The following is a 107,737-nucleotide window of genomic DNA, read 5'->3' as shown; positions in this document are numbered from 1 at the left end:
ACAGCATACAGGAAATCATCTTGTGAATTCCTTTTTTTTTTTTTTTTGCCCCACGCATTTCGCCCACGGATCTCCAAGTAGCTCTCTGATGCAAGCACTTGTACTCCTCTTATGACATTCAGTGAGTAACACCAGCTCACTGTATCACATGCCCATCGCGATCTTTCACCTAGTCACTCACCCAATTCCTCTTTGTTTCAGCAGAAAATTGCATTAGAACCCTCAAACAGTGAAATCCTTGCATCTTTCTCTGATGCCAGCTAGGAAGTCTCTTTTACAGTGACAACGAAAGTAAAAAGTCTTTAGGACGAGAGGAAATGGGCTTAAGCTGCGCCAGGGGAGGTTTAGGTTGGAAATTAGGAAAAATTTCTTTACGGAAAGGGTGGTCAAGAATTGGAACAGGCTGCCCAGAGAGGTGGTGGAGTCCCCATCCCTGGAAGTGTTCAAAAAACGGGTAGATGTGGCACTTTGGGACATGGTTTAGTCTAGTCTACCCTTGATTGGCTTAGAGTAGACATGGTAGTGTAGGTTAATGGTTGGACTGGATGACCTTAAAGGTCTTTTCCAACCTAAACGATTCCATGATTCTATGATTCTAAGTATTTTGCGTGTACCAAATGCCAAAAACTCAAGTGCTAAACATTTAAAACATTGCTAAAACCACCCAAGTTATTAAAGTCTTTGGCATTAAAGGACCACATTATCAGTCACTTCTGTCTACATAAATGCTCAATACCACAGACATTTTCTGTTCTGAAGGCACGTGACGCATCTGCAAAGCACGCTGTGTTTAGCATCCTCTCTGTCCCACAGCCTCTCTGGCACATCGTCCGGATCTTCAGCTGTAAAGATACAATCGTACAATGGTTTTGGAAAAAAGGTAACCAGGCAAATAGTCCTCGTCAGGAAACCACTGGCTGTTTTCATGCCTACCCGTGACAAGGAAGAGCTAGAAACCACCAGCCAAACTGCAAAATTAAAAAAGTACTAGCGGGCACTTTGGACAGAATTCGTGGGAAATACATAAAAGCAGTTTTCAAACCAAATTTCAAATCTGCATTAGTCATTTGTGGCGAGCTCTAAAGCAGCCAAAGATGTTGCAATTGAAGAGGAAACAAAGTTAACAAATGCTCCTCACCACAAATTTACACACTTGATTTTAACATAACAGTCTCTAGTTCTGTAACTTCAGGACTAGAGAAGGGCGGGCCTCGTGAGCTGCCAGTCTAAGTCCTCCTTCGCAGGACCATTTCTGGGCATTTTGTAATGAAAAGCTCCACAGAAAACATGTAGGTAACGCTGGCTAGCTCAGCCTTTGAAAACAAACACGCAAGTGAAGCTATTCTCCGCTCTCTCAGCGCCGAATGAAAGGAAAACACCAAACAAAACCGAAACACGTAAAGCCACGCGTTAACAAGATCAGCCGCGTTTCTCATTGTCTGATGTCGACCTTAATCAGGCTCCTGCAATATTTCCGGACGTGGAAGCGCGGCAGCAATCACACCCAGCACAAGCGCTGCACTGATACATTGAGGCATCTCCATTTTGCAGATAGAGAAGGAAACCATCCGCCTCGCCAGGACCAAAACTGCCAACAGAGGAGCTTTGGGGCGGGCAAATAAAGCGAACCCAGCCCGGGGACCTTTTGCTTTTGCCACACCGAGGCAGCAACCACCGCTGGCCGCTCCCCTTGCAACACGGGCGACCCGCTTTCCTGCTGCGAAAGGGAAGCGAGGGCTCGCTGCTGCCCGCTTCCCCCGCTATTTCGGCTGGCTTAAGAGGGGAGAATGGCAAAGGACACGGCTGTCACCTCCTGCCGCTCTCCTCCGCTCCGGTCCCCTCAAGGGAGAAAAGAGCGAGCCTCCTTTGATGGGCTTGTAGGGAGAGACGCAGAACCAGGCAGTGGTTTCTTTCTCTCCCGAAATATTTAAGCACAGCACAATCTTCCCGATCGAGCCAGTTTATAACACAAACCGTGTCTCTAGCGGGCATGAGAATTCAGAACATTTCGAATAAAACAAAACTGTGGTTTTGACCAAATTACTTCTCGCGAGTCTTACGCATTATTTGAAGAAGTACACTGACGTTACAGCCTCCGAGTTCAGGAGATCTCACACTCAATACGAATTCTGCATAAACATGGACTTCTGGTAAACCGCGCTGCTTTATGCTGGCTAAGGAGAAAAAAGAACTAGTAGAACAACAAAAAGGAGGTTTCAGTTGTAAGGTTTTTTTTGCTGTACAAAAAGGAATGGAAATGCAGGTTAAATGGAGTTCACAGGAACCTAATCTTTAATTAATCTTTGAAATAAATGCCTGACCTCACACATACTTTACAGTTAAAACTCAACATTCCCGAAGGGAGCTTTGCTGCCTAATCCAACAAACTCCATCCCCCCCCCCCCCCCCCCCTTTTTTTTTTAAACTAAATACAAAATCTTACTTAAGTTCATTCTCTCAAATCATTGAACAATTCCAAAAGGTCTCCTTAAAAAGACACGCCTTAAAAGAACCACGACGCAGCGTGTTGCGCTGGGCACCTGGCACAAGATAGTCTCCAGTAATAAAATATATTTAGCCAGTGGCAGTCTTGAACATTTACTATAGGAGACGAAGACTTGGCATCTCTGGTTTCTGTAACTCTGTGTGCTTTTATATGAAATGTATTTACATTGTACCGCACGGTTTCTAAAAAGCTGCAAAGCTGAAGCGTTCCGGGCTATCTTTAGAGGAGAGAGGTCTACCAAACCACAGCACCAACCACACAGCTGTGTTGAAAAAGCTCCCATCCCTCTTATTTTGGGGCTTTCTTAACTACGGACCTGCTCCTACCTGGCTGCTGAGCTCTCACCAGGATCTCGGTGAATTCAGGGTGTCCCTCTGCGCACAGCTGCTGGTGAAAAGGGACACATGGCCCGCACTTCGCTCAGCTTTGCCTACCCTGCAGGTAAATTTTAACACTCACTTCAGACCAGTATTTGAAGGATATGACAGGAAAAAAGAAAAAAAATTGTTTTGTGTGCTGGGATAGCCCACAATCTATCCTTCCCAAATTCCAAGTGAACAAAGTTTGGTGAGCCATCCTTGCTCTAAAAAAATTTGCTCAAAGGCCCTGAAGGGTGAGTATTGAAGTATAGAAGGAAAAAAAAAAAAACAAACCCTTAAACAACAACCCCAAACATGTATTGCCACCTTCTACTTGAATATGAAGCTAAAAGTTAGTAGAAAAGAATTTTAACTTTCAAATTATGAGTTCATGGTAAAAGTGCAGACTAATTGAAATCAGAAACAAAAATAATGCGCAATACAGCCGCTGAGAACCTTTCACTGAGAAACTATGGGCCGCCCTACCCTTCGGGCCACGGGAAAAAACTGAATGAAAGATCTGACAGCAGAAGAGAAACTCCCAAAGGCTGACGAGACAATTATTGAGTAAAACAGAACCACCACACACATTGCACACGCACACACTCTCTCCCTTATTTTATATGCATGCAGATAGCTGGTCTAGTTTTGAGTTTTGCTGCCTCTCATTTCCAGGACCCATTTGTTGGCCTATTTGATTGTGGTTAGAAGTCTTCTGCAGAGAATTCTGCAAGCTAGAGATTTTTACCACACGTTTAAGATGTACACGCTATCTGCTTGCATTTGCCTCCCTCTCACACATCATTTTTTCCCCCCTCATTTTTCTTGCGTTTTCCGGAACAATCTCGTTGTTTTGACTATTCTCCTTCAATGCCCTCTATTGCCGTAAACATCCTTCCATGAACTTGACAGTACCAAGACTGCTGGCGCACAGAGCGGCACGCCACCGCGCACCCCATCGCCTTGTCGCTTCGCTCTCCCCGTATCCCCTGGGATCCTGACTGTAATCTCTTAATATATGGTTTGACGACGCGCTCAGCCTACATTTTATCTGAAATAGGGCCTGGTTCGTATCCTTCTACGGACACCAGAAATACAAGACAACCTCTGTGTACGTTTTGGGTCAGAAATGCAGCCTGGTCTTCCATAAAGAGTTAATAGGCGGCTAATTAGAACAAGGCAAAAGTAACAGGTTGTGTATGACCAGGAACGCTGCCAGATCAGCAGGTCCTTATTGACAACCAGGACGGCTTTAGGAGAGAAGTCAGCAATCGACGGCACACAGGCAGATTTTTGAATAGAGCCTCGGCAGCGCTGGGATCTGCAGCAACTTCAGAAAGGTCCCTCCTTGCAGCTGCGGCAAAGACAGCACCTGGGCTGCCTGACCAGCACCAGGTCAGAAGCCTTCCCCGGCATCCCAGGCCTTTAAGCTGCATTTGGCAACTGTTTGGAGCACGAGGGCACAGCACCTCTACCCGGTGTGTTTAAGAGCAGGGTATCTCCTCCCGCCGCAAGCAAGGAAGTTTGCTGCTTTCTTGCTCTTGGTTCTGGCACTTCAATTGCTCACGTTTTTACCGAAGACACTCATGTGGAAACGCTTTCACAACTATTTATTTTGGCCAAAGTTGTAACGTATATCTTAGTAAGACACAAGGAAACAGAATTCTAAGGACTCTGGGAAAAAACCATTTAGCCAAGCTAGTCCATTTATTGAGCCTCTATCAGCTAGGTTTGGATTAACAGGGGGGGAAAAAAGAAAACACTGAGCAACATACAAAATAAATACTGAAAATAACATAAAGTTCCCTTCATACGGATAAAGTTTTCTGGGGACAAAGGTTAGAAAGGATAAAATATATTCCAGTTGGAAGAACGTGCCTCAGGTTTCTTAGAAAAATTTTCCTAAAGTGATTCTCTTAAAAGAAACAATTTTCATACAGCACTACATTTAGAAACTGAACCATATGCTGAAGGAAAAACCGGTAAGGGAGAAAAGGTTTATATTTACATACAGGACAAACAATACAAAGCATTAGCTGGACATTCACTTTACATTTAAAGTGTATACCATTAGTGTGGGTGAGCTACTGAACCGGAGAGCTCCGAGTTTCTCGTGAAGTTACGCGACCGCAGGCTCTAGGTGCCCGGCCGACCTGCTGACACCTTAGTTCTACCAATCAGTACGGAAGCTGTCTGACAGCAGTGGTTTGGACAGATATCATTTTAATAGTGCACATTTCCTTCAAGGCAAGTATTTATATGAACGGACAGAGTTTTGCTCTTAGCCTCTCCATTCTTGTTGGAAGAAGACCCACCATCTCCTTACTGAGTTCTAGTTCAGTTTCAACGGCACGGACAGCATCTGGGTACTTCTCACAATAGTCTACCAGAAATGTGTAATATTCCAATGATGTCTGCATGTTTTCCAGTTGCTTTTTGCTATCCGAAGTAATGAGCTTACCATACAGTCGTGCAATATGAAATTTAGCCACCATCGCAGGGCGAAGAACATCTTCCTCGAGCTGTTCAGGAAACACCTTATCTGGGTTCCTCAAAGAATCTAAGAAGAGTTCATAATATTTGATCGCTAACTGAGCCAGAGAATTAATTTTTTTAATTGTGTGGGAGTCTAGCTCCTCTAACCTGTTACCGATAGCTACCTTTAAATCCATCATCTCGTAATAGGTGTCGGCTAGTTCAAACTGAAGCTGCCTACTAATCAACAGATAGTACTGTGGATTCAAGTCTGCACATATAGGCTCCAGCATGTCTATTCTACGCTTGTGCATTTTGCAACGTCTCTCATAGTCTTCTTCAAAGAAAGCAAGTACCTTAAACAAAGCACTGTGATCCTGAACAATTTCAATATGGTCAGTAACGTAACCATCAACCTGAAAGAACTCTTTTGCTTCCTGAACATAGTTCTGACCAACTAGGAAGATTTCTCTGGCTTCTTGAAAATCTAAAGGATATACGCTGCTCACTTTCTCTTCCATGGCTAAGACAGAGTCACATATATCGCTCGTCCCAAAAAGGACAGCTTTTTTCCTGCCCTTCTCTTTTTCATCCTCCTCTTTCTTCCTTTGGGCTTTAAGTTCCAATTGCCTGTCTGGATCCAGTTCTCCTATGTTATCCTGAAATGACAAAGCATACTAATTAAAAATGCACGTGGCTTACCAAGAGTGCCTTACACTGAACCGTTTTATTTATGAGTTACCTTTGAAATACGAACTAGTTAGCAACAAGACAGAAGAGAAGACACCTTGGCATATTAGACCTTATATTTACAAAATACCATGTAAATTACAGTCTCAATTCTGTAAAAACATAAGACTAAGACAATTTAGTCTCCCCACCCTCTGCGACAATATAGCCAAAACAATAAATGTAAAGCCCAAAGGCCCTGCTTCTGCAAAGCATTTCAGCAAATGCTGTTTTAAACATTCCAATGAGCAACTAAATGAATGAAATGAACACCTGAATGAATCAAAGGCTTGAATGAATGAGAACACCAGCACACAAGACTGTTGTGTATTAAGATGTTCTTACTAGCAATTAAATAAGAAATGATCTGCCAAATCAAGCTGCAAGAAAATGCAGCAGAGAGAAGTTTGTGAAGCTGCTGTACAAGCAGTGCACTGATCACACTACAGAGCTGATCTCCTCTCTGTGCTTTTTTCTAAGTCCTGCATTAAAGTCCAAGCATACTATGAAACACCTGCTACACTGCAAGCATCTATTGTATTCTTCATTCAGCAATTGTTTATCATTTGCTACCAACTATGAATTGATTCCTGTTACAAACGTCAAAACAGCCTTTGTTTCTTTTTAATCAATGACAGCTACAGAACAGCTTTTCACTTACCTCAAGTAATTTCCGAGCGCTTTGCAGGAGATTCAGGCAATACTTAATCCAGCACCTTGCAATTTCAGCTTTTCTCTGTCGAAGGTCTTGTTGGTCTTGCTCCGTTTCATCTATTGAATGGACATAAACACATAAAAACCTTAAGAGAAGTGAAGCACTCCAGAAAGAACCTCAAATGTTACATGCAAATACGTTATTTGTATTTAATTAATTTTTCCTCATTTTTAGACAGAAAGATGTTCTCCATGTTAGTTTCTGTAACAATTCTGTAAACTGTCATTTTGGTAGAAAACCATACAGATTAACGTGGATCTGTCATGCGTGAATTCTTCCCCAAAAATAGATCATAACCTATGTTTAAAAAGACCTTTGATCTTGGAGGTGTTTTACTGGAAAAGATTTTCATGTCTCTAACAAGAGACAGAAATCGGGACAATTTGTTTTCTGAGATTCAGGTGCCTGCCCAGTAATTGTTTCTGAGGATGACTAGGGCATTAGTATTGCAGTGGGCCCCAGGCTTGCTACCAAAAAAAGGGAACAAAAGTAGGGGAAACTGCCTTTGGGTAATCCACCTGGTACCAACATAAGATTTATTAGCTCTACAACTTCTGTATTTTTCTCCCCACAGTCTCCCCGCTGTTACAAGTAGCAGCACTGCTGATGTCTCAAGATAACGTTTTCAGATACCAGACTGATTTCAGAGAGAACTCATTTCCCAGTCTCTAGGCAGAAGGCAATGAGTCAGCTGAGCAACGGGGGGACGCTGGCATTCCTGTTCACCAAATAAAAAGCCAACTTCAGACTCTGATCCACTGTGTTCATTCTCTTTCATTAGAACAAATCAAGTTGTTCTTATTAAGGAAATAAGAACTGTTGCTAATCTAAGAAGGGGCACCTTTACTAAGTATCTCCATATTTGTTTATATTCCGATTAACATGATAAAATGAATGTGCTTGAGTGGCCAGTGCTGACTGTGTATTAAAGTTAGAACTTTCTGCATAATGATCTTCAAGTCCACAGCCCAGCTCTCTGTACCGTGAAAAGGAAGGGAAAATAGGACAAATGTTTACTCCATTGAAACAAACACAAATATCACTACTCCCCTTTGGTGTAGGAGGAAGTCAAGATAGAAGTAGTTAGTTGACTTGACCAAAAATTATGAAAGAAATCTATAAAGTACAACCAAAAATAGGACTCTTCCCTACCACTTCCAGTCTCACACCTGAATTTGAAACCATGACTGACTCTATGTTTCTATAACCTCATTTTTTGGCTTAAGTATTATATTAATGAACACTGACAACTGTGCAGTCAGGTAGCTATGGAAGCCCATAAACACTAATTCAGACCTACTGAATATTTCATAATATACTGTTTTCAAACAGCCTAACCAATTAGCATAACCTGACTCTCGACAGCCCTGTCTCCCTGAAACTAAAAGCCTTTGGACATCATCCTCAAAGTACTTAAATAGTAAGAAAGGCAACTCCACAGAGTGCTGTATTTTCTGAGCTAAGAGAAATACTAAAAGCAATGAAATTAATGTACTATCACTGAACTTCAATTAAGTAAGACTCAGTTGTGTCTATTCAGGTCATATTTTAACCTGAAATAACAACATCAAGTGGATTAAAGGATTTGTGTTCTAAACAGCTCAAACCATTAAAACTCAACCAATATATTCACTGTTCAAAGTCAGTTATGAACTCGCACAGGGGATACCCTGAGTACTTGCTCACTCTCTACGAGTTAAACCTCTATTGATCTGCAGCTTTCAGTTGCCTGAGACGCAGAATGTAAAAGGCTGTGCTGTAGATAAGCAAAGACTAAGCCTAAACCAGAGGATTTATGTTGCGTACTGACACTATCATGTAACCACAGGTCCTTAAAATTGCGGTCAATTCTCTAAAAGTTTCTTTTATTGATCTTTGCGCTGAACCAAAGTCATTCCTTTGCATCAATACCCAAAACAACAAGGAGGGGAGCTACAACTCCAAAAATAGCCATTAATGAGGCTGCAGCATCCAGCAACAAAAGACAATACAAGTAACGCCTGGATTTGGGGTTTTTAAGAGCTGCAGTTTCCCTCCCTCTTTTAAAACTATTCCCAGGAAGCCTCTGGTTTTGTTCATTGAATCACTGCCCTCTGATCACGGAGAAGCAAAGGCAGGCTGCATTTTAAGCACATGTACAAGGACAAACAGGTGAACAGAGATCTTGCCACTATTGAAATGGATATTGGTTTAAATTTCACTTTTATTCCGGTATGCTTTCTGAAACACCAGCAAGAAGCACTTGAGTCACAACACCACAGGGTTTACTCATAGCCCATCTTAAGCTGTAGTAGCAGCTCTTCAGAAACATTCCACTTGATTGTTAATTAAAAAGGTGTTAGAAAATTAACACTGCGAAAAGTTTTGTACACACTGCTAAACTTCTAACATCGTGTATCAATGATGCTTAATTCACAATATTTTATTGAAAACTTTTATGTGAACTTACTGTCTTCAGCAGATGGCACCTGTCCAGCTTGGCTAAAGATGACACTGGCCGCTGCTAAACAGTGTCGGGACTCCATAAAGCATTGCTGAGAGAAACAGAAAGAGCAGCGTTTATCACCGGTATAAGCAGCCCAAGCACTGCTCTCAGCTTGGCTACACCCCCCGCCTCAGACAGTAAAGATACATGAACACAAGGGTAATGACAGAACTGAGAGGCTCTGCAGCATATTCCCCTGGACACTGGAAGAAGAAACACAATTTTTCCACGTCTACTACTCAATACAGTATTTTCTAACCAACCATTTTCCTCTCTACCACAGCCACAATAGCAATCCTTGCTTTTAATACTACATACATACATTGTGAACATTTTCACTGTTCTGATCTATGCTACTATCATTTCCTTGCGGTAAAGGAAGTGATGTCTTGCGGTAAAGATTGTATCACGGGGTGTTAGTCAGAATGAGCTGGACGTACAAGTCAACATTATGAGTCAGGTCTAGATTCCTTTACTCCTATTTGACAATGCATTGTTTAATGATTAGTGCTATCAATGCATCAAAAAGACATGACACAAGTTATTACTGAAATTAGCATTAGCTGTCTTAGGTACGGCAGAAGTCTTTTAAGCATCAGGAAAGAGCATCTGAATAGTCTGGAATATAAAAATTCCTAAATAAAATTGAAGCATTTCCTAACGTAGTGGATTATTTAGAGCCAACGCAGATGTGCGGAAGCAAACAGCTACCATCTTACGCATTCGCTTTGACATTCACATAGGCTCAAGTCTTAAGCACATGCTAAAGTACAAAGGACAATAATTTATAGGAAATATACAACATGCAATACCCCAGTCCTAAGATGTTTTTGTTTTTAAACTCTGCATTGTAAGAGAACAATATGATTATAAGAAACAATTTAAAATTAAGAGATTACTTAAGTTTTACTTAGAAGCATCATGTCACATCACTGCTAAGACTTCATAAACTATAGAGCTTTTCTAATGTCTACACCCCTGCTCATTTTTCCTACTGCCATCACAACACCACAGGAAAGCGAAGCCACTATGTCCTCTTCAGAAAAAACTAACAGATGTTTCATGTCAGAAGACAACGTGGGCTTTTACAGGAGGACATTTTTAATTCAACGTGGTACCCTCTCTCAAACAGCTGTTTAAACAATCGTCTGTCTTCGACAGTTACATTTATGATGCAATTACAGCAGAAAAACATTTGGTATATTACCTTAGAGAGATAGTACTGTGACAAAGTAGCAGCATTGAGTGCCCATTCTACCGGGTAGTAGCCACAATACTCGAGCTGTCGTTTAAGAGTAGTATGGCAATACTGAGCAGCCTTCTCAATCATCTCCAGGTGTTGGTAGACTTGTGCCAGATAATACAGAGTATGTGTATAGGCTTTTTCAAACCTGGAAAAAATACCGGTCTCTTTAGATTTCTTTTTTTTTCCCCCTCCCTAAATACACCCTCATAAATTAAAAAAAATAACAATAATCTAAGTATGCTGTTACACACCCACCTTTTGGATCGTTCTTGGTCTGTGAGTTTTTCTTCTTCTGCCATGAAATGTTCACTGGGATCCAGGGGAGGATTTCCATCCTGCAAGAGTACATGATGCATTCAGTAAACTACATTTCTCTTACTTTGTAACATAGTGCTCCCTCTTCTGGCTGCAGGCCATTTACCGTTTTTCACTCCCAAATTCAACAAAACTTCACATAACACGTCTACACCTATCTGAATGTCACGCACACGGTGCAATTCCACAAAACTCAAGAGATTTAGAGGAAGAAAGCCACAATTCCACATGGAATTACAAGGTTTTCAGCTTGTAGAAGACTTCTGCTTACGTGCTTTAAAGCAATGCATGCACCAGAACACTCAACCTGGATTCTACAAGACTGTAATTGGGTGTCTTTAGTTTATACAATAACATAATGGTTTTTAAAGCATCGATTTAATACTGAGCATGCCTTCAAGTGTGAAATATTCATTTGCCCAGCTGCACTAATCAGTAACAAGAAAACATCCTGCAGGAAGTAATGCAAAGAACATGATGTGCAGAGTCCTCGGCAGACCTGCTGTAAAAACTGCTCTTGCCACTGTGAAATGACTCCCTTTATTCACAAGCTGGCAAGACTGTTTACTCAAATATATGAACGAGAGACAGCAGGCAATGTCTTTGGAGGATGAAGCTGCTAAGCCTTGATATAAGACATGACCTACATGCAACTTATTAATGATGTGAACTACTTCGTTTAGAAGTTTGGGGGTTTTTTTAAACCATGAGTTCTGTCAGAATCCTTACACAGAGATAGATCTCATGACACATACAAAATAGTTTATTTTCCTTGATCAAGAATGGAAAGTAAGATACTGCTCTGCACACAGAAGTAACTCTGATTTTAAACTTATTTTTCTGCGTTCTGTGACATTAGTTTCCGAGATGAATGCATCGGCGACAGCTATACATCTTTCAGCAGCGCTCTGTTCAACCTTTCCTTAAAACAACTGTCAATTAATTACAGTCAGCATAACTGGCAAACCCAAGAGATGAACACTGCTTATGGCTAAGTTTTATTAGTTTGCGCTTATCTAATTTCCTTTGTAATTGTGAATAAGTTCAGATGCCAATTCTAACATACTTTAAATGAAGATGTCTGTCTTAAAGGTGGCTTTTGACCATCGCACAGTGCATCCTGAAGGATACTCAACATGTCTGCTAGTAACAGAGCCCAGTTTAGTATGCAATTTTCCTAGCCCTTTCCTAAAGCCATTAATATCGTAGCTCAAGAGAAAGTAAGGCAATAAATAAGCAGCAGTCCAGAGAAATACTTTTTTTCAGATAATAGGGACTCAAGCAGGGACAGGAGCAACAGTAGAGAATGCATTAACTTTAAAGGGAAGAAAACATAGTCTCATGTTCATATTTCTTCTCATTAGAATTTGTTTGTTTGCTTTTAATGGAATCTTTTTATTCAAAGATGAAAAAATGGGTCTGAAACAGTGACAAATAAAAGTATGTTTAACCTACCAGAGAGGTAAATTTTTTTTATATGACCTTTTAATCTTTAGGGTTTTCTGTTTATACCTCATTAGTTTTGAAGTTGTGAATTTATAACCCTCCATCTTGTTTTCTTTAGAGATACAAAGGCTTACCACCTTACAAAGGCTCATAAACCTTCCAACAAGATTTGCAGTGTAGTCTGGCAAGACTAGAGCTGATATTCCTGCAAAGAAAGCAACTGAAATGACACAGTAAGCTAGACCCTTGTCTCTTTCCTGTATCTATAGATTTATCATCTGATGTCAAGCCTTATGCCTGTAATCATCCTGAGGAAAAGCTCTGCAACGCTCCTCTTGCAGGCAGACTTCATTAGCCCAAGCTCTTGCCCCTAGAGTTTAGCACCCTCAGATTTTCACTGTACTGCATTAAACAAACAGCTTTCCTAATAGCAAGATATTATTACAATAAGTAATTATTTTCTGAAAATAATTTTAAAATAGATGTGAACTCAAAACATTCAGGAGCAGAAAGTAAAAGAATCTTTTAACTCCACCAAAATAAATTTTTTCTTGCAGTTGCCTTGGTGGTGCTCTAGTTGTATTGGGGGGGGGGGGGGGGGGGGGCGGGGAACCAACCCCACCCCATTTGTAAGTTAATGAGACCCAGTTAGTAAACAATTAATCCACCAGTTCAGGAAGATGCCTCAATCGCCAACAGTTTACCAAAGGTTCCCAGTCAGGAAGGCTTCCTGACACCTCAAAAATGGGGAAAGTTAAGAAAAGTATATTCACGTTTTTATAATTTCTGAATGACAAATGTTGACACGGCTGTACAAATCCTAAAGATCAAACACCACTGCAAGGAACTCCTTATAAACCATAAAGCAGCTAGACAAGCTTCCTCAGCCCCTGCTTTTCTTTTTTTTTTTAATTCTTTGCAGATTATGTCAAATGCAGTTCAGTCTTTTCAGAGAAACAAGACAGAAGCCCAATAAAGTTACACAGAAACAGTCTTTTGGTGTAGTTGCTTTAAAATAAAAACAAAGTCTTTAGACACAGATACATTTGACTATATAATGCCCTGAAATAAAAGGGGCAAATAAAAAAATGTTGGGGAAAAAACAAGTGATCTGATGCGGGCTTATTGACAGTCATGTGTATATACCCTAGCCAGGCAGCAAAGCCCCAGGAGGTATATTCACTAGCCCTTACCCAACAACAAATGCAGATAACTAACTAAAATTAACCCTTTCAGAAAAAGACCACAGTAAAAACATGAAGCATTTGGCAGCATTGTTTAATCCACTGAAATATATGGTACTACTGGTACAATTCTATAATCACCAGAGCAAGTGCCAGAATCTTTTAGAGGCGATGTGGAAGCCAACAATATCATGCTTGGCTGGGTATAAATATCTAAGTTGAACATCAGGAATTAATTAGAGAGAGGATCTGTAGAGAGATGTAGTATCTCTAGTCAGGCCAACCGATCCAGAGGACAGAAAATAAACACACAAGCTTTTCGGCACAACTGTTTTTTCCTTTTTTTCCTGGATCCACTACCTCTCCGATCACTGCAGGCCAGCATGGCTAGAAAGCTGGTAATACAGCAGGAAGTAACCGATAAAGAGTAACCCATTCTAAAACTTCCACAAAAATAATCCGTGCTATAAACCAAGTTCATTTAAAACCCAAACTGCAATTTCATTAAACTAAGTTCTGCCCAAGCTTTACAGCTGTCCTGAGACACAGCTACTGCTCCTTTAAGGCCACAAATGTTTTTAGCTCATTCCTGAACTGTCCCCGAGGCAAGTCAGCTAGGAAGAGCTTTGCAAAGAGCTTAAAAATAGCACAAAGGAGTCTTTGTTGACACAGAGCAGAACAGCAGAATCCACAACTCAAAAGGTTGTTTAATATGCATCAGAGGTTTAGCCGTTTGTAAGATTGTCCTCTTGGATATGGAACTAAACCACTTGCCTCTCTGCAATATTGTGCGGTCAGAGCAAACCGTGCAAATATTAGTTTTGTTTTCTTTTCCCACTGAAAGCAATGGATTGACCTTTTACAGCATTTCCAAGGTAAGACTAAGAACAGTCTTAATTAAAAGCCAAATTCTACCTGGCTTCAACTTTGGATTATCAAAGAGCTTTCAAAAAGGACCATTATTTTTGAGCAAAATTATTTTCCTAAATAAGTCCATTCTGAAATTAGCAAGTGATCCTCTAGTTTGTCTCTTCCTATGCTAGCAGTACAAATCACTTTTCAGAAGTATCATAGCAGCCAGCATAAAGCTCAGAAACTCAAATTCCACCATATGTCTTTTCAAAGATTACTAAAACTAGAAGTGGCACATCAAAGTAAGACCTGCCACGATATTGATAAACACAGTACCTCTTTCATGTATTGATTATACAAAGCTTCTGCAGATTCCAAGTAAGTTTGCGCAGTTTTAATTTCATCCCTTTCAGACCACAGGATACCTAGGTTGTTCTAAAGGTAAAAGGAAAAACAAAATAGTTATTTTCTCATTATGTTCCATTTTCTCCAAACAATTTATCAGTCTTCATCCTTATATATATATATACACACACACACACATATGTTCTAATACAATGGATTTTGAAAGGCAAAAATTGTGCCCAGCCATTTCTTTGTGAATTGCTTGAAAAGGAAGGTTCGCGCACATACAAATACATATGAAAGTCACCTAACAAACTGCAGTTTTCTGTGTTTACTCTGCTAAATTAGGACTGGTGTGTTCAAATAACAAGCTGTTTCCACACAGTATGTTCTGCATCCGACTCATGCAGCTTTTATATCACATACAAATATCATAAAAAGAGCCAAGGAATTAGAAATTTGTCATCATGACTCTGTAGAAAAAATTAACAGGAAAGAGATATGCTAGGAATGAATGCTTGTGTATTTTCAACAATGAAAAGACATGAAAAGAACTGTTAAGATGCAAAAGCTATGGATTGCTGCCTTCAAATTTCAATTACATCAATGTACACAGTAACTTGTTACTGCATCTGTGAATCCACCTTTTACAAAAAAGTACCTCTAATTTTATTAATAAAGATGAAGGCATTAATAACAATCCATGTCTGATGTGCTAATTTAATTCCTAGGCAGTGTTGTTACAAAATCCAACAGGGCTAAAAAAAACCAAAATAAAACTTAAAAATTGAGTTAGAATGTGTAGTTGTGTGCCAGCATTGTGTCCCTTTCAATTCAATTAATTTTATTATTTTTAAAAGAAAGCATCACATAGTATGATGTTTATGAACAGAAATACTTTGCCCACGGCTGAGTAGTGGAACGGACCAAATTTAATTAGACAGAAACTGTCATACACATCCTTATACAGAAGCTCAGAAATTAGAAGTAGGCCCAGCAAGAAAAAGGAATGCGCCTTCTTTCAAAACAGAAGTCGGTGCCGTGACAACATATTCTATACAACCTAGAACATACCAATGGAGAAATACAGCCACTGTTGACAATTACTGCTTTTCTATCAGATTTTTTTTTTTTAATCGAATACTCAAGTCTTTTACAGCCCACGGGACAGAAAGCTGAAGGCACGCTGATTTATCGTCGTTGCTCTCAGCTGCATGCCTGACGATAGCAGACTCGTCTTCTGTTGGACCACAGCACTTCACATGCGTAACACAGGAACTTTATCCTGCTGTTTCCTAAGGGCCCCAAAACAGGAAAACCCATGCAAAGGACAGCATTTGTCCCACAGAGAAAAGTACTGCTTTCCAAGAGACCAGTTCAAAAGCACAGTGGAATTCCTGGCCCTCAGCCACAAAAACAACAACTCCCCAGCAACACCATTGGGAAGATGTTATCTTATTTTGACTGGCTTCTCAAGCAATCTCCAGTCTTATAATGGGTAACAGATTTATAGCAGTGTACCCAAACCCATCACACTGAAGGACAATGAGCAGATATAACCTCACGAATTCCAGACAACTCAGTTAATTTAACCAATGTAAGACAAGTCACTGTTTAACTAGCCCTTTTCCACATGAACACACAATTCCTTGACAGTTTTGCAATATTTGACAAGGAAGTACAATTGAGCCTAATTAGAGCAGCCATTTTTGACAGAAACATCTAAATAACTGCTCTATTTAATTTGAAGTCTAGAGATAGATTATGTAACTATACATCAGCTGCCGTGATGGAGTGCTTGAGCAAAGACCCAGCCCTTTTGTGAATCTTCATATGACAAGAACTGATTTTGTTAACAGTATTACTTTCTTCTGTATAAAGAGGTGGTATTATCACTTCTAGCCCTACAAAACTGTACTTACTCATCTGGAATAAAAAAATAACAGATTAAGAGATAAGAGGCAAGGCTGAAAAGCAAACAAGTGACAACTTTTGAGAACAATTTACCTTTTCAGGACACTGCACAAACAAAAGCACCCCCCAATTTTACTTTGACAACAAATGACCATTAAGGAATCACAAGTTCTGGACACACTGAGGTCTTCTACTAATTTATTCTTGCTCAGTTCATACAAGTTGTATCTCACTCTATCCTGAGGAGTACACTGCTTTGCCAACACCCAGTTTCTATTACGAGAACGCACTAGTAGGTGCTCTGCGTGCCCAGAGGCATCAGCAGCAAGCCTGAAAGAGAAGAGCATCCCTCCACAGCCCTCACCTGTGAATTATTTCTTCGAGCACAAAACAAACGCCAGCAGCCGTGACATTTATTACTGTTAAACAAGCCATACTGTTTAACATGGGTATTACCAGGGGACTGAAGTGCCGTGAATCCCCGTTTACCCCCTTTCCAGCCCGGACCACCACGCAGCACGGCCCACAGACGCGGCACCCCCCGCTCCGCCTGACCCCACCGCCCCACGCCACCCAAACACACCCCTGCCCCCCCGGCCCCCTCAGAGCCTCTGGCCGCAGGCTCCCAGCCCCGCAGCACGGCCACCCCCTTCGGCCCTCAGGGCCCCGGCCCACCTGGGCCTGTATGTAGAGGGAGACGCAGTCCGGGGAGAGGCGGTGGGGCTCGAGGAGCTGCGTGCAGCGCTGCAGGTGCTCCTCGCCGGCCGACAGCTCCTCGGTGTCGGTGTGGTTGACGCCCAGCTCGTACTCCAGCACGGCCCGCCGCACGGCCACCAGCCGCGCCTCGCCGCCCTCCTCGGCGGCGCTCAGCAGCTGCTTGACCTCCTGGAGCAGCGCCCGGGCGCTGTACTTGGAGCGGTAGGGCTCGGTCTCCGGGTCCTTACGCGACTCCACGGCCGAGAGCGTCCGGGCGGTGCGGAACTTCTCGCACACCTCGGCCCACCCGCCGCCCGCCGCCGCCATCTTCTCTCCTCCGGCCGCCCAGCGTCACGTGCGCCGCCACCTGACGCGCCGCCGGCCAATCACCGCCGCGCCGCGGGGGAAGCCCCGCCCCCTCTTCCCGCCCCGTCGCCATGGCGACCGCGGCGGCACCCCCTTCCCGCCCCGCGGCCGCGGCCCCGGCCCCGGCCCCGGCCCCCTCCTCTCCCGCCGCTTCCCATTTTGAGGGTTTCTCCCCACAGCCTCTGCGACGGGGTTGAGGGCAAGCGGGAGCACTGGCCCCGCGGCCACCAGAGCCCCCGCGCACAGGGGACGCTCTTGAGGAAGGGTACGGAGGGGCTGGATCTCAAATTTTTCTGGAAATGAAAATCTGGTTTAGAACCAGATTTGTTTTAGGCGAGGGCTGCTGGAGAGGCAGAATGCGGTAACTACGCGTTCATCTCCTACGGCGCGGAGTTTGTGGTGAAATGCTCGCCCCTCAAGACGCATGTGGAGTTTACGGCAGGAAAATGGCAGCAGCTGGTTTGCTGGGCAAGAAGAGGAATCTTCCCAAAAACCCAGTCATTTCAGCAAATGTGATTTTTAGCCATCCTCGAAGACAGGCTGCTTTATCAAGGAATAAAGACAAAGACGAAAGTCCAACAGGCTTTTACTTTTTGATAAAAATCAGCTCAGTCCCGTAGCTGTACCAGAGGTTAATCAAGTGACCGGTTAAAATCATGTCCCCGGTTTCCATTCTTAAGCCAGCTGTTTCTCTTGAAGCCACCGTTGCCTTGCCTCCCGTTTCCAAACCTGGAGAACCCTCGCCCTGCCTCCTGGGGGTACTCTTCCAGCTCCGGCAATTCCTTTGCCACCGACAGTTGCCAGCGCCTGGTGTCCCTCCACTGTTCCTGAAACAAGACCGATGCAGCGAGACTTTACGTGCCTGCAGGTGTGTCCAAGGTACCCTGTATCATTAAAAGCAACACTGAATGCAAAGGCATTTCCAGACGAATCCCACCCTTGCCAAAATAAGTCGGCAGATCCCTCTTGCGAGACAACTCGCAGTCCTGTGACAACGGATAAACGATCACAAAGCGACAAGAGGGAGTGAAGTCAATAGAAAACTGGTTAACTCTCAAACACACTGGAGAGGTCAAAACCCAGAGCAGCCAAAGAACATAGGATTTTGTTTAATAAAATCAGGTAATATAATGGGAACTGAAACGAGAAAGAGGCATGACAGGGTATTTTCTAATGACTGTGCTGTGCTCTTTCTAATGACCGCGTCGTCTATGCAACATCTTTATTAAAACACAAACCTTATCCTCCCAAACCATCCTATATTCACTCCTATATATGGCAATCACCAAATTCCCAATCACCAGGGTCCAAAGCCAATAATGGCTACAAAAACATACCTGTATGTTACTCAGTTCGCCAACAGGGATATCAAAGCACACCCCCTATAACAGGGAAAACAAAAAAAAAAAGAGGCATTTGCTTTCCAAGGATATGTCCAAGAACAGAGACACACAACTCCAGACAGGCAGAGCACCTGCAACTGCTCACACACGCTAACTGTAGAAACCAGAAATGGTAGAAAGTATGGTCTTTTGGGGGAAGCTTTTTGTAAACTGAAGAAAAAAAAGCAGTTAAAACACAAAAGCTCAAAACAAAATGCAGATTCAAATGCTCTGTGCTGACAGCAGCATTGCCTGCAACCTGCCTGTCTGTTTGAAAGTGCACCACAAGCTCTCTGAGAACACACATGCAAGGGAGACAAGTGTCAGGAGCCAGGCTGACAGTCAGGCAAGTACCATACCAATCGGGTCAGGCAGGCAGTCACTGCCCTGCTCTACAGCTGCCTTTTCAACACAGTGGTATAGTGTTAGCATGAGTTTACAATGAAAGAAGAAAGGTCACAACCACCACTCCCACTATATATGTATTTCTGATGCTTTTTTTTTTTTTTTTAAGGAGGGAATTCCTGCAACTATCATTTAGGAGCATTGTCTCCATTCAAATAAGTGTCTCTTAAAACACTCAACCTGCTGTAAGATTTTGTTGTGGTGGTTTTTTTTCTTATAGTGTATACATAGACAGCAGTTACAGGGGGCCTCATGATAGGTTACCGTTTTCTGAGAAATGAGATTGAGCAGGGACAGAGTGAGGTATCAACATTTGTATACTGGTACTTCAGAACTCCTGCCTCAATCACTGCAAAAACTGGCCATGTGTACACACACGCACCCCGCTCCTTCCCCAAGGTTGGGCCATCTTACCGTCTTCCCCTTGAGGAAACGCATTGCGGATACTTTGGCATCTACTTCCTCACCAAGCTGTTCTTTTAGTCCTCGCCAGGCGTAGCTCATGGTACGCATTTCTATTGAACACTTTAACACCATGGTCACAAAGCCCTTCAGGAAACAAACAGAGAAAAACATTTAGAAGACTAAACTTGGTTGGGCAGCCTGTAACTCACTAACTAATGAACTATGCAATGACTTGTTATTGTAATGTAGTATTTAATCCTAAGAAATCAGCTTCTCAAAAGTGAAGCAACTAAAAGCCTCCTAAGAAGCTGAAGTCATCCATCAAACCTAGGATTGCCGACTGATGTAAAGGCCGATGGCATTTCTGCATTTTAGCCAGAAGCAGACGCACATTTATTCAATACATAAAGTTACTGCTAGAAAAGGGGTAAAAAACCACCCCAAACTGATAAAAGAAGCACAGTCCAGTCACATGCTATTTCCAAAATTGTGTTACCACACAACGAATTGGGCCGAGTTCTCCCTAAAAGCATCAGAAAAAAGAAGGGCTGTACTTTTCTTCTGTCAACATCTCTTTGAAATCTGGTAATCACATGCTAAACTTACTTGAAATGATACAGAAATGTAAAAGTTCCTGGGAAGTGAAAACTACAATAGTACAAACCAATCTTGTAGCTTGTAAAATGTCATTAGTTAAACTCTCTTAGACCATCAAAGTCTTCTGTCAGATCTCTGGAGAAATTCTTTTAACTCTCATTACAAGAAAATGTACTAACTGATTTGAGTTTCTCTTTTTTCCTGCAGAGTGCCAGTAAGAGCTGATTTCAGTTAAGGAAGCTGGGGCTAACAGCTATTCAGAAACCCTACTGAAAGAGCCTGAGAAGAAGATGCCACACTTGGACCGGACACAAGCAATTCATTTATCCGTTCTTGTTAACACAGGTATAATGTTATTTACCGCAGTTGAGTTGAGTAAGGAGCGCTGCTGTATGTAAGATGCCCCAGAAATATGGGCTAGAGCCGCAGCCAGGGCAGCAACTGCCCCTTTTTCATCTATGAGCTCTTGCGCAGATTTTCTGAAGTAGTCTACTGCAGAAGGAGGAATGGCCTCCAACAACCTGCATGGTGACAACAAAAGTTTAAGAGATCAGCAAAGGCCAGTGTGAAGTGCAGTCATGTTTAAGACCTAGACTTCAGACAGCTTTCAAGAGTAATGAATTATGCCTAAAAGCCTTGGCTATTATGCTCGTGCTTCGCTACCACTCATTTAACTCAACACCTCCAGGGTGCTGAATACCCACCTTCTCTGTTCATTAAGCCAAGTCTCTTGAAAGATGTGTTCAAAGCCGAGGATGTACAACGTGGCATGTTTGAAAGCATTGATAAAAACATCAAGGGAAGGCTCTAAAATATCAGCATTCTTAAGGCCATACCCAAGAATCCACAAGAAAATGTTGCCAGCAAACCCAAGGATCCCTTGCTTTTACTTCACAAGGAAGAGAAGCAAACCACTACAATGCCACTGCTGGGCCGGGGAAAGGCACGTCTTGCTCTCAGTGCAAGCTGATTAAATTGGTTATTTCTGGGAGAGGCAGTGAAAACAACCAGCACTTCCCACCATTTTTCAGTACGCACTGAACCCAACACCATGCCCATCATCTCCTCTACACTGGCCAAATCCTTGCTCATTATAATAATCTCTGCCAACACATTTTCCACCAACGGGGCAGCAATTGTAAACAGAGCTGCATGGAATAAAAAACACAACCCTTGGGAATAAAACAGTCAAAGAAACACAGGACAGGGCTACAGCACCCTCACTGCTGCAGAGTAACTCCTCATTATACCAAGTATTGCTCTTTACACCCTGCTACTGTATCATCTGAGCAGACAAATCAGTTTCCCCTCATGACAGTAATTCCCTGTTCTGGTATTGATTTCTGATGATATAAACAAAGGTTAATTTTTGCAAGAACTTCAGAGAACATTATGTTCTATGAAAAGGTCTATGATCAAGCACACAGAGGTTTATCGGTATCATCTTGCAAAAATAAGCCAGTGTCTACATGCAAAGCAGTTAACTTCTACGACATAGGCAAAGACATGCTCACATACAGGTCTGATCCCTTAAAGCTTTGCATTAACAGCATTGTTGTTGCTTAACATCTCTAGACATCTTTTAAGAACAGGCAAATAAACTTACTTTTTGGCATCATTACTTGAAGCTTTAATTACATCTGTAGCAGAGGGAACACCTACGCGCTTAAATGTAATCCCCTGAAATCAAGAAAACAAATTACGGTTAAAGGTATTTTCAGCACTCTACAACTCAACCCTACCTACGTCATAATACTGAGACCTCTAGTTACTATTTAGAACATCAACACAATCTTTACTTAATTTAAGTTATTTCTAAAGCTAGAATAAAGCCTTTAAGTTCCTGCCTTTGTTAATCTGGAGTACTTTACACCAATTTACACGCAGATGGTAATGCGAGGCATGGTCTCCTTCAGGCATTCCTGTCACAGTCTGCCTACTGACATCAACAGGCTACAGCCAACACCGGAAAACTCATGAGACATTAAAACAGGCTGATACAAAAGATTTACAAACACTTACCAAATATCAACATTTTAGGCCTACTAGTCTATGGGACATAAGTCCCATATTTGGACTCATAAGCAGCCCATGGTTACAACATCTAAGAGTGACAGAGTCTTTTTAGGAGCTGAATAATTTCCTTAAGCAGTGGTCTGAGGTACAACTCACCGCTTTGTGCTCAACTTGTTTCAGAAGATCTTCTTCTCTTCTTTGAAATAAACAAATGCAGATCCCGGTCCGGCCAGCTCGACCCGTACGTCCAGAACGATGGATGTAGGAATCAACATCCTTCAGAAATTCAGATTAACATGAGAAAACCTTATGTCATGTAAACTGTTGACACTTATACATTCTAAGAGAGAAAATGCAAGCTAAGTTCTAACTCAGAAGCCTAAGGAGTGATACGTTATGTCTCTATACCCAAACTTGTAACTACACACAAACCACTCGGGTTTGTGTATGCTACCCTGCCCAAGGTACGCTGCCTCAGGTTTAACAAACACTATTGACCTAAGTTTTTTTTTTTTTTTAAATAAACACTCCACTGGAGTTTCAAAAGAAGAAAAAGGCAGCCGGAGTATTTTACAATTGTTATGAAACACAACAACATTCAGAAGGGATTCGGAAATGCTGAAACAGTGCCACAAGCTATCTTATGACTTTCCAGAGTAACAGAAAACATCACTTTTACTTTAATCAAAGCTCAAAATAGAAAAGCTTAACTAGGAAATTCTAGGCCTGCATTTACAAAAAATCCACTTCATTTGTGAATCAGAACATACTTCTGGTGAAACAAAGGAATAACCCACTGTTCTGCCACAAAAAATTCACAATTTTAGTTTCCCCTAATGACTTACTTTTGGTGGTGAACACTGTATAACAAGGTCAACCTCAGGGATATCCAAACCACGGGCAGCTACATTTGTTGCAATCAGAACTTCAAACACACCATCTCTAAAGCCTTTTAATGTAATTTCTCTCTGTTTCTGTGGAATATCACCATGCAATGACTGGGCATCCTGCAGTGAAACAAACCATTAAGATGTCATTTAACAGGGGCGTCCAGGCCGCAGTATCTAAAGACATTTAATTACAAAATCCAAAACACTGTGCAGAGTGACAGAAAATAATTACACAGTTGATAGCAAAAGAACATAAAGCATCCTACTTTGTGGCTTAATCCTTCTCCAGGACAATTATACTCATAAGCAGTAGTTTTACCATAACATTGTTATTTGTAACATACCAACAGCAGGCTGTACAATTTGCAGTCTGCCATGCAAACAAGGGCCCCCTACAGCTTTCACTTCCACTGGAACAAATGGAAGCAACTTCACTTAAGCAGTGCTTGTCAAGAGCTAGCAGATTTTGCTCCCTTTCCTGGGAAGCCACACCAAAACACACAGAAGTAAGGTTTTCAGGGCATTCCCAAACCCTACAGGTGATCTGAACAACCTCCACTTTTAATGGGACAAGAGACAGACTCGCTGTTTGACAAGGAAAAAGAAGAGAGTCACAAGCTCAGAATTGAATGAGTAACATGCTAAAGCAGAACTTACAAGCATAAAAGAAAAACGCATCACATACTGTCACAAGAACAAAGTCGTCTGATTTGCTGTGAAAGCAGTAGGGCCAACAGACAAAAATTGTTGCTATGAGATTTTAATGTAAATGATATTTATCAAATACTGGGCAAACCATGTATTCCCACCATTGCTCTTTTGCCATAAATTAGTATTTAGTATCAAACAGGATTTGCTCTGAGAAAAATCCAGCACCTTTCTTCACTCTCAAAAAAAAGGGTGCTAATTCAAGCAAGTATAGAAAAACTGCTCAATATATCACCTGAGTCTGAACAAACTATTAAATGACCTTCCAAGGACAACAGGACATTCTGTTCTACCATACTTGGATTTTCCTGAATACTGACTGTTCAAAGAATAAAGGCCCTTAAGAGATGGGAATCCAAAGAGCACACTAAGATGAGATGGAATATGTGAACTGTACTAGCTCCTGTTTATTACCATTATTACTATCTCCTGGTTATTCAGCATAAGCTGCATATTTTCCATTGATCCAGTCATGCATGATTCTAAAGCCAAGGAATAAACTCATAATCGCAGCCAAGAGGGTATTTTAACTACAAAGCTCTACTTTTAGAAACAGCTTTCATAAGTCTTAAAACCACCCACAGAAACTACTTCATCCACAGTTGCAACCTCCTATTTATTTCAGGGGATTCAATCCCTGAATATCTGTAACCGCTGCTCTCTGGTCAGTCCCCAGTACCTGTTTGAGCGAAGCATTCATAGCAAGTTCATTTGCTTCCTTTTTGGTCTCACAGAAGACAATGGTCCGCCCATGGCTACCACTGTAGACTTGAATGATATCCCCAAGAACTCCTGCTCTCTGAGATGAGCGACACTGTATAGCCAAGTGCTGTTTGGGAAAGAAACATGATAAGCATCTATGTTAAATCTAAGCCATGCACAGGACAGACAAAATGAACGCAGAAGATTTTTTTTTTTTTTTTTTTAAGCTTGCAAACTACTGCCCCCATATGAAAGTTTTGCTTAAAAAAAAAAAAATCTGTGTGTCAATTATGTGAAAACTCATTCCACACCCCCATTTATAAAGTCAACGCAGAACCCATGTCATCCAAGCCACATGCACTGCTCTGCAGCAGAATCACTCACTTCCACAGTCATGGCAGTCCTTTGAGTTTTCTTTCCAATCAGGTCAATCTGTTCATATTCATCTTTCATGTATTTTTTTGCTACGTCATATACCCATCGTGGACAAGTTGCAGAAAACAGCAGTGTCTGGGGGTTGTTCTCAGAACCTGGAAGGAAAGGCCACCAATTTCAGTCATCACAACAGACTCTGAAACTTGAGCACTGCTAAAAAAAGCAACAGAGTTGCTCTCAAATTAAGAGTTTTATACGTGCAATATAAATCAGCTACAGAAGAAAACCTGGAAGCAATGAAAACATTGTTTAATACCCTTTAGACACCAAAGGCAAAATTATAGTAATTTTAACTGGACCAAACTGAATCCTTCATCCTGCCTGAGAAGAAATGCAAGACATGTTTCTAGATCATCTGCCAAAAATGGTTTAGACTGTGCCTGAAGTCCTCCCACATATCTGAAAGAACTTGTCTCAGTCCCTCCTTGCCTGATATTCCAATACAAACTAGCTGTGAACAGTATGGCTATGAGCAAAGGAAAAAGGCAGGCTACACAGGACACTGCAGACCAGGGGGAAGAACTGTATAACAAGATAGATCACCCCAGGTAAGAACAGTTTACCAAACAGCATCTTCAGAAAGTGTATCCTACCTTCATAGCTCCACAGGATCAGATAGAAAGAAACACACATTGCAAAAGAACGCTATTATTCCCTGCAATTTGTTTTCCAGTTATGAAGAAAACTTTTAAGATTGAATAATTATGACAACTCTTCCACAACCTATACAGATTTCCTTTTTTAGAAGATATATGTACTTTTTGACTGTCAGGACAAAGACCAACTCTCTGCAGAAACGGGGAGAATGTAACAGTCAAGTAAAAATGACAGCGGCTGTACCGGGTCAAACCTAAGATTCATGAAGCTCATAGACTCTCTCCAACAGTAAGTCAAGTGCTGTTAACAAAGATGTGAAGAAACACTGCCAGCAACCAGCTTTTTGTGGCTTCCAGACCCAGAAGCGATACCCTTGCTTTCAGTAATCCTTGATATTTCTACTTCTAGTAACTCAGGTCACTTTTCAAAACTTTTGATATTGGTACAACATAGCAAGGAATTTCACGCTATTAAAATAACCTCCTTCTGCTCTGTACCTGCTACCTGGTGGCTTCGCTGAATGCCCACTACATGAAAAAAGAGCAAATATTCCCTAGTTGTCAACTTTGTGCAATGGCCAGTGTCCAGACACATCATAACCCTAACCCTATGCTCAGTCACCTCCCTCAGGATGAAGAACACTAGGGCTTAGGGAGTTGGGTTTGTGACTGTCCTGGTTTCGGCTGGGATAGAATTAATTTTCTTCCTAGTAGCAGGCACAGTGTTGTGGTTTGGATTTAGGATGAGAAGAATGTTGATAACACACTGATGGTTTAGTTGTTGCTAAGTACTGCTTATGCTAGTCAAGGACTTTTCAGCTTCCCATGCTCTGCCAGGGGCACAAGAAACTGGGAGGGGGCACAGCCAGAAGAGTTGACCCAACCTGCCCAAACGGCTATTCCATACCATACGGCGTCATGGGCAGTCTGGGGGGGGGGGGGGGGGGGGTTGGCTGGGGAGCAGCGATCGCTGCTTGGGAACTGGCTGGGTATTGGTCGGTGGGTGGTGAGCAACTGCATTGTGCATCACTTATTATATTATTATCATCATTATTACATTGTTATTGTTATCATTCCTATTTTACTTTATTTCAATTATTAAACTGTTCTTATCTCACTCCAGGAGTGTTTCTCACTCTTACTCCTCCGATTCTCTCCCCCATCCCATCAGGGCAGGGGGAGTGAGCGAGCGGGCGGCTGCGTGGTGCTGAGCTGCTGGCTGGGGCTAAACCACGACAGTGGGTTTTTTGCCTTTTGCCCCCTGCCTCCCAGAGATGCCATTCCAACCCTCTAGCCATCTGTCACCTTGCTTTGAACCTTTTCCAACTCTACCTTACCCTTTTCTCTGAGGTCCAATACTAGCATCACACAAAGGATTCAAGTTGAGGGTGCACCACCAGTTTTCAAAGTAGCATAAGTGTGTGTTCTGCATTGTCCTCTATTCCTCTCCTGATGTCAGAATTTACCTTTTTTATAAGCAAATGCTAAGATTTCTTCCACTTGTTCAGCAAAGCCCATGTCTAACATGTGATCAACTTCATCCAAAACAACATGCTTCACACTGGAAAGTTCCAGCTTGCTATTCTGAATGTGGTCTTTGATCCGTCCAGGAGTTCCCACTAGAATATCAATGCCACTTTTAAGGAGATCAACTGGAAGACAAGACAGAAAAACAAGGACAGTGTCAGAACGCTGAGAGACAAGGTAAAACGTTACCGGTACACAGCAACACTTCTCATTTTAGAGCCAAAACACTACTGCCCTTCACTTTAATCTCTGAATAAAGCACTACATCCAGTCTGAGTAACAAACAAGTAAGCTTAACGGCGGTCCAAGTTGCTCTGTCAGGAATACCAGCTAAACCACAAGCAAAGTTACAGTAAGATATGCCAATTTCTAAGCAGCAATGAGCTGGCATTAGAGACATCCAGAGCTTTATCACAGAAAAACGCTTTTGTTTTTCAGTCAAATTCTTTTTCTACCTCTGGAGAGACAGAGCCACGCGCACATACACTGTTCTCTCTTTTCCTTGGACAGTCACCTAGTCCCAGTATACGTCCGCACAAAAAACACACAAACACGCAATAAAGAAACTAAAAGGATTAGTCACTTTGCAGACATACAACCGTTCTTTTAAATAAAGATTTATTGGAACTAAAATAATTCAACCCAGGCTGTATGCTTCCTTTGAAAGCAACGTCATGGTTCCTGACTGAAGTGAAACTCTGAGGGAGAAAAAAAGCCAGTTTTATACATGGGATGCATTTGGAGAAAGTCCACTCCAAACCAGTTGTAATTCCTTAGCGCTTACTTACGCTGCACTTTATATGGAGTTCCTCCATAAAAACAAGCCACTGACAGTTTCCTGGTGAGATTCTTGAAGTCTTTGGCTACCTGAGTGGCCAGTTCCCTGGTTGGAACAAGAACCAGCACCTGGAGGGAGTAAAAAGAGACAAAAATGCAGCTGTGCTTGGGAGAGGGTGCTAGGGGAAAAGGGTTTACTTCACATCAAAGAGCTTGTACTCCCATTCTTATTCTACACTTGTTGCAGAGGTGCCCACAGCTCCCCACCATCCCAGGAATATTTCCTGCCACCTGGAGCCTGCACATCGCAGCCAGCAAGAGGAAACAAGGCAAAGCGTTACCAGATAACAGAGATGTAGAACAGGGGTATTTTTTTTCTTAATGCCAGATAAAATAGACACTTCGGTAACATTACCAAGGACAATAAAGGTGCAGTTCAGCATTAAAGGAAAGGAACAGTCACTAAACAATTTGTAGTAGTAAGATCTTAAAAGATACGCAGCATGATGCACTGTAGCCATGTATCCTCCTTCTCCACCTACCTGCCTTCCTCCAGTATCTACCCTTCCCCCCTCCATTTTCTTTTAAGAAAGAAATTATAGAGAGCTGAATTCTTCTCTAGAAACTTATGAGACAGTAGGATTTTAAAACTTACGTCACTTTTAAAGTTAATAAAATAGAAGGATGAACTAGGCAACAAATCTGCAGACTATAACAGTTTTTCAGTCTAATGATAAATATATACAGTTAATTGCGTGGTAACATGATACCTAATCACAGGTATCTGATTACCAATTCTGTCTTGTGCCCAAGTAGAAATGTAAACACCACTTGCATCCATTCAGTTGAGTCTCCAGACATGAGAGAAAAATAAAAACCCAAAAACCTTCAGTTATCACCATGGAAGTTATAGTGAGAAACAACCTCAGTGAACAGAGACAAGCCCAGATGACTCAACCACTACCTAAGAAGAGGCAGGGGATTCAACCCCAAAGCCACAAGCTAACTTCTTGAGGATAGCAGTCTCCCAAACAAGGTCACAAGGAACCCTAAAAGTGAAACGTGTTATCACTGTGATGCTGCAAAACCTCTTGTCACGTTGTAGCTCCTGATCTGAGGAGAGCGTTCAGTATTCCAAACACCAATAAAGGAGAAAAGTTCCAAAAAAGTCCCCAAAGCAATTAAAAAATCACTTTTGAAAACTGCTATATTCTAAGGTTTTGGTGTTAGCCCTTAAGTGGTTAAGTTACTTTTGGTGAACGGCCTCTTCTCCCATCTTGCGAGACACTCTGAAGTTTTTCGATCAGCGGAAGAGCAAAAGAAAAGGTTTTCCCGGTTCCTGTTCGAGCTTGAGCAATTAGGTCTTTGCCATCATATACAGGCTGAAAAGTCTTCACTTGTACAGGGAACAGGTATTTTACACCTCGAGCTGTAAAATAATCCGAAGAGGTTTCATTAAAACGTGCTGATTAGAAGTCCTCATATACAACTAGCCCAAATATATAGTACACATGTCAAATCCTGTACACAACCGAAGGTGCAAGTTAGAAGAAATACACAACTGTCTGTTTTCTCTCCTATTCTAGATCAAAAAGTATTCCCCCTTAAACACACAGCCAAGTATTCACAATGAAATAAAGCCATCTTTATGATGTTTGGCATAAGACAACCAGAGGGAAAGAAGAAAACAAACAAACCAACCCTGTTTTTCCTCATAAAGCCCAAGATTTTGTGGTAGCTTGGTTTTGAGGGTAGGGGAGGAGGTGAGGGCATTTATTTTAAGATATTCTAAAACTTGAGAGAGACTTTGCACAGTGGAAGTGAAACAATCCATCCAAGAGAAACTTCCGAGCAAGGAAAATGTAAAGCAACTAGGAGAATTTTGTCTGGGAAACAAGAATCACAGTTTCCCAACACAGAGAACAAGAACTCTACAGTGGTTATGTCCGCAACAAAACTAATCTACAAGAGATAGGAAAATGCCCAGAAGTATGAGAATAATCAGAGACAATCTGTTCACAGGACCCAAATAGTCACCATACAGGAAACACCATTACACTTATTTAAGAAGTGATATTGCAGACAGCAGATACTAGAATTAGAATAAAGATACACAGTAAGTAAAATGATGCTGATGAGAAGAAAAACACTGTCTCTAGAATGTATATGTAGGAATAACCACACCATGGAAGACTAAACTCGCCTTAAAATGACAGAACTTGAAATGGAATGAAACAGAAACTCTGGACCTACTAACAGCAGCAGATTCTTTGGCTCTACAGTGACTGCTCAGGTGCATGGTCTTACTCCACAACAAATGTAAGATGATTTAGGACAATTTATCCTTGGCTTCTGTCTCTGCTTGCATGGGTAGCAGAGTGCAATTCTGGACAAACATTCACAGAAGTTTCCTTTGCCACGTTAACTAACCTTTGAGAAGATTGATGGTGTCTTGGGAGAGAGGAAAATTGGAGAAGGCGCCTTCTTTTGCTTCTTCTGTCAGCTCCTAACAGGATAAAAGAGAAAAAAAAAAAAACCAAACAAAAAAACCTTATTACCCTTAAGAGATGAGCAAACAGGCACAAAAGAAAAACTGTGCGTTTCCTTTATCACTGCAGCTTTACCAGCTACCTCCTTCCTGTTTAAAGAGAAAGAAAACCTTTGCGATGCAGGTACTTCACAAACAAAAATCACAGCGTAAAGTGGGAAACTCGAATCCAGCCACCCTGTATTAGAAGACAAGACACACTGACACAGGCTACACCAGTTAGTGTGACAGAATTCCTACAAGTGAATCCTGTTTTTACATCAGTCTTAAGTAAAGACTTCCTGCCAAAGGTCTTCCTGCTCTTGTTACCTGCAACAACTTGTTCAAAACCATGACTACTGCTATCTCATTCCTAGTCCAGATACAACTGCACCACCTTTTAAGACCCATGGAAGACAAAAGGGAACAACTGCCCCTCCCATGTGATCCTACCGCACTGTGCACATATGCTTGGCAAGTCAGGAAAGGTAAACTACTTGTTGAAAGTCTTAACTGGAGCCTGCTGAAATCACTAGAAAACTGTTTTTCACAGCAAAACATATTTGGCGTCACAATTCACTATGTGAAGCAGGAATTTCTCTCTAAATCACACCTACTCGGTACACCACGCAAACAGCTTCTTAACTTTGCACACCGTTAGATACTTACTTAAAACTATTTAGCTTCTACTTCAAAGATCCGAGAGATCACATCATTACACCCAATGTACAAAAAGCACTTTCTTGATCCGTGTTCCCATCTTAAACACAAGAGAAAACTACCCACAGAAGGCCCTATACAGGAGACAGCAAGCTGCAGGGCCCTCCCACATGCGTGTGGGAGGCCAAGGGCGAAATCTGAACAGGAAGCACTCCAGAAGCAGGAATTAATGAGGATAACCGTGACCTTCCCTTACAGGACACCTTGCCAAATACTTCTTCAAAGGGCTTGTCAGGAGAGAAAGTGCTGTCACAGCACAAAGCAATGCACGTGTCTGGGAAGGTGACTGCCTGTGCAGCAGGGAGAAACCCATGTGCCACAGGACACAAAACAAGTTGCCACATGAAGACGAGCTACCTCATGGAAACTGCTTCCTGCTAGCTAGCCTCCTCCACTGCCAGATAAGCTACTCCAAATGGCTTGGCATTTACCATGAGGGGGAAAGCACAACAAGGAGAGATGGCTGCCACGTGTTGGTGTACTGCTGTGTTTCACTCGACTGCCCACAGCTTGGGCAGAAATAGGCGTGGTGCCGGGCGCTCCTAGATGCCCAGGACCAGGTGGCATAAATCTAAGGGCAACAGCAGCAAACGCTGCCTACAACAGCAGCCTAACGCTCCCAACAGCCCTCACAACAGCGGCCTAACGCTCCCAACAGCCCTCCCAACAGCGGCCTACGCCTCCCGCAGCCCTCCCAACAGCGGCCTAACGCTCCCAACAGCCCTCCCAACAGCGGCCTAACGCTCCCAACAGCCCTCCCAACAGCGGCCTAACGCTCCCAACAGCCCTCCCAACAGCGGCCTAACGCTCCCACAGCCCTCACACCCCAACTCTCCACACAGCACCCGGGATGTGTTATTAAGCCCGCTCATTACCAATGGGGCTTTAATTAGGCAAGACAAGGGCTCCGCTGGCAGAGCGGTACTACCTCCGCGTCGCTGTCCTGCTCTCCAGCAGCCGCGCTGCCGGAGGCGCTCTGGGCTGCCGAGGACCTCGCATCGTTGCGTGCAGCAGAGGAAGGTTTCGCCGTATGCTCGGCACCATCGCTCTCTCCAGCCAAACCGCTGCTCTTCTTCACTGCTTTTGTCTTCTTGGGCAGGGGGGGCTCAAGGTCACCGTCGCCCAGCCCGCTCTCCTCCGGCTGGGCCTGCTCGCCCTCCGCCCTACCGCGCCGCTTCAGCTTCTCCCGCCGCTTCAGCTTCTTCTCCTGGGTCTCCTCCTGCCGAGGGAAGGCGGGCGTTACACGGGGGACCACCACCCTCGCCTACCCCCTCGGCAACGCGCTGTTATTGGGCTGCAACGCCTGCGCCCCGCGCCCGGAGCCCTTCCCGGACCCCCGCCAAGGCCGCGGCGGGCCCTACAAAATGGCCGCCCCCGCGGCGGCACGTGGCCGCCCGCGCCCGCGCCCGCTCCCGCTCCCACCTTGGCCTTCCTCCGGCGGCCGCGGCGAAGGGACTCGGCGCCCGCCGGCGCCTGCGGCTCGGCGGGGCTGGCGGCGGGGCCGGCGGCGGGCATGGCGGTCGGCTGCTCCCCGGGGAGGTGCGCGGCGGCGGCGACGGCCCCGCTGCTGCTACCGCCCGTCTGGCAGCAGCGGCCCCAGGAGCCGCGCCCCGCCCCGGCGCGCAGGAAGTGAGGCGCGGCCGGCGGGCGGACCGGGCCGCGGGGCAGCGCGGCCGCCAGCAGCAGCAGCGGGCCCGCCCCGCCGCCGCCGCCGCCGCACAGCCAGCCCAGCCGCCGCCGGTCGCTGAGCGGGGCCGCCGCCGCCCGGGCCGCGGGGAAGCCGAGCCGCGCTGCGCGGCCCCACACGCCGCCCATGCAGCCGCCGCGCCGAGCCCGGCCCGCCCCTTCCGCCGGAGCTGCGCGGCCGCTCCCTGCCTCCGGCCGCCTGTCACGGGCCCCCGCCGCCGCGCCTCAGCCCCCCCAGCCCTCTCCACCGGCACAGCTCCTCCACCTGTGTGTAATAACGCGTGTAAACGCCTCCTATAGAACACCAAACACCCCCCGCGTCTCTCCTCCAACTATGCTACTACTCCCCTTCGCCCCACTGCGCGTGCTCTTAAAACCTTCTAAGGTAGGGTATGAACTTGTAAAATAGTATTTTATTTCTTTTTTTTTTTTTTTTCTGGAAAATGTACAGGTTTGACCAGGAGTGAAGATCTATATATTATACAGTGAGCCAGGCTACAGTTCTGAATGCGACAGCCGTATTCGGGAGTAAAGATTTAGGCCTTGCAGTTGAAATGGCGATACGAGAAATAAAGGAAAGAAGAAGTTTTATTTTTCTTGTGTTTTTTAAAGTGAACAGGATCTTCTTTATGACCAAAGTAGTACTGAGAAAAAAAAAAAAAATAATCTGAATGACGGATTTTTCTAAGTGGTACGAACACACAGGAACAGCCTATTTTAAAGTAATATAAAATACTGCAGTCCCATTTTTTCCACTTCTGGATCGTTAACGATCAAATGCTCTGTCAAAACTTCGTTTCTGGCCTCTGCTTCTGAATCTGTTTCTGCCAGAGCTACTACGCCGCCCATTCCTGGAGCTTGAGAAGCTTCGGCCATTTCCTCCGCCACCTCCTCCTCCTCCTCGCTGTGATTCTACTAACTCAGGTAATTCAGTTGCCACACACAAACGCCATTGTTTTGAATCTTCCCATCTTGCCTATTGAAATAAAGTCAGACATAGCAGGTTGAATTCTAGGAATGCAAATTACAGGGTATTTCATCATTCTTAAATTTGCTCAATAGAAAAGGTAAAATTGCGAGCTAATGTAGGGGATTCAAGTCTCTAACTGAAGTGGTCAATACTGGTTTCAAAATTTTAAGCGTAAGAGCTACAGCTGAGTACACCTCAGATACTATAGTACAGAACTAAAACCCACCTTAGAGCTTTACAGAGCAGCCTCATGAGTAAACTCTTTCCTCACCTTCTATTTATTAAGAATACCACTACAATTATTACTGATCACAAATCCACACCCTTCCCCTCAGTTCCCCTCTAATCCAGAACCAAACATTGTTTCAGGAGTGAATGAATGCCAGAGCATGAGGGTACGGAGGTGCACTAAGGGGGAAATACCTGAAGGAAAGATGGGAAGTCTAGGGAATTTTGGCATGGCAGTACTATTTCTGCCAAGCAAAAACCTGGAATTCACTTTTCTGTGGAGAGAATTCTGGGTGAAAAGAATGGGGGGCAGGGAATAGAAAAAGGGTGATTTTACAGCATAACGGGACTCGTTGCCTACAAAGATTAATCCAGCAGCAGTAACAAGGGGTGGATTGTTCACACCACCACTCTTCAGTGCAAAAGTCTCAAGGCACAGATTTCTGGAGACAGGGGAATACTTTAGGAAAGGAACACTGTATGCTTGTTCTGCTCTTCAATTCCTTCAAAGGCATCCCTTTTGCCACTAGGAAAGGCAGTATACAGGCTACATAATTTTTCTGCCTAACCCAGTCCCGCCAGTTTTATCTACAGTCTGCACTAACCAGAAATTTCAATGAACGTACCTCTATTTCCTTTTGGTCTGCTGCAGGAATATCAAAGCACACACCCTAAAAAGAGAGAATAATTTTAATGGATTAGAAGTCTAGCCTTTTAATTGACTGCAACTAAAAAAAAAAAAAAAACCAACAACACAAACCACAGAGCCTACAAATCTATGTACTAGACAGTTTTACATTTTGAAGTTTTTTTTTTCCTAGAGACTTAAGATACTTTGAAATCTTTGAATATTGCGAAGAATCGCACCAATATTTCTCAAAACACCAATACTTGAAATTCCTTAATGTTTTCCTCAGATACACACATTTTTCTTTCCTCTGCATAGCCAGTACTTCCAATACACATTTTCTTGCTCTTTAACAATAAGCTTATAACCCTCTCCATCCTAAACTGTGGTCTGTTGACTTCTGCATTACTCACTTTGTAAATTCGTTCACATCAGAAGTTTTAATCTATACTAAGAAAGTTATACATGCAGTATAAATATAGGTGCAGACTAAAAATCTGAAGTCAAACTACTTGAACTAACAACTCGCAAAAGCAGGACATGAGCATTCCTTGTCCTCTGTGTCACCACAAATAATCCTGGACAGACTATTTGACCACACATTTAAATGTTTGTGAAAATGCATACAAATTCTGAGACAAGAAGAATGAAGGGAATCACTTTTGTTTAAAATAACTGTCTCTCGGTGAGCTTTGCTATAGTTGTTGCAACACAGTTAAGTACGCAACCCAAAAAGTAACTTTCTGATCTTTCCGCTTCAGGTACCAGAAATATGATGGACCTGCACTATCGGAACTGACTATCTTAAGAAATCCTGTTTTGTGTTTTGTCATTAAGGCACAGTAAACACGGTCTGTACCTTTTACCTGTTCTGCTATCCCTATAGCCATGCTACATATTACATACTGCATTATACTACCTCCTTAGCATGTCAGTGGAGCAGCCCTAAGCCCCTGAGATGCCTAAGCCCCAATAAAACAGATTGAAGCCCATCCTTCTACCAGAGTCAAGTCCTTACCAACAGAGCCTGGAACGGGGAAGAAAAGACCAAATATCTCCCCTGACAATTGCTGAGAAAAAGCTACAACCAGAAGAGCTCAGCAGCAAAGATACAAAAAAAGCTTACCATTTTTCCCTTGAGGAAGCACATTCTGTTCACCTTCCTGTCAACATCATCACCCAAGAGTTCTCGCAGTCTTCGCCAAGCATAGCTCATATTGTTTATTTCTTCAGAGCAGCGTAGTATCATTGTAACAAATCCCTAAAGAGTAAGAAATTGGGCATGCTCCATTCAGTCGGAGGAATAAGCTTCAGCACATCTATCAGACACGAGAAACCTGTTCATTTACAATTTATAAACTAAGTTTTCAAGTGGATACTGTTATGGAAGAGCAAGTACATTTATAGCCACTACATTCTTGCTTTTAACTAAATCTGTTTAATTAAACTACCGTTCCTAGTGGCTTAAGTACAGTTCCCATAAACAAAATCATAAGGAGACAAATAACTCCCTATTTAAAGAACACAGAGATGTGTTAGTTTTCTTTCAGATTCAAGACAAACATTAAGCCATACACCCTTACCGCATCAGAGTTCAGCAGGGAGCGCTGTTCAATGGAAGTAGCACCTGAAATATGGGCTAGAGCTGCAGCCAGAGCATTTACTGGTCCCTTTTCTTGTATTAGGAACCGAGCAGATTCTTTGAAATACTCAATAGCAGTTTGAGGAACAGAATCCAGACACCTAAGTAATTACAGAGAGAGAAAAAAAAAAAGTATACACTAGTATTTTACTAGGCTCTGGAATAGAAGAAAAACAGCAGTCCAAGACTTTAATAGTGATCAGTTCAGAGAGACAGCAAACAGCAGGCCAAACAGCCCTTCTGAACTAGGAAGATAAAACAGGGCTTGAGTCACCAAACACACCTGATAGCATCTTTGCTGGAAGCCTTTATTATATCTGTTGCAGTAGGAACACCAACACGCTTAAATGTAATGCCCTGAAATTTAAAAATACAGATGAAAGTTGCAGACCATAATTAATTCACTTCTAAAGAAACAATATTGGACTCCAATGAAACAAGCATTTAAATCTATCATTTTTCTTCTTCTTTTCACCTCTTAACTCCCAACTTTTGCTAGTGAAAATTACAAGGTTAAGCTTACAGGGAAATGGGTAACACTTCAAAGCCTTTTATGTACCAGGTCAGTTTAAATGATTCAGTGACCTTAAGCTGAAATAAATAGAGACCATTTTGGTAGATTCCAGGGGAAAAAAGTCCTACAAATTCTAAATTGTTAATTTTAGTCTGATTTACTTGGATTTAAGTACAAGCTACATGGCCTTTCTAAATGTAAGTCTTGAGTTTTATGTGCCGAGCCTAAACCATCTCATCCCAACTGAATACTTAATTGGCAAGAAAACTACTATACGGAACAAAGGTTGAACGCTAAACTGAAATCCTGCTGGCTTTTTCTCATGTCCACGGGTACAATCCTACTGGCATTTGCTGAAAAAGCGTGGGCATGAGAATCTGCAGCACGCTCCCTGCTCCACAGCAACTGACAGTGTACCCAAACCCTGCAAGGTAACTGATCCTCAACTGGTGCTTTAAGCTATATTCTGTAATTAAACTATTGAACAAAACATTAAGATTTTACATGCTACCCTAACACATTCCATTTGAGTGCCCAAGATTAGAAAAAAAACTATACTTTACCGCTTTTTGTTCCACATATCTTAACTGATGTTCTTCCTTTCGCTGATAAAAACAGATACAGATCCCAGTCCGTCCAGCTCGACCTGTGCGCCCAGAACGATGGATATAGGACTCCACATCCTTCAAAATAAATAGCCTTATTACTTATCTAATTTAATCAGTTCATTGCATTCACATAACCGAGTAGAAGCTATTACAGTTATGGCTGAACAATACACAATAACTGCATCAGAGAATTAAATTAAAAAATGATGATTCACTAAAGTCAAACAAACAAGATTTTCCATAACCCTCTAAAAATCACGATTTGAAAACCTGAACCATAAGCATGGATCAACTAACTCTTGTTTTGGCATCACCACAGAGAATATAAAAAAACATTCTGAGTGTGTATACCTCTATAACAATCCCACTCACCCTCCTGCACATCAACTTGAGCATCGTTACTGAGATATTAATAGCGAATTCACTGAAAAATTATCTTGTTTCTTTTAAATGCTCTTAACTTCAGCCAATGTTCTCATTGTTGGGGTCCCCTTCTCATGTATGCCCCTACTTAGTGAATCATTCTTGCAAGTCAGACAGCCTTTCGTCACTCCCACTGCTTCCAGACTTGCAATTGCTACACATGGCCTTGAAGGGAGAGGCTTTGAACAGCCTTAAAAGAAGGCATTTTAAGGAGACCATCTTTAAACATACTAGGGACTGACACACTCTGAAAAAATCCTCTAAGAAACTACTTCTATATATCAGGACATTTCTTACCCTTAAACACCATGCTGATAAACTCTGTGTGGTGAATAGCATCACCTGATAGCATATACTACTTGAAAACAAGACGACAAATTATTACAAGACACCCAAGATAACCATCTCCTACCTTTGGTGGTGAACTTTGTACAACCAGGTCAACTTCAGGGATATCTAAACCACGGGCAGCTACGTTGGTTGCAACCAGAACTTTAAATGTACCATTTCTAAAACCTTTCAGTGTGATCTCTCTTTGCTTCTGAGGAATGTCACCATGCAACGACTGGCAATCCTGAAAAACAGTATTATTATAGGAGTGTACCAAAATCCAAGACAGTGCTCCATTTTATGGTCAGTTTTGGGTATAATATCTTGGCATTCGATAGATACCATATGGCAAGATACAGAAGTGAATTACCAGAGTTTATATTTTAGATGTCTTACAATATTTACTCAGTACTTTTTATTCATATACTTCAAAGACCTTTAACAAAAGAAAACAGAATCGCAACATGTCTTATCCCCACCTCTAATTACTGTGACCTATGAAAACAACTATGCCCTAACTTGCCATCCACACCATTATGCAAGGCTTATCTGTTTCAAAACAGTCGACAATTTTCTTAGGCCTTCTTCATACTCATTTAGACATCTTTTCCAGAAAAGTGTTCCTTCTTAATCCCCCTTAATATATCAATTTCCCCCACTACCAATTAAAGGATTAAAATATAAGTGGTCCTAAAAAAAAATTAACTACAGCTTCAAAGATAATTTTGTTTTAATCCAAACATTCTGGAAGTCCTTCTGTTATCACAGCAGTAACAAGTATGAAGACCAAATGTACAAAAATTGTTTTTTCCTCCATTTCACAGCTTGCGTGTAGATGATTACCATGTTTTCCACATGTAAAGAGAGAATTATTTTTAAAAATACTAACACAATGCCAGGGTCAGCACGGAATTCAAAAACTCTTCTTCAGACAGTTTTGGATTAATGTCAGCTAGTAAATGGAATAGGTATATATTCTGTTAGCAAGTATTAATATGCTGAAACAGAAACATCTATGTAATTTCCTTCTCTTGCCTGCCAAGATCAGAGTTCTGCATTGCCTATGCAAGATTTTACATCACTAACACCACCAGTAATACAGGATAAGGCTCCACGCTCAGGTTTAGCTATTACTGAGGTCATCTAGGAGTGTGGGAGAAACACTCCTGAACACAGGTGTGGCAGGTGGAAAAGCTTCTCCTTTCCCTAGGAACATAACTTAGCCCATCTCCTCAATGAAAACACGTATAGGAAAAGTAGTTGCTGTGATACCACCACCAAAACTGAGCATGCAGTGCCACTGTCGCTACACATCATAAACATTGCGCCACTACATCAACGAGTTATTTTCCACCAGTGCTAGTGTGCGCTGTACCACAAATCTCAGAAATACACTAGGCCATTCACAAGAGCTGGCAGATTGAATTCCTTCTGTGTATACATCTTTCAACTCTTCATAACAGCTAATAAACATCTTAATGAAAATACAAATATAGCCTCTGTTACATTACAGCTCTAAACCCTAATTACCCCCTCCGACAACACTAACTGATGTCAGCACCACAGCTCAGTAGCTGCTATTCCAGTACCATGACCTGTTATCCTAGCAGTTCTCTAAGTCTACCACTTCTTAATCCAAGACAGTCCTCTCTACAGAAAAATTATTTCATAACTGCTTCATTTAATGTCAATGAGAACTCTTCTTTTAAGAAAAAAATCCCTTGTAGCCCAGTATCTGTTAGTGCAGCCTAGTCCTGAAGACTATAATGCTGTAAACTTTCAACTGGTTTAGGTTTCCCTTGTAGCCCAGTATCTGTTAGTGCAGCCTAGTCCTGAAGACTATAATGCTGTAAACTTTCAACTGGTTTAGGTTTGAGGTTTTTTTAAAGGTTCTTTTGGGGAGTTTTGAAATTATCTGACCACCTGCAAAAGCCTGCCTTATCCACTTTGAAAGTCTCTCTTTAAAAATCACTCAACATAGGGTTGATGCATCTCTGACAGGTTTTGTTACTTAGTACAGATGATAAAATACCTGTTTGATTGAAGCATTCAGAGCCAGTTCATTTGCCTCCTTTTTGGTCTCACAAAAGACAATGGTCCTCCCATGGCTGCCGCTGTAGACCTGAATGACATCTCCAATAACCGCAGCTCTCTGAGACCAGTGACACTCTATTGCCAAATGCTATGAAAAGAATTCCAGTGTTTAGCTTACAAAAAACCACAATATTCTTTTTTGATGCATTTGAAACTGTAAAATCCAGAAATACTAGAGTTATACAGTTTCTGATGGGCAAAATATGCTAACTCGCATTCCTGGAACATGCAAAATCCATAAGGCTCTTATGGCCACCACAATTAATCTAACATTAAGCGAAATAATTACACAGTAAGAGGAAAAAAAGATGACAGTCTACAAATCACTTTTTTTAAAGCAAGGAAAAAAAAATAGGAGACGTTACACCATTTCTCTGGAGGATAGTCAGGGGTGCAAGATTTTGTCACAGTTCTATCAACTAAAGCTTTATGTCAGATAAAGTGAAACAAATAAATACAGTGTGTTAAAAGCTTTTTTCAAGCACAAGATTAACATTCTTTCAATCACGCTGATATGATTATGAAGTGTCCAACTGATCTGCCAAAGTAACTGCTAAGCAGTACTTAAGCAGAAACAGTTGTCTTATTTTATCAAGTAAAGATAATCAATTCAGGCTTCTAGCATATATGTATTATATTCCTTGCTATGGTATTTACTGCATAGCAAGCAAAGGCCTAGTGAGGTGAGATACCGCAGGAAGTTTGAAAAAATCTCCTGTACACAGAACAGTAGAATTTGACTGTGATGTCCATGATGACTTAAAAGAGACAGGTTGATGTTAATGTGTGCCTTTTGCTTCCAACTTGGATAAATTCAGATACTGCTTTTCTCTGAAAACCAACAAAACTAACTGATAACTGAATCCTCACTCTACCCGAGATATCTATATGGTTACCAGATGCTGTGATAAGAGAGACAGATCCTAAACCTAGAAACAGTTTGACTAGCTATAATTTGCCTTATGTTTAAAAAAAATAATTCTGAAAACAACTTTCAACATCATTCTGATAATGTACCTTAGGATTGGGATGTCCATTTGCAGCATAAAGGAAAAAGGAAAAGGCCTGAAAACATTCCATATTAGATAGATTACTCACTTCTACTGTTGTAGCAGCCTTTTGAGTTCTTTTCCCAATAAGGTCAATCTGTTCATATCTAGACTTCATGTATTTCTTAGCCACATCATACACCCAGTGTGGGCAAGTTGCAGAAAACAGTAGCGTCTGGGGATTGTCTTCAGAATCTTAAAACAGGGAACAGTGTTTCACAAACTTCATATGTTTCATCTTACAGATGTATACAAGTTGATTATATGGGTTAATAAAAATATGAGGTCAAATATCAGTATATAAAGAAGGCAATTCTGCTTGTAAATTTATGCATTACCAACATCTGGAGAAAAAACCAGAAAGTCTAAATATTTTCAAGATTAGGAAAAAAGCTACTACGACCAAAACCCCAGTCTATTTTCAAGCGGTGAAAAGGGTAAAAAGCTTCTAATTCCTTTTAACTGGAAGAAGTCCAACTTATAGAGAGATGTCAAAGAAAGTTATTTACAGACCCCTAGGTACTGGATTTTAAGCTTTGCAAAGGTCCTATGAATGATTCTTTCACAAGACTTCTTTCACAACTTTCACAAGACTTCCTCATGTACTGTGTTCACAGCACATTTCCTACAGTATATAGTATTCAGTCATTTCTAAACAAAGCCACCGCTCATCTTTCAGAAAAATATACCTGAATTTCAGCAGGCTAAATTACTAATATTTCCTATTCTTTGTTTAAATATTGAGATTACCCTTCTTGTATGCAACTCTTAAAATGTCTTCCACTTGCTCAGCAAATCCCATGTCCAGCATCTGGTCAACTTCATCAAGTACAACATGTTTCACTTTGGAAAGGTCCAGCTTGCCATTCTGAAGATGGTCTTTGATTCGACCAGGTGTCCCAACCAAAATGTCAATGCCACTTCTCATGAGATCAACTGATAAACAGGAAAGAGCAGAAGAGGAGTTAGCGGTGAACTAGGGAGCATTCTCTATATTAGAAACACATGCTAGCTAAGTAATAATGAAACAGCTTCTTAAACCATTCATAAGTACTCTCCTTACAGATGTGAGAACAAATGATGAACAGGAGGAGAAAACTTTTTTTTTTTGGGGGGGGGGGGGGGGGGGGGAACGGGAACAAAAACACCACAAAACCAATAAGGTAGAAGTTCTACTGCTCTTCCTGAAGGAAAAACATTTCCCATCTCCCTTCCCTCTCCCCATGATTTAAATAAAGTGGCAAACAAAGAGCTTCTTTTAGCATACTTTGGAAATAGTTAGCTCTTCCCAAATTGCCTACCTTAATTAGAAACTTAAAAAAAAAAAAATTATTTGACTATCCAAATTACTGAAATCTCCTCCTTCCTGAAGTTCTGCAGGAAAAAAAAAATAATCATCCCTAATGTCTCAAGATATATTACAATGAAAAAACTTATTCTCATTCCTGCTCTTATTTGCCTTGTTTACAACCATCAAGATGGTAAATTATGCTGTCACAATAACAAAAAATTCTTCTCCACTTTACAAATCCTCTAGATATCCCGTATCACACAAAAAACCCCACACCCACTCACAGCTCTAAGACTAAAGATTTTTTAAAGAAAATATAACTGTTTACAAGAACCTAAACCCAAATACTCTGTATACAGACAGTATAATCTCTTTCACTTTAATTAAGAGTAGATGAATAGACAAGGAACACCAGGCATATAATTGAGAGCTAAGATTATTTCTCACCATAAGAAGATACATTCTGAGCTACTGAATTCCCCATGAATACTCTCCAGTTCATGAGTTAAAAGTGTATGTTTGGAAGAACCCAGCTGCATTTCTCAAATATGTCAGTCAATCAACATTTCAATTATTAGTGATAAGTGTCACTTACTTTGTCCATTATATGGAGTTCCTCCATAAAAACAAGCTACTGTTAGCTTTCTTGTGATGTCCTTGAAATCTTTGGCAACCTGGTTTGCCAGCTCTCTTGTTGGACAAAGAACTAGTACCTAGACAGAAGACAGACATACAGATGTTCTTTCAGCATGGCTTCTGCCAAGAAGCCACTAGACTTCTAACCATCAGTTCAGGTCTGACCATTTACATAATTTTCAGGAAAAAAAAAAAATCTGGTTTAAACAGTTATCTAAGCAAAGATTAGAGAAACACACTGCTTAAATCTTTTGTAACGTTATTAATCTCCTTCAGCACACACTCATTTATGACAGGCTAACTTCTTTTTAAATGAGACAGGAGGTACTTAAATCTTATTTAGCTCTTGAACAGATCAGCTAAAAGTTCTCTTCTACGTGCACATATGCTGTTTGAGTACAAGACTGAAGGATTTGGGTAATAAAATGTTTTTACACATGCTCAGTAATGCTTCACAGTCCTGCGAGAAGGTGTAAGAAAGAGCTATCAGCTGTCTCTCAGCTCCCCCGTGACTCAGGGAAACATATGTTCAGTCTGCAAAGCTGGTGTTCAGCATGGTTCTGGAGCCTGTGCTAAGATCCCCACAGAAGCAGCCAAGGAACCATCCTCTCTTCCAATATACAGGCTTCCCCGCAGGTGATGGACAAGCTACCAGCTAGGAGTTTTAACTAATTTAGTTTAACGTGTGATCACAGTACTGCTCTCAAACCTGGCATCAGTGGCTTGACAAAAGGAACCTTAAAATCCTTATCCTGTTACTTCTTTCAACATTAAAACACATTACAAAAAAGAAAGTAGCAGTGTACTATGGTAGAGTGAGGCCTGAATTTTCTTATTTGAACACTTGTGACTCCCTCAAAGAAAGCTTTCCCTTCTCCACAAGACTACCAAATCTAGAGCCAGCATTCTCAGTCAGACAGCCAACATGATGGGCATATGCAAATAAAACAGCTAGTACTAATTTTGGAATGAGTTTCAGGTAATCAATGAGATGGGTGACAAGATGAAATAAAACAACCAAAAAAAAAATTTCCACTATTAACAGGGATACGATAAGCTTTGGCCTATCTAGTTCTGGAGGGCATCATAAGAATATGGTGAAAAAACATACATGGTAGTCCCTAGTGGAATGCAGACAGCTCATAATGAATATGCATTCTCTGGAGCAGAAGCTTTAATAGCTGGTGGCGGTCCTAGTGAAAACTAAGTCCGTTTTTAAAACTTCCCACTATTTACATGTTTAAACAAACATGTTTAAGTAGACAGCCTTTATCAATCAGAAAAAGTCACTAATCTGTTACTAATTTGGGAGAAAAACAAGCAGCCAGTAACCACTGGACCTGAACAGGTAAGGTGACTGAACAAAATTAATTAGGACCACGTTGAATACCTGTAGTTTCGGTCTCCCTGTAAGCAGAAAAAGGAATTGACAAGCGGATAGAGCTATTTTCCTCTTTACTCTTGATGAGAGGGTATGAGGCAGCACAGGATGCAGGCAAAGCCCCACAAACACAACTTTCAAAGAAGCTTTAATGTGGGTTAGCTTCTCCCTACACAAACTTGAAGAACTTTTCCAGCGGGTTAAAACTCGGAATCACTCTGACATAAGACAAAGCAAAATCAGCATTCTAAGCATAGTTACCTTTGGTGAACGGCCTCTTCTTCTTTCCTGTGAGTCTGCCTGAAGCTTTTCAATTAAGGGGATAGCAAAAGAGAATGTTTTCCCTGTTCCAGTTCGTGCTTGAGCAATCACATCTTTGCCAGAATATACTGGGTCGAAGGTCTTCACTTGCACGGGAAACAGGTATGTGACTCCTCGAGCTGTGACAATTTCAACAGACTTTGTTAATACAACCACCTTACAAGCGTTCTTCCATATTGTTCAGAGGAAGTTATCCCAAGTAGAATTTCCGTAAACTCTCAAGTCAGAACTGTATTATCACCTCCATTGATTTATTTAATCACAGGCATCATCTATAAAGAGTTCCCTGGGACTGCCCATTTTATTCTCCCACTTCATACTACCAGACACAGTGCTAGCTGGGACAGATGAAGTTACCAGCCTTTAATGAAAGCCATTAAGTACTATGGCTTTATTTATGTAATACTCCCCATCTATGAAAATTTCTTCCTTTCAAATAAAACACATATCAAAACCACTTCTATTCTTCTCTTAATTCATACTAAGTCACACACAAACTAATGTCAAAGATACCAAATAAAGCTGGTTTTCCTTTACTCACACTGAAATAACTTTTAATTCAAAAATTCTCACACAGAATTCTTTTTTTTTTTTTTTGAGCTTATGTCATTTAAAATTCTACTGTAAAGGCTGAACTGGGCAATACTGCAAACAGAAAAGTCTGTGTTCAAAGATGTATTTAGAGTAGGCAATCAACATGCCTTCTGTATAGCATCTATGCTTCCATACACACAAGCAGAGCACATCTCAAAGATCATTGATTGAATATGTTGAGCATAAAAACACACAACAGAGATAATTTACTTTCTGTGGTCACATCATGCCAAGAAATTTACCTTGAAGAAGTTGAACAGTCCCTTTGGAAATAGAAAAATTGGAGAAAGCCCCCTCTTTCTGTTCTTCAGTCATCTCCTGTTGGGTGAACAATAAATCAGATAACGTTCCATGTGAATATCAAATGACCATCAAAAAATTCCAGGTAATGGCATAGGCACTGGTGTCATACCTAAGGGTCAAATTTTCAGGGACAGTATCACAGCTGCAGCTAAAGAGCCTTCTTTGTTTTACTTACTATCATATTTCAAAGTTAGACAAGAGCGATCTGTAATTTAAGTTAAGATTGTTTCATATCTAATGGCATAACCCTGTAAATGCAGAACACCCAAATTAAAACTCTCAAAACTCTTAATTAAATTTTAACATTCTATTTGAAATAATTACCAATGGCCTGACAGATTAGGCTGCAATATGCAAGAATCAGGCTTGATATCTAGCCTATTTCCTATCTCCCAATTAACACAGTACAGTGATTTACAGATACAGAAATCAATCCCCAAAAGAACAACGTTACGAGACAGAGCATCAGATGTACCTACTCAGTAAGGCACCACTTCCATATACGTTTTAACAGCACAGTGATTAAAATGCTAAGCGTGAGGAAAGAATGCTAACCCTGGAAACCATGGAAACCCTGGATGCTTTGTGAAGCATCAGTTAGAACAAGAAACAAAACCAAGCAACAGCAGAATGTACAGGTACACAACTTTTCAAAACAAATCCCAGGTACAAGAAGATACGTTTCCCTTCTAAAAATATATGGTTCATGTCAAGCAATTTTAAAGGAACCTAAATCAGATAGAAATAGTCCAACAAAATAAAAATATTCTTACAGAAAGGCTTAAAAAGACTTACAAAACTGTTACAACATGGTATTTTACTACATTAAGGACCATCTTATCACATTAGCAACTACTATTTAATAAGGTAATACGTAAAAACATGTATTAATACATGACTTCTCTTCTTCCACTAGCTGAAACCAAATAATTCTTATTTCACTAAAGAAGTACTCATAATACCAAAAAGAAGTCAATTAAACTATATTTCTGGCAATTACAATCATATCTAATGATGCTGAATCATATTAAAGCACCATCTCACTGCAGCTTGTCTGTCTGCCAACAGCTACCACAGTACTGGACTGTTGAAGTGAGGAAACCATGGTGCGCTGATCTAGAACTTCAGGACTTTCATAATTTAAAGTTTTTGCAAATAATCGACAGAAGGGACAGTTCCAAGCAGCTTTAAACCCTGAAAATTTACAGCAGTCTTTCCAATGATTGGGGAAAAAAAAAAAAAAAAACAAACCTGTTCTAAATTCAACCTTGTTGCAGTGCAGGAGTTGAAAGCTAAACACATCACAGTAACTAAATCAATCGTTAGTTTTACCTGCTCTTGCTCACTGTCACCGTCACCACTTGATGTTTCACTAGAATTACTGTGCCGTTTTTTGTGGGTGGATTTAATGTTTAAGGAGGATAATCTCGTGTTCTCCGAGCTTTCTTCTCTCGTATCACCGTTCTGTTTAACTCCACTCCGTGATTTCTTGAGTTTCGGGGAATCAAAGTCATCCTCCGACTGCTCACTTTCATCCGTCTGAGCCTTTCTCCTCCGAGATTTGTCACGGCGTTTAGACTTCTTCTCTTTTTTCTCTTTCTGGTAAGGCACAGAGCAACACAGCGATAAATGGAAATACGGGCACACGATCCGAGCGACATAAAGCGGAGAAAACGTTGCGGAACAGTTAAAACCAAAAGCCTATGTTCTAGTTAGTGACGGGGGGAGCTCGCATAAAGCAACAGATCCCTCCCTGCCGCGGCCCAGGTGCCGCCAGAAGGCATTTTCCTGACCACGACACACCCGGGCCTTCATTTTCGGGACTCTTCCCCCCCCCGTCCCCCCGCCAGCGTGCACCCGAAAGCGCTCCCCGGGCCGCTGCGCGACGAGGAGGGCCACGGGCCCGCTCCGGCAGGCCCCCACGCCAGGCGGGGGCCGTGGCCCGGCGCCACAGGCCCCGCCGCCCTCCCGGGAGGTCCCGCCGCCGCCGCCGCCGCGCACGTGGCCGGCCCGACACGCCCCGCGGCCGCGCAGACCCGCCCCGGCCCACGCCACCGGGGCGGCGGGGGGGCGCGACCCGAGGCAAGGCCCGCCAGACACGAGCCCCAGCCTGCAGGCGAGGCGAGGCGAGGCGAGGCGCGGCCAGGCCGTAGCCGGCCGCGGAAGGCCCCGGAGCCCTCGCCGGTACCTTGTGCCGCCGCCGGCTGCTCTCCAGAGCTGACTCGCTCTCCATAGGGCACTCGGGATCCGACTCGGCCCCGCTGCTGACGCTAAACCGGGTGGCTTCAGGCATCTCCGCTCACCGGCAGCCGAGCCGAGCCGCGCCACGCCGCTGCCGCCGCCGGCCGCTGTGTGACAGAAACGGAACCCGCCCACTGCCCCGGCAACGCGGGGCGGGGCCGCGCCGCTCAACCGCCGCCCGCCAGCCAATAGGCTGCCGCCCCCGCCGCCCGCCAGCCAATAGGCTGCCGCCCCCGCCGCCAGACTACAAGGCCCGGCATGCACCGCGCCCGCCAGGCGCAGGCGCTGGCGCTCGCGGCGGGCCCCGCGCCTTCGCCGTGAGGCGGCCGCCATGACGGGCGGCGCGGGGCGGGCAGGCGGCACCGGGCCGGTGGGGAAACGGCGACCGGCGGCTCATCCGCCGGCTTTCCGCCAGGCCTGGCGTTATGCCGTACCCCCCTTGCGCGGGTAAGCCCCTGGGAGGAGTTATTTAAGGAAGCGGAAAAGCTGCTGGCCGGCAGGCGCAGCGTGAGGCGCTGAGGGCGGAGAGCTGCTGGAGGAGGCTGAGGGGGAAATGCCGGTACCGGCGTGACTGAAACCGGCCGTGGACCCAGGCGGACGGGAGGGAGCGCTGCAGGGCTCTGCTCAGCCCCAGCCAGCACAGATGCAGTTTCTTCCACTTCTTCACAGCCAGAGACACCTTCCCTAAAAGAAATCTCCAATAGTTTTAAAAACTGGTAACTACAACTTTAGCCTGTCTCCATAACTACTGGAGACAAGTTTTCAGTAGTGGAAGAGCCTAACGTAGTCAATAACAGTATGACCGTGTGCCTCTCAAGGTGTAAAAGGACCACAAGCCTTTGATGATTAGCAGCATGAAACCACCACAGTCTGCTTTTAGCTACAGGAAGAAATCAGGATTAAGAAGTCAAAATTAGTCTTCTGAACTAAAAGCTCTAAAGTGATTCTGATGGCTTTAAGGGAAGGAAAGGGGCGGTCAGGAGCAGAGCAGGAGCCTGCCAGCCCGCAGCAGGGTTTCTCTCAAAGCAATGCCACTGACCTTACTTGTTGTCTCCTGCACCAACACACTTTCATTTGCAAAGACTAAATCCTGCTTGCCAGTTATAAACAAGTAGATGGAGGAGGGCAGCTGAGATTTCTTCAGGACACAGTGAGAGAACCTCAGGATTCAAGGAATTTTTGTAGTAACAAGGTGCGTGCCAATCTAGTTTACTTTGTTTTCTGACAGGGGAGACAGAGCATGCTGTTACTTCTGTGGCACAAGTAGGAAACACTTTCAAGAATTACAGTGCAAAACAGTCCTGTCCAACTGATACAGTTCCTATTAGAGCAACACATACCCTTTTCCAGGTTAATGGTGTGATCTGAATGAAGTACATCAGTTCTCATTTTTATTGTCAGAGGGTTGCAAAAACTAATTAAAGATGAGAGCAACAGAAATACACATTAGCTCTCCAAATACTACGGTCAAAAGTTTTAACTAACAGCTTTGATTCAGAGGCAGCCTCACAGATGTGACTGATGGCATTTACAGTATGGTTACATGCTTACAAAGGGAAAGTTGACAAAGCTCATTAAAAAAATAATCAAATATTCATGACGAGTTAGCTGAAGCAAGGAATTTTGTTGCAATTGTCCTTCCACTTTGTTCTCCTCTTTGCATTAGTATTTATGCTTTCAGAATTTGGCAGGAAGCTTCATCTTCTTTTCAGTCCATCTAAAATAGCAGAATTATTAGACATCAGACTTCACATTCTAAAAATAAACTGAGTTGGCTTAGCTTCTGGTACCACAGATGACAAACAATCAAAATGACCCTTTGAAATATATTTTGCTAAAGAGCATCCAACAGATTTCAAGTGTTCATGTCCAAGTAATACACTAGAAGTGTGCTTGAAAGAGTGCACAAAAGGCTGCTTAAGGGGGAAAAAAAAAAATCAGCAGAATTTCCTTAAAAACAGTAGTATGTGATTTGTTCCTTCAAATACTAGCTTCCCAAGGTGACAGTACATATCTAATGAGAACTCGAACGGTTTAATTACACTTAAAATACCAGTCATTTAAGATCTTAAGAATATGTGATGCTATTAAAAAAATGGGTATGATTTTTCCCTCACAGCATTTTAGCTTATGTTCTTGCCAATTTAGTTAACAGTTTTGTACGTCTTCTCCATATGCAACTGCGTAAAAAATTGTTTCATTCCGATTTGTTTTTCATTAAGGGATTTTTCAAGTATAGTTACAGGCAAACGTACCCTGTAAAAGGAAGCAGAAGCTTCTAGCTCAAGTGACATACACATTCTCCTGTCTATTGTGAACAAGTTGGATGGTATTTTGTACTTTAAATTTTGATTTAACACCTCTATAAAGCACTTTTTATTCTTTGTCTACAACTGGGGAAACTATGACAAGATCTGTAATGTCATATGGCAAGATCAATGCAAGCTGATCCTGCCTGCTAACAGGAGTTTATCAATCACCATGTTTCTTAACATTTGTGCACTCTGCCATCTCTATCTGCAAGGCAGAGCTCATGCTATTTTCTTGCCTCATGAAAACAAATGCAAAATACAAACAGCAGCATTTGTATAGCTGATTTAGGGGGAACATTCATGTAAAAAGACATGGTAGACCTGTACGGTTGGAGTATTTCCGGGACATCACACTTAAGTTTTTGATGATAATAAGACTTTTTGTTTTTGGGGAGAGGGGGTCATGGATTTATAGCAACATTTTTGCCTAAATCTGATTGTTATTTTGAAGATAAAACATCTAACATAGTTACATATGTTCAAAAAACGGGTAGATGTGACGCTTTGTGACATGGTTTAGTGGGCATGGTGGTGTTGGGTTGAAGATTGGAATGATGATCTTAGAGGTCCTTTCCAATCTTAATGATTCCTAGTTTTTACTTTCATTATAAATGATCCAGCCACCAAGCCAGGAGGCGTGGGGTTGCTACTCTCCCCTTAATTGGTTTAGCAGTGGACTTGGTAATGTTAGGTTAATGGTTGGACTGGATGATCTTAAAGGTCTTTTCCAACCTAAACGATTCTATGATTCTATTCTATGATTCTTACCTTGGGGAGTCAATTCCGCTGTCTCCTGTAATGCTGTGGTTTTCTGTCCCTTCTGAGTGTTTCTGTCCTGATATCACAGTACCTGCATTCTTAAAAAACAGATCTTTCTTTCCCAAAGGGTTTCTTGTTTCTTTGGTCTGTGAGCCCAAAGCACAGCATGCCACTGCTTCGCCCATCTCATAGGTGAAGTTCTGCAAAGTGTCAGCACCTGGGTCAGCCTCATTAGCATGGCAGAAATCTGCTATAACTGAAGCCTTTGCACTTTCAGTAAGGCCAGTTTCTTCTTCCTTTCTGTGACCTGTCGGAAGAGCCTGACTGCACAAACAACTTTCTTCTGTGAAATCTGGTTTTGGATGCTCTTTTGAGCCATCTATTGGTTCTGCAAAACTAGCGCTTTCCTTAGATCCATGCTCTCCAGAGTCATGTTTATTTACAGCTGTGTTGTACTGGGCGGAATAAGTATTAACCTTACAGATTTTTAGGGACACAGCTGTCCCCAGCTTTTGCACAGCTTTACTCCAGTCTCTTGTATCTGAAAAAACATGGACAGGAGGCAGGTGACATGCTTCATTGCCTTCAAAATTGTCATCCAGATGTAATGAGTTACAGGTGTCAGCATCATGTGCTTTTTGGTACAGAAGATGGCAGTTATTAGTAAATCCTTCACTTTCCAGCTTCATTGATCCAGGATGGCTGGCACAGTCATATTTAAATATAAGTTCACTCTTTTTATCAGTCTTTTGTCTGTATTTCGCACCAATTTTTTTTACCGGGTTAACATTGGCTGTATAATTTGAAAGACGGACATTTTGAAATTCATTCGCTGTTTGATCTAATAACTCACATACAGTGTCAGCTTTGCACCTGCCATACTCATCTTTCAGATGTAATGAAAATTTTGCATCTTCTTTGCACACACCATTATCTTCAGTGTAGGAGTGAGGGGATTTTTTAATACCCCCAGGATTTTTTTTGACTGTTCTTCTGTAGATGTTTTCCTCAGAAATATTACTCTCCAGAAGGTATTTACTTTTATTTTCTATTTGCAAAGTACTGCCTTGCGGATAACTAAAGTTTTCACTTAAACTGTCTTTCTTTAGTTGGAGGGAAGACCTATTAGCATGGAGTAGTTTGTTTTGCTTAGCTTTGTCAGCCTGCATTTCAGTAGCCAGCTGTTCAGTTTCATAGTCAAAGGTTTTTGAGGAGTCCAAGGATCGTGGCCTTTGTAAAGCCCTTTCTTGCTTTCGAGTCCTGGACTTCAGGTAACTGTTGCTAGTACTTTTGTACCCTTTTGCATAAAAGTTGCGTCTCCATGATAGACCCTCAAAAGGGTTCTTAATTTGTTTTTTATATATGACATGGGATTCCACTGCTATGTCAGATGGCTGTTGGTTTCTGATAGGCAGTGAAGGGTTCTCTTCCTGTTTCTCATTTTGGGATATTAGCTCATGTATGTGAGATTTCCTGTTGCTTCTGCTAACCTGCTTCTCTTTCTTTGATTTGGTTTTCCTGGTGTGTTTTGCTGGTTTACTTTGTGTCTTTCGAATACAATCCTTTGAAAGATGGTTTTGTCTGACTATTGACACTTCAGCCGAGGTACCTTTACTGATGTATTTTTTCTGCTCCTCAAACTTCTGCATTAATATTGTGTGTTTAATCAAATTATCAACTGTAAGAGTAGGGTTAATACGCTTGATGATTTCGTGTTCAATATCACGTGGAATATTATCTAAGTCATCTTCATCCCTGACTGGCCATTCCTTGGGAGGAAACTGGGCTGAAAAAGTGGAGTACTCCTTCTTATGTTTTTCTTTTTTAGAAGTATTTCTCCAGAAAAGGCCAAGGCCAAACCTTTTGCTTTTCAGTTTCTCTTTCATAGATGTCAGGGATTTGACAGTGTCCCAGGAATGGTTTTCAGCAGATGTGGAGATCCCTTGAGTTTGAATTGAAGGCTTCGATTCACTGCAGCCTTTCTTACCTCCTCCATTAGGTTCATGGTTCATTAGCTGCTGATGTCTTTGTTCACAGAGCATATTCCGGTCAGGCAAACAATGGCAGGATCTGTAACGGGATACCGTAGGAATGTTTTCTTTCATTAGGTTTGCACAGCACTCAATGTTTACCAGGCAAGTGATGGAAGGCGATGAACAGCAACAACTGTCCTCCAACGGGACCCTTCTGTTGTCTTCTGTGGCACCATTTGTGATAAAGTATGTGTTGGGAGTCACGACAAAGTATCCTTCTCCCGTATGATAGATTTTCCTTTCTCTAATTAGAGTGCCAAGGGTATTATATAAGATATTGTGGGAGGGAACTGCAATGCCTACAACAAAGATACAGATATTTCAAATCAGAAATAAGTTTTCAAATAAAATGGGAGATGGCAAAAAAATAACTTAGATACAACACATCTGGAAGCCACTGAACAGGAAATACTGCATGTATTTAGTTCACAGGATTCCAAAAGAAGTTTGAAACTGGCCTGGCAAGCGAAGCTTGAGTAGGGCATACTCAATTTCAACATGAAAGTGTCCAGTATCATCAGACAAAAGGCAGGATTTTTTTTTTTTTTTTTTTTTTTTTTTTTAAATACATCACCACTCTGCTGAGCTTCCAGAGCCAGCAACTGTTGTTGCACCCAGCCGTTCCCACCCACAGCCCTGGGCTCCCTGCAGAACAGGGACAGCCCCACTCTGCAGCGGTGTCCACACGTGCAGGGCAGTGAGGGCTGCCCCAAATCTTAGGGCCAGCACAGGCTGCAGCCCCAAGTCAGGGAGAGCCCTTCTGGGCCAGCCAGGTGAGGGCAGCACAGAAACATCATCCAGCCGAGGGCTCTGGTAGGTGCAATCCTGCCGGTGTCTTACAGATCAGTAAAACCCTCTTTAACTCTGCCCAGGCCATTCCTCACTGATGAGGCAAGGTCACCCCTGAGGAAGAAGGTAAAGGCCCGCTGCGTTTCTGGTTGTCACTGCAGCACTGCTGTGATGGAACTTAGGATGCCCTCCTTCAAAAAAGCAAGGATGTTCTCTTTGTGTCTGTCAGGATATGATATTCATGAGAGAGACCTTCTGCCAGGTACAAACCAAACAATGTGTTATTCAAAGCATTTCCCTCTTGGCAGGTTATTTGACAGTGGTTTTTATCACTCTGTCTGAAGTTTCTGGTATAATTTTGTCAGATGACAATTGCTTACCTCTCTGAGACTGGTCTCAGCTACTGGTTTTCCCTCAGGTGTCACAGTCCCAGAGTCATTAGTCTAGTGACATCTGATCTCCTGCTCACAGGAATGAAAACATAGCAAGAAATACGCTCTCTCCCTACAAACTTCAGAGAGTGCTACTTCTGGCTGACCTAAAAATGCTACCTTGTGGTTGTCTCAGGGCACATATGGACTACAGCACATTCCTGGCAGGGTTCTGGGCCAGTTTATGGGGCTGCATTAAAATTTTTCCCACTAGTGAAAATGCCAGCAGATCAACCTGTAACGTTTGCAGAGCTATAAGGTTAGGAAGACTCAAAAGAGGAAGCTCAGTATCAAAGCAAGCAACCTCCTGCAGAGGGCCATAATGAGCCTTTACAAAGTCTCAGGTGCACGCACACTCACATCAATATTGCAGATCTAAGGGCAACTGGACATTTTTCAGATTGAAAAGAAAATAGCATTTAAAGGAAGTAGCCACTACCCCATCAGAAGAGCAGGATTAAAGCTCATTTAGTGTAGGTAATTTGCTTTCAGGAAGGAAGGGGCTGGAATTTGACCAACGAACCTGAATTTGGGGCCAGTTGTATTTTTTGATAGCAAACACCAGATGTAGATTCCTACCCAGTCCCTTTGCCATCAGTCAGCTATGTTCCTGTTTCTTAAAGGAGGACTCAAAGTCTTTGTGATCTGACACACAGTCTATTTTATGCCGTTCCATAGCTGGCACCTAAATACCTCATCTATGCTTTTCCACTGTCTAGAAAGGGCATACTCTCAACATGCTACTGCACTCAGTTCCCTCTTATTCTCAAAGAAAAATTATTAAAATCTGCAAAAAGGATTACATTCAAAACAATGTTAGTGATGCTCACAGATTGATGAGGATAGTATGCACATTGATGTATTCTACCAGTTGCCTGTTAATTTATATTATTTCATATTGCCAGCTTTGCTTGTAAACATTTGGTGATTGCTTGCCCTATATCAGAAACTCAAGCGTGATGATACAGTCACTTTTAAAAGGAGGGCAAAATTAACACGTTACCTGGATAATTTTTCACTAACTGCTCCATTAAAGTTTCCTGTGTGACCATCACATGATCTGCATTCATATCTGATACGGTACGGCATATTCCTTCTGCCAGAGGAATGGAGTGTGACTGCGAGAGAGGATTCATGAGAACAGGGGTCACAACACCTGAAGTCCAGAAGGGGGGAGAGAGAAAAAAAGATTCTTTAAATGGAATAGTGTTTCATTTTTTCTCTTAGCTGTGACAGATTTTCATTGAAAATTTCTTGTGTTGCCTCAGAACAAGCACCTTATCCTCAGCTAATTTGCTTTGGTAAATTACTCAGAAATATTTCTCAGAAAAGAGAAATGACTCTAGCACTTTTCAAGTGCCTTTGTAATAAAGGAAACAGAAGGTTACCTTAAGCACGTTAGTTTGTTTGGTATTAAATTCCAGCTTAAACTATCATTTAGCTTAGTAAACATGGAGCTGAGAGAGATAATTATGTCTGATGACTGCTGACTTTTTAGATGACTGTTTACGTATTAAACCATGCAGAACCTGTATTTCTCGAAGTAGCTAAAGAGAAAGGTCAACATCCAATAATCTAAGTAAAAAATCCTTTCACTAAGTCAGAATGCAGGGACAAAAAGACCAGCAACAGGCTTTGTCCCTTGTCTAGCACACAAATTTGAATAGAAATGGTAAAAATTCCATTTTTAGACCAGGCTCTAGAACTAGAGATTATCTACTAGACTGGGCAGAGGGCAAAACCTCTTGTTACCACTGCATGCATTTTTAAGGCTACATCACCATCTCTCCTGGTGAGAGACGGTAAGGTTGTCCCTGTTCTGCATGGCAAAAGCAGAAGCTCGGAGGGGCTGAGAGCATGGCCCAGCTCCCCCAGTAACTCTGCAGCTGCAGCCCAGAGGGCTGAGAAGGGTCTTAGTCCTTCACCTCAACTCCTCCGTCCATAAAACACAAAGATAAACGCTGCCCTCTCCCTTCACAAGATGGCAAGGCCAGTAAGAGCAAGCCCAGCAAGTACTTCTGACATGGTACAAGTGAATGATGTAGGAAAACCTGAAACAAGTATTTTCCCTGAAAGCTGATGACAAAGCACAAAGCAGGGACTCACCTGAGGTCGGTGCATACAGTAAGACAATGACCGCATACACTTTCTCAGACCAAAAAAAAAAACCTCCCAGCTTTCTTCTTTTATTTCAATAGACTGATGGTCTGTTCCCAGTACCTGGTGGTGTTCTGTGCTTCCCTGTTCTGTGTTGCACAGAAAGCCCCTGGGTATCCTCAGCTGCCGGAGCAGGCAGAAGGCAGCAGGGACTCCTGGTTACTTCACAAGGCACAAACTAGTGTTAAATGCTAACAGTAATTTTCCCACAAGTAAGAAGTGACATTTTAGATTAAGTGATATTCACGTTTAACTAAACTGCAATTGGATAGTCTGTTGGATGACTCTGTAACGCAATATTTATCCTTCAGGCAGAAAACTACAACACAAACATTTCTCTGAGTAAATGAATTAAGCAACAGCACTCTGAAGAGCTTAAATTGCTCTTGACCTTTGTTTTACAACTGCTGCTATGTTCAACAAAAAGCACTCAGAAAAAGTCCTGGCATACAGTTTCCTCAGTGATGTTGCTAGGATACTCCTTGCAGGTGCAGAAACCATTGCAAGCTTTCTTTTTGTATGGGAAAAGACCATCAGCATTCCATAATAACTCTTGTGAATAGTTAGCTGTCTCAAGTCTCTGCTGTAGGCACACCATGCTGCTGCCAGTTTTACCATTTGTTCCTGCAGAGCATCAAACTGCTAAGGAGTAAAATGCCAACATTTATTCATTATCTTTATTATTATTATCTTGCTATCATTGTCTGCATCTGTCTTGCAGACTCAAATCCCATGTCTCCATTCAGGGAAGGCCCTTTCAGAATAATATTTAAAAAAAAGCATTAAGCAAAAGCCAGATTGATGCTGAAGGAAAACACCACCACTAAAATTGTGTTCAGACGCAAGTCTATTTAAAATGATTGTTGCAGAACAATAGTGCCAGAGTACACACATGCTAACAACATGAATATTAGCTATCATTCCCTCCTGACTTTGAAATAAAATCTGAAATGGTGAAAGTAAGAATTAGATCATTGGCAACATTGATAAGCAATGTGGAAGAAGGTCCAGGCAGCAATCTACATGTGTCTATCAATTTCTTCTTAAAAATTTTGTTGATTTACTTTCCAGAGCTAAATAACTGTTGCGGTTGCACTCTAGATGTTCTCCCAAGTTTGATCGAAATACATAAAAGCTGCATCCCTTAGATTTCACAGGGAGCGGTCTTAATGATTTGTGCAAGCTGTGTCTCATAGGTCTGATGCAAAAATCACCAAAATGCCATGCTCGGTAAAGCTCTTCAGTCCCTTTACAGCTCAAAGTAGACTGCAGAATCCCCTACCCCCTTCCCTACTCTATGTAAATCATCTGATGAGAATCATCTTCCTGGTTTCTTCATAGTTTTTATGAAGAACTTGCTTATGCCTATGTGCAAGGTACCTGTCAGCAGTCAAGGAACTCAGGCTAATCCCCTTGATCGTTTAAATACAGCACAGTTCCCATTTCATGCTCCACAGCTCTTACACAATCATGTTTACCAACACCAATCTAGGCAGCTTGCCAGTACTCATGTATTATATCCTTTAGTTTGGTTTACCTGTCTGTTCAAACTCTGCTCATTACCTGGACACCTGAAGCCCAAGGTATTGGTCACAATGTGGGGAAGTCATCTGTAATACGAGCATCGGATAACAAAACTCAACACACAGAAAAGCCTCTGGTTATTCTTGACTAGCACAAAGTGGTTTTTTGTTCCATTTCTGTAATATGAGCTTTGCCATTTTTCACTGAGTTGTTTAACAATTGTGGAATTTTTGCATCTTCTGGCTCTAAGAAAAATTACATGCAAGACAAGTTTTATGTGGGTAAAAACTAAGATAGTTCTGGGGAAGTGAACAGAGAGGCATTTTATTACAATAGCACTCAATGTACTTCTTAAAAGTTTGGGTAAACAATTTATATAATAATAAAGGGTTAACAGTAAATTCATTCCAGAAAAAAAAAAAACCTCAATGCAAATCAAGAATACACTCCCTTATATGATTCCACTTACATCTGTTGAGACAGAGAAGACACAGTGCATGGAAATGGAAGATTGACTTTTCTGTTTTGTAGCTGGAAAGATCTATCTTGGCGTTGCTTTGTACGCTCTTATCAAGTTGAACATACAAAATACCCCACGGATCCTGTGCCTCTTTGCATGAGAGCCCTGGTATGTTTGATGCACTTCCCTTTTTGCAGAAATGCACCAGGAAAGCCATAAGCAAGTTCTGCTGGAACTGCAAGGCTTCTGCTTTTCTGTAGACTAGAGCGCATCGTGGTCACATTTTATAGCAAAAATTACATTCTATAATTAAAACCAAAGAATTTTAAGGAACAAAAAGTTAGTAAGAACATCATAGAAAGTTGAGAACTGTAGCAAAACACTTTTTGAACATTAATGGAGATTTTACAAGATGTTTCCTTATTAAAGAATAAAAATTCTATGTAGATTATAAAGACAGAGTTAAGATCAGTAAAACATTTTCAATTTTAAGTATATAACAGGGAAACTCTATTTTGGCATAATTATTGTGTACTAGATCCTGGTTTCAGAAACATCTTTTACTGAAGCAAAGACTAAATAGTTCAGTTGCATTAAAACTCAAATCTGGTAACATGTTTAATCTGTTACTGAAACAAACAAAAACTCTCAGGGACAGCAGACAATATCTTTCTGTTTGATTATTTTGTACAACTCCCTCTGAGAGAAAGAAAATGGTTAAGCGTCAGTTAAGGTCACTGACACTTCATCAGTTGATGCTAAGGAAGAAGCTACAAACACATCAAAATGTCGGATTTCCATACCTACTGATTCCTGCAGGAACAGATGCTCCCAAATCAGGACAGTTAGGCAAACAATGCCCTCCATTGGGACTCAATTGCTGATTTTTACAAAGAGAGGATGATGCCATGCAATTTGAAAAAAAAAAACCACAAATAAAACCCAACCACTTTTTCTGCCTTCCCGACAACACCCAAAGGTCTAGTCCCAATGGCAAGTCTTACGAACTTTAAAAAATATGACCTATAAATGCTTTCTGAGGTTCCTGGCCAAGAGCCATGAAATCCTTACTCTAATCTTAGGGCTAGTGGCAACCCACAGCTATCTTTTCTTTCATCAGCAATAAAAAAACCCCACAGGCAGGTATAGTGAAAACAAAGGATTCAAGAAGAAAGGCAAGAGCTCTCTCCTGCAATCTCAGTTCAAGCCCCCAGGTAGGAAAAAGTTACACAGCAGACACCAACACTTTCAGTGTGTTAGAGTTTTCCTTAAGCCGAGCACAATGAGAAAGTTTTTGCCATTGAAATGTGTATCTCTGATCTTCAGAAAGATCAACCCCTTCAACACTTACCAAGGCCACTGACGTCCACTTAAATGCTCCAAGAACATCTTGAGAGCAGGTTTCAAGCTCCAAAGGTACTGACCAAATACATAAGCAAGCATACAGCTTCAAATAAACTGTTTAAAAGAAAACAGCACTTCTGCATGCTTGAAGATTAGCAGGCAAGTTGTCCAGTGGAGATCTGTGTTTCACCCGCAGCAGCTGGCAAAATAGCCGACAAGCAAAACCATATAAACACATCTGCCTTTGGGGGCTCTCCTGCTGTTCACTGCATAGCTGGCAGAGAAATTAAACTATGAGCAACTCAAGAGAATTATTTTTCATATACTTTAGCATGCCTATAGCTTTTAAGTCGATTCACATGTGGCATTGAACACAACCAGCACAGCTGATAGCAAGGAAGATCATCTTTAACCATTTCAGTGTCAGACTTGATCGTAAAAGACAGATTGATTCAAAAGCTTCATTACAGGGAGATAAAAATAATACAAAATGAAACAGTGCCAGGTAAGTTGCAAAACCGTCAATGACTAGCCCATGGAGCCAAACAACGGAACAGGAATGAACAAGTCACTGGCAACATCTCTGGCTCCTTTAACTGTCTGCAGGTGCTGCCATCCACTGCTACAGGAATTTGACACAAGCACATCTTTTCCACTTGGCCTGGTCCAAAACAGCCCCTTCACAACCCTGGCATTTTTCCACTAAAACAGTTCTGCCTGTTTCTTGCTCCCAGCCCTGTCCTCTCTTCTGCAATAAATCTCAGACCATCCAAATAGCTCGTTAATGGCAAAACCTTTGGTCTAAGCAGAAAGCGTTACTGGGTGTTGGTTAGGTACTTACCTCTACAGTGCAAGATTTACTATAAAAACATCATCATGCAGTTGTGCATTCCTGTGCCTGTTCAGCTAAAGGTCAACTCCAACTGCCGCAACATTCCCAGGGCTGACTCCTTTGCCTGGAAATGTGCTGTCACACAAAAGGCGGTCACAAAAGGCATACAATATAAAGCGACAGTCATGGGAGTAAGATATACCTACGGTCATGACGCCCCTCCCCAGAATGGACCAAAATTCACTTCTTTGCACACTCCCTGGCTTCAGCTCACATTTACCTCAGCCAAGGAAAGTCACACACTAGTCTTTCAGAGGAACAGCACCCACAGAGCTATTCAAAAGAGGACATAGCCCCCTGCAGAGGGTTTCCAGCAAACCATGAATCGGGACACACGACAGCTATTACATCCAACTCGCTCCCAGGCAACACTTGGCCAAATCCCACCCACCGCAGAAGCAGCTGTCCGAGAGCTTGGTGCAGTTGTAGCTTCCTTCAGACCCAGGCCCCTGGCCTGCAGTGAGGACAGGAGCCACCATCACACACCGAGGTGGAACGAAGCAGGCCGCAGATCTTGTTTCAGGACATATCCCACTGCAGGGAGGTTTTTTTCATTCATCTGAGAACAAAGCTTTGATGGTATATGGGCAACTTCACACCTGCCTGAGCAGCTCATGATGTTGATGGATGTGCACAGCCACTTTTCCTTCCACTCTCCCTAAAAGGATATCCAACTTTCAAGATGTTGCCTATGCTAGAAAATAAGTTTCTGCACCCTTTTATTGGGCTGGAATTTGTGGCTCACAAAAACAAACAAACAAAAAATCCAAACCAAACCAAAACAAAAAAATCCACAACAAAAAAAACCAGTTTAGAAATGAAAAGCAGCTTCTTTACTACCACAAGAGATCTCAGAGGAGTTGTTGGGACACTGCGGATTAAACAGCATTAGTTTGGAATTGAGGACCTTAGCCTGCAGTTCCCAAACCTTTCTCCATGGCTTTGGCACTATTAAACACCCTTTTCGTGTTTCAGTTCCTCTAAATTTCAGCCAAAAGGAAGTGGTAGAAGACAAACAGAGCAACTGAGCACCTCCACTGTATTACAGAAGACTCAGTAAATACCTTTTCAAAAGCCAGTTTAGTAGAACCCTTACTGCGAAGATACTGGGTTGTTGGATCTCACAGACCGAGTTGAAGCCTCCAATGGAAATTACAGAGGTGTGCAGATGCCTGCGGGATGTTGAAAATGTAGGAGAACAATTTCAGGGGAAAAAGTAAATTATACAGTCCATGAAGTACCTAAGCAAGTGATCTGAATGACAGGCTAGCTTTGCTGCAATGTTTTCTAGGGAACAAGCGAAACATGTCATAATTTCAAGGGAGTTTTCAACCTTGGAAACTCAGCATATAGCTGGCCATAGCTCACAAAAGAGAAATCCAGTACCCACAAAAAAGATACTGCTATAAGACAAAAATTAAAGTGCGCTTTTTGGTTTTTTTAGAAAAGCAGAAGGCAGTTCACAGAGGTTCAGTTTATTTCAGTATTTCACATAAACAGTGTTTTGCTTTCAAAACAGACTGAGTTTGCTAAACAAATAGCAGTTGCAGTTTCAGTTGTTTCATTGCCCAGAAATCTTTCTGCTTCAGTACAAATCAGGTTGCTTACGGAGAAGCTGTGCACCACCAGTAAATGGAACATGGATTGCTGCTGATGCATCAGTATAAGATAAAGCATACTAGGAAAAAAAAATTGTTTCACATCATATATTAATTATTCCCAAGGGCTTCACTGTATTCTCACCAATGAGGGCAGTTTGTTGAGTTTTGCATATTGAGCTTTCTGGGTTTTAGCAGTTTGATAGCACTGTGTGAGTCACATTAATGATACACACTACTAGCATCTCTTTACTTCAGTTCTGCGAAGAGTGTTTTTATAAAACATAGTAAGGAATTGGCAGAGTGGCTCTGGATGTATGTTGTCTTAGAAATGCAGATACCTACCTTTCTCTAACCATATGTTTAAAAAAACCCAAAACAGACAGCAAGAAAAATCTTGTGCAAGTACCACAGCAATTTTATCAGGTTAAAGAAAACCATGCTGCCATCAACCTCAGCTTCTCTTGTGCACGTCATGCTTCATTCTGCAAATTTTTAGGTCATGGACTGTATAATCAAAAGATCACTAAAGCTCTCTAAGTATAAAACAAGAAGCAAAGTTGTCTGAATAAAGCCACTCACCTCCTTTTGTTGATACTTCTAATCAATTTTTATTTGGTATTGAATGAAAGCAAGCCTTTTAACAAGGCTCCTCAGTATTGAGGAGGTTCATATTACTTACACAGAAACAAAGGCCAAGAGCATCCTGGGCTGTATTAACAGGAGCAGAGCCAGTAGATCAAAGAAAATTATTATCTGCCTCTACTTGGTGCTTGTTAAACCACATCTGGCATACTAAGTCTAGTTTTGAGCCCCCAAAATACAAAAGACATCTATAAATAGGGGCAAATTCAGCAGAGGAACACCAAGATGGTCAGGGCTGCAACACTTGCCCTGTGAGCCAAGGCTGAGGGAACAGGTCTTGTTGAACCTGGAGAAGAAATAGCTTTGAGGGGACCTGACAGCAGCCCCTTGAGAAGGTGCACAGCAGTGCATGGTGGGAGGATGAAAGACAACAGGCATCAGTTGGAACAGGAAAGGTTCAGACTGGCTATAACAAAAACCTTTTTACCTTTAAGGACAGTGGAGGAGGTTGCCCAGAAAGGTTGTGCAGTCTCCAGTCCTGGGGTATTTCCAAGATTTGACTGGATAAAGTCCTGAGCAACCTGGTCTGACCCCATAGCTGACCCTGCTTTGAATAGGAGGTAGGATAGGCTCCCAGGAATAAAATAGTAGTCCAGTCATCTGGTTTAGTTGGACGCCAGTACCTGTGCCTCCCACAGCCATTCTCACCCCCCACTTTGACCACCCTGCTTTCTGTAACCCAATGCAACGGCACTTTTGACCTCCACTAGCTGTGAAGTTTTCTTGGGTTACACCAAGTAAAAGAAAAAAGGTTACACTTGCATCATGCCATTAATGAGGCCATGCAAAACAGTGTCCATATGGTAAAACTATTGGTTTTCTCTTCAACCTTCAAATAAATAGCTACTGTTTTTGTAACTTTTTTTTCATAACTGAACTCCATCTGTACAGGCTCATTGTTAGAGCTGGTGCTCTCCACGGTGATGGAGTGGACATGTCCTAAAGCAAGATGGAAGTACAGAAAAGCTAAAACTAGCCTTGGAATGAAGTCTCTGATTTTGAAACTGTATCAATAACCATAGCGGAAGCACTACTAATTAATGCAATTTATTTCATTAACTACATTATATTAACACAAACTGTTGTCTTTTCCGACTGAGACAGAGAAAAAATTAGCACTGTTCAAATTACCCTCATCCGAAAAGAGCATTAAGGCAGTTAAGATCTGCCGTTCAGGATTTAAGGTGCAAGAATTTAAAAGACTGAGGGTAGCACAGCTCAGCCTGTTTTCTTGAATTTTGTTTTCTCACTCAAAAGACAAAAGCAAGAGCTTCTTCTGCTGCAAATCTTTAGCACTGGGAAATACACAATACATACCAAGTTCTTCACAACTAGTCTTGTTAGATGTTATTTTTAGAAAAATTCAGAGTAAATTAAACTGAGTGGAGCTTATTGTAAAAAAATTATACACTCCTGTTCAGTGATACTTGTTAAACAGTGTGACTAGAGACTACTTGCTGAGACAGTGAAAAAATTTGCATGCAGAAACACTTCTGCAGGTTACACCTTTCAGGTAATTCAGTCAGAGCCGACCTGGTAAATGCATCAGGATTTTGAAGAACGTTACAGTACCTTGTACCTTGCTGCTGCGAGTTCAATCAGTAGTTCGAATATAGCATTTGGGTTTAGTGCAATACATATGCAACTGAGAAAAGGCTTTTATAATACAGGATTAATACCTTAGTAAAAATTTGGCAAAGAAATGCATGAAATATGCAGGGGTATCATCTCAAGTCAGTGGTAAGGGCTGAATGCCATCTAAAATTAGGTGCTAAACATTAAATAATATAATGTTTACATAGCCATTACACAGAGAGAATTAAATTAGTAAGAAATAATAGCAAGGTAGATAAAAAGTTGTCCTTCAAGGAATACAAATATTTTCTTCCTTTTTTCCTCCTGAAAATATATAGACAGAGTCACCACTGGAATAACTGTGATAACAAGGAAAACCCAATTACAACAGAATATGCAAGTTAGTAAGTTCTGAATCACATACTTTAGTGAAAATAACTTTAAAAGTAATGTTTCAGAAAAAAACAGTTAAAAACTCAATTAAAATGTTCTTCATGTTCTGGCAGCCTATACACAGCAGTGCAAAATAAAGCACCATTTTAGGTCATCCACTCTTTTCAGGCCTGAAGAAAATAAAAAGGAACAGAACTAAATAATCCTAAACAGTCCAATACAAAGTATGACCACATACTGTGAGTTACACTTCACAGAAGCCAGCACCATTGAAGTACAAAATTATTCTCCTTTGACTTGCAAACCTGCATCCCTGTTTGTGAGGCAGGATGAAAGACACTGGAAGAAAGGGACTCCAAAAGAAAGGAATCCCATGAAGCACATCCCCAGCTTCTTGCTGAGCTGCCATCCTCATTAAGATTGTGTGTTCCTGTGTGTAACTACAGAGTGCCTGACAAACAACATCCACTCCAGAGTCATGACCTTTTGTAGGCAAAACAGGAATCAGCTACTCACAAGGCCATAATTTAATCTGTAGCTTCATTAGACATTGCAGCAGTACGATGCTGATACTGACATTAATTGCTGTGAACAAATTTAAATTATTCAAATGAAAATAAATCTGTCCTAAAAGCTTGCCAGGTCCATTTTGGAAAATAATTTGTCTCTCATTTTAAGCAAGGTTCAGAATTGCTAAGAAGTAGAGAGTATGCAGTTGTAGATGGACTCTGGGTGTACCGGTTCCACAGGTGGCACTTCAAAACTGTTCCTGAAAGCTGGGACAAACATGCAGAGAAGCTCAGCATGTGAGGACCTCCGCAGCGAGGCGGCCAGGGCCTGCAGAGCCAGGTGTCAGCACTGCAGTGGTCCCTAAATAAGTTACACTTGGGAGTCATCACACAGGAACAAATATAGCTCCCCAAAACTGCCCCCCGCCCTCCCCCCCCCCCCCCCCCCCGCCCCCCGAAGGTAATTACAGCCCATAAATACAATGGAAGTTTTTATCCTTACTCCTCAAGCTGTTGCTGAACCTTTTTCAGGAGATTCAGTTCCACCCTTCTCCTATCACAGGGATTCTGTCTGAATATCAGATTAGCATTAAATCCGCCCCCAAAATCAAGGAGCTTCAGAGACCATCTCCACCCATTTTTTAGCTCTTTTTCTGAGTGCTTCGCTTCTCCCTAAATTCTAGGAGAGACTCACGCAAGGGAAAGAGAAGCGAGGAGCTAGACCTATCAGATTACTACACCAAATGCACAAACAGCAAGAACACAAAACAATTCCGTATCGGATCTTGTTCCAGTTCAGTCAATACCTCCAGCAAAAACGGATAAAACAAACTTCACAGAAAAGCGTACTGTCCTTTCAATGTCACTCTTCAGTAGAATATTTTCCAAGTGAGATAAACTTGCAGCCTGCAGTAGGGACTTAAAGGCTCAGAGCTGAACAAGCAGACCTCTCATTGAGAGAGGTGATCAACACGTTATGTGACCACAGAAGAGTCACAGTCTGCGTGCCAATCCCAGCCTCAGCCTAACTGGGAAGTGCAGGGCTTTCTTAGCTTTGCTTGTGAATAGTTTGTAGCCCTGCAACAGAGTTGTTGAACCGGTAGCAAATTCAGCCTCTAAAGGCTAAGCAAAAATGTTTCAATTGTCTGTTGTTCGCTTCTACCCGATAGGAACCACAAAAAGGGAGTCAGGTAGTTCAGGCACATGGAAAATGCTGCTGTCAAGAGAGAAGGCAGGCTGGGATGACAGAAACGAGCTGGTTATGAGCAAGGACAACAAGCAAGCAGCTGCTGAGATGCATTCTCCTGGGCTGATCACCCCAGTTTCTCTCTTCAAAGGCTCTGGAGATCAGTGCCTTCAAACTGAGTATTTCCAGTTGTATCTATAAATCTCAGCTGAGAGCCCCCTACTCCTCTCCCAGCACTGCCCTGCATGCATCGCCCGTGGCTGTACAGGAAAGGTGGCAGGGAGCAGTTTGTCCCTCGTTTGGTGAACAATTGACTGAACAACTCAGCTAAGCACAGGAGATGGTCCGACAGAGGGGTGTTAGCATTTCGACAGAGACTGATCGGTTATCAGATCAAGAGGAATAGTTATTTTAAACTAGCCCCTACTTCACCCTCTGAGAGATATGAATTGCCCTGGTTTTCCCTTCTTCCCTTCCAAACCCCAAGGAGGACAATTGTAACAGCTCCTACCCAGTCCTGGGTGTACCATGCAAACCAGAGCTGGCCTCCACATCAGAAGGATAGAGAAAGACATTTTGGATTTTACCTGGGAATAAACACAGAAGGACAGTTTGTGATTCTTTATAAGCTTTTGGGGGTGGATTTTCCCTTTATGTGATTAATCTTCTGGTGGCTGACATCAGTCAAGGTGTAGTCTATTCTGTACAGTCAGGATGTCCAACTCCCCAGTATGTTTCTCTAGAACAAGCCTCATTTGAACTGCTGGCATAAAGAGTAACACTAAGATCTGTGGGACCACAGTGTCTTCTTGATGACAAGCAATAGCCAGGAAAGCTCCTTGAGATGCAGCAGGGAGGACTTTGGAGTGCCAAGGATTTTAAAACCAGCATGCAACAGGGACTGGAGCATGCCAAGACCCTAGTATAATTCTTCACTGAAATGTGACTTGGCAAAATTAGCGCTGCAGTGCTGCATGCCCATTGCTTCTTGCCTACTGTCCAGCAAACAAGTGGTTGTGGATTAAAAAGGAAAAAACTCAAAATGGTTAGCTGATTTTTCTCATGAGTCTGAAAACTGAGTCTTGACACTTTTCATGTACCATGGCCAAGGGTAAAGATACTGTAAGCCAAGTGATTCCCAGCACTGACACCTGGTGCCCCCAGGTATCTGTGAAAATTCACCAAACACTGCTGGAGTTTGCAGACATTGCTATTGCTACCTGCTGCAGGAAATGTTTCCTGAGAACCACTTAGGACATTGCTTGGTTCTCAACATGCCAGCCTTTAGTCACAAAGTGTGAAAAACCCAAGTGGCTCGAATTCCACATTATTGCAAATAACAACATGAGAGCAGGTAGATTAAAAAAAGCAGTCAAATCTCTCTCTGTGTAAAATAAAGACAGCAAATGTGGTACCAATAGCTTCATTTTTAAATATTGTCAAGTCCTTTAAAGAACAAAAGCCAAGAAACCTGTGTGCCTTGCATTTTAGTCATCTAACTTGTCACTTGCTTTTCTAGAGCAAAATATATATAATGAACAGGAGAAAAGTCTCCCAGAGCAGAACATGGTCATTATGGAAGAGAAGGCACAGAATGTATCGGTTTTAACCAGAAAATTACCTAAGTAAAGACACTCAAATTGCAAATTTGTTTCAGTTAAGCTTCCAGAAATGGAAGTAAAACCATGAAAATGTCGCTTCAACATCAATTGTCTGAAAAAGTGACATTCATAAAGAGAAGCTTCTTCAAAGGCATTCAATTGAAGAAACTGTGAGAGAACTCTAACTTGTTAGAAACCCCTTTGGGTGTTACTGCAGCAAGAGACAAGATGATAGGGGAAATCATCTAATCCATTTACCAAAGTAATTTACGTTTGGATTCAACCAGCCATGCTATGCATCAGAAAAGAGGTCACTGGGAAGCAAGGAGGTAAAAAACAAAGGAGTCAAGGACTCTCTCTAAATCATCCCCAGGAGACCGGCAAGTAACATAGCAATATTCACCAGCGATATAAAACTTAACTATAGTAAGAGGGAACCATTCCCAACATACCTAGTGGTATTACCGCTTTTTAGATGGACACCAGTAAGTAAAACACTGTTCTTCCTTAAATAACACCTCACCTGCATTAATAAATAGTTAAGAGATCCATAGGCCACTTGTGATCAGGGAAGATGAACTCACACTGGAGCAAATGCTACTAGAGGTTAGTAAAGTTACTAGAGAGCCCTAGAAATGAGACTGCATGAAGAGATCAATTTTCTAGTCAGCAAATGGGGCTGTGACAGGGAGCGGCTATTCCCTACAAATTATTGGGAAAGAAGGGTAAATACCGGGGCGGGAAATCTATGTGATTTAAGCTAAAGCCAGCGTTAAGAGAAGCATAAAGATGTTGAGCTGGCCAAGGACAACACAGGCTAGACATCAGAAATTTTCATGTTAAAAATTTTGAAACAGAACATTAAGAATTCCTCAAGTCTTCCAAAAGTTGACAAATTTCTTGCTTCAAGAAAGAATTCAAAACTGCACTTTTACTCAAAGAACTGCTAGTTACCTTCCAAAAAAAGCTTTTGTGATCTAATTATCTATTTGTGCTCTAATTAATTATTATTATTTGTGATCTTATTATTATTACCTGCCTGAGGTAAAACATACTTCTAACTTAAAATATAATTCATTCTTGGACAGAGAGGGTTACAGAGCTACACTCAGGGAAAAATAACAATAAACCTCTCAAAGACAGCTACGAAAATCCCTCCTAACCTTTGGAAATCCAACTGAAAAGGGATTTGTTTGCACTTCACCAAGTACCTAGTAGTTACTACAGGGCTGAACAGCTTTAAGTCTTCACTTCAGCATCTTCTACTCTGTCTTTGTTAGCAGCATTCCTGGCTTGGCTGCTAATGCCTCTGATCCTTTAGTTTTGGGAAAGTTAAAGCTCAAGTGTTTCACATCAAAATGTTAAAGCAGACATCTCAGCTGACACGAAGCAAGGACTGCGCTGCCCACCACTTACCTGCGTTACGCTTGGTAACCAGAATTTGGTATCTCCTATAGTCACCTTCAACAGAGAGCGATCCTAATTAACCATGTCAAAACCACACAGAAAATGGCAAGAACTACACAAGTGGCACAGCATTGTCTCCTCCGGCTAAAGGTCAGTCAGAAAAAGAGCAGCCTTCCAGGATGCGCCACAGGATGAACCGACACAAGTCCCGCAGGACCAAGGGTAAAACAGACTCAAGGATTAATGACCCCAGCATACCAAAGTCTGCCTCCCCTCCAGGAACTGCAAACAGTAAAGGGATTTACTGACCAAAACCAATGCCTTGAGTGAAAACTGAGGAGCTGTGAGGCAGCAGCCAATACCAGGAACAGAAATTTAATCTCTGCTGGAGAACCACAGTTCATGCTGCTGGTATATTCTGCAGCCCCTAACGTTTCAGAGGACTTCTCTTGGCAGCCTTGCGTTAAGAGCACTCAATAATCCAGCAGCTGTACTTTTATGTATAGACTAAGCCCTTGATTGCAGCCTGGCCTCATTAGACTGCAGAGGTCACTAGCACAATTAATTGAATATGAACTAATTGCAGGTAGCAAACAGAAATGATGGCTAAATACCCACCAGTACAATCTAGTTAAAAATACTCATAAATTTCCCTCGAGGTTTTGTCGTTGTTGTTACTACTGCCAGATCTGAGAGCATGTTCTCTGTGTATCCCATGAAAGTTAATAAACTCAATTTAAATGAAGGGGGGAAACAAGACAGTGCTGCAATGTCATTTTCCGCAAACTTCTCATCTTCTAAATGTTTAATGTGAGTAATTATGTACTTAAGGTAGCAACCTGAATGTGTCTGAGCCCGATTTCTTCTTAGATCTTCCATCAATTTCACTTTTATGCATTTTTAGAAAAGATTTAGCAGATCCCTTTGCAGGTTGGGGTTTTTTTGGTCAGCATTTCCAGAGGAATTAAGACTAAAAGCAGCTGCTGCCTTTAGAGCATCATGTCTGTATTAGGTAGCTAAGTGCCTTCCCTCCCAGGCAGCCGTCACCCCACCCACGGTGCTGTGTGCCCTCCACCTTTACCTTCTCTGGTGGCAGCACGTCCTGTAGCTCTTTCTCAGAGAAATCTTGGTGCTGAGTCAATCCATAACATCCAGCCCCAGCGTTTCTTTCTACGCATCATCCTTTGTCTAAAAATGTTCATGACGAATGAAACTCATTTAGTCTTCCACTGGTTATGAATGCATCTTCCAGTTCATTGCAGTATCAGTCTCTGGACATGTTATACCCAGTCACCTCCTCCAGGAAACAACATTACCCCCAACAAAACATGGAAACCAACCAGCGCGCATGCTTCCTATCACATTTTTCCTAAATATTGAGTGCCCATGTCTACATTGCAATGACTCACCACTGACTTGACTTCAAACCAGACTACCAGCAGCTGAAACCCAGTTTGTCCCAGCGTCCGTACTGACGGGGAGGCTGTGCCTCCGGAGAAAGCTGTGGTGGCGATGCCCTGCTTGCTCCCCGCTTTTCTGCTAGCCCAGCTGCAGGATTTTTGCCTGCCAGGATTTACACTGATACCGCTAATCACAAAATGCCACAGGCAGAAGTTAGCTGCCCTCAGAAAATAGGTTTTGTACTTCCAGCTGAGAAAGCCTGTGACGGCAGCTCAGGCTACCCTGCTTGAATCAACCGGCAGCTCTGCAAAACAGAGAGGATCTCACCATCGGGATCACACAGGCAGGCAGCAAAGGAGATAAGAAATAGTCAAAATGAAAGCAAAATAAATTCAGTGGCACTGGAGGGCTCCAGCACTGGCTATGTGCTGCTGCCACTGTGGTCAGCCTTGCCCCAGTGCTCCCCTCCCATCCCCGCTGCTCCAGGGTGGGGCACTCTCCCTCCAGAAAATCCCACTCTGGGCTGGAACAACCTGCCTCTATTTTACACTAAAATTTCAGAGAGACAAAGGACTCCCACCCCACCCCCGTGTTTTCCTCCCCCAGATGTGGGCTCTTGCCCTGTCTCAGATTACACTTTGATGAAGTGAGGCCCTGGCAGAGCAGGCAGGGGAGGCACCGGTGCAAAGGCGCACAGGCCACGCTTTAGCACTGCTCCGCACGGTTTTTACATGGTACTCGTGCAAGTTTATTCATATTCTGCAAAGCTACAGAGTGCATCTTCTTATTTACTGTGGAAATTCCTTGACAAGATATGTGCACTGCTTGCTTTGGAACCTGGTGCTCACAGAACGATTTGTTGTCCAATTCAGTGCGTTCTTTAGGGAATTTGCGTAGGTTCTTAAAATTGCAGGTTGCATTTGAATAATCTTTTTTCAATCTGTCTTCATTGAAAAAAAACCCCAAAACCCTAAAGTGGATTTGTTTTCCTTTTCTTTACGCTTTAAGCGTGAAGTAGGTATCAGAATGAATTCACTGCTCAGAATATCTGAACAGCCATCTGTTATCAATCCTACCTATTCTGTCCCCCTGCTACCCAAAGGTCATGCTATACAACTTCTGCTTTTGTCCCTGGATCACAATTATTGTACATTGTATTACCCCCACAAGTCCCCTTTTGTGCTGTCCATCATTACATGCCCAAATCACAAGACTGAAAATGCTGACTGCACATTCCTTGCAAGCATATTACTGGATCCCATGGATAATCAGAGGATTTATAGACGTGCTGCCACCCATACATGTCCCAGTACTACAGGTCATCTATTTCTCCACTCCTCAGTATAATGAAAAGATACCCACCCCCCACCCCCCCAAAAAAGAGGCCATTAGCTCGATTTCAGGAAAGACACTAAGGCAGAAAATCATGCTCAATATCAGTAAGGAGCTAATCCACATTTTCATCTGTTTAGTCACATTATACATGGTTTCCTTATATCAGAGGAGTACAAGCTTTTCTCTGTAAATAAATGTTTTAGGAATACTCTCAAGCTGCATTTGGAAACCCTTCCCCAAGATTTTACAACTTGCAACATGAATGTTCTAATAGTTACATTTAATGTAACATACTTAATTTACCCGAATAGCACTTTGGTAAAACAAGGCATCAGGAGACAAGCTGAAAAGGAAAGTCTCTTATGGGAGACCTAGACAACTCTTGTGAAACAGATGAGTCTTTCCAGATGTTTAAGAGAACTTCCAAAATTCTCTCATTTCTTATTAGAGCCAAGCTGAAAGTGTAACAACCCATCTCCACAAGCTGTGCGTACATTATACTTACAGTGAAAATTGCCTACTTCTTTAACTTTTCCTCTGCACACATACAATGGACTGTTTTACAGTAAATCAGGTTGGTCTGTGAGACAAGTGTTTTTTGAGACCAGCATTGCAAGGTACTTTTATCTCTGTTCATTTCTGCGACAGGACATGTGGTGGCAATTTCTGCTTTTTTATATGCAGATCTGCTGGCTACCATCCAGCCCTGCTAAAAAGGGACCAAAATGAAGGTTGCTGTTCTCCAGCTGTTTCTGTCCCTTGCATGACAAAACAGGAATGTAACCGGATGACCCTGTGTCAGGAAGACCAAAAAGAATTAAGCAATACAGGGGAAAAAAAAAAAAAACAAACCAACTCGTACTCAAATAAATCCTTCTCTGTATCACTAAAAAGGTTGCAAACAAATAATACAGCAAATTAGTACTCTAAAAATATCTGCTGAAAAGCAGCACAGGGAGAGTTCAGGCTGGGGTTCTCTGCAGTGTTCCTCCCCTCCACTCTTCCCCTCTACCCAGCTGTCTGCTCACAATGAAATGTGGACAATGATTCAGTCAACAGCATCCTTTCACTTTTGCCCCTCCCTAGACTGAGGGAAAATAATCTAGGAATCAATTTCCCATCAAACATCTGGCTTTGGGAATCTGTTGTCTTGGCTGAAATCCAGCCCAGCTACTTTCTCTGAATATTCAGATCCCCTTCACAGGAACCTACTTGTTCCAAAAGATCACTACAACAGTCCAGTATCTGCTAAGGAAAATCCCAGAGCATACGAGAGAAGGGACTTTTAGATGCACGTGGACCATTATCGCTTGCCTCCCACAAAGAGATGAAATGGGCAGACCTCACCACACTGGGAGATCACTTGCCTATGGGAAGTTCACATGAACATGGCTCGACACTGCAGTCCAACTTATCAGCAAGAATAAAAGCTAGCTACGCAAGCCCCTTCCTCAGCCTGTGGGAGATACAGAAGGGAAGACTGTTAGTTCTAAACAGAAGGACATCACTGAACAATTTCAATAATTTCAATCAACAAAGTATTTCAACAGGCACCTGTCGCTTAACATGCTCTGTAAATGGCCCGAGTACAGTGAAGTACTACAGGAACTAGAGAAAAACTCTAGCAGTTTAACCTCATAACCCAGCACCAAAAAAACAAAATTACAGCATGCAACAAACGAATCTACTCAGCACCACTATTCTGCTGTCGTTTTAGAGAGAAGAATAAAGAGAAGTGAACTAATTGGGCTAGATACAACAGCCTGCAGGATTGCTGAATCACACCTGAAAAGATACTGGCTCTTATGTGTACTGTAGGGTACTCGACCTGAATCCTCAAACAAGTTAGAATCCACTCATTAAAGAGAATAACAATTTAAAACCATCAGGATACAAGAAATCAAAAGCAGCATACAACTGCAGTATCACATTTTCAGTACAAATTCAGGTATCAGGTATCTAGAAATCCAAAAGCAATGTTCCTAACCACAGTTAAAACACTACAAAACATAGGACTTCAGGCAGTACTTGGTGTGTTCTAAAACTCTGAATTTATACTCTGTATCATGATGCCATGGATTATATAGTGGATGAATAAAAAAAGGAACATTATTTTTGCTTGAAAGTAAAGCATGTTGTTATTAGAGCTTTTTACTGTAACTACTTTAATGCAATACATCTAATGAGACCCAGTATGCAGAAACATAAAAGTTTGGTGGGAAAACACTGGCAGTTTTGATAGCTGAGTAGAGGTATTCATTCTTTACGCCATTTTTATTGTCACACTATATGGCAATATACAAGCCGCAGCTGAATTTCTACTTGAACCATTTCTGCTTTCTGGAAAATATTAGCATAAGTGTACTGACTGTGCTACCTACACGTTTTGCAATCTATTGCTGGCCATAAGACTCAGTCACTCAAAATGAATTATTTTATATTTTATATTTTTAAAGATAAACTGCAGTGAACAAATGCATCCAAGGTAAGAACCTGACCTGGGTACACAAAGATTACAGAGAAGCAAGAGAAAAAACATGTTTTGTGCACATTCCTGATAAAATTATCAGTGAAAGTTAACTGTGTTACATAAGTCCAAACAGATATTCACATAGTACATTACGCAGCAGAAAGATGGACTGAAAGCCATTCATCTCTCTCAAAGCAGTTAAACATCGAAAAAAAAGTTAGGTTAAAGGACTAGGCTTCATAACGTTAGATTCTGAAACGACTCAATTGTAAATGCTGGATCTGTGGAAACCCACAGGCACCAGACAGAGAATTCCAGCTTCTCCACTGTATGCTTCAGGGTGCCCCAGGCTGAGCCAGAGGATGCCAGGTAAAGCAAGCAACAACTGGGAAGTGATTCTGCAGCAGCACCCACGCGCTACAGGCACAAGCATCAAGCACTGGGTGAGTCAAGAAAACATTACATGTCTTCATCACAGTAGAACATGCAGCAGTGCTGAAAGCAGCTCCGTTATCCCACATGCAATGCTGAACACTTCAGAAAACTTTGGCAAGAATTCACTATTGGTCTATTTGCCACTGTTGCTATGTAGCACTGAAACTATATACTTCTGCCTTTTCATTACCAGAGCAAAAGCAAAAAGGCCTCAAGAGAGTCCACTTTATTCTAGACCATTTTGCATGCAGATGTATCACATGGAACTTTCTTCCTAGCCTTATTCACAGGCATCCCCTAGTCTGAATTATCACCTCCAAGGGTTTAAACTCATTAATTCCCCCATACTAGAGAAAATACAAAAGGGGAGCGAAATAATCAATAAACTAAGATCAGATTCCATTTACTGGTCTGCTGTAGCAGTGCTTTCTCCACAGAACAAGGCAGTCTGAGATTTACTACTTTCCATAGAGCACCTATGATGATTTTAAAACTACAAACAAATTGGACATTGAGGCATCAGAGTAAGACCCGGCTTAGGCTCACTTCTACCAGGCTTTTGCCAGCAACTGATAACGTAATGAAAGACTTCGAAGTGGAAAGCCCATGAGGTGGGAATTGCAGACATAAAATGGAAAAACATTGTTCGTAAATTAAAACTGACAGAAGATTGCTTCTCCAAACCTCCATTACTGATACTCTATTCAATTTTCTTAAGAATTAGTTATATTTCTGAGAATGTTACCAAGAAGCTTTAGCCAATGACCAGCATTGATGCTGTGTAGATACAGAACCTTGTGCTGTTTGGTAAAACAACTTAAACAGCACGTAGAGGTGTCTGTTCTTCTGCAGATTAGTTGTGCTTCAGGAGACTGGTCAAGCTCTGTGTAGGTTGTAAAACTTTTTCTTGTTTTTTTTTCCTTTATTCTTTACCTCTTTGATTTCCTTTCCAACACAAACGCAGACTGTACATAGTATCTGAAACACTATTACATCAAAGCAGTATAGAGAAAGATTACACTCATTCTAACAAATACTTTTTTTCTTAAATACTGTAAAAATCTGTATAACTCTAGCAACTAGCTCAACAGGGCCGCTCACTGAAACACAAGATGAGGCCTGCTTGTTGCAACAACTGCTTTCAGCTCAGCAGTTTAAGGTAAAAACACGCCAGCAAAATATTTCAACAGATGTTTCAGTGTGCCTAAAAAGATATTATCTTGAATTCTAGAATTATTTTCTTGTACGTTCACATGTACTGCTGAAAAGTCATGAACAAAGTATTTCAAACGCAATCCTTTCAAGTCCATTTAAATAAACGGTGCTCAAAGTCAAAAATGAAACATGCTGTCAACAATTTGTACAAAGGTAAAGGTGAAAAATATAATTTGATTACAAAAGAATTTGTTAACACCACCTGTACACCACAGATAACGCTTTTCATAAGATTAATTTATCACCATCCTCATTCAATCATTCTAATGAGATGTTATCTCTTAATTCATAAAGCATGCACCTTCTGTGTACTTATATGCAATAATTAGTGTTTTTATAGTACTTCCTACTTTAGTGTGAACAGTTAAGATAATATACAGTGACTCAACTGAGATGAATGAGGGGGAAGCTTATGCATGTTATTTTAATGAAAAGATACTTTACTTGTCTAGCTCCAAAAGAGCCAAGAAAGGTTAAGTGATAAAAGCACCAGCTTAGACTCTTTTTGAACATAAATTCAGGCATTTTAATGTGTATCTCAGTAAAGCTACATGAGTTTCCATGTAGGTTATTGATACATATTATGGCACTTGGACTCTCCAAACAGGTATTTAGTTACCTAGGACATCTAGGCTAAAAAAGAAAAGGTCTGCTAAAATTAACCATTTCTGTAAGAAAACACTTCTGTCCCAACCTTCAAACCCCTTGATTTTCCTGGAAGTTGCACCAAAATACGGTTGTTCATATTTCACATTATTTGAATAAGTTGCCTTTGACAATGATGTCACATTAACTTTTAAGTTTCGGTCTCTAGTGATTTGTGAACACCAAGGAAGGCAATCTTACCCACTTTCAACAAACCAAGTTGTGTCCGGCTCCTTAGCAATTATAACATAGATTATTGATACTTGTGTATCCATTCTTTTGTTGGACTAAAGTCTTTGAAGTAATTACGCATATTAAGAAAGAAGTCCAAATTTAATTGAAGGTGGCTTACAATGGTAGCTTTTTCTCCATGTAAGGCATTATTCTGACATCTACTGGCCTGGTATCCAAACATACATTTTAATACACTGCATTTGTTATTAAAAAGGAGCATATATATTAATCCAAAGAGAAGAACAATTAAAGGAACACAAATGACATACATTTAAAACAGGCCCATGTATTTTCATATAAATCTCACAACTCTACCAGTATTTTGGTAGGTTTCTATTGCTTTCTTAACTCATCTGAACTACTGTATATTATGAGGCTTTAATACAAGCAGCTTTGGGGGAGAAAGTTACATTTGGAAAGGAAAAGAAAGTTGTGACAAGTAAAAAAAAAAAAATCCAAGAAGCTTTTTTCTTTTTTAAAAAAATCTTTACTTGCAAAATTAAGCAGCATGCTATTTTGTGATTTATATTTGAATTTAAAAAGACTAATTAGACCAAAATAAAAATAAAAACCTAAAAATGGCAATTCTATAAATAATGAAAAATCTGATTTCGCTAGACTTTAATGAAAAACATTTGGTAATTAAATACTTGCTACTGTTTATTACGTTGATGAACTTTATTAGGGTTAAAACTATAAAGTTCATCCTAAAACATTTTGCAATGCAAAATTATTTTCACTTGAGGAGTGTCTCAAATTGAATGCTAAGAATTACAAGCAATCTTCAGAAGCAGACACTCACATTCATAAAACTTTATACATCTTTTGGAACTAAGATATTTATACTACTAAAATCAAACATGCATCACTTCCCATACATTCTGGTATCATGATTTATATTACATTATGTAACACCATTCTTCTAAACAGCAGCAGTTTTATCATACGTTTGCTCCATTTTCTTTGGATTTCTGATCTTTATCTTCGTTCTTCACAATATCCTTTAAAAGAAAGAAAGGGAGAGGATTCCATGAATTCTAGAAGTGGTATTTCTCATGTGAACGGTAAAGGAGCATGAGACAAAGATACTGTTTGTTGTCAACTTTAAATACTATGTGAACTGATATTTTACTCAGTTTAGTTATAACAAATTCCAGTATCTTCCTGAAAAATTGAAGGGGCAGAAATTAAATGTGACCTAAGCACTTCTGAAGAGAAGCACAAAAAACATCCCCAGAAGCCTCACTTTAAAGGTTTGGGGGCTGTTGGGCTTTTTTTTTTCCCTGATGGTTGGTTGTTGGGTTTTTTTTTTTTGGGGGGGTGGGGTGGTGTGTGTTCTTAAAGAGCAAGTAAAAACAGTTTTTGCAAAATCCGTTAAATTAGGATAATAATTTACCGTGACAGTTGTAACATAAAATACTTCTATTAGTCAAAGCCATCTGAAAACACTAGGCTTCAGAGACATTTTCATCTCAAAAATACCAGACTGGATGAGCAAGGCTAGCTAACTGAGCTAAGAGCATGGGAAAAGAGGGTTATGAAGTGCCTTCAGCTGCTGGTTCTGGTGGAGTAGCAGGTCTACAACATGTAGCGAAGCACAGGACTGCATAATGATACTGATGACAGATGGCTGCAAGGTACTGCCAGTTTAATAAGCTACAGTGACTTGTATGATGCATCACTTGTATCCTACAAAGGAGGAGGAAAGTGCTAACATTTGTCAAGTTTTCTAGGTGTTTCTAGGGGTTTTTTTTGTGCATGTGTGTGGTTTTTAGAGCTTTTGTAGATGCCATATTGTCTTTTCAAAATACAGACAAAATACAGACAGAAGGAGAAGCAAGGCTCCCTCATGGTACCAGTTTGTCACTCAGTAGCCTTCATAACCTACTTCTATTCAGCCTTACTTAACGGGCCCCCCCAGCATTCCTAGGGAATATGCAAGTATCTTTCTGTACAGGGACAGAAATGCTCTGGAGCGTTACGCAGTTTGCTTAAAACTCATTTTACTGAAATACCCCCACATAAACTGAAATACTTAAGTTCTGTCTTGAAAAATTACTCCTAACTGATCAAACAGAAGAGCAGATTTGGACTGTTGGAAGGACAAGATCAGGACAGGAAAACATTAAGATGGTCTGAGGTTTACATTAATATTTATACATTTTTAAAAAGATTTAAGTCAATAACGTGTTTCAAGCTTAGAAAAAATACATTTTAGTTGTTATTTTCAAATAATTGCATTGAGCATCTTTTTTTTAATATATATATATGTTAAGATACTCCTGCCCTGAATTCATGTGAAAATTTTTTTTTTATTCTCAAGTTTTTGTTCTGATAATGTAGTCTACAGGAAGCCTGCATACAATAATAAAAAAATGGAATTAAACAATTCTAACCTGTTTAAGAACACTCTGTATTTCATCCATAACAGTAGCTAAATTTTTGATTGTCTTATTCAGCTGACCCTCAAATTGCGAATTTTTCTCATCCGAGATCTTCAAATTCTCTTGCAGTTGGCCAAGGTCTTTCTTCACTTCTTTGAGCTCCGCAGATAGACTTTTGTTAGAATTCTCCAGTTGTAGTATGGTCTTTTCATCCTCATCTTAGGGGGAAGGAAAAAAAAAACCAAACCCAAGTCAGTCACTTCCAATGCTGTGTATTTTGCATCTTAATATTCCATTTACATGCCAACACCATAACTACTAATTTTTAAAGAATATTAAAAACTGCATTGCATTACCACTTGATAATATTCTGACTACATTTGGAAGTCTTACATTCAACTTGAATAAAAAACATAAAAGCATTTCAGCATGGTGACAATGGTACTCAACAACGGTTTGTGTGCAAGTTCAATGGGCTTGGGAAACTGAAAATCTAGGTTTATGGTAAGCAAACAGCTAAGAAATTTAGATCACAAATATTACTCAAATTGGTTTATCTACTTAAAAAGCCTTAGCATCTTGCATCCATGTAAGTACCACCTTCAAAGTAGCGTCCCACCTGTTTTTTCCTCTAGTAACTGAAGCTTTTGTTCTATCTCTGCTCGCACTCTTTCACTCTTCTCCAGCTTCTGTAAAAGGCTGCCGACGTCCACCATAGCTCCATTGTACACAATGAGGCCAACATTTTCTTCTATGGCTTTTGATTCTTGCTTTATAGTAGGTGATGGTAACAGTAATCTGTTTCCTGTATTAGATTAAGTAGCATTAGGAAATAATCACTGTCATTTTTCCGTTCTAGTGACCAACCTCAAAAACTTCTTGAAAGAATAAATTCTTAAAAGAATAAATATGGATTCAGGTTTGCTGGTCTATCCCTCACATTTCTCTCCTCCCTCCTCACCCCAACCCCCCCCCCCCCCCCCAAAGGAGCATGCTCTTTCATGAGATTCTTCTATGCCTCCTTTCTGCAGTAATTTGTCTTCAAAAAAGATGAGGCTCTGTTCTACTACATCAGCAGTGATCCTCCTGACTGCAAAACTGTGAATGAGAAATGTTGTTCATCAATATTCAACATTAACTTCTGTCCTCCTTCCTGTTCCAAGATATTAAGATTTATCCTATAGATGCAACAAGATGTGTTCAAAGGCAGAAATACTGTAATTTATGAACTGCCCAAGATTTACTTTTCCAAACTGGCAGGTTCCCTGCAGACCTGAATTAGTTTCTGCAAGAACGCAAGTATTTCAGAACTCCAATTATCATTCGCATCGAAACAATTCTCCAGCAGTTGTGGCATAAAAAAACCCCAATAATACCACCTAACATATCTTCCTGTAGCTCTTCAGACTCTTCTTGGTTTTCATCATCTTTAGAAGTATCTGTTAGTCTTCTGTAAAAGCAAGATTCTCTAAGCACTACTTTATTAAGTAGCTTCTTGACCTAAAACACAGCCATAGAAAGAAATACGGTGTTACTTAATACACAGACATTATATTACTTAAACAAAAATATTTTAACTTGGAAAGCTTCAAGAAACTGCACAGCTTTTTAAACTTTAACATACTGTGGCTTAAAACAAAAACAAGCTGGGGGAGGAGGGGAAGATACCATTTTGAGACAAAAGCTACATATACAATATGGGCAAATTACGAGCTGCAAACGTCACCTTTTCACTCCAAGACAATTTACAAAACACTGAACTAGTATTTAATTGTAAATATGAAGAGGCTACATAAAAATCAGGGACCAAGTATGTAAGCAACAGCCTTTAGAAGCTAAACTATATTCCTCCCACTTACAGTATTCCTGTAATATTTTCAAGATTTCTATTACTATACAAAACCTGAGCACGTGACAGGTGTAGTCCAAGAGTGTACAATATCTCCTCCATGTCCTTCTCCAGAAGATATCCACAGTGACTTTGATCAAAATAAACGAAAGCCATCAGAAGATCTCTATTAAGAGTCACCATCTGCGTCTTGTCTTTCTCCTACAGAAAATTCATTATGGGATCATTAGGAAGTTAAAATATAATTTTCCCACCATCTACTAAAAACACATGAACTTTTCAGTTAATGAAAGTTTTTCTCCATTCATTTTATCGTTACTTTCAGTTGAGTGGTTACTATAACTAGCATTTACCTACTGAGCTCAAATATAATATAAGCAAGCTATTTAGGACAAATAATCTCTCAAATATTTAAAATAATTGCAGCACAATAGACAGTAACATCTGGTAGACACACTTTCCTTTTGTTCATGCTAATGTCAAAAAATTTGAAGAATTACCCTAATTAAACAAGTAATAGTAAACATCTGGTTTAGTGTGGACTTGGTAGTGTTGGGTTAATGGTTGGACTGGATGATCTTAAAGGTCTTTTCCAACCTAAACGATTCTATGGTTCTATGTTCCCTTCTCTTCCCAATCATGTATTTTACTGAACAGCTGTTTTCAAAGTGAAGTCCCCATAACACGTAATGGATGAGCATCCAGCTCTCACAGTACAGCAGTTCTGCAGACTGTGTTTTCCCATTATTCCTATTCCTACAACTCCTATTTTTCCTTGAAGGAAAAAACGAAGAGAATCAGAAACTTGTTTTAAACTTGCATTTATAATGAAAGTTTAAATGTAACAAATCAAACTTATGCTGTTCCTTAATCTCAACTGTGGAGGCAAGCTGTTGGCCTCATGACACAAAAAGCACCCATATTCCTGCAGGGAGATGTAAAACCATCCTATAATGATTCCAAGCTTCACAACTGAAAAGACAGTTTATCAATCATTAGCTTCTGCTTTTCTTATGTTAAGAATACAGCAGTTGAAAATAACGGGTAAAATGATCACATCTGATACCTCTTATGTGCATGTACAGCATTAGTCCTCACTTCTTTCAGACAAATCAGTATCCCATATAAGAAAGTTTTTCCAATAGCTTTCACCCAATGAACTTTAAAATGTAAGTGAAAGTAGGTTGTAAGCACCTTACCCAAAGCTGTCACATGTTCCCTAACTTCTATACACACCTAGTGCTTCAGTCCAGAAGTGCTGAAGGAATCAAGGAGTGCAAATAGGTCTTATAATAAAAATAAAGTTAAGCTCTAATTAGGACACCTCTAACAAGGTTATACGTAGTTGTTAACAAAGCTGTTAATTACTTTATCTTTAGATGACCTCTCTTTACAATGCCTATTTCCCTCTCTTCTGTCCTCCCGTTTGTTCATTTCCTCTTCATCCCGGTCTGTAAAACAGAAAAGGAAATTCAACACACCCACAGTAAATGCTTCTATAACCATTATCTCAAAATACATGTTCATTGAAAAAGTTCACATAAACCCCCAAATATCTGAAATTAATGTATTTCCCTGAAAAATAAATTAAAAAAAAAAAAAGGCATTTAAGTGAGTCCTGTTAAATTTTTATTTTTCTCTGGTCTTATTTTAACATAAGCCATTTGTAATTCCTCCCCCCCCACCCCCCGTGTTTCTTTCACACACACGCACAGGATAGAAGAGCTGAAACAAATGCTAAGTAGGCCAAAATGAGTTCTGCCAACTTTAAGTAGTGTGCAGAAAATTACCACAATTCTCCCTAATGAGACTTGGCAGAGTCTGCATTCAGCTATGGTTATTCCTATTAGGACAAAATCAGTACTATTTACTCTCATCAAATATTTTATATCATAAAAACCGTATCAACTATATAATTAAAAGCACGTGTTTATACTCATGTCTGAGTGAGATGTTACTGATCCCATGATTTAGATTCTCCAAGAAGTTACAGATCACATCAGTTATTAGATGTGAATTACAAACTGCAGGTTTTTTGTTTAAAAGGTGGACAGTATGGTAAAACTAAATCTAAAATAAAGAAAAGAATATGACAACTGCAGGGACGGATTATGGCATGCAGCTCTGTACCTTATGTGAAAGTCTTTGGTCAGAGAATCACGTGCCAAGTTCAGCTTTAAGCTCACCTTTCTTGTGAGAAAAACTTAGGGTAAAAACTATATCACAACACTTGTCTAATTTTGCCAACACGTTTCTGAGAACCAATAGCGTTCTCCTGCACCTCCATGGCATGTTGGATTGCTCTCAGCAACTGTGTCTGGGAATGGCACAAGGACAGATTACGGGAAGTAGCAGCACTTGTACAGACAAGCCCAGGGCACTCTCACAGCCAGATTATAAGCAAAGAGTTATTTTGGAAACCACAGATTAGCACCAATTTTTTAAGGCTGGTGCAGTACTCTGCCAAAAATACAACTGGAAATGCTGGTTAGAAAATGCTGGGACTGCAGTATCTAAGCAGTTCAAACCCACATCTCTAGCAAAAACTCTCCACAAAAGGACAAAACCCCCAAAGAATTACAAACCAAAAAGCATACACCATGTCTTACACCTTTCTGAATCTCTGAGCAGGGAAAGAGGGCTACTGCTGCTCCCTGGAGACAGAAAAGTTTCCCAGCCCCTTTCCCCATTTCTTCAGGCAAACGTAACTCCACCCAAACAGAAACCAATTCCTCATAACATCATGTAAAGAGCACCCCACGCTACATTCTGGCCTAATAAAAACAGGATGACATTTCAGAACTGAGGAATAGGAAGTTAGGCACTTAAAAGTGGCTTGGTTTTTCAGAGGTGCTGAATACTCACATCTCCTACTGACTTCAATGGGAGTTGCGAGTGGTCTGCATTCTGAAAAAAATAAAACCACTTCTATATGCATGCCTTACTTTGAGTACCACAGCTAGTTTATATTAACTATGTTCATACAATGCCTAGCACAAAGGCACTTACATTTTAAGTAGATCTGGTCAGAATTACTAAAATAAAATTAGTCTAATAATGCAATTTTAAATTGTCTAGTGCCGGTGCATTTTCCAGCTTGAGAGAACATATTCAGTGGCAATAAAAAAAAAAAATTTCTGAAAGCCACAAAATTCATAATTCAAGATACCTTCATCTTCGTCTTCAGCATCTTCTGCCTCCATTGGATCATATTCTTCTTGATTATTGTCATCTTCAGTCTCTTCTTCATCTTTAGAATCATCTTTCCTTTTATCTTCCCTCTGTAACAGAAGTTCCTAAAAATTTATCCAGTCAAAACTAAAAAACAGGAAAAGCCTCATTCAAAATTTGCATACATATTAGTCACTTAAAAAAAACAAATACAAATCTATGTAATATGGCTGAATGTTAAAATACCCCAATACACCTGTAAAATTTTTACATTACTGAATATGACTGAAGCATATTTAAATAGATAAACGAGCCAAATCAATTAACTACCACTACAAGGCCTGAGTTTTCAAAAGCAATGAAGTAAAATTCAGAGACAGTTTAATACTGATCCAGACAGGATAGTACTTCATATGAGTTAGCTGCAGACCTTCTTTTCGTCTCTATCTTCTTTTTTGTCTTTATCATCTCCAGATTTTCTCCTCTTTGGTTTTGGATCATCTGTTTCATCCTCTTTTTCTTCTTTTTTTTCTTTTCTCTCATCTTTTTTGCTTTTTTTGTCTTTTTTGTCCTCCCTCTCTGGGAGAGAAATCAGTGCTTTATAAATTCTGACACCAAAATCTCTCTGAAGCATTTCATTGAAGAGTTCTGCAAACAATGATACCTGCACATAACGAAGAATGAAAAGAGAACCGACAAAAAGTTTTAAAATAGATACTAAAAATTTGTACGCTTATGATTAAATAGCTGTAAGTTGCTACCTTACCAACTTTGACCATGTCAGAATTTTATGTAGTGTCAGATTTCTTACTATCTGCTTTGAATATGGAAACCTTAAACAACTTTATAAAAATAAAAATGCTTCTTTCCTGTACTGCAGTAGTTTAAGGCCTAGACTAGCTGCATAAATTATAAACTCAGTTCCGTATCTGAAAACCTGTGCATTTCTTCTGAATATCATACAGTGACTATGCTGCTATTGTAAACCATGTACTGAAGACTAGACATTTTTTCCCTAGGTATTGCACAAAGAAACTAACTTATTTAAGTTTTACTTTGCCATGCTCTCATATACTTTTACAATTTAAGAATACTGCAGTTATCACACAATTAAAAAGAAACAAGAATGGCTAACTAAGTAGCATAGCTAAGTTACCTCAAAGGAATGTTCTTTATTATCTTCTAATCTATAGTCCAGGAGAACACTAAGAGACATTATGCTACAGTCAAACTTCCCACTCTTTGCTGCCCAGTTCGGATGTACAATGATTGCTGGTTCATCAGGCAAGATATATCGTCTCTCCCGCCGCTGACGTTCCATTTCTTCTTGACGTTTTCGTTCCTCTTCCTAAAAAGAGACAAAAAACCCCCAATACAGCATATTCCAAAGCTGAAGTTTCTGCCTATATATTAGTTTTTAGGACTCGCTGCTTTGAAGAAAGTGAAGGAAAGCCTAAGCTGCTGAATGCAACACAGAAGACAGAAGTCACAGACTAGAATTTCCAGAACACATACTGTGTCCGCTGCCAACAGTCGCCTAAGACAACTGGACACTTGAGCAACACAAAGCAGGACATGCAGTGTTCTTTAGCCCACAGAGCAACAAGCACCTTCCAACTATCTTATGGTGCTAACTGCAGCATGTTTATTCAACATTGGAAGGACTCAAGCTAGTTTGCTTCAAGAAATAGCATGCAAGCTAGCAAAGGAGTCAATGCTCCTGAGGGGACTTTTGTTTGTTTAGGGGTGTTTTTAGAGCTGTACAGTACAGTAAGCTGTCTTATGCCTTACATGGGAAAAGGCTTCATACATCACCTTCCCAAAGATATCCAACAGAGCTTTAACAATCACCAGATGACCATTTACTTGGCTCTTTTGATTATGGGATATGTAATCACTATAGATACAAGTGATGCAAATCAAACAAAAGGTTAAAAAAGGTAAAATACCAAGCAGCTTACTGACTGCCAAGAGAGAAATATTAAAGTCTTATGAGTGTGGAAAAGTCATGGCAGAGCTTGTGCTTTTTAAGAAAGCAAGCACGATCAAAGCTCCCTCCCCTAATCTTAAAGAAAGCTGTGGCAAGAAACGCCAAGGTAGTTGAAGCCCATCCAACCTGCGGGAGAAGGCAGCAGCTGACAGAATGAGCAAGCACATGGCCCTTGCTTTCTCAACAAGGTTTACACAGATATATAAAATTTCACATCATTCCATACTGGTTAGCAGGTAATACACAGAAAGGCAGGTTTAAAAGCAACTAACACCCAATACATTCTCCAGAATTTATGCCCCTTTTCTGTGGTTGAGCTTTGGCCTTATTGCCCAGATCTTGTTTATCCTCGTGAAATAGCAAAACAGACTAAGTAGTACCAAAACTACCAACTGCAAAAATGAGAAACTTCAATACACAGGAAGTTTATCCAAAAGCAAAAATTAAAGATTCGTAATAAGGTTAAACAAACCTAGGCAAACCATCAGCCACACGAAGAAACTGGACTGTCTGAGACCCTGTAACTTTTTACAGACTGGAACCTGTCCTCCTCCCACTTCCACAATAATTCCCTAAGGCTTGTATGCCACTAGAAGCCAATATAACTAAGCAGCCACTTTTCATGTAGGTTTAAGAAGTTAAGATCTTCCTGAGTGTGTTCACCTGTTCTCGAGTACAGTTTCTCTCGTGAGTTTGGGATTTATTTTTCTTTACATGTAAGGTCCGACATTAATTCAGACACCCTTAGCACAGTTGCACATTTCAGCTGACTTTGCTGATATAAATTCAAACTTGCCAAGATTTCATTCCAATTCAGCAGCTCAAGTTACAGCAAGAGCTCCCAGTACAGTCATCCGAGAACTACAAAATCCCAATGCAACTAGGCATGTTCCTGTACTTTTTATACTTATCTTTATTTATACAAATTTTATATATAGTGTTTTATGTATATTTAATAAGACTTAAACCAAATATGTCCAAAACCTAACCTCTTTGTCATCTTCAGATTTCCTATCCTCCTCCTCTTCCTCTTCTTTCTCAGACTTCTCTAGCTCCTTTTGCTCTTCTTTTTGTTCCTCTACTTTCAGCTGCTTTGTCAGTCGAGCTATCAACTGAGATTTCAGTCCTTTAGAGCTAAGGGTTCGACTTTCTAATTCTTTGCGAAGGTCATTTACCTGGTAAATAAAAGCTCTGTAAGTGGTATCAACCAGTGACATTGCAAAACATTTGATTAGCAGAAAAGGTGAAGTAAAAATTAAGTAAGAGCACTGAAAAGTGAACTGTATTTTTTAAATCTGTACTGAAAAACACTAATATGTACTGATATATAAAACATGTTACATTTAAAATTGTGTTCTCCTCAAAGAACACCTTTTTGAGGAACTTTTCACAGGGGCAAGGAAAGGATTTTACTATAGTAAAATCGTTTATTACTACTAATCCTTACAAGGAAAATTTTTATTATGTCTCCTGACATACATTTTTCAATAATTATTGCCTTTTTAAACTAACATTAAAGTATTTTAGACCCCACATTTTTTAATGCAAGTAGATACAACCAGATTACTGCAGAACTTTCATTTTCCAGTTAATGTATCATATGTGATACCCCTTAATTGTACAAAGTTCAGAATAGTTTCTGTTAGCTGTATTCACTTATTAAAATCAGGAGTCACACTCGCATACTGTGATATCGCATCTAATACCTACAAAATCAGCAAGGAAGATAAAACACTACTGAAGCTTTTTTCTCAGTTAAACGAATATACAGCCAGATTTCAGATCATGCCTTAAAAATGAAAATGTACAACGGAATCAAATTAAGAAAAGCGTTAGTTACCTTCATTGTTTTTGGATCCAGTTTAGACCAGTGCGTAGGTGTAGAGATCTCTTTAGCTTCCCCATCATCCTTTTCCTCTTCATCCTGACAAACAAAATTTAGAAATTATCATTCAGAAAGCTTGAAAGCATGTAAGTTATTTTTTAAATTCTGTTGCTGATCTGTGCAAGGTCACAACTGTTTCAGATAGTCTTCTCCTAAAGTTATTATTTAGACAAGTTCACACACACATTCTACCACTTTATAAATGATCACAGTGCCACTCAGCCAATACAAGCCAGATCTGTGGAACACAAAAGGGTGATAAGCAACACCACAAAGAATATTGGGGTTACACAGACACTGCTGGTCTCCGTTAACCACACAGTGTGTGATCTTCCCCCAGATTTTAAATCCCCAAAATTACTCTTTGTTCAGTCAGACCTTCCCTTATTCCAAGATGTTGATCAGCCACATGGCCTGAAAGTCAGATGTTTCAGACTGGTGTTTGTTCAATTTCAAATATCACAATTAGAACTGGCCAGAAGAGAGAATTTAGAAATTTTAGAAAATGGCAAAATGTTTAAAGACAGCTATTCATAAACTGCATCTCACTCAACAACTGGTCCCAGATTCCAGCAACTACGTCTATGATAAAAAATTTTCTGCGCATCATAAGCACAACTTAATTCCATTTGTGGTATCAGCATACACATTTAAAGTTAGTGAACTAGCTGAAATAAAAATAAAAAACAACATTCACTACACTGCTGAAAGCTGGTTTACCAGTCATTGTTACCAGTTATGTTCCTCCTATGTATGTATGTTGTGTAGTATGTGGTGTGCATTTTGTGCCTGTGTTCCTGTGCCTGTGAGAAGCAGAAATAGAAAAAGGGATTAGCGTTCAGTGCCTGTTCTCCATCAGCCTCCTTGCGTTCACCCTGAAGCTTCTCGACCAGCTGCTGCTTGTATCCTCGGGAGAGGGTTTCCCACTCTGAGCGGGTGGGAAGGCAATGCCAAACATCCGGGAAAAATAAAACCACTGTCTCCACATGAGCTGGAACTGTACGCCCCTTGTGGGTCTCCTCAGGGCGATGGTAGCGAATCTCTGCAAAACGGTACCTGTTGCAAGGGAAGAAGCATGTTGGAAAAAAAATTCTACAATACATTTTAAAGAGCCTAGATCACTTGTAGCACATCAAGTAAAGAAACTTTGCTGCAAGACCTTGAAGTTTATCTAAAGAAAAAAATTATGGAAGCCATATTTTCTCTTTTGGCACATTTGTAAAAAGGTATCACAATTGAAACAGAGGAAACCCAACAAAATTCTTTTTTATATAACTTGTTGTTTAGCACACTTAGGTTTAATGCGCAAATAAAAGCTGTTGAAGCACTTTCAATTTAGCATACAATTGACTTGCCTGGTATTAGTAAAACCACAATGAGTGTTAACACAGGACAAAAACTCATCAAGAGAAAATATGGCTATATAACGAACAGCTATTTATTTATAACAAAAGAACAATGAAATGAAGTTCTCTTGACGATCTTCTTCAGCTATGCACAAAATGAAAAATATTTTCAACGCACATTCATTAAAAAAATTACAGCATAACATGTCAAAATAAATCCAGAATTTTTAATTAGTTCTTAATGCAGTATTCAGCACAGTTGGCACCAATCAAGCTTATTACAAAACAGAACATCCTTTGAGTAGTTTACCTGCACTACCAAGAGCAGCCGACAAAGAAAAAGTGGGTTTTCCATCTTTTTTTTTTTTAAACTTCTGGTAACAGACAAGTATTTCTACAGCGTACTTTGCTCTGCAGTACAGTACTTACCATTGTGTGCACACACTTAAGTCAATCCCTGTAAGAGCCTTGCAACAACGAATAGCCGTCTTTATCAGCACGGAAGGGTCCTTTTCTGGATCAGGTCCATCCAGTGATGGGGACCAGTGTCCTCCAATAGCCATAGCTTCATCTTTGCCTTTCATACCCACTAAAAACTAGACAAAAAGAGTCTTCTGAATGTTCCCCTGCGAGGCGTAAAAAGTCATTTTCCCAAAGAGCAAAGAATATTTCATAGTGCACACACTGAAATCCACAAGTAAACTGTCACATTATTTTGAAATCTGAAAATGAAAGTCAGGCAAGAAAGAGTTCAGTTATTTTTTTCCACAGAGTATTTCAGAAATGGAATAGGTTTAAAACATCATCACTCATTCTTGTTTGCAAGACTTTCCATCAAGTTTCTTTATTGGTATAGGCTTGTTCCTTTGCAATTAAAAGCTTTCCAACACAAGAGACAGATACTAATTTAAGTGGTGTCTTAATTCCAATACACATTTATAGACGTTCCTGCTTAAAGGTGATAAAGCAAAGCTACAAAAGATAAGACCACAAGAGCATTATATCTATAAATTCAAGTACTCCCACTTGCTTTAAGATGATGGAGTTTAATTGGAAAACAAGTCTGTGTTGTCCTGAAACACCATGGCACTTGCAGATTGTTCAGTTTAACAATAGTTAAATTTCACTTAATACAGTGGTTACTTAACTGTTGCTTCATTTGTATTCTCTTCACAGCTGAGCCCTTAAAAAAAAAAGTCTAGGTGCTTGTAAAAAAAGGCTAAAAAAGGTAATTATTATATAATTAAGATAGGTTTCTCCAAATACCTATTGTTTAACTATGTTGAACAAAACAGTAAATATGACAGCAGTCAAGATGGAGCTCCTATAAACTGGAAAAAGAATTGACATATAAACTAGGTCTCTTCAGAGGAAAAATGAAGCCATCAGTTAGCTGCCTACAAACTCCTCCCTTATCGACAAATATTTTAAAGCTCTATAACCAACCTTTATTGCCAAAAGTGTCTGGCATTGAAGCATATTTACCTTTACAAGTCTAGCAGGATGCTGAAATCCATCACGAAGTTCTTGGGGATCTTCAGCCAGCGCACATGACTTGTGATAGAGATCTTCCATACTAGGACTAGCCATCAACATCACCTGTTGTGTAAGTCAGATCAGTCTTGTGAAGGTCTCCCACTATGACTGGTAAACAATGACCACAACTTGCAAACCCATACATACCAGTACTTTTTCCTTAATGTCACAAAAAAATCAGAACAAGTAAAGGTAAAATAAAATTGTAGAACTGAGTGTTAAAATGCCTGCCAAGGACCAATTTCCCTCCGTCCCATATGGATGCAGTGTGTAATATTATTAAAAAAACCAAAAAAACTGAAAGCATATAAAAGCAAAATGCTTTGCATGTTATCACTATATGCCAAATATCCTACACCAAGAAGCACACTGAGTACATTTCTGGTTTCAGTAACTGACTCCTTCCATTTTGTCACAATCACAAGAGAACTGACCAACACATTCACCTGCATCCTCATAGCATCCTGTTAGCCCAGTCAAATCTAACAAGGTTGCTTTATATCCTAAACAGGTTAATATTATGAAAGAGGATGCTATTCCTCAGTTACTGAATATATTCTGAAGCTTAACCTTCTGAAAGAGAGCTCTTGCTCTGCATCAATAGACTAAAAAAAAAAAAGTATGCCTGATACTTGAGCCAAGGCTTCAAAGTGTTTATACACAGAAGGCAAGTTAAGTCTTTCAGAAATACAGGGGTTAAAGGCAGTTTTGTTTCTAAACCTATCTTTAACATGAAATACTTCTAAAACAGATTAAAATAGCTCTGAGATTTCTAGGTCAATGAAAGAGCTTTCGAATGGAACAGGTTTTAGAAAGACGTTTTGACACCGAGGTCTCTTATACATCATTACAGCCCTTGATGCAGCATTTTTTTGACATTCAGAAAGGACCCTTCAATAAAAAAAAAAAAAAAAGGGGGGGGGGGGGCTCCATTAACTATTCAGAATGAATTGCCTAAGAAATACATTCAGAGATCTTGCAGGAGCTCACTTACTTTCCTATAAGGAGATCACTGCAACTGGGTGCAGAGAATGGAAGAGACCTCAGTAAAAACAAGACTTAGGACAAGTCTAGTAACAGAAAAACAAACTGAATTTGTCACGATTCTTCAAGCTCTACATACTAGCTCTTTACTGAAAAGTTAAAAATGCTGTATTTTGCTCAAATCACTGTACAATGTTTTCAGTTCAGTTATACTCACTTTTTCACCCTACTGGCAAAAAAATTTTCTAATGAATAGTCATAATACTGGAAACCTGTACAAACCTTTGCACTGTATAGATGATCAGCATCAGGTGGATCAAGGACAGCAGCGTTTTTATCTATAGGATCTACTTCTCTATGCATTACGTAGAAATTACAGTAGTTTCCCAGCTGAAATGGTCTAGACATAGGAAAAGCATCCACCCATGTAAATTGAGCATCAAAGAAATCGCTGGGGATATACAAGTTCTGGTAACGCCTCCTCAGCTCCATCATATCACAGCTACGGCTGAAATAAACAACATTATTTGAAAGATACAGCAATAAAAGAACGATTAATAAAGCACATAATTAAGAGGTATATTAATCGGAAATACAACCATTGCATATTTAATACCATACACACAAAATGTAAAGAGCAATATATTTAAGTTAGAGTGTCATGGATTGAAGTGTAAAAACAAGCAACTACTAAACACTCTTCCGATGAAGGTGCCTGCATATTAAGGAATATTTATTAAACAGGGTTATAAAGGTATTTTGCAGTAGCATTCAAAAATAACAACCTAGAAAAAGTTTATCAGACAAGGTTCTCAGTCATTATATATATTTGGTCTTTCTTTAAAGCTAAGATCGTCATTTAACACTCACTACGCACACTACATACAGTGATCTGTGCCCACAATTGAAGTGAGATGTAGGCAAGTATCTGGCACTATAAACATACCAGTCCAATGAAAACTTGGAAAACTGAACCGTGTAACGAGGAACAACACGTCGCGGTCTTCGAGGCGATCTCTCCCTCTCTCGTCTAGGCGATCTCTCTCTGGAGCGTTTTCTCTGGGGTGATCTTTCCCGGGACCTACGTCTCTCCCGTTCTCTTTCACGACTTGAAAAATGCATAAGAGACACAAATATTTTTGCATGCTGGTAGCACAAAATAGTTTCTAGTGCAACAAAAGCTACGCCTGTCAGAGATGACTCGCAAAATGGAGAGAAGTTCCTCACAGTTTGTTTCAGTACACTGTCTCTTTACAAGGCTGATTATGCAATTCCTTCATTTCAGACAGACAAGAACTCATCACTAATATCTAATGGTAAAGCCACTTGTGTGTATCACTGACGCGCTCTGGAGCAGGAAGTTCAGCTCTGTTTGAGGACAGGTCTTTATGGAATGCTTCGATTATAGCCTCGTCTTCTACAACATACCTCCTGTCATCTTTTCGGTTTGGCATAGGGTCTCCTCCTCTGTCATTCCTCCCGGAAAATCTGGATGGTGGGTCTAATCTCCGAGCTGGTTGAGGCTGTGAAACTAGACGAACAGGGGGCTGTAACAAACCACCTGAAACAAAAATTTACAAGATCAATACATAATAGGGGGCAATTATCTACACTTTACAAACGTTGCTGCTTTACAGTTGTTTCACTTATGTGCATTTTCTAAACTAACTCGAGAGTCAAATAAATCTATCTGTCATTAACACCTACCCCAAGAAACTCAAGAGACCTGTGCTTTTCTTCACTGATGCAAACTGAGACTCTAGTAAGTGAAACTGGTTTAAAAGCATCTTCTTAAGACAGAAACTAATATAATCTAAGCACACAGAAGCTATCACAGTAAATAGCTAAGCCTTTTCTTGGAGAAGTAATTTGTTTTAAGACAGATAAACTACCTACTCATTGAACTCAAGAAAACCTAAAACTTATTTCTGAGGCTATTCATAGGTAAAAACAATTAGCTTCCTGAAAAATCATTCTTAAATCAATTTATTATACTGCTGCATCAATCCCCCAGCACATACTTTTGCTGCCTCAAGACATTTAACCAACTGACTGTAAATGGAGCAAACATTACTAACACTAACGAACAACTAGGACTAATTAGATCGTAATAAGCATTTATCCAAAAGAGTTCTGATTAGGTGATAGCCTAAGGTCTTCTCCCCTTGCTTTTACTGTGGGTAAGACAAGTCTTTCTTTTATCTTATTATCAATCCTCTCGCTGATTCTTCAGCCACTCAAAGTTCAAATGACCCTACAACAACCTTTGTTTTAGATTTGCCGTGTTCGGCAGTGCTTCTTCTCTCAAATGCCAACTTGGCTAACTGAAATAAATAAAGCGCAAACAGAGAAATAATAGTTTTAACAATACAACTGTGTGAAACCTGATCTTGTTGAACACTCCAGAAGATGCTGAAGAACTACACTGCCATTAACACTTTTAACTCCCCAACTTGTCTGTGACAGTGTCAGAATAAAAACTACATTGAGTTTGCTTTCAGATTACATAATCTTAGTATGAACAGAGTCCATGGGGACTTCACTAACCAGGTGATTCTTGAGCTATTGCAGGCAATGTGCCTTGTATATAGCTGCAGGAAGATGCATATTCAAACTGAAAATTCTATAGGGTCCTTTCCGTATTATTTCAACTATTACTTCAGTCTTCTGACTAACAAAAAAATAATAATCACACGCTAAGCACCAGAAGGACTACAACAAAGTTTGTACACTGAAGGAGCACCTTTCTGCTGTGGCTGCTGCAGTAATGGCTGAGGCTGTGTCTGAAGCAAAGGTGTGATTGAAGCTGCTGATATCTGTGCCTGCAACAAGGACTGTGGCTGCGGCTGTGCCTGAACACTGAATGCAGTCTGTTGCGCAATAGGCTGAAGAACTGCCGGAGGTGTCTTCAGTAACGGCTGAGCTTGCGTCTGGTTCTAACAGCAGAAGAGAAAATGAGTTGTGGGTGAGCTTGAACCAGCAGCAGTCAGTACAAGTTACACTGGGTAACACCATTTACCTGATTTGGAAGTGTCTGGATCCTTTGTGCATTCCATTTGAATGGCATATTAGGATTGTAAGTAGCTTCTACCAAAACTCTGTCACCCACCTGAGGTGTCTTTCCTTTAACCGCACTACAAACGTTAACAGAAAATGTATTGTGAGAGTCTTATTTAGCTAGTTTTACATTTGCAAGTTACATTTAAAGCTGAGAGAAAGTTGACAAATTTCATTAAAAAAAGCTCACAGGAACAGCATAAAGTACTATCTGCTTCAGTTCGGAGTATGCACAAGAATTTAATTCCTGTCTTTGGCCCAAAAGCAGGTTCCCTGAACAGTACTGAGTTAAGACAGGCAGACAGCAAGTTACATGCATTTAAATCGCCCACAAATTCTGAAATTGCATATTATAAGGAGCTTAATACCTTCTGAGTCTCCCATCTTTGGGTTTTGCATTAAGAAAACTCAAAAATTCACATAAAGGAACTCACATCTAGTGTCTATTAACTTATTTGACCATCTGACTTTGTGTTGACAGAAAAAACATACCAACTGCAGGCACTATCAATGGAATCATGGAATTAGAATACACTAAACCTTTTATTTAGTGAGGGTACCACAGAGTATATCTGCAGGCAAGTATTTACATCTTACCTAAGTTGAAAAAAGACATCTTCATCCACAAAACCAAATGTATCATGCAGTTTAGTAACTACCCCAGTGAAGACACGCTGCTTTTGTGGTTGGGTTTGCTGCTGACTTGAGCGGGGTGCTGGATAAGAAACGGTTATCTGGGCTGCCGGTTGAGGAGTAGACAGGCTAAGACTGGTAGGTAGCGCAACAGCTGGCTGTAAGCAAAATAAAGCAAACTATAAATCGTATAACCAGCTGACATACCTACAAGGAACAGTTCCTTTACCCATGTAGACAGGAGTTTAAAATGTCTCTAAAGCAATTATTCTGAACAGAGCTTTTCAGAACATGGAAGTTTGGTTTTGTTTGTTTGTTAAGATAACTTTTTTCTACTTTGAATGAAGACTGGCTTCGTTTATCCTTTTCTTTTTCAAAAGTCAACTTCCCCAAAATACGCACATTGTCTAGAAAAAAATAAGACTGCGTTACTGTTTACACGTAACCCATACAGCGGGCCTGAAGGGGAGGTAAGTTCCTAACTTTGCTAGGAATACACACTTAGAGATTATTCTCCATTTATATCCCAGCTGTAGCGTTGGAAGTCAGTAAAGGTTGAAGCTAACACGAACCCTTCCTTAACTCAACAATTCATGTGCTTGCCTTCTTACAAAAGCAGAACACAGCTAAGACAATGAAATTAAGTAACCTATTTTTAACCTTTTAAACATGCTTTAAAAAAAAAAAGGTAAGTGAAAACGAAACTAGAGCAACTTACAGCGTGTTAAATGGTTGCATGTTTTAAACCTGTCAAGCTCAGCAGGATTCTTTTTATACCTCTCTATACACATACTGCAATACTGTTAACACAGAAAGTTAAATTCCTTCTCAAAGGAGAGAGAAACATTTTCCCAGTTTGTTACTTACTGCAAAACAACTGAACACTTGAAGTTCAAACCAAACAATATTATAATGTAATCAACACACATATTCCCTTCAAGATTAAGAAAGAGTGGTTGCCATTAATTTTTGAAACAAAGGCTATGCATATTTTAACATCTGGATAAAATAAACCTGTACCAATAAAATGTCCATTCATATTAGTTCATTTTACAGATTAAACTACCCAAGCCGTCACAAATTTGCACTCTTGCATTATCTGTGTTTGGGGATGAAGACCAAACAATAAAACCAAACTAACCTGAGTTAAAAGGGTCTGCTGAGGTTGCTGCAACTTAAAATAAATAAAGTTATAAATTAATTTTATATGTTTAAGGAAATTGTACAATTTTACCTCCTCTTTACAAGTAAGAGTTTTTGCTTAATCAGTTAATGGTCCTTTGGGGTTTGGTTATTTCAGCAGTTTGCATATGCATAAAATTGTGCTCATGTGGTTAATTTTAAGATTGTATAATCCAGGTTTATTCAGTAAGCAGAAATGCTGGGGTTTTTCTAACTGAAAGTTAATAGTGATACCAAAAAAAGTTTTGGCAGCTGGAGAAGCTTAGGCCTATAATTTCCATGTCCTTTTACTCTTTTTCAAAATCCTGTTAAGCTCAAAGACCATTAAAAAACGTAAAAGGGAACTTTTTTTGGACAGCATCTTTCCAGCAGTTAAAATACACGGCCCTGTTTAGAGCAAAGTTTAGCAGGAATCGTGTACACATGGAAGAGTATATATTTTTTTAGATTTCCTTTTTGCATGAAGGTAGGCAGGCTTCCATTCTGGATACGTCTCTCCAAGTTTATGAACTTCAAGCTCTCTTTCACTACAAGAAAATATTACTTAGTTTCTTTAACAACTTCCCATACGAGGATGATTTCGGAGACAAATCCTACAAGACACACAACCAACATTATTTTTAAAGTTATTTGTGATGTACACAGTAAGAATCAGACAAACCTGTTGCTGTACACTATAGAGAGTCTGCTGAGGTTGTGAATATTGCTGAAACAGATAAAAGCAAAATATCTCATAAACAGGAAGTATTATTACCCCAGTAATACCAAATACAAGTTATCTGCTAAGCAAGTTTTAGACAGAAACTATTCACATTTAACAATTATAATACAAAACATAAGTAACAGTACCAACATATATTACTTCCATAACAAATATTCTTTGCCTTTAGCATGGACTCTGATGTATTCTTTCTAGCTACAATCAGCAATTTTTGTTAAGCCTGACACTGATACGGTATCTAGGGCACAGTATGAAATCATGCAAAATGCTATTAAGGATACATATAGTGATGGAAGATACTTGGAACTCGAGATTCTCAGTTTAGGTGCAGCAAAACTCCTTTTCCCAAAAGGTTTTCCATAGCTAAAAGTCAGTACCTCCACAGCCAAAATTCCCACCTTCAGAGATTAATACAACTATTGATAGCTGTAGCCCTAAAATCCCACTGTTTTTTAAACAGGTTTATACTAGAGTGTTCACCATTTCCCATTCTGCTTTTCTCCTAGATACTTTAGCTTTACAAAGCCACTGATTTGTATGGTTAAAGTTCATACAGTCAACAGCAAATGCTCTTTTTTCTTTACCTGCTGTAACGCAGCTGCTGCAGCTACAGCTTGCTGCTGTAAAGCAGCTGTCTGAGTGAGCTGATAGTTCGTTGGTGTTTGGGTAGTTAGGCCTGCTGCTGCCAATGCCGTCTGCTGGGTGTATATTGTAGGAGAGGCTCCAAGCAGCGATGGCTGCTGTACACCAAGAGCAGCTGAAAAGAGAACACACACAATAAGCGCTAAGAGCAACTTTAAACAGCTGACGTTTCTCAGTTATACTAGACGCAGTACGTGATGCTCCACTCCTGAGTCAAGCCCACGAAGCAGATAAATCCAATTCCAGAATTCAAGATAAAGGATCACACCTCACTAGCTTCTCTTCTAAACTCATTTACAAATAGTACACCACAGCAGAGGCACAGAGACCACTTAATTTCCTTCTCTGAAGTTGCTCATGACTTTCTAGCTCTAGCAGCCATCCCCATCGGTGCCCACCCCCACCACATACACACGCCGAATTCTTTCATGGACGTATTTCAGGTTTTGGATGAGCCAGATGAAGATTGTTGCTCTGTTCTGTAAACTAATTAATACGTTTCATGCAATCTGAGGGCAAGAGAAATCTTCACTGTAATAGCAGCTATGAATCGGAGGCTTATGAAACATGTCCTCTGAAAATGCACAGCGCTTCGCTTCACTCAGTACTGTCTTTGTCCCCGAGTGAGCTGGATTTTGTAGATGTGGGGGCTGGTAGAGAAGGAACAGCCTTATAACAAGGAGTTTGATCGGTCCCCACATATAAAGGGACCAAGTCAAGCTCTTTCCAGCTCTTATTAGGAAGGGTTTGTGCTGCCCAGACTCAAACTGCCTGGAAGGAAATATTAGTTTATTTTATTGTCATATCAGCTTTTAATTCACTGCAGAAGATTAAGCAAATCATGAGGAGCAGCTATCCACATGCTATGCTTCTTATACATGCAATACTTCTGAACATGGTACGCTTAAGCCTTATGGACTGAACTTTTAGGCACAAAGAGCCCTGCACAACGCAAATGTGAGTGAAGAACTGCAATCGTATCTGGAAACCTGCTCCCTCTTTGGCAGGAGTTTTTAAAAAAGTTATCTGCAGCTGCATGATCAAATATCACTTCATCAAACTATCAGTCTGGTCCACATGTTTAAATAAAACCAAAGAGAAACTCAGCAGGGAAACACTGGCAGCAAAACCAGGTCAGCCATCCATCTTCAGAACTGAAGAACATTCAAGTTGAACAGGGTTCCTTTCTCTTCCAAAGCCATGAAAAAGGCACAATGAAGAACAGATTTACAGTATTCTTCCTGCAGAGTTCGTGCTCCACGCTACTCTTACTGATCCAAAATGAAGGTGTCATTCCTGACCCAGGGATGCAGTAAGAGATTGCTTGTAGTCGGTGATCACCACCATAGAATACACAAAAATGCTGTAACCAACTCAACAGATCCTGAATAAGGTAATTCTCTCTACCACACTGTTCTTTCCAGCAGAGTACAATCTTCAGAAAACAAGTTGATGGCACTGATCATCTCACAATTTTGGAATGAAGCATGGAAAAAAAATACATAAGCAACAGTGAAAATAGTCACCATCGCTATGATCTGTATCGAATATTGTCACATAAGTATTCCAGGAAGTAATACTATTTTAACAGTGAAATGAAGCATTCTATAGTACAGCAAAATTACGGTATTTCCAGTATTGCATGCATTTTTCCCCTGGAAAATTCCAACACTCGGATTTCTTTAGAAGCCAAGCAAGCCAAATATGAGGCGTCTCCCATGACAGGCCCACCATTCTCTTGATTCTCTTGCCTCCTGCTCGCCCATTCACTTCCAATCTGCATGTGCATTTTTGACCATGCAGAAGCACACCCTCTTCTGGAACCTCACCAATGCCTTACATAACACACCTTAAACAGACCTTCAAATCTAATGAAAATGCTTTGCTGCTGCATTCTGGGACAACTTTCACTCTTCCTGGCTGCACTACTTTGCTGCCTCACTCAAGGCCAATAACCAACACATTAATCTTTCTCCTCTTATTTCCACATGCTAAGCAGAAATTCCTATTAGTGCAGAAATTCACTTCATGCTATTACCTTTGAATCTGTTTGACTACATTAGCTATTGTCATTCAGTCTAACCTTCTATTCTAATGTTGTACCAACACAGGGGGATGGAGTTGGGAAATGTTATCAAGCAAGTTTCACAAGTTCTCTCCTACTTTTCGTACCAAGGATACCCACAAAAATATTAACATGCGTGCTCCCAAAACCAGATCTTGGGGTTACTCTGCTCTTCAGTTTCCACTATGACCTTTTCCTTTCTAGCATAACCCATAATTATCTCAAACAATTCCCAGCCCACCCTAAGACTCTTATCCCATTTTGTCCATTAAGGGAAAGAGGTGGAAGGAAAAAAAAAAAAGAAAAAAAAAAAAAGATTTTTTTGCCACCTCTATTATTACTTTATGAACATTTAATATTAACTTGGTACCATGTCACCTACAACACTGCAGATCAACTTGCTAACAAAGGGCAAAGACAAAAGACTGCTGAGATCCCCTTGAAGGACAACACCTGTAGTAACAAGTTTTTCAAAGCTGTATCTTGTTCCTACCGATTTGCCCCGAAGTATTCCAGGAGTTTAATTTGAATACCTTTCATCTATGTACTCATTTTGGTCAAACAGGCTCTGATTAAATAGGCGACTGCGTTTGCATTACTAGTTAAAAAAAAAAAAAAAGGAAAAGAAAAAATCACACAGAAAAACAAGAGACAGAATGAATCGCAGACTGAGTGTGGAATTGACATCTGACTGCCATATTATTATTGGCAACAAGCATCTGCAGTGACAAACAATAGCTTCTTAGGATTTGTAATTATCTCAGTAAGTGCAGTGATGGAGATGCCTTCCTCCAAACACAGTCTAAACAACTTCCATTCGCACCAAGTACTGCATGGCACATCCATCTGAAAGGGCCTGGATAGAAATTGGAGTCCCAGGCTGCAGCTCAAGCATCTGTCTAGGTAACAGAAATTTCTATTGTAGCAAACACAAAGACAGCATTTAGTAGTCCCTCTTGCTGCTTTTAAATTCCAGAGACCCTTTAAGATTAGGGAAACATCTTCAAAGTATGTAGCTACATATATGTCCTTGGTAAGTGATGTAGATTTATTAGGATTACAGTTAAGGAGTATGCTATCCAGGGGTTTGGACATTTTTCACAGTTATCAGAAATTATGAGTTTGGGTCCTTAGGTTTTTAAGTTTCTTCAAGCTTAACACACTTGCAATACAAACGCCATACCACCTACTCCAAAAAAAATTCCTTTTCACAGGCACACAACAGAAACTAGGCTCAGCGTATTTATCACAGGACATCCATTTACAACAAGCCAGCAAACTGTGCATCAGCTACTATTTCTTAGCGGCTCTGAGATCCATTACATGCTTGTCCTATTCTTACACTTTTCTTTAGTCACCTCACAGGGGCCACCAGCAATCACAAGATACTGAGCTTCAGGCACTTTGCATTCATCAGGTGCACTGTTCTTCACTCTAATGCAATGAAGTCTTGATGAAGCAAAGACAATTACACCAATCAGCCAAAACACAGCATAGCTATAGAACTACCGTTCTATAAAAACAGGCTTCACTATGCAACCAGAAATCATAACCCTGAAAACATCATATGTCAAGCACTACGATACAAACCAAAGACATGTCAAAAATTAATAGCTGAGAGAACAGGAGGAGCTTCTCCTCTGCAGGCATATCAGGAACTTGCACATCATTATGCAAGTTAAAAGTATAAAGAGTACTTGCAAAAAGCAATCTGTGCTATCTAGGAATTTTAGGTTTTTTAAACTTTAAATTTTTAGAATTTTTTTAAACTTTAATTTTCTGTAGTAGGCATGATTTCATTTCTGCTTTAACAATGCTTAACCAGCATAGCAGAGACTTGATTCTGGTTTTTGTCATGTGATGCACAAAACCATGAGACAAGGAGTAGAGAAACAATTTCACTGTGTTACAAGTAGGAGTCTCTCTTCACACGTAGACCTTTGCTGGCACCTGGAATTACCCATCTCTCTTCTAATACCACAGGAACAGACAGTAATTAGCAAGCTATCCCAAAGGGATCCCAGGAACCCTTCATTACATGGTATGTCACTCTACAACTACCTTAAGAGTGTCACACCTTAATAATTACAAACCCTCACTCATATAGTTACTTCTTCACCAGGGATGGCCAAGACAACATCCAAGTCAGTGATTAAAAAAAAAAAATCACCCCACCCCCCCCCCCCCAAATTACATTTTTGCTGTTATCAACTGGGTTCGGAACACCATCACTCACCACTTTTGACAACAGCTTATGAAAAAGCTATGTATCATGCTGCTTTTGTTATAAAAATCAAGATCTCTTTTCCCCATACCCAAGCACCTTGATGCTTTGGAGAAGGAACCTGACACTTGGATAAAAGCAGCTGGCATGCATAAATATATGTCACACCTTTTGCCAATCTTCTGAAAATATTTAAGTTTGGTAAATGTAGTTCTTTTAAATCAGTTTATGAACGCTGAGCTTCACAAGGATAAGCCAATCTGCACTTCTTGAGCGCAGCCGCAGGTGAGAAGTAGTACATGCTAGCCAGCATGCCTGAGCACTGACGGCATCTCTCTTCATCAGGCAAGCAATCTAGCTGGACACTCATAGTTTCATGTTGAAAGGTGCATGAAAGGTGACTGCTTAGCTGCAGTTCAACGGTAAACACCGTTCTTCGGCTCTCAGCAGGGCCAAAGAGCCCTGCACACTTTTCAAAAGAAGTTTCCTGTGCTCTGTATTATAAATCACTATAAATCAGAATAATTTGCCAATAAACAAAGCAGGGGAACAAGTATGTACACGAGTACTAAAACAGGAGCTGGGCAGCAGAATCCCAGGGACTGGATTCAGTAGTACAGACAGGCAAGAAAGAGGGCACAGACACAGTGACTGTGTATTGCAGCAGGAATAGGAAAGGACTGCACAGAAGGACACAAGGAGCTAAATGCCTTCAAGTAATACTGGAGAGAAGATACTACAGCGTGAAAAGGGACACTAGGAACAGGAAGGAAGGTGGAACTAGCACAGGAAGGTGGCAAAAGTGCAACCAAATGTTAGTCTTTAATAGCTCTCATGTTTGAGTCAGGTGCTGCTGGATCAGATGAAGAGCTAAAAATCCCTGGGGATACTGTCCTCATTGAGCAGGCAAAAAAACTCTCACAGCAGCTGATGCTGACTAGTCCTACCCCAATTAAATTTTGCACTTCATTTAATTTAAGGAGGCTCAGAAGTAGGCTATCCAAAGGCAGAGTCACAGGAACAGGAAAATGGCTAAGAAGTTGGTGAGTGCTTCTAGTGCCCTTGCTCCATCCACCTCTTCTCCAGGGCCCCCTTCTGGTCCTAGCTCAGTGAGGTCTAAGATGGCTGCCAGCTCCTCCCCTTCAGCAGGTTTTATGCAGCTTTCCCTCTGAAATAGGACATGGAGCTGGCCCTCAGTCTTCCACCGCTATTTCTGATGCACTACCTGTCACATCAGCCAACGTATCACAAACATGCCAGCCCAGATGCTGCCACCCTTTGATCGCTCCAAGGTATCACCCAGGCAGACACAAGAACCAAAAGCAAAGTTTGCATCTCCCATGTTCACAATGCTGACCCTCTCCAGCTGTTAAGCAATTTCTTACAGGAGTAGTGACATTTGGGTAAGGGAAGTGTGAGCTATTCAGAGACAGTGCAAAACTGCTTGCAGGCAGTTGGTTAGGTACAGCAACAGTTTAGGGAGAGACTGGGACTGAATGGGCACAGAGGAAAAGGCATACTGGGACCAAGTATTGTGAAACACATGGGGGGAGGCAGTTCCCTGATGATAAGCACTCAGATTGGACCAGTGCCCAAAGTAAAAACTGGAGATGGAGGAGTCATTTCAGGAAAGAAAACCTGAGACAGGAGCAAGATTTACTCTTTTTTTTTTTTCTTTCCCCCCCCAGACGTGCACTTCCAAAGAATGGCAGGCATTCCCAACTTTTGCTAAGCTCCCAGACGTAAAAGCACTGACAAAGGAGGTGTGTCACTCAACTTCGTATCAAAGTAGAGCAAGATGCAAAGGACAACTGCAAAAAAAACCCCAACTCTGTAGAAAGACATCTCTTCAACAAGGTTACTGCCTGTGCTCACATTCTGACATCTTGAATCCTCAAAGTACCACAGCTTTGTTGAAGCCTTTTCACATCAGACAATGAAACTACAATACTTAGGAAACACTTTGTATTCAAGAACAGAAAAAGGCAGCCCAGAACTGGAAATGGAAGCACCAAGATTCACCACACAAGCTTCCCATTCTTGCCTCAGAAGGTTTTATGCTATAAAACAATGTGAAACATGAAAATCTAGCCAGCTAGGTTTTTACATACACTACGCTGTGATTAAATAAGGCTTCTTAGCTAAATCAAAGGAAACCCTCTACAATTATCAGGGTGATACCTTTGGTTATAGGGATCCTTAAGTTCTAACTTGGCATTAAAAAAAAATATATATATACCCTCTCCCCATCCGAGCAACAAATTTCAGAGACCTGTTCACTATGTGAAATATGTCAAATATATTGGTAAAGGCAAAATACTTTGTAAACATTGACTTAGGCCGCCCGGGAAATGAAACTCAGGCAGCGCTTAAAAAATCTGTAATGCCTTATTAGTGCTGTTATTATTTAATCTAGAGCAATGCAGTGTGATGAAAGGTAATTTGATTTACACATCCTGGGATACGAGTAACTTAATATCTTGTTTACTGACCAAGAGAATCAATAAAAATTCACCTGGGATTTTACTTATCAGCCCTTAAAAAAAAAAAAACAACCCAACAGCTAGTATTAGGCAATGATCTTTAATGTCTCTATTGTGTGAAAAACTCCCAACTTAAACCATTTAAAGAGGATTTAAATAAGTTAGTTAGCATGGTGCCACTCTTAACTGCATACCCAACTACGGAATCTCCAAATCTACTAGATGTCAGGGTTCAAACATTAAGTGATATGTAAACTGACCTGGCTGAGATACTGCAGTGGCTGTAAACTGAGTAGCCCAAGGGGGATTCTTCTGTCCTCCAAACTGAGCCATGGCGAAAGGCAAAATCTCCTGGGTGTCTATCTTCTATAACTGCAATCTATTAAAATAAAGCGCAGCTACAATCTTTGAAACATATACCATCGGGCTATTTTAATTCTGGGTCAAAAAAGAAAAAGAAAAAAAGTGTTGAAAGATTATCTTTACACCCCTAAACCTGGTGGGCAACACGCATGGAAAGCGGGAAACACAACAAGTTGCAAGACAAGTTGTTTTATTTTCCTAAGGCACGCTCTCCACCCTCCCCTTCTTAACAATGGGACTAACGCTATTTAAAGGCAAAAATTTGTTCAAGTTTCCAACGAAGACTAAGGAAAAGGTGACTCTGCAGAACGAAGGACTTTTTTTTTCTTTTTTTTTTTTTTTATTGTTGTTTCTTTCACAGGGCTCTCGGCCCGCCGCCGCCCGGACGCGCTGCCGGCAGAGGACCCCCGCACGCCTCCGGCCACGGTCCCGCTCCCCTCTCCCCGAACAAGGGCAAGTTACCCCCGCCAAGCGACCCGGCCGCCCCCCTCCCGCACCCGCCGGGGGAACCGCCCGCTCCTTCCCCGCAACGATTCTTTTGAAAATCGACCTTAACCCTCCTCAGAACCGCTAAGCCCTTTTTTTTTTTTTTTTTTATTTTTGCGCGCGCAACCTTTAATACCCGCCGGGAAACCGGGCCCCGCCGCCGAGGAGCGGGAAACACAGCACGGGGGAAAGGAAAAGGGCAGGCGGCGGGCGCTGGCCCTTCCTCCGGGCAGGCCGGCCGGGCGGGAAGCAGGCGCCTCCCCACCCCCCGCCGCGGCGAGGCCGCCGCCGCCCGCCCCTCCTCCTCCTCCTCCTCCTCCTCCCGCCGCCCCCGGCCAACAATGCGGGCCTGAGCGCGGGTTCGCGTCCGCCGCGCTCCCCCGCAACCCCAGGCGCCGCCGGGGCCTGCGCCGGGGTCCCCCGCACCCCGCCCGGGCCCCTCGCCGCCGCCGCTGCCGGTACCTGAGCGGCGCCTCGCCGGAGCCATCGCCGGCCCCTCCGAGCCTCCCGCACCGAGCAGCGCCCCCACTGCGCAGGCGCTCCCACCCCCGCGGACGGCGGCAGGCGGCGGCGCACACCGCTGACGTTAGCGCCTGCGACCGCACGACGCCGGCGGGACGGAGCGCGCAGGCGCGGGGCGGGGCCGGGCTGGCGGCTGGGCGCGCGCCCGGCCTGCCGCGTGCGGAGAAGCCGTTAGGCGAGGGGAGGGGCCGCGGCGCCATCTTGGCCGAGGTAGGGCGGGGCTGGGGGGCCGCCATCTTGCAGCCGGGCCTAGCTGTCGTAGCCGCCGCGGTGCCTTCCTCTTGGTTCCCTCTGGCCGCCGCGGGCGCGCTGCTCGACCCTCTCCCCCGGCCCCACAAACGGCTCGTAGCTGGCGTCAGTCCGGGCAGTTGTCAGACGCTTCTCACGCCACCTCATGGGTGCCTTATCGCTGTAGGAAACAGGCAGCCCTCCGCCTGAAGCAAAACCACGCAGGAGCCCCTGAGGGCTGTTTTTACGCGCACAAGCATTCAGGCTGTTACGGGGTGGGGGGTAACGGGATCATCTGAGGTGAAGGGAGAGCAGACTCACCAGAGGCACCCATCAAAGCACCTAAGATGCTTTGAAACAGAGATTGCAGCTGGGAA

General features: G+C 41.1%; 5 protein-coding genes and 1 non-coding gene across 16 annotated transcripts; all 6 read right to left on the bottom strand.

The window, feature by feature from the left end:
* Nucleotides 1–4,435: 4,435 nt before the first annotated feature.
* Nucleotides 4,436–17,594, bottom strand: KIFBP (kinesin family binding protein). Of its 3 annotated transcripts, XR_012831438.1 has the most exons (8): nucleotides 17,247–17,594; nucleotides 14,649–14,747; nucleotides 10,771–10,850; nucleotides 10,477–10,660; nucleotides 9,234–9,318; nucleotides 6,731–6,840; nucleotides 4,934–5,999; nucleotides 4,436–4,503 (listed from the first exon to the last, which is right to left on the bottom strand). XR_012831438.1 is itself a non-coding variant. In XM_075717614.1 (7 exons), the coding sequence occupies exons 1-7, from the start codon at nucleotides 17,592–17,594 to the stop codon at nucleotides 5,121–5,123; spliced, it is 1,785 nt and encodes a 594-aa protein (XP_075573729.1). In that variant the 3' UTR covers nucleotides 4,513–5,120. The 3 variants fall into 3 exon arrangements, 2 of the variants coding, with proteins under 2 accessions (XP_075573729.1, XP_075573730.1); XM_075717614.1 differs by lacking the exon at nucleotides 4,436–4,503 and having other exon boundaries at nucleotides 4,513–5,999; XM_075717615.1 differs by lacking the exon at nucleotides 4,436–4,503 and having other exon boundaries at nucleotides 4,513–6,017; nucleotides 6,749–6,840.
* A 609-nt stretch (nucleotides 17,595–18,203) lies between these two features.
* LOC104026313 (nucleolar RNA helicase 2) lies at nucleotides 18,204–33,135 on the bottom strand. Its single transcript, XM_075717227.1, has 15 exons — nucleotides 32,743–33,135; nucleotides 32,249–32,539; nucleotides 30,504–30,579; nucleotides 29,324–29,502; nucleotides 28,085–28,202; nucleotides 27,236–27,421; nucleotides 25,123–25,268; nucleotides 24,716–24,865; nucleotides 23,284–23,445; nucleotides 22,595–22,714; nucleotides 22,029–22,102; nucleotides 20,784–20,943; nucleotides 19,835–19,969; nucleotides 18,971–19,015; nucleotides 18,204–18,460 (listed from the first exon to the last, which is right to left on the bottom strand). The coding sequence occupies exons 1-15, from the start codon at nucleotides 33,133–33,135 to the stop codon at nucleotides 18,266–18,268; spliced, it is 2,430 nt and encodes an 809-aa protein (XP_075573342.1). The 3' UTR covers nucleotides 18,204–18,265.
* A 277-nt stretch (nucleotides 33,136–33,412) lies between these two features.
* Nucleotides 33,413–48,311, bottom strand: LOC104033680 (nucleolar RNA helicase 2-like). The gene is made up of 15 exons (XM_075717494.1): nucleotides 48,207–48,311; nucleotides 47,351–47,617; nucleotides 45,958–46,033; nucleotides 45,062–45,240; nucleotides 43,379–43,496; nucleotides 42,243–42,428; nucleotides 41,542–41,687; nucleotides 40,382–40,531; nucleotides 38,432–38,593; nucleotides 37,552–37,671; nucleotides 36,758–36,831; nucleotides 36,416–36,575; nucleotides 35,959–36,093; nucleotides 34,831–34,875; nucleotides 33,413–33,982 (listed from the first exon to the last, which is right to left on the bottom strand). The coding sequence occupies exons 1-15, from the start codon at nucleotides 48,309–48,311 to the stop codon at nucleotides 33,773–33,775; spliced, it is 2,133 nt and encodes a 710-aa protein (XP_075573609.1). The 3' UTR covers nucleotides 33,413–33,772.
* A 1,625-nt stretch (nucleotides 48,312–49,936) lies between these two features.
* Nucleotides 49,937–58,304, bottom strand: STOX1 (storkhead box 1). Its single transcript, XM_009492471.2, has 5 exons — nucleotides 58,259–58,304; nucleotides 56,366–56,390; nucleotides 55,587–55,756; nucleotides 51,340–53,662; nucleotides 49,937–49,976 (listed from the first exon to the last, which is right to left on the bottom strand). Exons 3-5 carry the CDS (start codon nucleotides 55,717–55,719, stop codon nucleotides 49,937–49,939), a joined length of 2,496 nt encoding a protein of 831 aa, XP_009490746.2. The 5' UTR covers nucleotides 55,720–55,756; nucleotides 56,366–56,390; nucleotides 58,259–58,304.
* Nucleotides 58,305–78,168: 19,864 nt separating this feature from the next.
* On the bottom strand, nucleotides 78,169–107,114 carry CCAR1 (cell division cycle and apoptosis regulator 1). 9 transcript variants are annotated; one of them, XM_075718016.1, is made up of 26 exons: nucleotides 107,073–107,112; nucleotides 106,022–106,140; nucleotides 98,932–99,104; nucleotides 98,288–98,332; nucleotides 97,586–97,618; nucleotides 96,409–96,602; nucleotides 95,774–95,888; nucleotides 95,498–95,690; nucleotides 94,183–94,315; nucleotides 93,701–93,862; nucleotides 93,037–93,262; nucleotides 91,720–91,833; nucleotides 90,664–90,830; nucleotides 89,734–89,944; nucleotides 88,844–88,927; nucleotides 87,993–88,178; nucleotides 86,170–86,361; nucleotides 85,444–85,677; nucleotides 85,012–85,138; nucleotides 84,708–84,749; nucleotides 83,211–83,293; nucleotides 81,897–82,043; nucleotides 81,373–81,493; nucleotides 80,613–80,798; nucleotides 80,006–80,211; nucleotides 78,169–78,610 (listed from the first exon to the last, which is right to left on the bottom strand). In XM_075718016.1, exons 2-26 carry the CDS (start codon nucleotides 106,092–106,094, stop codon nucleotides 78,551–78,553), a joined length of 3,507 nt encoding a protein of 1,168 aa, XP_075574131.1. In that variant the 5' UTR covers nucleotides 106,095–106,140; nucleotides 107,073–107,112; the 3' UTR covers nucleotides 78,169–78,550. The 9 variants fall into 9 exon arrangements, with proteins under 9 accessions (XP_075574131.1, XP_075574132.1, XP_075574135.1 ...); XM_075718017.1 differs by having other exon boundaries at nucleotides 85,012–85,123; XM_075718020.1 differs by lacking the exon at nucleotides 106,022–106,140 and having other exon boundaries at nucleotides 107,073–107,114.
* LOC142594502 (small nucleolar RNA SNORD98) lies at nucleotides 90,982–91,045 on the bottom strand. The gene has a single exon (XR_012831454.1). It is a non-coding gene; the product is annotated as a small nucleolar RNA SNORD98 (small nucleolar RNA).
* Nucleotides 107,115–107,737: the final 623 nt, after the last annotated feature.

Source organism: Pelecanus crispus, chromosome 10 (assembly GCF_030463565.1).
Source record: "Pelecanus crispus isolate bPelCri1 chromosome 10, bPelCri1.pri, whole genome shotgun sequence".
NCBI classification, from domain to species: domain Eukaryota; kingdom Metazoa; phylum Chordata; class Aves; order Pelecaniformes; family Pelecanidae; genus Pelecanus; species Pelecanus crispus.
This window is presented reverse-complemented; position numbering and strand designations above follow the sequence as displayed.

Bases quoted from the DNA above. Each gene is read 5' to 3' on its own strand.
- KIFBP (XM_075717614.1), bottom strand. From the start codon at position 17,594: ATGGCGGCGGCGGGCGGCGGGTGGGCCGAGGTGTGCGAGAAGTTCCGC. The intron at 10,851-14,648 runs GTACTGTGTTTA...GTACTCTTGCAG, and splicing joins ATAATCAATACATGAAAGAG to GATGGAAATCCTCCCCTGGA. The intron at 9,319-10,476 runs GTAATATACCAA...TGTTTCTCTCAG, and splicing joins CACAGTACTATCTCTCTAAG to CAATGCTTTATGGAGTCCCG.
- STOX1 (XM_009492471.2), bottom strand. From the start codon at position 55,719: ATGAATCCTCTCTCGCAGTCACACTCCATTCCTCTGGCAGAAGGAATA. The intron at 53,663-55,586 runs GTAACGTGTTAA...TCTTTGTTGTAG, and splicing joins GTTAGTGAAAAATTATCCAG to GCATTGCAGTTCCCTCCCAC. The intron at 49,977-51,339 runs GTAAGAATCATA...CTGCTATTTTAG, and splicing joins AGCGGAATTGACTCCCCAAG to ATGGACTGAAAAGAAGATGA.
- LOC104033680 (XM_075717494.1), bottom strand. From the start codon at position 48,311: ATGCCTGAAGCCACCCGGTTTAGCGTCAGCAGCGGGGCCGAGTCGGAT. The intron at 37,672-38,431 runs GTAGGAGATGGT...TTTATTTTGAAG, and splicing joins TACAAAGTTCACCACCAAAG to GATGTGGAGTCCTATATCCA. The intron at 36,832-37,551 runs GTAAAGTATAGT...TTTAAATTTCAG, and splicing joins GATATGTGGAACAAAAAGCG to GGCATTACATTTAAGCGTGT.
- CCAR1 (XM_075718016.1), bottom strand. From the start codon at position 106,094: ATGGCTCAGTTTGGAGGACAGAAGAATCCCCCTTGGGCTACTCAGTTT. The intron at 85,678-86,169 runs GTAACTTAGCTA...CGTTATGTGCAG, and splicing joins ATAAAGAACATTCCTTTGAG to GTATCATTGTTTGCAGAACT. The intron at 80,212-80,612 runs GTGGGACGCTAC...CTTCCCCCTAAG, and splicing joins GTTACTAGAGGAAAAAACAG to ATGAGGATGAAAAGACCATA.
- LOC104026313 (XM_075717227.1), bottom strand. From the start codon at position 33,135: ATGGGCGGCGTGTGGGGCCGCGCAGCGCGGCTCGGCTTCCCCGCGGCC. The intron at 30,580-32,248 runs GTAGTACCGCTC...TTATCCTGTTAG, and splicing joins AGCAGGACAGCGACGCGGAG to GAGCTGACAGAAGAAGCAAA. The intron at 23,446-24,715 runs GTACTGGGGACT...GTTTCACTGCAG, and splicing joins TGAATGCTTCGCTCAAACAG to GATGCCCAGTCATTGCATGG.